The following is a 131,865-nucleotide window of genomic DNA, read 5'->3' as shown; positions in this document are numbered from 1 at the left end:
ACTCCCCGACTCAAGAGGTAGACCTTCACACACACCATGAGTCTTAGTATTTACTCCCCGACTCAACAGGTAGACCTTCACACACACCAAGAGTCTTAGTATTTACTCCCCGACTCAACAGGTAGACCTTCACACACACCATGAGTCTTAGTATTTACTCCCCAACACAACAGGTAGACCTTCACACACACCATGAGTCTTAGTATTTACTTCCCGACTCAACAGGTAGACCTTCACACACACCATGAGTCTTAGTATTTACTCCCCTACACAACAAGTAGAACTTCACACACACCATGAGTCTTAGTATTTACTCCCCGACTTAAGAGGTGGACCTTCACACACACCATGAGTCTTAGTATTTACTCCCCGACTCAAGAGGTGGACCTTCACACACACCATGAGTCTTAGTATTTACTCCCCGACTCAAGAGGTGGACCTTCACACACACCATGAGTCTTAGTATTTACTCCCCAACACAACAAGTAGACCTTCACACACACCATGAGTCTTAGTATTTACTCCCCGACTCAAGAGGTGGACCTTCACACACACCATGAGTCTTAGTATTTACTCCCCAACACAACAAGTAGACCTTCACACACACCGTGAGTCTTAGTATTTACTCCCCGACTCAACAGGTAGACCTTCACACACACCATGAGTCTTAGTATTTACTCCCCGACTCAACAGGTAGACCTTCACACACACCATGAGTCTTAGTATTTACTCCCCGACACAACAAGTAGACCTTCACACACACCATGAGTCTTAGTATTTACTCCCCGACTTAAGAGGTGGACCTTCACACACACCATGAGTCTTAGTATTTACTCCCCGACTCAACAAGTAGACCTTCACACACACCATGAGTCTTAGTATTTACTCCCCGACTCAAGAGGTGGACCTTCACACACACCATGAGTCTTAGTATTTACTCCCCAACACAACAAGTAGACCTTCACACACACCATGAGTCTTAGTATTTACTCCCCGACTCAACAGGTAGACCTTCACACACACCATGAGTCTTAGTATTTACTCCCCTACACAACAAGTAGACCTTCACACACACCATGAGTCTTAGTATTTACTCCCCGACTCAACAGGTAGACCTTCACACACACCATTAGTCTTAGTATTTACTCCCCAACACAACAGGTGGACCTTCACACACACCATTAGTCTTAGTATTTACTCCCCGACTCAAGAGGTGGACCTTCACACACACCATGAGTCTTAGTATTTACTCCCCGACTCAAGAGGTGGACCTTCACACACACCATTAGTCTTAGTATTTACTCCCCGACTCAACAAGTAGACCTTCACACACACCATGAGTCTTAGTATTTACTCCCCGACTCAAGAGGTGGACCTTCACACACACCATGAGTCTTAGTATTTACTCCCCGACTCAACAGGTAGACCTTCACACACACCATGAGTCTTAGTATTTACTCCCCTACACAACAAGTAGACCTTCACACACACCATTAGTCTTAGTATTTACTCCCCGACTTAAGAGGTGGACCTTCACACACACCATGAGTCTTAGTATTTACTCCCCGACTCAACAAGTAGACCTTCACACACACCATGAGTCTTAGTATTTACTCCCCGACTCAAGAGGTGGACCTTCACACACACCATGAGTCTTAGTATTTACTCCCCGACTCAACAGGTAGACCTTCACACACACCATGACTTCTTAGGATGCTGAGGGACATATTGCAGCTTCAGCATGGACGCAGCACCTCCATTACTTCTCGTTTTGCTGTGTTGAACAGTGAACATGTATTTCATTAGGGTTTGTTATCTTTTCCTTTAGAAATAGTTTTCTTTAATGTCAAAATAAAATTAAATATGTTTTCCTCAGAATTCTACCAAAAAATCCTGAACATGGGGTAATATACCAGTGTTCACTCTCTGGGCCAGTTGTGTTCAGTTTCGTTGAGATTGTCAGAACTGAACCACAGGCTTGGACTCAAAACACAGACTTAGTCTCAGTTCACAAAAATCTCCTTTTAATAAGAAAGAGGTCGGTACACAGGTGATCAGATAACAAGGCAACAGTGCCCGTATCGGCAGGTGAAAGGCGAGGTCAAAAAAGGCAAAAACAGGTCAGGAAAGTGCAGGGCTCAAGAAACTGACACAAGGGGGAAATGCTGTCACAGGGAACCAGACGAACTGGCACGGAAGGGAGGGAGCACTAAGACTATATACCCTGGAGGAGGGGCGACATGAGACACAGGTGCAACACATTAGGGCAGGGCAGGTAATCACACAGGAGGGAGACACGTGAGGGCAGGAAGTAAGGACCTGAAACGAGACAAGAGGTGGTTACCAAAATAAAACCGGAAGTACAAGACAAAGAACACTGGGAGAAACAAAAGATAACTTGACTATCCAGACGGGGCGGGACACGGATCACATTAGATACATAGTCAGTGTCCACCTTTGCTGTTTTCAGGTCTGCCTGTGTCCATTTCCATGGTTTCACGGAAAATATCCGACTTCCTGAGGTCTCACAACTGAAATGGCGGACTAAGGAACTGACATGACATTTCAAGTTGGAGGCGTTTGAGATGGTTATGAATAAATCCGCAACCAAAAGCCGACGTGGCTGAGCTCAGGCCCACCCAGCAAACTGAGCAGCTGGACAAAGACGTGACCAAGAGACCCTCTGAGACACTGACGAGCAGACGCCGTGAGACAAAGCCCGAGGCCCAGTGGCGGTAGCTGTCGGTGGTTGGGCTCTTTGCGGTGTCTGGTGTGCAGCAGCAGGTCCCCGTCGGGAAAGGTGGAGGCTGAGGTTGGGCTCTTTGCGGTGTCTGGTGTGCAGCAGCAGGTCCCCGTCGGGAAAGGTGGAGGCTGAGGTTGGGCTCTTTGCGGTGTCTGGTGTGCAGCAGCAGGTCCCCGTCGGGAAAGGTGGAGGCTGAGGTTGGGCTCTTTGCGGTGTCTGGTGTGCAGCAGCAGGTCCCCGTCGGGAAAGGTGGAGGCTGAGGTTGGGCTCTTTGCGGTGTCTGGTGTGCAGCAGCGGGGCCCCGTCGGGAAAGGTGGAGGCTGAGGTTGGGCTCTTTGCGGTGTCTGGTGTGCAGCAGCGGGGCCCCGTCGGGAAAGGTGGAGGCGGCAGCGGCGTTGAGCTTCTCAGCATGCGGGACTGCAATGCCTGCTGCCTTCAAGGGTAAAGCAGATTGGGGTAAATCCACGAAACCTGAGGAGAACCTGTTTCAGTCTGTATGCAGGATGGATTTTCATTTTACACCAGGACACTGGACCAAAGCACCGAAAACGCTACTAGGGAATTAAATGACTTAAAGAATGGCTGGCCAGAGCGCCCCCTTCAGTCCTGTCAAAAAAACTTCTGATCTAGAGACTGATGTCTACTATTTTATGTGGGATATTTAAATCTTTTATTTTTGAAAAACAAATGTTCTTAATTTGTTTTGCCTCATAAATGTGTTGAATTTATTTTGCATTCAAATTTGAAGTTCAGCAATGGTGAACACTGAAGAAGGCACTTGGGCAGTGTACCATTACTTCTGTTGGGAGGTAAGAGCACAACAGCACACATGAGGACATCTTCCTTTATGGATATAATACTTTGCTAAAATAATCAACAAATGCATTATAATTCTTCAAGTTTAGTACAACTCAATCAAGTCTTACTTTATTCAGACACATAGATCCATATTTAAAAAAACAACAAAAATACACCACAGGACAACAACACAAAAGTATAGCCAACAGCAGTTCACAAGTCCACAATGAGTAAGACCTATACCGACATTTGTTCCAGTGTTTCCAGAAACAAGAGGGGTACCTTGTGTCACTTTGTGTGGGCTCAGTTAACAGCATTATAATTACATCTTAGAATCAATTAATCGACACATAAATTTGTACATGAAATTCCTCAACACAGCATGAAAAGTGGGAACATTACTAGTCACACACACATGACTTGCACTTGTCCATCCTGGAAGCTTGAGCAAGGCTCTGAATGCATCATTATATGCTCCCTGCAGCGTCTTCACTGTTGCTTTGCTATAACTGCACCACAAGTGGGCAGTATAGAGTGGAGTACAGTAGGCCCTCAAAAGAGCAGTTTTAACATCATCTGTACACATGTGACATGTGCGTGCCAGCATGTTGGCTTGTGCGTACAGTTTGCAACACTGGCGCTGCACATCGTCATCATCATCATCATCATCACATAGAGCATTGCTGATGATGTGAGCCACATATCTTTTTTTTTTTTTTTTTTTTTTCTGATTTTTCCCTTTTTTCTCCCAATTTAGTGGCCAATCGATCCCTATTTTAATTCAAACACCCACCCTCGCACTGTATGCGTTCGCCAACTGCATCTCTCCGGCCGGCAGTCTCGAAGGAGACCGCCCCGCCACTTTCGTGACAAGGCGACTCCAGGCCGAACCACTGTTTTTCCGACACACACAGAGACGCATTCACGTGACGAACACAAGCCGACTCCGCCCCCCTCCCGAAGACAGCGTTGCCAATGATTGCTGCTTCGTCGAGTCCGGCCATAGTCGGATCTGACGAGACCGGGGCGCGAACCCCAGTCCCCAGTGGGCAACTGCATCGACACAGAGCCGATGCTTAGACCGCTACACCACCGCGGACCGCCACATATCTTACTGTGGTCACCACATTTACTGCTTGTTCTGCCAAGAAGAATGAAGGAACATGTTGCTTCTGGTCCTCCTTGGGTTTAGCAGTCATGACAACACTCTTTTTAGAGTTTAATGTGGTGTCATGCTGCTCACCATAACTGGAGCAGACTCTGAGCAGTTGCTGTAGGCCAGCACTACAAGGAGACAGGAGGACTAAGTCCTCAGTGTACATCAGATGGTTAATAAGACTGCCCCCACCATACAGCCAGTCTAACACTCTTTTAACTTTTTAGACAGATCATCCAGGTACAAGTTGAAGAGAACAGGCGACAGTATTCCACCTTGTTGGACCCCATTGGTCACTGGGAAGGGTGCAGATATACTCTTACCTCATCTCACTTCCATGGGTTGATATGAATACCAACAATGCAAGATCCTTATCAGATATGAGGGGACCCCTTGCTCTTCTAGTTTAACAAATAATTTACCATGATTAACTCGGTCAAAAGCTTTTGATGCATCCATAAAACACATAAATACTATAACAACTTCCTTTAGTGCATATGTATATACACAAATCTGTCCCTGTATTGTTGAAGCCTATCCAAGAGAATTCGTTCCAGTACTTTGGAAAGCATGCTAGCCAGAGCAACTGGCCTATAATTTTCTATGCTGGATATTTTACCAGTTTGGTGTTTGATAACTGGCACCATTAAGACAGACAACATAGAGTCAGGTAGGATGCCCTGCATTAACAATCCAGAAAAACACATAGCCAGTAACACTGAGATTCTGTGGCTAGCATGCTTCAGATGTTCTGCTGTTATTTGGTCAAGCCCACATGCTGTTCACTGACAATTTCTCAATGGCATAGCACACTTCATCAGGTCTGATAACTACATCATAATTGTTAGAGACATCACCAACATTAAATCCATCAGTCTTTACACAACTAAAAATATCTCTATAGTGTTTTCTCCACAGTTCAGCAATATTTTCAGGCCCAGTAATCTCATCAACGCTGGATGGTAAGGGCATCTTACTATTATTAATAACCTTAACTTCCCTCCAGAAGTCATCGACATTATTCTGCTGAGGCTTTATGGCCATGGAGTTTGCCCTCATGGCCTGCTCATTTCTTTTAATAAAACGTACAGCATATTGAAGTCTAGCGTTAGCCTGTTTCTTCTGTTCACACTCTGGGCCACGCCTGGCTTTTCTTGATAAGACCCAGATTCTAGAAGCTTTTTGGCCTCTACATGCAGTTCAGCTACATATTCATTCCATCCTGGCCTGACATCATGTTGTTTAGCCCTTTTTTGGTGGAATGATTTACTGCCATTATTTAGACATTTAACAATTTTATCATACATTATACATAGATCATGCTCGTGGTTTTGGTTCTTACAGTTCATGCTGCCACACAGAATAGCATCAGACGGTATATGCATATTACTTAGGCTCTTATCAGTCAGTGAATTATAATGTTTTAAGTCATCTTCTGTAAGCCTAGACCAATTTACTTTCCCACTTTGTTCACGGTTATCATAACTGGTCAGCTCAGGTAGACTCTCCACATTTAACGTCATAGACCCAGGTATGTGATCTGTTGTGGCCAGACCACACAAAATCTCAACTTTCTTCAAACATTCATGAGCATCAGCTGTACTACAGTGATCCAGCCAGGATGTTGTATGCCATGCTTCACTGGTATGTGTGTAGCTATCTACTGGCAGCAGTACGTCACTAGAAACCAACTTGCAGTCTTGACAAAATTGGATTAGGTGTTGACCAAATAGAACCAGAATCCGAAACACTTTATTTGTCATTTCATTTCATGTGCGCAAGTACATGTTTCCTCCAGCTCACAGCAGTGCAACACAAAGACAAAAACACAAATCCAAAAACTACAAGAACACATATATCCAAACTAAAAAAAAAACACTGTCCAGGAGAAGAAATGCCAGCCAGGATGACTGTCGGAACTACCGGTCTGCATGGGCTAGCAGTTAGCTTAGCCTGCCCCGCTTCCGCATGCTGTCAGATCGCCCTTGGTGTTTCCTCTTCAGTCACAGCTCCAGGCAGGGCTGTGGTCCCTGGGCCCACAGGATGCAGCAAGCCAAGCTCTCCCAGCCATCAAACGAGACAAACAAATAAGGAATTATTATCCGAGATATCAGCATTCATGTCGCCCACAACAAATATACATGTATATGCACTTTCTCTAATAAATGCACTAATAAAGGCGAGCCTATTAAGGTATTCATCCTCATTTTGGTAACATTCATAGGGAGTGTAAACATTTAAAATTATAAAGACATTCTTATTATGTACAACTTGGATTGCTATGCACCAGTCCCCCTCTAATCTAGTCACGCTGATCAGTGGATCATACTTCTTGTGCAAGAGAATGGCCACTCCCCTAGGTATTCTGCCATGCACCATCCCCATGCTTAGGGTTTAGACTCCTCTGCCCCATGGAAATCATTACTAACAGAATTAAGTTTGTCTGAATCTTGTTTAGCTAATAAAGTCTCTTGGGTACACAAGATATCAGCATTCTCCAGGAGCTTGTCTATAACAACATGTTGCGCTTTGTCCCCTGCACTCTGACCAAGGCGCAAGCCACGCGAGTTATATGACACAGCTCTCATGAATCACAAACTAAATCTACATTGCATCAGATGCTCCAGCCTCAGATACACGCACATTCCTTGTGGCACTAAGTGTTTTTACATCCACTGGCCCTGCAGTAGTCCTGGGTTTGCGTGCCTCATAGAAACGCTGCACAAAAATCCCTTCTGGCCAAAGCTGTGGTTGATACATCTCTCCCACATCACTGCACTCAGCGGATATTTTAAAGGAGCTGAACCGACTTTGAGCAGTGTCTAGCTTTTGACATGTTACATTGTGGTGGACTTTGTCTTAATTAGTCAGTGTCTCAGAATCTAAGTCAGGCAAGAATTGTGTAGCAAAAACACTCACCAGCTTAATCTTTATGACTCGTATTTTTCCCCCAGTGCTGGTTCCAACAATGCCGCTTGTCTTCTTCTCTCTGGGAGGATTCAGGTGGGTTTTGGACTGTGTAATACCATTTCCAGTGCCATGTTTTTGACGGGGGCCCCCCTTTACATCACTGCTCTGCTCCGCGCTCGAGCCTCCCTCCGCTGTGCTTGCATCCAGGACCAGGGCTCCAAGTGCCTGTGTCATACTCTCTACACCACGGCCCCGGGCCTCCTCGCTGACCTGGGGAGTGAGCACACCCCCTCCGCTTAAATCGGGCCGCTCCAGGCCCAAGGCTCTAGGCGCCCATGCCACAGTCTCCACACCATGGCCCCAGGCCTCCTCGCTGACCTGGGGAGTGAGCACACCCTCTCCACTTAAATCAGGCCACTCCAGGCCCAAGGCTCCAGGTGCCCGTGCCACAGTCTCTACACCCGGGCCTCCTCGTGGGACTTACCCCCTTTGCCCAGACCAGGTTGCTCAATCACACACAAGCATTGATTAATATCTGCTGTTAGTGTGCAGAGATCCTCACAGACATTTGTCAGCACAAACATCGCCTGTTTCATGGTAGAAAAGTCCGGCCTTAGACTTTCAATTTTGCTAGGCAGGCAAGAAACATCAAGGCTGTTGAAAGTCACAGGTGTAAGCTCATCTAGGTGGTGGGACACAAAGCGAGGAATGTTTTCACCAACCTTGTTAAGTAATTTTAAACAACTCTTCACGTTGTTAGCATTTTTTTGTGGCCCTTTGTGTGATACAAAGTGCTGGGTAGAGCTTGGGCAGTGTTCAAAAAGAACTTCTCTGGAGTTCTCAATCCACTCCGACCCGAAGTGCCTCACAGCCAGTAAAATAATGTCGTTCTGGCTCAGCGTTTTGATTTTGACAACGAGGAAGTTTAAGAGTTCATCTTCCACATTAATTGTACCATCGACAGCTGTGTTTATCTCTGGTTTTATTGAGATTTACTCGGAGCAGCAGGACCTCTACCAGATGCCTCTGCCATCTTGACCCCTTTATTATGTTTAAAATCAGTCCTTAATGTTTAAGATGTTCTGTTCTGACAAATTTTGTTTTTTCACGTTAAGATTCATTGTGTTTGTTAACTTCGTAATGCACTGTGATATCTTTACAAGACATTCACTTCTGGTTCCTACATGTGATTCTCTAACCTGAACATGTCAACTGAACTAGAGAAGTGGTATTCTGCTGAACCTCAGACAGGACTGAGACTCCTGACTTGCCTTGAGGCTTCTGAGTCTCAGCATCAGAGCAGCATGAAGGGTCGTTATCCTCAACATGACAGGACTGAGACTCCTGACTTGCCTTGAGACTTCAGAGCCTCGGCATCAGAGCAGCATGAAGGGTCGTTATCCTCAACATGACAGGGCTGAGACTCCTGACTTGCCTTGAGACTTCTGAGCCTAAGCATCAGAGCAGCATGAAGGGTCGTTATCCTCAACATGACAGGACGGAGACTCCTGACTTGCCTTGAGACTTCAGAGCCTCGGCATCAGAGCAGCATGAAGGGTCGTTATCCTCAACATGACAGGACGGAGACTCCTGACTTGCCTTGAGACTTCAGAGCCTCGGCATCAGAGCAGCATGAAGGGTCGTTATCCTCAGCATGACAGGACTGAGACTCCTGACTTGCCTTGAGACTTCTGAGCCTCAGCATCAGAGCAGCAGAATGGTCGTTATCCTCAAAACGTACGGATGGAGACTCATTTAATCATACATCAATACATAACATGACAAGACACTGTTTAAGCCACGTGAAACTTTATTGGCAAAAAGCACATGACATCCACGTGATGTCTAGGGGATATGTGTTTGGCACCTGTCAGCATAATGAAACTGCATTCTGGGAAATTCTGCCTGAACAAATAGATGGATGCATAAACATGAGAATAGATAAAAAAGATAGGGAAAGTATAGGTAGATAGATAGGTAGACAGGTAGATAGAAGACAGAAGAGGAGGGACTTGTTTGTGGGTTTAAAACCTAATTGATGATTGGCTGAGAGGCTTTCAATCAGGGGAAAACTGATCCAATCAGAGCCACATCTGTTTCTTCTAATCAGCACTCTGATCCATGATGATGTCTGTCTTACTGTCTGCCCTACTGTCTTACGGTACTGTCTACCCTACTGTCTGTCTTACTGTCTACCCTACTGTCTGTCTGTCTGTCTACCTACCCTACTGTCTGTCTGTGTGTCTGTCTACCCTACTGTCTGTCTGTCTGTCTTACTGTCTATGCTGCCTGTCTTACTGTCTACCCTACTGTCTGTCTGTCTATCCTACTGTCTGTCTGTCTGTCTATCTGTCTTACTGTCCATCCTGTCTGTCTTACTGTCTATCCTACTGTCTGTATGTCTGTCTACCCTACTGTCTGTCTTACGGTCTACCCTACTGTCTGTTTGTCTGTCTTACTGTCTATCCTCTCTGTCTGTCTCACTATCTACTATACTGTCTGTCTGTCTTACTGTCTATCCTACTGTCAGTCTGACTGTCTGTCAACCCAACTGTCTGTCTGTCTTACTGTCTGTCTGTTTTATCTGTTGGAATTTCTATCTTTCTTCATGTCTGTTTGCCGAATTAACTGTCTGTCTATCTCACTGTCTGTCTGTCTGCCTGTCTCACTGTCTGTGTATCACTGTCATGTCTGTCTGTCTGTCTCACTGTCTCTCAGTCTGTCTGCCTGCCTGTCTCACTGTGTATCACTGTCTTGTCTGTCTGTTTCTGTCTCACTGTCTATCTGTCTCATTGTCTGTCTCACTGTCTGTATCACTGTCTTGTCTGTCTGTCTCTGTCTCACTGTCTGTCTCATTGTCTGTCTCACTGTCTGTATCACTATCTTGTCTGTCTGTCTAACTGTCTATCTGTCTCATTGTCTGTCTCACTGTCTGTATCACTGTCTTGTCTGTCTGTCTCACTATCTCTCTGTCTGTCTTGTCTGTCTCATTGTCTGTCTGTCTCACTATCTCTCTGTCTGTCTGTCTGTCTCGCTGTCTGTATCACTGTCTTGTCTGTCTGTCTCACTATCTCTCTGTCTGTCTTGTCTGTCTCATTGTCTGTCTGTCTCACTATCTCTCTGTCTGTCTTGTCTGTCTCATTGTCTGTCTGTCTCACTATCTCTCTGTCTGTCTGTCTGTCTGTCTGTCTGTCTGTCTGTCTGTCTGTCTGTCTGTCTGTCTGTCTCACTGTCTTGTCTGTCTGTCTCACTGTCTGTCTCACTGTCTTGTCTGTCTCATTGTCTGTCTGTCTCACTATCTCTCTGTCTGACTGTCTGTCTGTCTGACTGTCTGTCCGTCGGTCTGTCTGTCCGTCGGTCTGTCTCACTGTTTGTCTGTCTGTCTATCTGGCTACCTTCCTATCTATCTTTCTTGTTTGCGTGTGTAAGTTTTTGTCCAGTTGGGGAATTTGTGTGTGTGTGTGTGTGTGTGTGTGTGTGTGTGTGTGTGTGTGTGTGTGTGTGTGTGTGTGTGTGTGTGTGTGTGTGTGTGTGTGTGTGTGTGATCAACAACAGATAAAGGAGAAGTGTGTTGGACGTTATTTTCTTTTTTCTTTCCGTTTTTCTCCATTCCGTGTTTCCTTGGCAACCAGCTGATGAAGACAGGCAGAGGACTTGTCCAGTCACAGGCCTGACTTGGCAAGCGAGGCGGAGGCCTGAGGAGCAGAATGTTGACTTAGTGATGAGATGTCCAAGTTAACTTTAATTCATTTCGACAGGAAATCAAACAATGACTGCTCAAAGGTCAAACAAGGGGAGGTGGAGCCATGAGACGACGTGTTATAATCAGTATGGAAGACGTAGTTAATTAAAGTAATTGAGGACTCTAGAGGGTTACAAAGTGTGAAGAGTCAGACTGAATGATGATGAGGTGTTTATGATTTGGGAATGGATGGACATGTTTGGTTTTAGACAATCTACGTGTTTGTAAGGTGGATTTGGTTTTGGAAAGTACATGTTAGTAAAAGTACTACTATGACTATGACTACTACTATTAATGAAAATATTAACAATAATAATAACCGTAATAGCAGTAACAACATCTGCAGGTGTGTTCCGCTCACTTGGTGCAACCATCTGCTCCCATGGTTTCTCACACCATTGCTATGCTGACGACACACAGATCTTCCTATCATTCCCGCCAGATGACCTCACAGTCTCGGCACGGATATCATCATGCCTTGCTGGTATCTCCGCATGGATGAAAGAACACCACCTTCAACTTCACCTGTCTAAGACTGAGCTCCTTGTCATCCCAGCCAGTCCATCCTTACAACAACAGATCAATACCCAGCTTGGATCAACCCAACTCATGACCACAAAGTCTGCCCGAAACCTGGGTATCATGATTGATGACCAACTAACCTTTAAGGTTCACGTGGCCTCGATTGCTCGGCTGTATTGATTTGCCCCGTACAACATCAGGAAAATTAGACCCTACCTGTCTGAGCATGCAGCACAACTCCTGGTGCAGGCTGCTGTTATATCGCGCATTGACTACTGCAAGTCCTTACTGGCAGGTCTCCCTGCATGAACTTTCAAACATCTGCAAATGATCCAGAGCGCGGCAGCGCATCTGGTCTTCAACCAACCCAAAACACCACATGTCAGTCCGCTGTTCATATCCATCCACTGTCTCCCCCAAAACAACAACTAAAACAACTCTCGCCTACCTGAACTCCCTCATTCAGGTCTACACTCGGTCCTGCTCACTACGCTCTGCCAATGAAAGGTGCCTGGCACTTCCGCCACAACGAGCCCTAAGTAACTAGCCAGACTCTTCTCCTCTGTCCAATAGGACAGAGGAGTTGTTGCCTCCTGACTAAATCCTTGCTTGTGTTGTAGTAACTCTCAGATGTACGTCGCTTTGGATAAAAGCATCTGCTCAATGAAACTGCAAATTGTAAAACAACTTTTACTTGCACAATGGCAAAAAGAAAAAGAAAAAAATCCCCGGACGTTTTGGCCCTCAGGGGAAAAGAATTGGAAATCCCGGTCTACATGTCAGTAAAGGTGCGTCTGGTTTTGGACAGTCTGCATGTGAGTTAAAGTGTGTTTGGTTTTTAGTCCACATGTTAATAAAGGTGCGTTTGGTTTTTGACAGTCTACATGTGAGTTCAGGTGCATCTGGTTTTGGCCAGTCTACATGTGAGTTCAGGTGTGTCTGGTTTTGGACAGTCTACATGTGAGTTAAGGTACGTTTGGTTTTGGACAGTCTACATGTGAGTGCAGGTGCGTCTGGTTTTGGACAGTCTACATGTGAGTTCAGATACGTCTGGTTTTTGACAGTCTACATGTGAGTTCAGATACGTCTGGTTTTTGACAGTCTACATGTGAGTTAAGGTGCGTCTGGTTTTGGACAGTCTACATGTGAGTTAAGGTGCGTCTGGTTTTGGACAGTCTACATGTGAGTTAAGGTACGTTTGGTTTTGGACAGTCTACATGTGAGTTAAGGTGCGTTTGGTTTTGGACAGTCCACATATGAGTGCAGGTGCATCTGGTTTTGGACAGTCTACATGTGAGTTAAGGTACGTTTGGTTTTTAGTCCTCATGTTAATAAAGGAGCGTTTGGTTTTGGACAGTCTACATGTGAGTTAAGGTGCGTTTGGTTTTGGACAGTCTACATGTGAGTTAAGGTGCGGCTGGTTTTGGACAGTCTACATGTGAGTTAAGGTGCGTCTGGTTTTGGACAGTCTACATGTGAGTGCAGGTGCGTCTGGTTTTGGACAATCTACATGTGAGTTAAGGTGCGTCTGGTTTTGGACAGTCTACATGTGAGTTAAGGTGCGTTTGGTTTTGGACAGTCTACATGTGAGTTAAGGTGCGTTTGGTTTTGGACAGTCTACATGTGAGTGCAGGTGCGTCTGGTTTTGGACAGTCTACATGTGAGTTCAGGTGCATTTGGTTTTGGACAGTCTACATGTGAGTTAAGGTGCGTTTGGTTTTGGACAATCTACATGTGAGTTCAGGTGCGTCTGGTTTTAGACAGTCTATATGTGAGTGCAGGTGCGTCTGGTTTTGGACAGTCTACATGTGAGTGCAGGTGCGTCTGGTTTTGGACAGTCTACATGTGAGTGCAGGTGCGTCTGGTTTTGGATAGTCTACATGTGAGTTAAGGTGCGCCTGGTTTTGGACAGTCTACATGTGAGTGCAGGTGCATCTGGTTTTGGACAGTCTACATGTGAGTGCAGGTGCGTCTGGTTTTGGACAGTCTACATGTGAGTGCAGGTGCGTCTGGTTTTGGACAGTCTACATGTGAGTTAAGGTGCGCCTGGTTTTGGACAGTCTACATGTGAGTGCAGGTGCGTCTGGTTTTGGACAGTCTACATGTGAGTGCAGGTGCGTCTGGTTTTGGACAGTCTACATGTGAGTGCAGGTGCGTCTGGTTTTGGACAGTCTACATGTGAGTTAAGGTGCGTTTGGTTTTGGACAGTCTACATGTGAGTTCAGGTGCGTCTGGTTTTGGACAGTCTACATGTGAGTTAAGGTGCGTTTGGTTTTGGACAGTCTACATGTGAGTTCAGGTGCGTCTGGTTTTGGACAGTCTACATGTGAGTTAAGGTGCGTCTGGTTTTGGACAGTCTACATGTGAGTTAAGGTGCGTTTGGTTTTGGACAGTCTACATGTGAGTTCAGGTGCGTCTGGTTTTAGACAGTCTACATGTGAGTGCAGGTGCGTCTGGTTTTGGACAGTCTACATGTGAGTGCAGGTGCGTCTGGTTTTGGACAGTCTACATGTGAGTGCAGGTGCGTCTGGTTTTGGACAGTCTACATGTGAGTTAAGGTGCGCCTGGTTTTGGACAGTCTACATGTGAGTTCAGGTGCGTCTGGTTTTGGACAGTCTACATGTGAGTTAAGGTGCGTTTGGTTTTTAGTCCTCATGTTAATAAAGGAGCGTTTGGTTTTGGACAGTCTACATGTGAGTTAAGGTGCGTTTGGTTTTGGACAGTCTACATGTGAGTTAAGGTACGTTTGGTTTTGGACAGTCTACATGTGAGTGCAGGTGCGTCTGGTTTTGGACAGTCTACATGTGAGTTCAGATACGTCTGGTTTTTGACAGTCTACATGTGAGTTAAGGTGCGTCTGGTTTTGGACAGTCTACATGTGAGTTAAGGTACGTTTGGTTTTGGACAGTCTACATGTGAGTTCAGGTGCGTCTGGTTTTGGACAATCTACATGTGAGTTAAGGTGCGTCTGGTTTTGGACAGTCTACATGTGAGTTAAGGTGCGTTTGGTTTTGGCCAGTCTACATGTGAGTGCAGGTGCGTCTGGTTTTGGACAGTCTACATGTGAGTTCAGGTGCGTCTGGTTGTGGACAGTCTACATGTGAGTTAAGGTGCGTTTGGTTTTGGACAGTCCACATATGAGTGCAGGTGCGTCTGGTTTTGGACAGTCTACATGTGAGTTAAGGTACGTTTGGTTTTTAGTCCTCATGTTAATAAAGGAGCGTTTGGTTTTGGACAGTCTACATGTGAGTTAAGGTGCGTTTGGTTTTGGACAGTCTACATGTGAGTTAAGGTGCGGCTGGTTTTGGACAGTCTACATGTGAGTTAAGGTGCGTCTGGTTTTGGACAGTCTACATGTGAGTGCAGGTGCGTCTGGTTTTGGACAGTCTACATGTGAGTTAAGGTGCGTTTGGTTTTGGACAGTCTACATGTGAGTTCAGGTGCGTCTGGTTTTGGACAGTCTACATGTGAGTTAAGGTGCGTCTGGTTTTGGACAGTCTACATGTGAGTTAAGGTGCGTTTGGTTTTGGACAGTCTACATGTGAGTTCAGGTGCGTTTGGTTTTGGACAGTCTACATGTGAGTTAAGGTGCGTTTGGTTTTGGACAGTCTACATGTGAGTTCAGGTGCGTCTGGTTTTAGACAGTCTACATGTGAGTGCAGGTGCGTCTGGTTTTGGACAGTCTACATGTGAGTTCAGGTGCGTCTGGTTTTGGACAGTCTACATGTGAGTGCAGGTGGGTCTGGTTTTGGACAGTCTACATGTGAGTTAAGGTGCGCCTGGTTTTGGACAGTCTACATGTGAGTTCAGGTGCGTCTGGTTTTGGACAGTCTACATGTGAGTTAAGGTGCGTTTGGTTTTTAGTCCTCATGTTAATAATGGAGCGTTTGGTTTTGGACAGTCTACATGTGAGTTAAGGTGCGTTTGGTTTTGGACAGTCTACATGTGAGTTAAGGTACGTTTGGTTTTGGACAGTCTACATGTGAGTGCAGGTGCGTCTGGTTTTGGACAGTCTACATGTGAGTTCAGATACGTCTGGTTTTTGACAGTCTACATGTGAGTTAAGGTGCGTCTGGTTTTGGACAGTCTACATGTGAGTTAAGGTACGTTTGGTTTTGGACAGTCTACATGTGAGTGCAGGTGCGTCTGGTTTTGGACAATCTACATGTGAGTTAAGGTGCGTCTGGTTTTGGACAGTCTACATGTGAGTTAAGGTGCGTTTGGTTTTGGCCAGTCTACATGTGAGTGCAGGTGCGTCTGGTTTTGGACAGTCTACATGTGAGTTCAGGTGCGTCTGGTTGTGGACAGTCTACATGTGAGTTAAGGTGCGTTTGGTTTTGGACAGTCCACATATGAGTGCAGGTGCGTCTGGTTTTGGACAGTCTACATGTGAGTTAAGGTACGTTTGGTTTTTAGTCCTCATGTTAATAAAGGAGCGTTTGGTTTTGGACAGTCTACATGTGAGTTAAGGTGCGTTTGGTTTTGGACAGTCTACATGTGAGTTAAGGTGCGGCTGGTTTTGGACAGTCTACATGTGAGTTAAGGTGCGTCTGGTTTTGGACAGTCTACATGTGAGTGCAGGTGCGTCTGGTTTTGGACAGTCTACATGTGAGTTAAGGTGCGTTTGGTTTTGGACAGTCTACATGTGAGTTCAGGTGCGTCTGGTTTTGGACAGTCTACATGTGAGTTAAGGTGCGTCTGGTTTTGGACAGTCTACATGTGAGTTCAGGTGCGTTTGGTTTTGGACAGTCTACATGTGAGTTAAGGTGCGTCTGGTTTTGGACAGTCTACATGTGAGTGCAGGTGCGTCTGGTTTTGGACAGTCTACATGTGAGTTAAGGTGCGTTTGGTTTTGGACAGTCTACATGTGAGTTCAGGTGCGTCTGGTTTTGGACAGTCTACATGTGAGTTAAGGTGCGTCTGGTTTTGGACAGTCTACATGTGAGTTAAGGTGCGTTTGGTTTTGGACAGTCTACATGTGAGTTCAGGTGCGTTTGGTTTTGGACAGTCTACATGTGAGTTAAGGTGCGTTTGGTTTTGGACAGTCTACATGTGAGTTCAGGTGCGTCTGGTTTTAGACAGTCTACATGTGAGTGCAGGTGCGTCTGGTTTTGGACAGTCTACATGTGAGTGCAGGTGCGTCTGGTTTTGGACAGTCTACATGTGAGTGCAGGTGCGTCTGGTTTTGGATAGTCTACATGTGAGTTAAGGTGCGCCTGGTTTTGGACAGTCTACATGTGAGTGCAGGTGCGTCTGGTTTTGGACAGTCTACATGTGAGTGCAGGTGCGTCTGGTTTTGGACAGTCTACATGTGAGTGCAGGTGCGTCTGGTTTTGGACAGTCTACATGTGAGTTAAGGTGCGTTTGGTTTTGGACAGTCTACATGTGAGTTCAGGTGCGTCTGGTTTTGGACAGTCTACATGTGAGTTAAGGTGCGTTTGGTTTTGGACAGTCTACATGTGAGTTCAGGTGCGTCTGGTTTTGGACAGTCTACATGTGAGTTAAGGTGCGTCTGGTTTTGGACAGTCTACATGTGAGTTAAGGTGCGTTTGGTTTTGGACAGTCTACATGTGAGTTCAGGTGCGTCTGGTTTTAGACAGTCTACATGTGAGTGCAGGTGCGTCTGGTTTTGGACAGTCTACATGTGAGTGCAGGTGCGTCTGGTTTTGGACAGTCTACATGTGAGTGCAGGTGCGTCTGGTTTTGGACAGTCTACATGTGAGTTAAGGTGCGCCTGGTTTTGGACAGTCTACATGTGAGTTAAGGTGCGTCTGGTTTTGGACAGTCTACATGTGAGTTCAGGTGCGTCTGGTTTTGGACAGTCTACATGTGAGTTAAGGTGCGTTTGGTTTTTAGTCCTCATGTTAATAAAGGAGCGTTTGGTTTTGGACAGTCTACATGTGAGTTAAGGTGCGTTTGGTTTTGGACAGTCTACATGTGAGTTAAGGTGCGTTTGGTTTTTAGTCCTCATGTTAATAAAGGAGCGTTTGGTTTTGGACAGTCTACATGTGAGTGCAGGTGCGTCTGGTTGTGGACAGTCTACATGTGAGTTAAGGTGCGTTTGGTTTTGGACAGTCTACATGTGAGTTCAGGTGCGTCTGGTTTTGGACAGTCTACATGTGAGTTAAGGTGCGTTTGGTTTTTAGTCATGTTAATAAAGGAGCGTTTGGTTTTGGACAGTCTACATGTGAGTTAAGGTGCGTTTGGTTTTGGACAGTCTACATGTGAGTTAAGGTGCGTTTGGTTTTGGACAGTCTACATGTGAGTTAAGGTGCGTCTGGTTTTGGACAGTCTACATGTGAGTTAAGGTGCGTTTGGTTTTGGACAGTCTACATGTGAGTGCAGGTGTGTCTGGTTTTGGACAGTCTACATGTGAGTGCAGGTGTGTCTGGTTTTGGACAGTCTACATGTGAGTTCAGGTGCATCTGGTTTTGGACAGTCTACATGTGAGTTCAGGTGCATCTGGTTTTGGACAGTGTATTTCCCTACTTGGTCAGCCAGCGTGTCAAGTGGTGGAGCTTCAGCTTCATTCAAGCTGCCAGACGAGGAGCCTTTGCTAAGGTGAAGAGGAGACGTCTGGCTGCTAAGGCAATGTGGGGAGGAGTCGGAGGAGCCATAATGGATGATGATGTCAGCTCCGTGGTCGGTCCGGGCCTTGGCGGTCTCTCTGAAGGTCAGTTTGTGGCTCTCGATCTATGGTTATAACATAGAAATAAAACGTCACATCTTCACAAACACTTCCACATATAAATATCACATCTTCGGTAAATATATCTTTAAATCACAAATATCTACTACTACTACTACTACTGTTTGTAGTAATTTGTTCGTTAGAAACCAGTGTTATATGTTAGACACAGAACAGATCAGGGTTTCACAGCATCCCCCCCCCCTTTGTTTTTTGTTTTTGGTGTGTTAGAACTACAACACCTTGTTCCAACCCCACCCATCCCAACCTCTCAAAGAAAACAGGGAAGAAGAAAAAATAATGCACATAGAGAACCAAAGAAGTAAATAAGACACACACACACACACACACACACACACACACACACACACACACACACACACACACACACACACACACACACACACACACACACACACACATCGAGAGTTGATAAAATGAAATAAAATAAAACAAAATAAAGTAGGGAGGTCAGTGCAATTAAAGGATGCTCGGGATGCCCACCCCAAGGAATGGATTCGTTGATAATGAGTTGGGGTCCAGAGAGGTAGGAGAATTTACATAAGAGGTAATGGCTGCCATCTTTTGTGGAACTTAGCAGTTGAGCCTCTTAAGGAAGACTTCAGCTTCTCTAGCAGGAGAAATAACGTTAAATCCTTTAACCAGGAGGTAGCGGAAGGTGGATTTGGGGCGAAACAAATACAATTGACTTGACTTGTCTTTCCACTGTAACAGAATTCCTCTACGGGCAATGAGTGAGGCAAAGGCAACAACATCAGAATTTTTCTTGGTAGGACTGGTCAGCATAGGGGTACCCTAAAGATGGCTATCAAGGGGCAGGGATCCAGTGTAATTTTGAGGGCTTCTCCTATCATCTTAAAGAAAAGGGACCAGAACTCAACTAATTTTGGACAGGAGAAAAACATATGACTATGATCCGCAGGTGATGAGCCACATTTATCACAGGTATCACTCACGCCTGGAAACAGCCTACAAAGCTTAGCTTTTGTAAAATGAACCCTATGCAAGACCTTAAACTGAGTTAAACTTAAACGGGAACATGAGGATGTAGAGTTGACCCTGGCTAGTGCCCTGTCCCACCATTCATCTGCCACATCACGTTCTAGCTCCTGTTCCCAACTACCCCTAACCCCTGCTAGAGAAGTCAAATCCGAGGATGATATAAGATCATATAAAATTGAGATCCTGCCACGAATCCTGGGGAGAGAAAGTACCTTAGAGACAAGAGAGCCCACTGGAAGCTGAGGGAAAGATGTGGAATGTGTGCGAGCGTAATTACGAGCTTGAAGATACTGGAACAAGTGAGATTGAGGTAAATTGTACTTTAAACAGAGATCATTAAAAGTGTTGAATCAGCCCTTTAAATATAAATCTAAGAAATGGGTCAGGCCTCTCTCTCTCCACAGATTGAAAGCTGTATCTAAATTAGAGGGAGGAAACAAGTGGTTATTACAAATGGGGCTGCATGGAGTGGGGGCAGAAAGTTTGAAATGTTGCCTAAATTGTTTCCAAATTTTCAAAGTAGAGAGTACAATTCGATTTTTAATGTATTTAGGACAGCAAGAAGCCAGAGGGGCACAGACCAAAGCCCTAAGAGATGAAGGACGGGAGGAGTTGTCCTCCATTATGCACCAATCGAGGTTGGGAGAGTTACACCAAGCATGCATTTTTTGAAGGTTGGCCGCCCAATAATAAAATGAAAGGTTGGGCAACGCAAGGCCCCCATCCCGTTTGCCCCTCTTTAACACCGATCTACGAGCCCTCGGACTCCTGCCAGCCCAAATAAACTGTGAAATTGTTTTGTCTAACATTCGAATAAATGATTTTGGCAAAAATATTGGAAGGGACTGGAAAAGAAACAAGAGTCTGGGCAGAATGTTCGTTTTAATAGAGTTGATTCTGCCCATCAGAGAGAGAGGGAGTGAATCCCAGCGCTTCAAATCAGATTTAATTTCCAAAACCAACTTCATGAAGTTATGTTTATGGAGAGAGGGGAGGGAGTGAGCAATGTTGACACCCAGATAACGGAAAATGGTGTGGGCCAGTCGGAATGGTAGGGTACCTGGTGAGATTTGCTTCACCACATCATTAATAGAGAAACACTCGCTTTTGCTGAAGTTTAACTTGTAGCCCGAAAACGACCCAAAGGTCGTCAAGATTTGTAAAATATCCTCTATACATTTAGCCGGTTCTGTGACATAGAGCAAAAGGTCATCAGCATAGAGAGAAACGCCATGTTCCTGTCCAGCCCTGCAAATACCAGTGAAGAGTGGGGAGGATTTGAGAGCAATGGAGAGAGGTTCTATAGCTACTGCAAAGGGCAGGGGAGAGATTGAGCAGCTGTGACGGGTACCGCTTGCTAGAGAGAAGTAGTCAGACCTTTGAGAATTAGTCATGACATAAGCAGTAGGGGCAGAGTATAAAAGTCGTATCCAAGAAATAAATTTAAACCCGAAACCAATTTTCCCCAGAACAGAAAAGAAGTTAGCCCACTCAACCCGAACAAAGGCCTTCTCTGCATCCAATGATATAACCATTTCAGCAGCTTGAGAAGCACCAGGAGAAAGCACAATATTTAAAGTCTTCTAATGTTAGACGAAAGTTGTGTTAGGGTTTGTGGAAGACCCCAAGCGCACGACACCAGACAGAGATGGGGTTAGACGAAAACTGGCGTACTTTATTCCTTACGCGTACAAATAGTCAAACATAGGAAGGCAATGAGAGACAAGGAAAAAACGGAAAGTCCAAGGGGGAAAAACTCGCGGGTAATCCAAACGGGAACACGGCAGGATACTTCCACGGGGAAACCTTGCAAGGGAAAAACATGAACCAAGGGCTGGGATGAGTTCGTAGAGAAAAGGACCGTGGGAGGAGAGTGGCCGCTACTGCGGAGAGGTTACAACACGAACTGACAACGGGCGCGTGGGAGGCCACCAAACTTAAGCCCAGCCCTGATGACTAAGCCCGGCCCTGACGAGCCGATTGGCTGCCGGCGCGGGGTGGGCGGGCCACGGCGCGGAGTGGGCGGGCCACGGCGCGGGGTGGGCGGGCCACGGCGCGATCCAGGCACACAGAGGGGTGTTCAGTCCCAGTTCACTCAGCTTGCCAGCCAGCCTGGTGGGGACTATGGTATTGAAAGCTGAACTGTAGTCAATGAGCAGCAGTCTCACGTAGCCCCCCTTCCCGCTGTCAAGCTGAGAGAGTGTGGTGTGCAGTACCTGGGAGACAGCGTGATCTGTGGATCTGTTTGGACGATAAGCAAACTGCAGCGGGTCCATGGAGCAGGGGAGGAAGGTGCAGATGTGGTCTTTTATCAACCTTTCGAAGCATTTCGTGACCACCAAGGTGAGGGCCACCGGTCGGTAGTCATTCAGGCATGTTGGAGAAGCCTTCTTCGGCACAGGGATAATGGTGGATCTCTTGAAGCAGGCGGGGACCACAGACTCAGCTGGAGAGATGTTGAATATTGGGGTGAGCACTGGAGCTAGCTGATTAGCACAGGTCTTTAGTACTCGCCCGGATATGCCGTCAGGACCAGCAGCTTTCCTTTATTCACCCTTGTCAGAGCCCTCCACACACTATGCTCAGTCACCGAGAGTGGATGTTCCTCCCCAGCTGTAGGACTCACCTCGGCTATGCTAACAGTGTCGTTGCTAGCCGACGAGCTAGCTAGCGCTGTTATTGCTAGCCTCAAAACGTGCATAAAAGGAGTTCAGGTCATCCGCTAGGGATGCATCGGCACTCCCAATTGCGGGGGATCTTCTCTTGTAGTCGGTTATTGTTTGTAGTCCTTGCCCTAGACGTCTGGTGTCGCGTTGCTCCATCTGCGCCTCCACCCTATCTCTGCACCTCTTCTTAGCTCCTTTTACCGCCCTTCTCGGACTGTAGGACGCTGCCTTGTACTCGTCCATGTTGCCGGTTGCGAGACCAGAGCTATAGGCAGCAGTGCGCGCGCTTGCAGCATCACGGATGGGTCTGGTTAGGAAAGGACCTCGCTTTTACTGCGGGGGCAATGGAATCGACAAGCGTTGCTACGAGGCTCGTAACCACTTCCGTAAACTCGCTGCCGTCACCGGAACTCGATCGGAACACCCCCAGTCAACGTCACTAAGAGCCACGTACGTGCAGACGGGGGGGGGGGGGGCTGATGCCCAAAGTGCCTTTTGTCAAGACCATTTTTTTAATTGTTTTATTTTTTTGTAAATGCCCTTTTGTGAAGCCCTGCCCAATCTAACTATTAATAAAACGAATGAATAATAATTTAGCCATAAATAAAATTACCCACATGATGACCTTTCACCCGTCGACCTTACCTGACCTCATCTGATGTGAGGCACGAGGCAAGTAGTGGCCTGTCTTTGCTGACGCTGCACAGACAGACCGACAGCATGTCTGATTCAGCAGGATGCCTTCCGTACCGCCGGTCAGAGGGTTTGCAGCAGTGTGCTTGTTGTTGGATGTAGGTTACGAGAGCAAAGTGAAGAGTGAAGAGAGCATGCACGGTCGGTTATATTGCTGTGTGTGTGTGTGTGTGTGTGTGTGTGTGTGTGTGTGTGTGTGTGTGTGTGTGTGTGTGTGTGTGTAGCCTGTAGACGTAACGTTAGCTGTGACTCCACGGCAGACATCTAGCTGAGCTAGCAGCAGCTGAGAGGTCACCTGCGCACCAGATGACTAGCTAGCTAGCTAAAGTGTCTAGCTAGCTAGGTGATTACATTTTAAGAAGCTATTGTGTTCTTATTTAGATGTGAATGGGACGTCGTCACAAAACTATCAAGAAGTTTAGCCGATCAGCTACGCCAGCTGTCAAACCAAGGCTGCGTGCTAGCTAACGTTAGCTAATGTTTAGCTATGGCTCCATGTCTAAATAAAATTAACAAACACCACGTTTGGCAATAAAGCAGTTGAGTAAAACGAAGAAGGTCCGCACACAGATGATAGCAGCAAAATAGAACAGAATAGATTTCAGGAAAAGACATGAAATGTCACTGTGTGTGTGTGTGTGTGTGTGTGTGTGTGTGTGTGTGTGTGTGTGTGTGTGTTCTGCAGTGCAAAGATGCCTCGCAAGGAAAGGAGGTTAAAACAAAAAAGAGGGAGCTGCTTGAGTCAGCAAAAGGCAGTGTATCCCTCCCTATCCAGTTGGGTTAAAAAGAGCACAACAGGTAAGAACACCACATGTACCATTGTTTACATTGCAAAGGTATTCAGTTTTAGACAATAATAATAATGATAATGATAATATATTGCAATGTATCAGAGCTTTATTGTTTTGTATCATTACTTAAAGTGGGTTTATTATTGATTCGGTGCAAGAGTAGTAGTGATGGTTAAAAGAATAGATTAATGCTGAAATGGCAAATTGTCATTTGTGCCAAGATGGACAGTGAGTGGAAAGTGATAGGTCAGATGAGGAGATGGAGACAGAGGGTGGAGAGAAAGAGGAAGACATTAAGGCACAAGCAACAGAAGGAGTGCAGGAAGAAGCAAACCAGGAGACAGAGGCTAGAGAGAAAGAGAGGGACATTGAGGCCCAAGCAATAGAAAAAGTGCAGTAAGAAGCAAGCCAAGAGAAGGAAACAGAAGCCATAAAGGGGCCATTCTCAAACCTACTTGGACTACATCACCCAACTGACCCTGCCCACATCCCTCAATTCAACATAAAGTGCAATGAGGCCTTAATCCAAATGTGTGATAATATTGGACCCATGAGAATATTCTAGCCATGGAATAACCCATGGCTAGAATATTCTCCTAGCACTGGCACCATGTTTTGTTTCAGCTGTCGTCTTTTTTTAAATGATGAAAAATACAAGTCACAAACACTGGAAAACCGAAGGGTTAAATCGCTGGCGAAAGGCTTTAGAAAGAATCAAAGGGCACAGTGCCTCAGAGACTCACATGTGTGGTATGGTGAGATGGAACTCATGCAAGAAAAAAATCACTGGAGGCAGCTTTTGAAGTGAGTGACTGTGAGTCGCAAGCTGCAAAAAAAAAGAAGTGGGAGAGGAACCGAGAAATTTTGTCTCGTTTGAATGCCATTACTCTTTCCCTGGCAAGACAGGGCATGTCTTTCAGGGGAGACAATGAGACCTCATCAAGCCAAAATTGAGGGAATTTCTTAGTTAGTGGAGTTGCTCAGCAAGTGTGACAGTGTAATTAAATTACACCTTGATGGCATAAAAGAGAAGCAGGGAACCCAAAGAAGACCTCTTGTCTCACTCCTCTCGAACAGATTCCAGGATGACTTAATCAAAGCTTTGGCCATATCAGTAAAATGTGTCATCAAAGAAGAACTTCAAGAGAGCAAAATCTTTTCGATACTTATGGATGAAACGACAGATGTGTCCCACACTGAACAGGTTTCCTTTGTTGTGAGATATGTACACAACATGAAAACAAAGGAGCGATTCATTCAGGTGTGCAATGTGCATTCAACAAGCGGAGATGCGCTTGAAAATCTTGTGATGGTTCTACTGGAAGAAAATTACCTGAAAATAGAAAACATCCGGAGTCAAGGTTATGATGGGGCTGCAAACATGAGTGGGCACCATAAGGGACCGCAGTCCAGAATCCGAAGGTAAAATCCAAAGGCCTTGTATGTGCACTGTCAGGCACACTGCCTTAATCTGGTGTTGGTAGAAAGTGCAAAGTCAAACATCTGTTTTGTCAACTTTTTCAATCTAGTTGAAAAACTTGACACTTTTATGGCCAACTCATCAAAACAACACTCTGCATTTATTGACATGCAGAAGAGGAAGCACCCTGATCAGCGTCCATTGGAGCTGCAGAAGCTGTTTGACACTCGGTGGGCCCGCAGAGAAAGTGCACTTAAAACTCTGGTGAAGGCCCTCCCAGCTGTCACGCAGTTCCCTGAGGAAATGACACAACAAGATTCCCTAGATTCCTCAGCTGGTGATGCAATGATCCTTCTAAAAAGCATAACTTTTGAGTTCTTCTTGTGTCTGGAGATCACCTGTCCAGTCTTCCAGGTGACTGCAGTTGCTTCTGATGCATTGCAGCAGAAAGACATGGACCTGGCTGTAGCATACAACATTGTTGATGGAGTTTTACAGAGGCAGAAGAAGAGTGAGAATATTTACCAACAGGCTACAGAGAAGGCAGCATCAGTGGGCCTGGACCCTCCATCTGAGGTCCCTGGACAAGCTAGGGGTGGAAAGTACCAGAGAAGTTCAAGTTTGCTTCCACATCAGCTACAACTGATCATGCTTTCCCAACATTGCAGGAGTACTACTGTGGTAAAGAGTATTATGTTTTTGTGGACACAATGACACAAGAGCTTCAGAGACGCTTTAAAGGAGGAGATAATACCAAATGGGAGATCTTGAATGCCTTCCATTGCCTGACAGTCCCAGAGACCTGGAAAACAGCAACCAACCCAACAGCAGCACTCCAAGCTGTGAAGAAATTGTGCCAGTTCTATAACATTGAAGAGGAAGAGAAATTACAGACAGAACTGAAGGTCTTCCATGCTTCATACTCGTGCTCACCACCAGCCAATGTGTCATCTATTCTTTCAGTGGTCAAGGAAAACAATGCACATCTAGTTTTCCCCAACACGACTGAGCTGCTGAAGACAAATGGCATCCATCCGGTGTCAACAGCAGCTGTGGAACGTTCCTTCTCTAAACTGGAGCTGGTGAAAATCAAACTTCGCAGCCTTTGCAAAGAGGACAGATTGTCTGAGCTGCTTCTGTTGGCCATTGAGAAGGATATTCCAATAAACCACAATGATGTCATAGACATCTTTAGGGACATGGCCAACCGGAAATTGCTGTTATGAGTACCTACAACAACTCCTCCTCCACTTATTGGTAAGATTAATGCTACTCTGTGATGTTTAGTAGGTGCCAACAGAATGAACACACATACACACACACACAGGCACCTCTGTCTATATAGATTTTTTTGTCTCACTCTTACCCCTGCTGTGACCACCCTCATCCTTTCCCCCATGAATGTTTCCTTCTCAGATTATTTCCCACACTTTTTTGAATCTGGTATCTTATTTTCTCTACCTGCAGCTCTTGGTGTGCAGCAGCCACCTCCTCCTGTAAGCATCTCCCTCTCCAAGCAGTCAGCTTTGGCAGCAGCTGCAGCACTACGGCAGGTCAGTCACAGTGAGCCAGTTCCAAACATCGTCAGCAATCTTTACATCTTGTCATGGTCACATAACAGTTGTTTAATCAGCTAATATATCTCCTATGTTTGTTTTAATGTCTATAGTCTCGGATCAATAAGCCCTCCGGCAGTATCAGCAGCAACCCCCCCAGCAGCAACTGTTCCCTGTAAGTTATGTCAGCCCACATAGGTGCAAATAGAATATTCTTTAACTTTTAAACATAAAATGGTCTTTTCGGTTCTGTGTTTCTTTTTCAATACTGTGTCACAGCATTTGCAACCGTAATGATACAGAATACATCACGATATATTGCCATATCGATATTTTGAGCACAGCCCTATTTAAAGCCTTGTTCCATGTGCCCCTTTTATACTTTGAGCACCCGCCCCTTCAAAGGTCTCTGCACGGCCCTGCTCTGTCCTGGCATGAAACCATACCGCTGCTGCTGCTGATCATCCCCTCTCTTCTTAACCTAGCTTCTATTACTCTTTCCCATATCTTCATGCTGTGGCTGATCAACTTTATACCTCTGTAGTTGCTACAGTTCTGCACATCGCCCTTGTTCTTGAAAATCGGTACCAGTATGCTTCTTCTCCACTCCTCAGGCATCCTCTCACTTTCCAAGATTGTGTTAAACAGTGTAGTTAAAACCCCACTGCCATCTCTCCTAAACATCTCCATGCCTCCACAGGTATGTAATAGTAGGTACGTAATATGTGTAATGTAATACAAATATATCAGTCATTAATATTATTTCTGCAATAAGCAAACATCGTTACATATATCATTTAAATTATACATATAAAGTAAATATGTACATATGTACATATCATATGTTCTAGGATGTATAAATTGTAAACCAATTAAATCTTTTCTTTCACTTTTATTTGGGTCAAATAACTAGCATCGTCACAGTCAAAACTAGAAAACATTTCATGACCATTTTTTTTATGATTAATAGTTTATTTTTTTCACAATAAACAAAACACACACACATATATATACATATATATAGTATATATATTTATATACACAAGTATTTCAATTACAAATAACGTGGATATTAAATGAGAATGCGATAGAAACGAAACAAACACAACTAGACCAAAAATAAATAAAAGATAGGAGAGACATCCTGAAATAAGGAAGAAAAAAAAAGCAAGAGAAAAAAAAAAACACAAAACAAAAGAAGAAAAAACATGACTGTGATGCGTGGAGTGGTTAAAAGTTTACAGCGTTGCTTGTCAACAGGTATTCTAACCAAATGTATCTCAGGTATTTGCATTTTATGTGATTATGTTACTGTTATTTTTATGAGCTGGAAACACCATTAGACGCTCAATATATAAGAATGGTACCGCCCCCATTTCAAGTGATATTCCTCCACCTTATCAAGCAGACTATATGATAACTGTTCTAGGGCAGCCAGCTGACCAAGAGAAGTGTGCCACAAAGATGGCGCTGGTGCAGAGGAGGCTTTCCATTCTTTGACCACGAGTTTCCGTCCTAACATAAGGGCAGTCTGGATCCAGTCAGCAAGCGGTGGAGTCAAATCACTTAATGCAGAGGGCTCACCCAAAATAAACAGACTGGAAGAAAAAAGGATGTCTAAGCTGGTAATTTTTTTTTAAATCGATATGTATAGCAGACCAGAACTCCTGTATTTTTGGGCAACTCCAAAGCATGTGTACTAAAGTAACATCTTTGTCAAGACACCACCAGCACTCTGAGTCGTCCACCAAACCCACTCTACACAGCCTAGATGGCATCCAGTAGACTCTGTTTATAATTTTGAATTGAATCAGCCTTGTTCGCAGTTCCCTTGACATTTTTTTCCCATTTCTAAGTATTCTTCCCCATTATGCCTCTGAAAATGAAACCTTTAAATCAGTTTCAGATGTCAATTTTAGGGTCAGTATATTGGAATCTGAGGCTGTAAGGATCATATAGAGTAGTAGGCAGAAGCCTGATGACCATGTCCAAAGAGCTTAAAGACCCTCTCTAGAGTGTCACCACTAGATGGGGCTATTGACGGTGAGCCGAAAATTTGTACCAGCAGGTGTCTTAACTGCAAATACTTCCAAAATTGAGTGTGTGGTAAGTCGAATTCCTGCCTAAGTGCCTCAAAGGATTTTAATGTTTCTTCCTGATACAGGTCGCCTAGGACTGTGATACCTTTCTGAAACCATGACTTCCAGAGGAAGGGTGATTTATCTATACAGAGCTTGGAATTTAGCCAGATCCCGGCGGACCGATGAAGAAAGGGATCAAATTTAAGGATCTGAGCTATTCTCTTCCAAACCCACTGAATATGGGATAAAATAGGATGTGACCGATACTGTGGGGCTAGTTTGACTGATATAGTTCATGGGTGTAAGAGGAGTGCAGATAGTGCTCTCAAGATGGAGCCACGGGGGCGCTGTCTGTGCCATATGCCTGAGAGTGAAAGCGTAATGGTAAAATAATGGTAAAATAACAGGTTAGGCACCGCAAGGCCTCCTCTGTCCACTGGCCTCTGCAGTTTTCGCAGGCTCATTCTTGGGCGTTTATTGTTCCATAAGAATTTATTACAAAGTTGATCAAATTGTTTATAGTAGTGTAGTGGGATTCGGATCAGGAGAGCCTGCAGTAGGTAGTCGAATTTCGGAGCACAATTCATTTTAAGGATGTTTACCTTGCCCCACATAGAGAGATACAATTGAGACCAACACTCTATATCAGCCCGCAGTTTGTCCAATAGGGGGTCAAAGTTTATTTTAATCAAGTCAGACAGTAGGGGGGGAACGTTATTCCAAGGTAATTGATGCCTTTCTTAGGCCAAGCAAAAGTGCCTGATTGGAAGAGGTTTTGGGGGCAATATGGCGTAAGAGGGAGAGCCTCAGACTTTGTCCAGTTCACTTTTTTACCTGAAATGGACGAGAACTTGTCAATAATTTTAAATAGGGAGGAAAGAGAGCATTCAGGATTGGACATAAACAAAAGAATGTCTTCTGCATACAACATCAGTTTATGACATCTGTCACCAATTTGAATGCCTGGAAATGTAGGTTCTTTACGGATAGCCACTGCTAATGGTTCTAGTGCAATGGCAAAGAGCAGAGGGGAGAGAGAGTCCCCCTTCCTGGTGCCTCTTCTGAGTTCAAATGAGGGAGAGATTATGCCATTGGTGAGCACAGATGCCTTGGGATGGGTGTATATGAGACTAATCCAATCTATGAACTTCTTGCTGAAACCAAAACATTCCAGGGTGGAGAGCAGATTTTGCCACTCCACCCTGTCGAATGCCTTTTCGGCATCCAGCGAGATGGCAGCCATAGGAGAGGTGTTATCCTGAGTAGCCCACATAATATCTACAAATCTCTAGGAGTAATGGTGCTAGTTCCTCGGCGTAAGCTTTATAGAACTCGGCAGTGTAGCCGTCTAAACCTGGTGCTTTACTTGAGGGTAGGTGCTTGATAACGTCAGTTATCTCTTCAACAGTAATGGGTAAAACAATATGTTCAAGCTGGTCCTCTGACAACAATGGAAGATTGAGGGCTGACAGAAATGAAGTAATGTCATTTTTGTCCACCTCTGACTCAGAGGTGTAAAGTTTTACATAAAAATCTCTAAAAAGCCACATTTATCTCCTTGGGATCAGACAGAAGATGCCCATCTTCCCTCCTAATGGCTGGAATAGTGCTCATTGCTTCTCTCTGTTTAATGTATCTGGCGAGTAATCTACCAGCCTTATCACCCTCCTCAAAATATTTCTGCCTGGCCCGAAAGAGAGAAAATTCTGCCCTCTGAGTCATAATTGAATTAAACTCATACCTCAGTCCAGTCAACCTGGTAAGATTTTCTGGGGACGTTTTTTTTTTAAAAGTTTGACTCTGCAGTTCTGATCTGTTTTTCAAGCTCCTTAAGTTTTGCATAATTTTGCTTCTTCTTATATGAAGAGTGTTGAATTATGTGACCTCTCAAAAAAAGGCTTTCAGAGCCTCCCAGGCTACTCCTGCGGATGGAGCTGTTGGTAAATTGGTTTCTATGTAAAGATTAATTTGTGATCTAAGTGATTCCTTAAAGGTCTCATCTAATAAAAGGCTTGAGTTTAACCTCTATCTACAAACCCCAATTCCAATGAACTTGGGATGTTGTGTAAAACGTAAATAAAAACAGAATACAATGATTTTCAACCTATATTCAGTTGAATACACTACAAAGACAAGATATGTAATGTTCAAACTAATAAACTTTATTGTTTTTTTTGTGCAAATATTCACTCATTTTGAATTTGATGCCTGCAACACGCTCCAAAGAAGCTGGGACAGGGGCATGTTCACCACTGTGTTACACCACCTTACCTTTTAACAACACTCAATAAGCGTTTGGGAACTGAGGACACTAATTGTTGAAGCTTTGTAGGTGGAATTCTTTCCCATTTTTGCTTGATGTACGACTTCAGTTGCTCAACAGTCTGGGGTCTCCGTTGTCGTATTGTGCGCTTCATAATGCACCACACATGTTCAATGGGAGACAGGTCTGGACTGCAGGCAGGCCAGTCCAGTACCCGCACTCTTTTACTACGAAGCCCCGCTGTTGGAACACGTGCAGAATGTGGCTTGGCATTGTCTTGCTGAAATAAGCAGGGACGTCCCTGAAAAAGACGTCACTTGGATGGCAGCATATGTTGCTCCAAAACCTGTATGTACCTTTCAGCATTAATGGTGCCTTCACAGATGTGCAAGTTACCTGTGATGCCATGGGCACTAACACCCCCCATACCAGCACAGATGCTGGCTTTTGGACTTTGCGCTGATAACAATCTGGATGGTCCTTTTCCTCTTTAGCCCGGAGGACACGACGTCCATGATTTCCAAAAACAATGTGAAATGTGGACTCGTCAGACCACAGCACACTTGTCCACTTTGCGTCAGTCCATCTCAGATGAGCTCGGGCCCAGAGAAGCCGGCGGCGTTTCTGGGTGGTGTTGATATGTGGCTTTGGCTTTGCATGGTAGAGTTTTAACTTGCACTTGTAGATGTAGCGACGAACTGTGTTAACTGACCATGGTTTTCCCAAGTGCTCCTGAGCCCACGTGGTCATATCCTTTACACAATGATGTCGGTTTTTAATGCTGTGCCGCCTGAGGGGTCGAAGGTCACGGGCATTCACTGTTGGTTTTCGGCCTTGCCGCTTACATGCAGAGATTTCTCGGGATTCTCTGAATCTTGTGATGTTATTATGGACTGATGATTAAATCCCTAAATTCCTTGCAACTGTACATTGAGAAATGTTGTTCTTAAACTGTTGGACTGTTTGCTCACGCAGTTGTTCACAAAGTGGTGAACCTCGCCCCATCCTTGCTTGTGAATGACTGAGCCTTTTGGGGATGCTCCTTTTATACCCAATCATGACACTCACCTGTTTCCAGTTAACCTGTTCACCTGTGGAATGATCCAAACAGGTGTTTTTTGAGCATTCCTCAACTTTCCCAGTCTGTTGTTGCCCCTGTCCCAGTTTCTTTGGAACGTGTTGCAGGCATCAAATTCAAAATGAGTGAATATTTGCAAGAAAACAATAAAGTTAACAGTTTGAACATTAAATATCTTGTCTTTGTAGTGTATTCAATTGAATATAGGTCGAAAAGGATTTTCAAATCATTGTATTCTGTTTTTATTCACGTTTTACACAACGTCCCAACTTAATTGGAATTGGGGTTTGTAGTTGATTTAACTGGCATATTAAAGGATAGTACATGAAGAAATATTGGACTATGGTCTGAAAGAATTATATTACCAATGTTGCTTGATACTATAGTGGGTATTAGCGACTGAGATACCAAAAAGAAATATATCCTAGAGAATGAGCTATGGGGCGGAGAGAAGAATGTATAATCCTTTGATGATGGGTTTTGTAGCAGCTAAACATCTATCAAACCAGATGCCTTGGACATATCTTTGAGCGCCACATGTGCTCTGAAGGTGCAAGCTGATGGAGAGCTACGATCTGGTATTTGGTCCATTACTTCATTAAAATCCCCACCCATGATAATTGGATAGTCTCCCATATCGTTTAGTTTCTTCTTAAGTAGTCCAAAAAATGCAGGATCGTCTATATTTCCCCGCCTCATCTGCACTCTTTCTTACGCATTTGAAGTGTACTTGCTTATTAATTAATGTTGCTACCCCTCTGCTCTTGCTACTGCCACAAGCAGCCCCCACAAAGCCCACCCAGTCATTACAAAGCTTCTGGGATTCTTGTGCTAGTAAATGGGTCTCCTGAATAAACACTATATCACATTTCTTTGATTTAATGAAAGTTAATACTTTCTTCTTCTTAATTCTGTTATGGAGGCCTCTGACGTTCCAACCGTTTTTACTGCTGATTGGGATAATGTAAAGTAAGTGTTGTACAAGTTTTGCTGTAACTTCCATATTGACCTATTTATGCATGACATGACAAAAAAGTAAGAGACAAAAAACAAAGAAACTCTGAACATACATATAATAAAAGCTACGAAAATGCGTCTGCAAAGCCAGACGCCTGAACTGCAGTCAGTTTCATCTGTGACTCTCTAACTTGAAGCTGCGGTAAAGTGCCCTCCCCAACCCGCCCCGCCCTGCCCACCCAGTCTCTGCGCTCGTGTCCGACATCCGGGAGCGCGGATACTACATCCGCCTCTCTGTCTGACACGAGCATGACCATACCATTAGTAACAAAGAGCGTGACGTTTTGAACTTTGGCAATTATTTACATATCAGACTGAACTATTCTATACTAAAAAAATAATAAACTGTTAACCCAAGACGACAGTAGCAGGAACCAACATACTTTGTCTACTTACATACTATGTATAGATAAAGATAGATTTGTATAGATAACGCTTACTACTTCACCTCCAAAATCTAACATTACATAATAGGAATCAGTAGCGTTATTATGTCGTCCAATAAAGGTTTTACTGACCTCACCATGGTTTCTCTGTACTGAAAAGCAAAATCAACGTCCATGAAAAGCAGGTCATTTAAAAAGCGTCCACATTTCTGGAGCGGTGAGGCGCAAAACTTGGCGTTAACCCAAAGCAAAGGAACCCCCAGGTTATCCAAGGGAGTGAATATAGGCCAGGGCCTTTTTATGGTCATCAGATCGGCGAGGACCCTGCGCTGATCTCACGGTGAGTACTGCTGGGTAGTCCAGAGAAAATCTCAGGTGTTTTTCATGGAGCATCTTCTTGCACTCGTTGAACTTTATGCGCTTCTCATTAATCAACTTGGAGTAGTCGGCAAAGACCATGATGTGGTGCTGCTTCCAGATAACATGACCCAGCTTGCGTGCAGGCTCTGCGATCCGGTTCCGATCCTGCAATCTCAGGAACCTGGCGATGATGGGTCTCGCTGACGAGGGTTGATTAGGAAATGGGCTTTTGCGTAATGCCCCAATCCTGTATGCTCTGTCAGTTTCCAGTCCCCTTGGGAAGTCGATGCTCAAAATCTCAGGCAAAATTTTGCCTAGGAATGACAGGGCATCGCCTTCCTCGCCGCCCTCTGGAAATCCGATAAAACGTAAATTATTCCTTCGCTCCCGGTTCTCATGTCGTCCAGCTTTTGTCGGAGGGCCTCCACTTCTGTGGCTGTGGCTGGGGGGTTAGCCTGCCGCCTTTCGTTAGCATCCTCCAGGAAGCATAGTCGGCTCTCGACTTGAGAAATGCGGTTGGTAATTTCAGCCAGTTTGCTATCTGTAGCTCTTGTTGTCACCCATATAACCTCTAGCTTCTTGTCGTGGGCATCAGATTTTTCAAAATTAATGCAGTGAGTTTAGCAAACACTTTGGCCACTTCACCGGAGATGGCGCTAGCAACGGGTGCATCGGTATTTGGTGAGTTGCAAGGCAGCGATGCCCTCTGGTTAGCTTGGGTAGCGTTAGCCGCTTCGTTAGCCTTCACCCCGCCAGGGCCAGTTCTTGAAGGATTCGTGGAATTTCTCATTACGTTTGGCATCGTTGCACTATATTGTCAACTTTTTGCCCAATAAGTCAAAGAAAATTGGCTCTGTGTCAGTTTTCAAAGTTAATTATTTGCAGGGCGGAACACACGTCTTCCTCACGCAGCCATTCTCGTCAACCACGTCATGTGACTCCTCTTTCATGACCATTTTAATGGAGTGTGGATTTAACTATCTATGTTCCAGAGCAATTTGACTTCAGCAATTCTAATTACCATTAAAAAAATAAACATGATATGACTTAAGTTTCTTCCTTGTACCGTTTTGTGGTTTTCCTTGTACTGTTTGGGGGAGAGCTGGCGCTGGATCGGCTGGGAGAACTTGGTCTGCTACATTCTGTGGGCCCAGGGACCACGGCCCTGACCGGAGCTGTGCCTGAAGAGGTAACACCAAGGGCGGTCTGACAGGACGTGGAAGAGGGGTAGGCTAAGCTACCTGCTAGCCTGTGCAGACCAGAAATTCTGATAACACCGGGAGTGGTCTGGCGGTGGGCTTGCCTAGCATTGACTGTGTTTTAGTGTCGTCGTGTGGAGTGTAGGGAGGTGTGTTGAAGGTGTCTGGCTGGGGTTGGGGGCACCTGGTCTGTTGCATTCTGTGGGCCCAGGGACCATGGCCCTGCCTTAGCTGCATCTGAGGGGGAAACACCAAGGGTGGTCTGCACCCCGGTATCAGGTCTTTTCGTGTCATAGTCACGAATTATTAATCTATGGATTCGTGCTGTGCAACACTTGGAAGGCTGTTTCATGTCTCCACCACGTTTTTTGTTTTTTTCTGTCAGTCGGGACTCGGGAGCGCAGAAGCCGTATAGGTTAGGATTAGGGCCGGAGAGGATCCGTTGCATATCGACCTGTGGATTTTAAAGACTTCTTTAACATTTCTCAACACAAAAACATGAAAGTGTCCTTGATACCTCAACAATATGACAGGCTAACGTTATGCCCACCCATTTTCATTATTTCTCCTTCGATTCTGAGAAATCAAGCTTGTTTTGGTTGGTTTCAATAGTGGAAGGCTATCTTAGCCTACACATCACCCTCAGCGAGTTTTAAAGTCGTGCTGAGTGTCGAGAAAAAAGGAAAATACGTGTCCGTGTACACGAATCAATAGATTAAATGTCGTGACTATTTCACGAACTGCCGTGAGACTGGGCTGCATCCTCATGGAAGCAGGGCGGGCTAAGCTAACTGCTAACCCATGCAGACCGGCAGTTCTGACAGTCATCCTGGCTGGCCTTCGTTCTCTGGACAGTGGAAGTTTTGGACTGTGTTGCACTGAGTGGACTGTGTTGTTGACTGTTTGTTTTGTTTTTTTTTCCTCTTTTCTCTCTTTTATGCATGCTTTTGGTGGTGTTGTTTTTGCATGCTTTTGGTGGTGTTTTTAGGAAATTTGGGAAGTGTGTTTTTGTCTTTTGTGTCGCACTGCTGTGGGCTGGGGGAAACGGAATTTTGTTTCTTTTGTGTACACAAGTGCATGAAAGAAATGACCATAAATTGTTCCTGATTCCTGATTCCTGACTTTCCAGAGTTTAAAATGAGCAACAATTCACTGACAGGAGATGTTTGGGATGGTTTTACATTGTGGTTCATATTAGAAGAGGGCTTTTCTATGATGACAAAGGCCTTAACTGTATTGTGAAACATAGAATACACATTAACAGGGCAGGTCTTTGTTGTTGGACGGTTGTGTGCAAATTTCAGATCATGTAATACAATGACAGATGGGGCAGAAGTGTTACAGAGCCTCAAAATGAGGACAACTTCCATGTCTGTGCTTTACAAGCTCTCCCAGCCAGGAGCACAGCCATGGCCCCATACTGTGCACTGACATGAAATGAAATAAAGTAAAGGTAACAAACAACAGCAACACAAACCGCATCAGTTCATTTTCTGTTTGTAATAACACACACGTGGCGGTTGTCTTTGGTGTGACTGGTAATGTGTGTCTGCTACTGCGCATGTGATGCCTTGTGTGAGTGTGTGTAGTTGGTGTTGAGTGGGTGGTGTCTTTGAGTGTCTAGTGTTAGTAGTGTGTTTTGTGAATGTATTGTGAGTCATATATTTATAGTGTGTTTGTGTGTGTGTGAATTTACCTTCTTCTTACTGCCCCCTGCTATGTGATCGATGTTCTCCAGAGAACCGACTTTGGACTGAGCCGATGTGAAGTCCATCTTCTCAGACCGGATCTCCACCTTCCCTCCACCTGAAGGCACCAACCACAGCAGACACACTGATACTCCACTTTCCTATCACACGAACAATAAGTACACTGATAAATACACTACTACACTATCACTTTAAAATAAACATGTAATATTGTACTATACTGTCACACTAACAGTAAATATACTGATAAATACTTTTATATACTATCACATTAACAATAAACAAGTCAAGTCAGTTTCATTTGTGTAGCCCCATATCACAAGATACACGTGTGCCTCAAGAGGCTTTACAGCAACACAATATCCTGTCCTTAGACCCTCACATGGGATAAGGAACAATTCCCTAAAAAACCTTCAACAGGGAGAAACAACAGGAAAAAGCCTCAGGGAGAAACATCAGGAAGAAAGATCAGGGAGAGCAACAGAGGAGAATCTCTCTGCCAAGACGCACAACATGAGATGATGTTGTGTTTACACAATTTACACAATACAACACGATAACACAGTTATAATGGACTTATAAAATATATGAAGCATATGATGAGGAGGAAGCCAAACAGTGTCCAGGTGGCGACGACCATCACTATGGAGACCTGGGAGGACTGATTGCACGTGCACACAAGGAAGACTCACATCACACCATTCACGCACACAGAAGAGAAAGGAGAAGAAATCATTCAGAGACAGCAAAAAGACACGTGAGAGAAGAGAACAGTTTGCAATAGTCAATAATATATACTCTATAATCTATAATCTATACCCTATATTCTATAATCTATACACTATAATCTGCTATACCCTAGACTCTATAATCTATACACTATAATCTATACTCTATAATCTATAGTCTGCTGGTCTGAACAGTGGTTGGTACATTCATTGAGACAGAAACCGACCTGCCATGCAGTACAGGTTGTGAAGTACTCAATTTAAAGACTACTAATTGTAGGCTAAGGCAAAAAGATGAGTTTTAAGTCTGGTTTTAAAGGACTCAGCAGACTCTGATTGTCTGCAGGCAGGTTATTCCACAGGAACGGGGCCCGATAGGATATGCCACATCTGTCTCGTCGGCAGATGCAGTGCAGTTTGTCTCTGTTACTGGCGTGGGAAGGCTCAAAAGAGCAAGCCACCAGTCGTGTGGCCTGGTCTGCAGTCACTTCTCCCGACTGTAAGCCGGTTTTCGCCACTCAACAGCCCTGTTGGTAGTCCTACCGGCCAGCGTGCTCCCCCCCCCCCTGTCGACAGAGTAAAGCAACGCACGCTAGTGATAGGAGACTCCATTACCCACAATATCAGATTAGCGGCGCCAGCCTTGGTTCAGTGTTTACCCGGGGCCAGAGTCTCTGACATAGATGATAATCTTAGGGTGCTGGCATCATGGAGGGAGAGTCAGGGAACCCAGGCACACAGCACCACTACTTTCAGCAACATTGTTATTAATGTCAGCACCAATAATGCTAGGATGAAGCAATCAGAGATCACAAAAGCCAGCCTAGTCAGAATGCTCAAGTTTCCCAGAAAGATGTGTCGGCATCGATTAAATGTCTCTGGTCCCTTACCCGTGAGGGGTAATGAGATGTACAGTAGGCTCACCGCAATAAACCGCTGGCTGGCTCCTTACTGTAATGAGCAGGGATTTGGCTTTGTTGATAACTGGCCTTCTTTCTGAGGCCCCCTTTACCTGCTGAAAGTGGATGGCATTCACCCTACTGGGGACGGTATTCACCCCAATGGGAACGGCATTCACCCTACTGGGGATGGCATTCACCCTACTGGGGACGGCATTCACCCTACTGGGGACGGCATTCAGCCTACTGGGGACGGCACTCACTCCACTGGAGATGGCATTCACCCTACTGGGGACGGCATTACCCTACTGGGGACGGCATTCATCCCACTGTGGATGGCATTCAGCCTACTGGGGACGGCATTCACCCTACTGGGGACGCATTCACCCTACTGGGGACAGCATTCACCCCACTGGGGATGTAATTTAGCCTACTGGGGACAGCATTCAGCCTACTGGGGACGGCATTCAGCCTACTGGAGACGGCATTCACCCCACTGAGGACATGTCTGTGAATGTTCTCATTCATCCAGGTCATGGTTATCCAAAAGGAGTTGAATCAATTGCAACTGGACTTGGTATATATCCATGAAGACGTTTCGCCTCTCATCCAAGAGGCTTCCTCAGTTCGTGCCTTTCTGACTAGACCAAGCTAGTCTGACTGGCTGGTGATGAGACTCAGATATTTATCCTCTAGGAGTCATTATCAGAGCTATTGATATGCGTGGCTCTTTGTGATCCGATGTTTAACAACGCCCGTCGCTAACAGAGCCATAGATATGCGTGGCTCTTTTGTGTACTGATGTTATGGCCGCGCCTGTCGTTATCGGAGCTATAGATATGCGTGGCTCTCCTGTGCTCCGATGTCCAGCCGGGCCCATCGCCATCGGGGCTATTGACTTGCATTTGTTTAGCAGCGACGGTCGTTGGGGGTGTTAGTTTCGACTTCATTATTCAGTGGTCATGAGAGTTGTTGCAGCCGTTAGTGAGCGACTGTTGTTCTTGGAGGCTAGGCTTCTTGAGTCTCCTGGGTAGAGTTGAAAGGACGGCATTGTAAGTGGGAGATAGGTGGTGTCGCAGACCTCCTCCTCTGTTGAGGGATGGTTTTTCCAGTTTCGCATAGATGGCTTCCTTCACCCCTCTTTCAAACCATCTATCTTCTCTGTCCAAAATGTGTACGTTGCTGTCCTCGAAGGAGTGTGTCTTCTCCTTTAGGTGTAGATAGACTGCTGAGTCTTGTCCTGAGGAGTTTGGCCTTCTGTGTTGGGCCATCCGTTTGTGTAGTGGTTGTTTGGTTTCTCCTATGTATAGGTCAGTGCAATCCTCATTGCATTGTACAGCATACAACAGATTGCTTTTCCGGGTGTGTGGTACACGGTCTTTGGGATGAACCAGTCTTTGTTGGAGTGTGTTGCTGGGTTTGAAGTATACCGGGATGCGGTGTTTGTTGAAAATTCTCCTGTGTTTCTCGGAGACCCCAGAAACATACGGGATGACTGTGCTATTCCTTCTGTTCCTTTTCTCCTCGTCGCTCACCTGGTTGGTCTTTTTGGAACGTGTTGCAGTTTTCACAAAGGTCCAACTGGGGTAGCCGCAGGTTTTTAAAGCTCCCCTCAGGTGTTTGTGTTCTTCTTGTTGGGCCTGAGTGCTGCTGGGCACATTGTCAACTCTCTGTTGCAGAGTTCTGATGACGCTCAGTTTGTGTTCCAGAGGGTGGTGTGAGTCGAAAAGTAGATATTGGTCTGTGTGTGTAGGTTTCCTGTAAACCCCAATGTGGAGGCTCCTGTCTTCCCCAATGTGGACATCACAGTCCAAGAAGGGCAAACTGTTGTTCTTTACGTCTTCCCTTGTGAACTTAATGTTCTTGTCCACTGAGTTGATGTGTTTGGTAAACGCTTGCACCTCTTGTGTTTGGATTTTGACCCATGTGTCGTCCACATACTTGAACCAGTGGCTCAGAGGTGTTCCTCGGAGGTGTTCCTCTGAATGCCGTCCCCAGTAGGGACAGCATTCACCCCACTGGGGATGGCATTCACCCCACTGGGGATGGAATTTAGCCCACTGGGGATGGAATTTAGCCCACTGGGGATGGAATTCAGCCTACTGGAGATGGCATTCACCCCACTGGGGATGGCATTCAGCCTACTGGCGATGGAATTTAGCCCACTGGGGATGAAATTCAGCCTACTGGAGATGGCATTCACCCCACTGGGGATGGCATTCAGCCTACTGGGGACGGCATTCAGTCTACTGGGGACGGCATTCATCCCACTGGGGATGACATTCACCCCACGGGGGACGGCATTCAGCCTACTGGGGACGGCATTCACCCTACTGAGGATGGCATTCACCCAACTGGGGATGGAATTTAGCCTACTGGGGACGGCATTCAGCCTACTGGGGACGGCATTCCGCCTACTTGGGACGGCATACACCCCACTGGGGATGGCATTCAGCCTACTGGGGACGGCATTCACCCCACGGGGGACGGCATTCAGCCTACGGGGGACGGCATTGAGCCACTGGTGACGGCGCTGCTCTTTTGTCTAACAATATAGATAGCTGTCTATGTTTAATTTGACTGTAGGGACTCATCATTCAGCAGGTTGCAGGCGATTAGAGAGGCTGCTAGGTTTAAATCCAGTGCGGACGTGGAGTCAAGTCGTTTAGTTAATATGTTTAGTCAGAGAATTTCTCATTGTGTAGATTATCAGTCTGATAGCTTGGTCCATGAAATTGAGACTGTCTCCCTACCCTGCTGTGTTCCTCCCAAGCTGTCCTCTCCTAAATGTGTGAATCGCAATAATCTAGTAATTATTTCTACCACTGGTGGTGGTGAGATGTGCGACAAAGTACGTAATAATCTGCAGAACCAAACAAATAATGTTATCAAGAATGTGACCACATCGTCCAAAGTGTTGGTCATCAAAACTGTTAACAAGGTGTCTAATTCCAATTAATATTTCACCAACTGGTAGCGCTGAAGTTCTGCCTACTAATAATAATAAATCAAACTTATATAGCGCGTTTCTAACACTCAACGTCGCTTTACAATAAACGGCAGTGAAACAAGACAACAGATAAACATAACGTGTCTGTGAATGTTCTCATTCATCCAGGTCATGGTTATCCAAAGGAGTTGAATCAAGTGCAACTGGACTGAGTATATATCCGTGAAGACGTTTCGCCTCTCATCTTCACGGATATATACCAAGTCCAGTTGCACTTGATTCAACTCCTTTGGATAGATAAACATAACACAGACACACAGGGGTGGATGGGAGAGGGGGCTACGTAAGGGAGAAGCGGCATGTTGTGTATAAGTCACAACAGTGTGACTGTAGTCTAGGACACTGCAGCTTTAAGTTTTACTACAGCCGGTTTACGGCAGTGACACGGGACGTGGTTGATGCTCTACTGTACGTGTATGTGACGTTTACTGTGGCAGCAATAAACACAGTTTGATCCAAAGTCGTGGTCCGAGTTTTGCTGGACCCAACATTGGCGACGAAGATGGAGTTTTCACTCACGCCTCTCTCTCCCTTCCTGGCTCTACCCGGCGAACCACCGGTTCCTTGGACTCGCCGGCATGAATCGTTCGAGACATTCATCGCGGCTGCGGGTTTGGTGGACGTGGAAGACTCACGGCAGAGAGCCCTGCTGATACACAGCTTGGGCAGCGAGGGTCAGCGGATCTTTAGGACGCTCGGATCCACTCCTACATACGCGGCTTGTGTTGCTAAGCTCGCTGGACATGTTGCCGCTCCACAGAGCGTCATACTCCGGCGGATTGTTTTCCGTCAGCGCCAGCAGCGCGCGGGAGAGTCAGTACATCACTACATAGCTGACTTGAGGGGTCTGGCTAGCCTCTGTAAATTCGGGGCTCTGGAAGATGAACTAATAAGGGACCAGCTGGTAGAACACACCAATAACCATAAAGTCAGAGAGAAACTGCTCATGTCCCCGGATGATTTGACTCTGTCGAAGGCAGTGGAAATAGCATTCCAGGTGGAGTCTGCAGCTGGATTAGCATCTCAATTAGCATGTTCCCCACTATCCATGCTGGCAACACAGACTGTACAGCCCGCCTCGACTCCACCCGAACCCGAGGTGAGCAACGCAGAGGTGAATTTTGCTGGGCGCCAGAGAGCGCCAACACGCACGGCATGTAGTAATTGCGGTTCTTCAAATCACCCCACCCGTAGCCCTACCTGCCCGGCCAAAGGACAGACATGTTCACATTGCGGCAAGTTAAACCACTTTGTGAGGGTTTGTCGTTCCAACCTTTCTGCTTCCCCTCAAACGCAAGGTGTTTCCCGCCCACCGGCGCCAACGACCATCCATTCAGTAAGCTCCCAGGCCCGGCCCTTCAAGTGGTGCGCTGTGGAATTGGAAAGGGTGTGTTTGCCGCTCCTGCAAGACACAGGGGCTTCAAAGTCATTACTGAACGTGTCCACAGTCCGACGGCTTTTTCCCCTGCGGCACATCAGGACTGATGCGGAGGACCTGTACGGCTATGCCAATTCCAAGATTGGTATGGTGGGTACCGTAGACTTTTCAATTCAGTATGGGACCAAAGCCCTCACCTCATTCACTTTCCAGGTGTGCCATCATGGAGCTAACCTTATGGGTCTGGATTTGTTCTGTGACTTAGGGTTCTCTCTCATGGACAATGCTGGCTGTACCATCCTGGCTATGGGCCTGTCATGGCAGCAGCACTGGCCTTCTCTGTTCAGCGGCCTGGGCTGCCTAACTGCTTTTAACCACCAGCCCCTCCTGAATCCGCAGTCATCCAGCCTCTGTGCCGCCTACCTCTTGCCCTGCATGACGACGTAACTGCTGAACTGGGGAAGCTGCTAGACGCAGGCATAATCGAGCGTGTGGACGCATCGCCCTGGATCTCCAACCTGGTGGTGGCAAAGAAAAAATCAGGAGGACTGCGTCCACGCATCGGTCTCAGGTCAGTGAACAAGGCGGTACCCACTACCGACAGTAGAGGAGTTGACGGCCAAATTTCACGGCTCCTCCGTGTTCTCAAAACTCGACCTCCGCCAGGGCTACCTGCAGGTCCCACTACACCCAGACAGCCGTGACCTCACTGCCTTTGTGACACACACTGGGGTTTACTGCTACACACGTATGCCATTCGGCCTCAGCTCTGCCCCCAGTTGCTTTCAGAAAATTATGTCCACCATATTTACCGGCATTCCTGGGGTGGTCATCTACCTGGATGACATTGTGGTGCATGGCCCGACTGCAGCCGTCCATGATGAGCGCCTCACTAGGGTGCTCAATGTCCTTGCCAGCCACAATCTCACACTGAATGGCGAGAAGTGCACCTTCTCAGTACCCGCCATCGAGTTTGTGGGTTTCCGCCTGACTGCTGATGGCATCAGCCCGCTCCTTTCTAATGTGGAGGCAATACAACGCCTCCCTGAACCCACATGCTCGACCCAGCTCGCTTCCTTCCTGGGTATGACGGCCTATTACTTGCGCTTCCTGCCTCAGTATTCTTCAACCACAACCCTACTACGGGAACTCCTAAAAAAGGATGCGGCCTGGACATGGACCCCGGCCTGCTCTGCAGCTGTGCGCCAGCTTAAGGAACAGCTTACATCTCCCCCGGTGCTGGCACATTTTGACATTAACAGCCCCACTATAGTGACCTGTGACGCCTCCAACACAGCAGTGGGCGCTGTGCTGTCCCAGCTCCAGCACGACACCGAGCGCCCTGTTGCATTCGCCTCTCGCTCACTCACTGCGGCTGAACAGAAATACTCCGTGGGGGGAGCGGGAGGCATTGGCATGTGTGTGGGCGTGTGAGCGTTGGCACATGTACCTGTATGGGAGGCACTTCACGCTGCGGACTGACCACCAGGCCCTTACGTCCCTACTAGCTTTGTCGGGGTCAGGACACAAACCGCTGCGGGTCCACTGCTGGTCCGAGAGGCTCCAGCAGTACGACTTCTCCCCTCAGTTCACCCCAGGTCGGGATAACGTAGTGGCGGACCTTCTTTCCAGAGCTATCCCTAGCCCCGCACCAGACTCAGGCCCAGACCCAACGGAGCCAGACCTCATTCAGATGTTGCACGCCCCACTCCAAGCTGCAGTTTCTCTCCAGGACCTCCAGCTTGCCTCGGAGGCGGACCCCCTCCTCTCCCAACTGCGTACCTTCATCCGGGAGGGCTGACCCCTGACAGTCCCTGAGGAGCTGGTACCGTACAGGAGGGTCAGGGAGGAGCTGTCCTGTTGGCATAATGTCTGCGTGGCTCGGGGGCTCTGCACAGTGGTCCCTGTCAGCCTGCGGGCACGTATCCTGGCCATGGCCCACGAAGGTCATTTGGGCATTGTGAAGGTGAAGCAGCATTGTAGGAGCCTTGTGTGGTGGCCGGGCATTGACAGGGACATCGAGGCCATGGTAAAAGACTGCACAGCCTGCCTCGTCAGTGGGAAGACCGGCCCGCCGGCCCCACCCCCACTACAACCAGTACACCGGCCTGCCGCTGCCTGGGGGCACATCCAGGTGGATATCTGTGGGGAGCTCCACGGTGTCCCGCATAGTCAGCGCTTCCTTGTGGTGGCATATGACCTCCACTCGAAGTGGCCGGAAGTGATTGCTGCGGGTTCGGTCACGACTCAGGTGATCACTGCCTTCCTTGCCTCTCTGTTCGCCAGATGGGGGATCCCTAACAGAATCACTACGGATAATGGCTCGCAGTTTATCTCAGCTGATTTTGCAGCTTTCCTGGCAGACAAAGGGATCAACCACATTCGCACTGCCTTTTACCACCCAGAAGCCAATGGGGGTGTGGAAAGGTTAAAAAAAACACTAAAAAACGGCACCAGGGCACATCTGGCTGACGGTCTACCTTTCTCAGCTGCTTTACTTCACACCATGCTGCACTACCGGGCGACACCACACTCAACCACAGGCAGCTCACCAGCCCACCTCATGCTAGGCCGGGAGCTCCAACTTCCTCTGGATCGCCTGCGAGCACAGTTGGCTACCGCACCTGCATCGGTAACACCGGTCCAGCACAGCAGCAGGGTCGCTGGCCGTCAACGTCAGATGAAACAGCGGTTTGACAGGAGGCGTAAAGTGCATGCGCCACAGTTCACAGTTCTGGACTGGGTCCGGGTCCGTCGGCCACACCGGGGTGACAAATTGCTCTCCTTCTGATCGGCACCACTGCAGGTCACCAGTCAGCTAGGTGCAGCGACATTCCGCCTCTCTGATGGGTCACGGTGGCATTCCAGCTGACTTCACAAGGTAACTCCACCTAACACCACACACCTCAATGCCTCGGAGAACTGGGGTTCCATGGCGGCAGACTGTGACTTTCCCATAGCACAGCCAGAACCCGCAGAGGGACACCCAGCTGAGGGTGGGGGCCCCGCAGCTGATCATGAGGCCCGGCCAGCTCGAGCTCGGGCTCCACCAGGCTATCTGAAAGACTATGTTACAGACTTCTGACGTTTAGGTTAGTTAGAGCGTGGCCTGTTGCGTGGCAGAATAATCCACATGGCTACGCTGGTAACTGGTAGTCCACCCAGTTTACCTAGTTGTGATACAGTTCATTCATGTTCACTGTTCTGGTGAATTCTGTAGAGGGGGGGGGGGTTGTGTATAAGTCACAACAGTGTGACTGTAGTCTAGGACACTGCAGCTTTAAGTTTTACTACAGCCGGTTTACGGCAGTCGGTTTACGGCAGTGACACGGGACGTGGTTGATGCTAGGCTGTACGTGTATGTGACGTTTACTGTGGCAGCAATAAACACAGTTTGATTCAAAGTCGTGGTCCGAGTTTTGCTGGACACAACACGGCAGTCACACACGACGCCAGCAGTACTCTCCGACTTAAACAGATACCAAAGGGCAACAAAAAAACAACAGGTATCCACTAGGCAGTGACACTCTTTTGGCACTCTTTAACCCATAGCTGGGGTTAAAGAGTGCCACTGCCTAAAAATAGAATAAATACTACTTATTTCTTCTTCTTCTTCTTCTTTAATTTATAAGATTAGATTTTAATGTAGACTATTTTTTTGTCAACTTTGCAAGACAGACATAGAAACAACGGATCTTTTATTTTTCCACTGTAACGTTAGTTATAATTTCTGGTATAATTTGTATGTGTGGATGAAGTCTAGCATTGGTGCTTTACCTCAATTTCTACTTGAAAGTGTCAAATTTGGAATGTTTATGGAAGATAGAAAGTTACAATTCTTGATGAATAATGTAATTATTTTGGTAAAATATTTTATACACAAATGTAAATATTGCAAAACGCATCCCTGTTTAGCAGCATTTAAAAACGAATTAGTAACTTTTTCCAAATCTCTAAAATGTATGAAAAACAGAAATGCCCAAAAATTATTCATTGCATTTGAACAATTTAATGTAATTTAACCCCTGGAATATTGTATTGTCCTATTTTATTATATTTTTTATTCCTTTGATCTCGTTTTAATTTAATATTTCTGTTTCCTTGTTGTGTTCTCATTGTCTTTGACATGTGTGATGTTCTGTTCTTAGCCTGCTCTGTTGTTTTAGACTATACTGGCTTTGCTGGTGTGTTTGTCTATTTGAAGTTTTTAATAAAAAAAGAAAAAGAAAAAATCTTCTTCTTATTCTTCTTATTCTCCTTCTTCTTCTTCTTCCTCTTCTTCTTCTCCTGCCCGAGATTTGGTATTAAGAGGGGCATTAGGCAAGGCTGTGGCAGCTCCCCTTTGTTATTCATTATTGTAGCAGAATTACGTTCCATTCTAATTAAAAATGATAACATTGATGGCCTGGAGGCCTTGGGCAACAAGTTATTGATAAGCCAACTTCCAGATGACACCACGCTTTTCTTAAAAAATGCCTCCCAGATCCCCTTGGCCCTTAAATCAGTTGAGCTCTTTACCGAAGCATCAGGTTTAACTCTGAATATAAGCAAATGTGAACTTGTGGCGATACATTGGCATCATTCTAGCTCTTTATTTGGTGTCCCTGTTAAAACTGAGGTTAAATATTTAGGCATTAGCTTAAGTAAAAACCTTGCATCAAGAGAAGAGATGAATATTCAGAGTAATATTACAAAGTGTAAAGCTATATTAAGCAGCTGGTTACAGAGGGACATTACTCTGTTTGGGAGAATTCTACTCACCAAGATGGAGAATCTCACTAGATTTATTTATCCTGCTTACTCATTGGCTATCTCATCAAGAATGATTAAATCCATAAACCAAACTAATTTCAATTTTGTTTGGAAAAACAAGTGTCATTATATCAGGAAAAGTGACCTGTTGAAAAGTTGTGAAAACGGGGGGCTGAATGCCATTGATTTTGACATGATGAATGGTATGATTCATTGATTATGACATGATGAATGGTATGATCAAACTGAAGTGGCTGAAAGCCTTTGTCGTGGATGAGACAGTGTTTTGGCATGCCACTCCTAATGCAGTCTTTAACAAGCTGCTGGGAGGGGTTGCTTTTCTGTTAAACTGGGATTTTGAACTGTCCAAGATATCATTATGTTTATCCACCTTTCATAAACAAGTTTTGCAATATTGGAAACTGGTGTTTAAACACAGCTTTACTTCCCATGCAGTTCCAGTTTGAAATAATAGGTGTGTCCTGTTTAAGGGGAAATCTGTGTTTTTGGAAGAGTGGTGAAGAAGGGTATTTGGTCCATTACACACATCATGGATGACAGAGGCAATCTATTGAATTATAATGAGTTGTGTTTGGAATAGAGTTTATCCTCCCCTGTAAAGGTCTATGACGTGGTAGCAGGTGTGATCCCTATACAGCTCCAGGTGATGGTCTCACAGTCTACTCCGCTGGCAGCCCCACATTTCGCCCCTTCATGACTGACAACTTAACATGTGTCGACAGAACCTGCAGTAATCTCTTCATCAGAAACTCTCTGTTGAAGATATGCTGTCCTCACCCTTTAAGAAGGGATTATATTTTAGACATGTGCTCACATTTGAATACCCATTAAATTAGAAAAAGATACACCCCCCCTTCAAAAAAAAGCACAATGGGAGTTTGGCACACAGGTTTGCCGTGGAGGCATGGGCTGTTTAAACTGGCAACCAACGACGGCTGGAGACTGGACAACAGGACCGACGCTGGGCGCTGAAGAGCCGTGAGAGAAAACCGTGAGTACGAGAGCTGCCGTGACGTCCCTACGCTACCCTGCGGGTCAAGGCGTCGCTCCGCGGGGTCATCGGGAGGATGAGGGGGTCTGGAAACAAGGGCAACTTTGTGCAGCTGCTAAACTTAATTGGCGAATTTGACCAGACGGCGGCAAAGAAAAGGACAGACAACCCCCCAAAAAACAAACAAAAAACAACAAATCCACGCACAAAGACGTCCAAGACGAGATGTTTGGAACCATGGCTGAAATGGCGAGAGGAGCAGTGAGTGATGAAACCAGGGAGGCTGAACATTTCGCCCTACTGGTTGACGAAAGCAAAGACATCAGTAAAAGCGAACAAGTGTCCGCTGCTGTGCGGTATATAAAAGGAGGAGAAGCGCGTGAGGAACTCGTGCACTTCACGCACGCCGGTGGCCCGGATGCCGACTCGCTGCTGCAGAGCATGAAGCGGACCCTCGGCCCGGCAGCACTGACCAAAACACGTGTGTTCTGACGGGGCCGCTGTCACGTCGGGCTGCAAGAACGGAGTACAGCAGACGTTTAAACCGGAGGTGCCGGGTGCGTTGTACGTCCACCGCGCATGCGCACAGACTGAACCTAGTGTCGGTTGATGCGGTCAGCAACGTGGAGGCAGCAGCAGATCTTTTGTTCCAAGTGTACAAATGTTGTGCAACTTTTTCTCCAACTCGGTCGCTCATGACATATTTATCAAGAAACGGAGAGGAATGGCAACTGCACCGCCAGTCGAACTTCAGAGCCTGTCCGACACCCGCCGGGCCCGTCAGTACTCAGCGTCGGTGGCTGTCCGTCAATCACTACCTGCACTTAGAGCAACACTCGTGGATGTCCTGTCTCAGTCCAGTGCACGGAGGAGAACCGAGGCCAGAGCCGTGAGGGGACGTACCGATGAACACGTTTCTTGCTCCCCACGCGTTTCCAGGATCCCTTCCGCACCACAAAGGCCATGTCTGACCAGCTCCAACCTCCCAGCCTTCAGCTGGACACACCAGTGGAGCTAGCGGACTCTGCGATAGATAGAGGAGTCGTGGAGGGAAACCCGGGAACGAGCAACGGACCTGTGCGTCAAAGCCGGAGTACAGTGCGGGACCCCCCCCCCCTCCGGAAAGGAGACGGGCACAGCGCCCTCGACGGCTACACGAGTGTGTTGTCGAGGCCCCATCGAGCGCTCACCTGTCGCTCATATGCCCCCCCCCCCAGATGCGCTGCGTGCGCACGCGGTTTCTACCGCTGATCGACAGACAGACTTGTGGTTTCTCAGCCGAGGCTGGAGGTGTGCTCCCCGGAGTCTCACCCCAAACACGCGTCTTCCCTAGACAAGACGTCTGTGCAGCCCGCGGCCCAGTTCTGCGGAGTGACGGAAGAGAACCTCACCGCGGAGCTGCACCAGGTGGAGCGCCTGCTGGCAAGAGAGAAGAGCAAGCGACATGCTGTGGATGACATGGCGGACTTTCTTGCGTTAATGCGGCCCTGCCAGCACGCTTTACACCAACTCTTCCGCACCGCCCGGACTCTGCCTGTCACCTCTGCAACGTGCGGACGCAGCTTCTCTTGCCTCCATCCAGAACTCTGTACGGAACCGCAGCCCGGCCCGAGACGGCAGCCCGGCCCGAGACGGCAGCCCGGCCCGGGACGGCAGCCCGGCCCGGGACGGCAGCCCGGCCCGGGACGGCAGCCCGGCCCTGTTGGCCACCAACAAACAAAGGACGGAGGCCTGGGAGGTCCAGACATCACTGACGTGTTTGCCAACAACCACAAGAAGCGCCGGACTGTGCTGCTCTCAAGCCGTCAACGGTGAGTCTGACTACACTGTAAATGAGCTGACATGGTTGATTCGGAAACTCTGCTGACAGCATGGTCTTTCTCTGAGACGCATTGTTTACTGTTGCCATGGTGTTGCAGCCTCCTTGTTAGCCTAGCCTAGCCTGGTTCAGCAGAGCTTAACTTCCGGTGTTAGCTTTGGGCTGCGCTTGTGGTTATTTCGCTTCTCCTGTCGGGGATGGTAGTTTTTAACTTGCACGTGTTTGTAGTTCATTGTGCTCTGGGTCAGTTTAATGACTGGAGGAAAGCTGACTTGGGTCCTCCTCGGGTTGCTAAGCGACCGGGCAGCAGTCTGTCAAGACTTAGCGAGGTGCAGTGAGTGAGTCAGACGGAGTGACACGTTTTGTTCTGGTTCTGGTTCTGTTTCTTAATGCTGCCGCCGTGCAGAATAGAAGCGGTGTGTGTGCTGTCTCCATGCAGCGTGTGAACGAGTCACTATGAATACCGTCCTGTCTAAACTTAGTAGTAGGCTGGTGACCGTCCGTACGACTGTTGCTCTTGTAAACTACTGTAACCGGGTATTTTCTTGCCCGGTGCGGGATTCGATACGAGGTGTACTGCACCACAAGGCGACATCACTAACCGCTCGGCTAGCGATGTCGCCTTGTGGTGCAGTACACCCCGTGTCGAATCCCGCACCGGGCAAGAAAATACCCGGTTACATTGGTGGCAGCGGTGGGATCCGGAAGTGTGCAGATCCTCAGAAGTCTCTTCGGAGCGCGGGAATAATAAAGCGCGAGGGCGCGCTTCCGGGGAGGGTGACGACTGTAAACTACTGATAAGACACGTTAGTCCCAAGCTAACGGGTCTGACACTTTAGCCGAGCGGTTAGTGATGTCGCCTTGTGGTGCAGTACACCTCGTATCGAATCCCGCACCGGGCAAGAAAATACCCGGTTACACTCTCGATGTAGGCTAATATTGCGTGTGAAAAAGGGAGTCTGTGGTGCAGTCGTCTTGCATAGTAGCCTAATGCGTGGTATTTATAGCTGTTTGGGAGGGGGCGCTATTCCATTGTGTATTTATTCACATTGAAATTTTGACATTGATTCAAGCCCAACCACTGCACGAATTAGGCCTACCGTAGTTTAACCAAGAAAAATAGTGTCGCTTGCGGAGTGGGAGATACGGGTTCGCGTCCCGGCTGTGGCGACAGTTCCCGGGCTGCCCCCCTAATTCGCTACAATACTCTGCCGCCGCTGTAAATGTCATATTGGGGCGGTCAAGAGTCGTTGAGTTGATAGAAAAATGCCTCAGGCGTGTGCTGCGTTTGGCTGTTCGAACAGAAGAAACGTTAAAAACAGGCAACACGGGATCACTTTTCACAAGTAAGAGGCAATTTTACCAACAATAACTTTATATAACAATATTTTACTGTTTTGGAAGGCAGTGAACGTGAAATATCACCTCAAACTATTCTGAAATTACCTGACACCGTCATAACGTTAGCTAACGTTAGCTAGCTACCTAATGGAAACATGGCTGTCTAGCTAGTTAGCTAACTTACTGAAGCACTAATACAACTATGGGTAAACGTGATATTTAGCTACGCCTCATCTCATTAGTTGTATAATTTATTTTATAGAAAAGTATCATCTGGAATGTGTTTGTGCTCATGAGATTATACAAGTTACCAAGTTTAAATTTGTTAGCTAGCTAGATCTACTAAGCAACATTTATGCTGCTACCTTAATGTACTGCTGCACCATTCAGCTACATGCCAGAAGAAATATTGAGATGGCCTTGTTATTGTCAAAAGTTCCCCAAAAAAATCCTGGACTGAGGAAAGCTTGGGCCACGGCTGTTAGACAGAAGGATTTTGAGCCTACAGATACTACAGTCCTCTGCAGCTGTCATTTCAAGGCAGATGATTGTGACAGAACTGGGCAAACTGTGCGTGTGAAGGAATGTGTGATCCCTTCAGTTTTTGCATCCTTTCCAGACCATCTGAACAAGGTTAGTGTATTTTTAAGTCATAAGATTATAGTGTTATTTGTGGTAAACAGTGTTAATAATGGAAACTGATTGGAATGATGAGCATACACAGTACATGATCTCTTGCTAACACAACTGGAATTACCACTAAACCTGATATTGAAAGTAAACATTCCTTTTTAGAGTTTTCTAATATTTTTTTCTTACTTAATTTGAAGTTTCCCAATAAAGCCGGGTCAACTAGGACATCAACACAAGCTGGTGAGACAAGTGATGATCCTGTGTCTGAATCTCCTGAACCACAGAACTCCTCGACCTCAGTAAGTGTAACAAAGCAGTTCTTATCCACAGAACTTTTACAATATACTTAGTTGTGTTGTATAGTGCTTACCCAACAAATGCTATATTTTATAGGATCATCATTATGCCCTTGACCCTGACCAAGTTAAATATAAGTTAGCTGAGGCTGAAGCGAGAGTTAAGGAGCTGCAGAGGCAGTTGAGAAACGCCAAGGATCATGAAAGGAGACAGAAATAAAATGTATGTAATGGTCCGCTGTGGGGTTTCTCCGGGGAACACTGGCAATGTGACGGCTCAGGATGAGATGGTGTCCTTGTCTGCTGTGGACATGTCATCTGTAGTGCCGGCTAATGACTCTGACACGGCCTCCTCTCCATTTGAGGATGTGGTCTGTAGTATCATCCTGGACCAGTTACCTGCCAACTCACTTCGGAGGTCTGACGGAGAATGCACTGATGTACATAGGAGGGTTTGTTGTACGACAGGTGATGAAGCAGCTTCCATGTGATGTGTGCCGAAACAGTTTGGTGTCTGTTGCTGTACCAGCATCATTTTCAGAAAGCTACCACCTGTTGACCTTGAAGAACAATGGGGGTTTGATGATTCCATCTGTAGGCACTGTTGATGTGATCCGCTCAGCAGAGTGCTGCATTCGACAAACCACCAACTTTACATCAGCAGCTCATCAATGCAACGTTTCCCTTGTCAACCACATGGTCCGGTCCGACATAGGTTCAGAGGATGTGTTCAGTCTTGGTGACCATATAGTTGAAACTCAGGGCGGCATTGACAACCACCACTTTTCCATCCTGTCATTAGTTGTCAGCACATTCCACAAATTGAGGCAGTACCACATTGCCAAACGTCACACTCTGCAATTGCAAAGTGGTAGCTTCCGAAAGAAGCTGTCTGAAGTGATACTGTTTCAGGGATACTAATCCTTATAACAAAAGGTTCTGAGGTCACATGTTACTGTACATCAAAGCGTATAATTAAATAAGAGACACAGATGCCTCACAACATAAAACAAATCAAAATACAATAGTGATAGTGATGATAAATATATACAATAAATAATGCAAAACAGCATAAAAAGAAGTGTAAATGATGGCGTATAAAACAAAAAAAATCTAAATAAAATAGATAGTGATAGTGATGATGATAAATGCAATTGACATTGAAACAGAGCACAAGAAGAAAAGTGTAAATGATGAAGTATATGTGCATGTGTGTATATATGTTATTTCGTAAAGTCAGGACAGGTTGTGTGGGCTATGTGTATATTTGATTCAGTAGGGAGATCCTAAGCTTGGATTTTGAAAATGTTGATGATTGTTTGGTAATAGTGAAATAGTAGGTATTCCACAGTATAGATCATCTTTATTTAATAGAAAACGGATTATTAGTATATTATAGTAGCTAATTATAATAATCATTCTGTACACAATGAAAAAGAAATTCCCAAATTAGAACAGCCAGATGACAGAAACCTTCGTCAGTGACCCAGCTTGGGAACAGTGTCAGCTTTTTATGTCACATCTTAATGTTGTAATTCTCTCCAGATTCATTTCACTTTTTAATTTAACATCTGTCTTTATTTTCCAAATATGTGTTAAACTGGACTTCCAGTTTTATTGCACTTGTTCATACGGCAAACTTATGTGAGCAAACTTATGTAAGCAAGTTCTTGTCAGTGTGGTGTGGAAAGACTGTTGAATCTTTTACAGGGAAATAAAATATTTGAGATGAACAATTTATGTGTACTGGAGCTTGCTGAAGTGGACTTATCATACTGTATTTGCCTCGGATCAACTGACTGGATGTTCTCTTAACTGGAGTCATGGGGAACAAAAATAGTTGTTGTTTTGTTTTGGCAAAGTAGTGATTAGAACTACCCCCCAGTAACTTTAACTCCAAGTAACCAGTATCATTTACGAATTCCTCACGTTTATATCAAACAAAATTTCGAGAAAATCGGTTTAGAATTAAGCGAGTTACAGTCAATTTATGTAGAGAAGTCTGCAGCTCTCAATACACATTATATTGGTTTACTTCCGGATATTGACCGCTTCAATATGGCGGACGGGCAGACGCATAGCGGCGACGTACAGCAGCGGCCAATCCACGTGTGTGTATATATATATGCATAGGCTCCGCCTACTTCTTCGTCTCTTCTTTTTTCCAGCTGGTTCCCTGTTTCTCGGGGGTCGACACAGCGGATCGTATCGTTTCCATCGGTACCCGTGAGGGAACGGCAACAATGTCGGTCATCGGTAACCCAGGCCTCCACCGACCCGGTACGCTCTTGTTAATCCACATTCTGAGTTGGAACAATTTTACGTCGGATGCCCTTCCTGACACAACCATGTTACGTTGTTGAACAAGAAGACGACAGGCGAAGCTCTAGTCGGAGCGAACTACATTTAATCAAACAACACGACGAACTACGTCCACTCACGTGACTCAGGTCAACGCGTAACAAGCCGCCTTGCCTGTGCCCCCGGGGGGCCACAGGCAAGGCGCTGGGCCACCCCAGCATGCACGGACTTGTTGCGCCCATGTCCGTGGCACGCTTCCTTAGATTAGATAGATAGTTTCATTAGCCACGTGACCAAGGCCGGTGGCATTTGTTTTCGGTACACATTAAACTCTGCAGCACAACACATACATGCACAACAACAGACACTCCACATATTGTCATGAACAATACAGTTACACAATAACAATACAGTTACACCATAATAACAATACAGTTACACCATAACAATACAGTTACACCGTAACAATACAGTTACACAATAACAATACAGTTACACCATAATAACAACGCAGTTACACCATAACAATACAGTTACACCGTAATAACAATACAGTTACACCATAACAATACAGTTACACCGTAACAATACAGTTACACAATAACAATACAGTTACACCATAATAACAACGCAGTTACACCATAATAACAACGCAGTTACACCGTAACAATACAGTTACACAATAACAATACAGTTACACCATAATAACAACGCAGTTACACCGTAACAATACAGTTACACAGTAACAGAAACAAACATATCCTGCATAACAATCAGGGGAATGTCTGTGAATGTTCTCATTCATCCAGGTCATGGTTATCCAAAGGAATTGATTCAAGTGCAACTGGGCTTGGTCTATATCCGTGAATATACCATATACAGATATAGACCAAGTCCAGTTGCACTTGAATCAATTCCTTTGCATAATCAGGGGAATGGTGGTGTTTATGCCAGTGGTGCGTGAGGAGGGACAATAGGGAGGAATTCACAGTCCTGATAGCTGGGGGGGGGAATACTGTTTGTGAAGTGTTAAGTGTTAGTGGACAGTGACCTGTAGCGCCTCCCTGAGGGAAGGAGCTGGAATAGGTGATGAGCAGGATGTGAGGGGTCAGAGGGGATCTTCTTTGCTCACTTTACAGTCTGGTTAGTATGTAGAGATTCAACTGAGGGGGGTGGGTTGCCTATGATTTTGTTGACAATTTTCCGTGTTTGACTGCCCGTGCCACCGTACCATACTGTAATACAGTAATACTGTAATACCAAGGCCGGATTAAAGTAACATGGGCCCAGGGCTATGAGTTTTTCAAGACCCCCCCCCCCCCATCAACAGTCACTTAAGACTGCAGTTTTATTTTATAACACAATGAGATTTTTGATGATGGATATAATGTCTAAGTGAGTAAAGGCAAATAATAGAACAGTCTGGTAAATTCAGAAGATTAATTCACTTTATTGTAATGCAGCATTTAAAACCAGGGAAAGATAACACTTATGCCATATCACAAACTCTAAGGCAACATATCTAGTCTCATATCACAATATCTGATACACATGTTAACACACTGCAAACTGCTGGTTTGAGAGAGAAGCAGCCAACTTCTCCCCCTACTAATTCCACTTATCCTTCCTCTCATAGCAGTTCACACACACACGCACGCACGCACACACACACGCACGCACACACACACACACACACACACACACACACACACACACACACACACACACACACACACACACACACAGAAGAAAGGAAGCCTTTTGCTTTGCCTAGTAAGTTCAAGTGCCATACAGTCTAAATGGCCACAATAAAATGTCCAGTGTCCAAAAACAAACTCATACAACACTGGCAAGTGAAGCCGGCATGCATCCTTCTGTCCAGTGTTCCGCCACTCAAAAGTAGTGCAAGCATAAGAATATTGCCCGAATAAATCAATCAGTAACAACCGCAGGTATTAAAGTCTGTTCTTACCCTTAAAACTTCTTCCTGGTTTTACGCGTGGCAAAGTCTTTGATTAGAGCAGTGAAGTCCAGGACTCTAACAACGTCACTTTTCAATTACATCAGTGTTAAGTGGCTGAGTCTTTCTTGTCTCATTGTAGAGTGCAGTCTGTTCTTGACAAGTCCAAGTTTTGAAAAGGCGCGCTTTCCAGAGGCATTGGTTACAGGGAGAGTTAAATAAATCCTGAAGGCTACATCCATGTTTGGAAAAACTGATGACAGGTTCCTCCTCCTTATTAATTGAAGCAAGGCCAGCGCACTTGTATTTTCTTCGTTTCTGATGAATTCTTTGAACTGCTCTATTTCATCAACAGAGTCCTCCTATAAATCTGCATGATGTTTGATCTGAAGAAGCAGTGTAGCTGCAGAACGAAGTTCTTGAGATGAGATGATGTGAATTTTATTTAGAAATCCAAAGCTGCTGTTCAGTGTCTTATAGGATTCATACCTGCGGTCTAGTTCTGCCACAAGTTTATCAATGATCACAGTGAAAACATCCACTGCAAATTTTTGTCGGCCGGTCATTGTCATTCCAACATCTGGCTCAGATGATTCATCTGGTGGTTTTTGTTATATATTGTGATCATACCTGGTCCGTTGCTGCCACCTATAGGCGGACCAGGGTATTGCTATTACGGGTGACTTCGAGTGTCATGTGACAGTTGTTGTATAATAAAACCACCGGATGTCATGACGGCAAATTTTGAATCCGTCTCCCGACTGATTTATGTTGTAACCTAGCAGTATAAGTTGGGCAATACTCTAAGCAAGATGCAACAAAGTGGCGACGAGGATCTTATTCGACATCCGCGTGTGTTTCTCCGCTGGTTTTGAAGACTCTGAGCCGGACTGTTGCTGTGAAAGCTGGAAACTAGCAGGTTAGCAAGTTAGCAAGTTAGCTTCACCGTCAGAGGCTGCAGTGTCGGCAGAGGGAAGATACTTGTGAAAAAAGCAGCGAACGAGGTGAAAATGGCGGGGATGATTGGGAGCATTGGCCCCTTTGATGAAAATACTGAGCAGTGGCGCTCCTACATAGAACGTTTTGAATACTTTGTTCTAGCAAATGGGATTGCAGATGAGAAGATTGTGCCAACGTTCTTGAGTGTAATGGGACCGAAAACTTTTGGTCTGCTGCGTTGCCTGGTCCAGCCAGCCAAGCCTGGGACTAAAAGCTACGCTAGCATAGTGGCTACGTTGACGGCCCATTTCTCACCCAAGCCACTGGTAAATGCAGAACGTTTTCGTTTCCATAAAAGAATCCAAGAGGAAGGGGAGAGTGTAACAGTGTTTGTGGCTGCACTGAGGAGGCGAGCAGAGCGTTGTGAATTCAATGATGTGCTGAATGACACCATAAGAGACAGACTCGTGTGCGGGCTGAGGAGTGAGGCTACTCAGAAACGTCTGCTAGCTGAAGGTTTACTCACATTGGATAAAGCTGTCGAGATTGCTGTGTCAACGGAGCTAGCTGCCAGGGAGGCTCAGCACCTCAGTGCAAGTGGTAAACTACACCGGGTCTCCACCGAGGACAAGGGGGCTCACGAAAAATGTCACCGATGCGACAAAACAGGAAATTTTTCAGCTGATTGTTGGAGTAAGGACGTGGATTGCAGGAAGTGTGGAAAAAAGGGGCACCTGGAACGTGCTTGCAGAAGTAAGGGAGCTGACAGAAACCCAAGGCAAGTAACCAAAAAGCCAATGCCCACATTCAAAAAGAGACAGTCTGTACACAGTGTGGAACCAACCCACACCACTGCTGAGCCCAACAGCTCATCAGATGAAGTATCAGTGTATGTACTGTCAGTGCAGGGAGGTCCAGATGGATATTGGGAAACTTCACTGCTGGAGGGGAAACCAGTGCACATGGAAATTGACACCGGTGCAGCTGTCTCCATCGTGTCGTATTCTCTTTACAAGGAAACCTTGCAACACCTTCTATTACAACCAACCAGCCTCAAACTGAAAACATACACCAGCGAGTCAGTGCAAACAAAAGGCGTTGTCAATGTCACAGTCCTGGTGAATGGCCAGACAGCTGAACTACTTTTGTATGTAGTCAAAGGGAACTTTCCATCTCTGCTGGGTCGGTCATGGCTGGAGGAGCTCACACTGGACTGGCCTGCAATTCGTATGGTGTGCAAAGGTGAAAAACGTCTGACAACGTTTCTGAACAAACATGCAGATGTGTTCAAGGAGGAACTGGGAACAATGAAAGACATAACAGTTAAACTGAACATTCAGCCAGATAGAAAACCAAGGTTCATGAAAGCCAGACCAGTTCCCTATGCAATAAAGCCAAAAGGGGAAGCAGAGCTGGAATCCTTGGTCAAGAGGGGGGTGCTGGAGCCTGTCAGCTGGAGTGACTGGGCCACTCCAATCATGCCAGTTATAAAAAAGATAATTCGGTGAGAATCTGCGGTGACTTCAAAGTCACCATAAACCCAGTGCTTGAGGCTGAACAATATCCACTGCCCCACATTGAGGAGCTTTTCACTGGATTGGCTGGAGGAAAAAAATTCAGCAAAATTTACCTCACACAAGCCAACCTCCAGATGCAAGTCGATGAGAAGTCGAGAGAGCTGCTCACAATAGTCACTCACAAGGGCCTCTACCAATACTGCAGGCTACCCTTTGGAATAACATCGGCCCCGGCTCTCTTCCAGCGTGCGATGGACCAGATACTGAGCGGCTTGGCTGGCATCCAATGCTACTTGGACGACATACTGGTCACCGGGAAGACAGAGCAAGAGCACTTGGAAAATCTGGACGCCACACTGCAGCGGCTGGAAAAATATGGACTCTGCGTCCGCAGATCAAAGTGTGAGTTTTTCCAGTCTGCGGTAGAGTATTTGGGTGACACAATAGACTCAGAGTGCTTACACAAAGCTCCATCCAAAATCAAAACGATCGTGGAAGCACTGATGCCTCAAAACGTGAGTCAACTACGCGCTTATCTCGGGCTCCTAAACTACCATGGGAAATTCATACCGAGCCTCTCTTCTCTGCTGCGATCGCTTCACCAGCTGCTGTGCCATGGCAAGACATGGAAATGGACTGTACAGTGTGAGGCTGACTTTGCGCAAACAAAAAAGGTGCTGCTTGAGTCTGACACGCTAACACACTTGGACCCCACCTTGCCCTTACAACTCGCATGTGATGCTTCCCCTTACAGAGTGGGAGCAGTCATTTCTCACTTCTTGCCCAGTGGTGAAGAGCGGCCAGTTGCATTAGCTTCACGCACACTCAACCAAGCCGAATGCAACTATGTGCAAATTGAACGAGAAGCGCTGGGAATTGTGTTTGGGGTCAGAAAATTTCACCAATATCTCTTTGGGAGGAAATCTGTCCTTATGACAGACCACCGTCCCCTGACAACAATTTTCGGGCCCCATACTGGTTTTCCTTCCTTGGCAGCCAGTTGGATGCAAAGATGGGCCTTATTGTTGTCCGCCCACGGTTACGACATAAAATACTGCAAGTTGGAGCTGCATGCAAATGCCGACAGCCTCTCTAGGCTGCCCCTGCCGGTTGACCATAGTGAGTCACAGCAGGCTGGCATTTTCTACTTCAGGCAAGTGCAGGAGGCTCCCATCACTTCTACTCAAGTGAAACGACACACCCGAAATGACCCTGTGCTCTTCAAACTGATAGATGTTGTGATCAGCGGAAGGAGTGGGAACCTTCCAGAGTTAAAACTATACCTAGCAAGAAGGAATGAGCTCTCTGTGCAGGCAGGAGGTCTCCTATGGGGACGCAGAGTGATTATTCCACCCACGCTGCGAAAAAGGCTACTACAGCAGCTACATGCAGGCCACAGTGGAATGGTCCACATGAAAGAACTCACCAGGAGCTACTTCTGGTGGCCTGGGCTGGATGGGCAAATGGAAGAGACTGCGAGAACAAGTCCATCTTGTCAGCGGGTGCGCGGCATGCCACAGCCAGCCCCCCTCCACCCATGGGAATGGCCAGAGGGACCCTGGCAGCGCATCCACATTGATTTTGCCGGGCCGTTTGAGGAGAGGATGTTTCTGCTTGCAGTTGATGATCACAGCAAGTGGCCAGAAGTGGCAATAATGAGATCGACAACAGCTGAGAAAACCATCGAGAAACTTGGCGAAATGTTCAGTCGGTTTGGCTTCCCAGAACAGCTGGTGAGTGATAACGGGCCCCAGTTTGTCTCACAAGAGTTCGAGCAATTCCTCAAGGTAAATGGAGTGCAACACATCCACTCTGCTCCCTATCACCCATCTGCTAATGGATTAGCAGAGAGATTTGTTCAGAGCATGAAACACGCTTTGAAGGCTTCTCAGGGCCAAGGCTCTCTCCACCAGAGGCTGAACAGCTTCCTGCTGTTTTACAGAGATGTGCCCCACGCAACCACAAAAGCTGCTCCTGCAGTACTGCTCATGAAGAGACAGATCCGCACCAACCTCGACCTCCTAAAACTATACTATCACACTAACAGTAAACACACTGATATTCTGCTATACTATCACACTAACAGTAAACACACTGATATTCTACTATACTATCACACTAACAGTAAACACACTGATATTCTACTATACTATCACACTAACAGTAAATACACGTATATTCTGCTATACTATCACACTAACAGTAAATACACTGATATTCTACTATACTATCACACTAACAGTAAACACACTGATATTCTACTATACTATCACACTAACAGTAAATACACGTATATTCTGCTATACTATCACACTAACAGTAAATACACTGATATTCTACTATACTATCACACTAACAGTAAACACACTGATATTCTACTATACTATCACACTAACAGTAAATACACGTATATTCTGCTATACTATCACACTAACAGTAAATACACTGATATTCTACTATACTATCACACTAACAGTAAACACACTGATATTCTACTATACTATCACACTAACAGTAAACACACTGATATTCTACTATACTATCACACTAACAGTAAATACACTGATATTTTAGTACTATCACACTAACAGTAAATACACTGATATTCTACTATACTATCACACTAACAGTAAATACACTGATATTCTACTATACTATCACACTAACAGTAAACACACTGATATTCTACTATACTATCACACTAACAGTAAATACACTGATATTCTACTATACTATCACACTAACAGTAAACACACTGATATTCTACTATACCATCACACTAACAGTAAACACACTGATATTCTACTATACTATCACACTAACAGTAAACACACTGATATTCTACTATACTATCACACTAACAGTAAATACACTGATATTCCACTATACTATCACACTAACAGTAAACACACTGATATTCTACTATACTATCACACTAACAGTAAATACACGTATATTCTGCTATACTATCACACTAACAGTAAATACACTGATATTCTACTATACTATCACACTAACAGTAAATACCCTGATATTTTAGTACTATCACACTAACAGTAAATGCACTGATATTCTACTATACTATCACACTAACAGTAAATACACTGATATTTTAGTACTATCACACTAACAGTAAATACACTGATATTTTAGTACTATCACACTAACACTAAATACACTGATATTCTACTATACTATCACACTAACAGTAAATACACTGATATTCTACTATACTATCACACTAACAGTAAATACACTGATATTCTACTATACTATCACACTAACAGTAAATACACTGATATTTTAGTACTATCACACTAACAACAGTAAATACACTGATATTTTAGTACTATCACACTAACAATAAATACCCTGATATTTTAGTACTATCACACTAACAGTAAATACACTGATATTTTAGTACTATCACACTAACAGTAAATACACTGATATTTTAGTACTATCACACTAACAGTAAATACACTGATATTCTACTATACTATCACACTAACAGTAAATACACTGATATTCTACTATACTATCACACTAACAATAAATACCCTGATATTTTAGTACTATCACACTAACAGTAAATACACTGATATTTTAGTACTATCACACTAACAATAAATACCCTGATATTTTAGTACTATCACACTAACAGTAAATACAATGATATTTTAGTACTATCACACTAACAGTAAATACACTGATATTTTAGTACTATCACACTAACAGTAAATACACTGATATTCTACTATACTATCACACTAACAGTAAATACACTGATATTTTAGTACTATCACACTAACAGTAAATACACTGATATTCTACTATACTATCACACTAACAGTAAATACACTGATATTTTAGTACTATCACACTAACAACAGCAAATACACTGATATTTTAGTACTATCACACTAACAATAAATACCCTGATATTTTAGTACTATCACACTAACAGTAAATACACTGATATTTTAGTACTATCACACTAACAGTAAATACCCTGATATTTTAGTACTATCACACTAACAGTAAATACACTGATATTTTAGTACTATCACACTAACAGTAAATACACTGATATTTTAGTACTATCACACTAACAGTAAATACCCTGATATTTTAGTACTATCACACTAACAACAGCAAATACACTGATATTTTAGTACTATCACACTAACAATAAATACCCTGATATTTTAGTACTATCACACTAACAGTAAATACACTGATATTTTAGTACTATCACACTAACAGTAAATACCCTGATATTTTAGTACTATCACACTAACAGTAAATACCCTGATATTTTAGTACTATCACACTAACAGTAAATACACTGATATTTTAGTACTATCACACTAACAGTAAATACCCTGATATTTTAGTACTATCACACTAACAGTAAATACACTGATATTTTAGTACTATCACACTAACAGTAAATACACTGATATTTTAGTACTATCACACTAACAATAAATACCCTGATATTTTAGTACTATCACACTAACAGTAAATACACTGATTTTTTTGTACTATCACACTAACAGTAAATACCCTGATATTTTAGTACTATCACACTAACAGTAAATACACTGATATTTTAGTACTATCACACTAACAGTAAATACACTGATATTTTAGTACTATCACACTAACAGTAAATACCCTGATATTTTAGTACTATCACACTAACAACAGCAAATACACTGATATTTTAGTACTATCACACTAACAATAAATACCCTGATATTTTAGTACTATCACACTAACAGTAAATACACTGATATTTTAGTACTATCACACTAACAGTAAATACCCTGATATTTTAGTACTATCACACTAACAGTAAATACCCTGATATTTTAGTACTATCACACTAACAGTAAATACACTGATATTTTAGTACTATCACACTAACAGTAAATACCCTGATATTTTAGTACTATCACACTAACAGTAAATACACTGATATTTTAGTACTATCACACTAACAGTAAATACACTGATATTTTAGTACTATCACACTAACAATAAATACCCTGATATTTTAGTACTATCACACTAACAGTAAATACACTGATTTTTTTGTACTATCACACTAACAGTAAATACCCTGATATTTTAGTACTATCACACTAACAGTAAATACCCTGATATTTTAGTACTATCACACTAACAGTAAATACACTGATATTTTAGTACTATCACACTAACAGTAAATACCCTGATATTTTAGTACTATCACACTAACAGTAAATACCCTGATATTTTAGTACTATCACACTAACAACAGTAAAAAAAAACTGTGCAGTCTACAAAAACATCCCTCCGTCGCAGTATAATATTCACTAATTACACTTGTGTTTGAGTGTGTATGTGTGTACTTGTGTGCGCGCGTGCATTTGCATGTGTGAGTGCGTGCGTGCGCGTGTGTGTGTGTGTGTTCGTGTGTGTGTGTTTGTGTGTGCGTGTGTGCATGTGTGTGCGTGCGTGTTTGCGTGTGTGTGTGTGTGTGTTCGTGTGTGTGTGTGTGTGTGTGTTCGTGTGTGTGTGCGCGCGCGTGTGTTTGTGTGTGTGTGCGTGTGTGTGCGCGTGTGTGTGTGCGCGTGCGTGTGTGTGCGTGTTTGAGTGTGTGTGTGTGTGTGTGTGTGTGTGTGAACTTATACAGACCTGGTTTGTGGTGGATGTTTTCCTTGGAGCCACACTTTGAAGTCGCATTACTCAAATCCATTTTCTTCTGGGTAATCTGCACCTGCAGAGAGACACAGACAGACAGACAGTGAGAGAGACAGACCGAGAGACAGAAAGAGAGAGAACAGACAGACAGACAGACAGTGAGAGAGACAGACCGAGAGACAGAAAGAGAGAGAACAGACAGACAGACGGACAGTGAGAGAGACAGAGCGAGAGAGAGAGACAGACAGAGACAGACCGACAGACAGAAAGAGAGTGAGAGAGAGAGACAGACAGAGACAGACCGACAGACAGAGAGGGAGAGAACAGACAGACAGAGAGACAGACAGACAGACAGTGAGAGAGACAGAGCGAGAGAGAGAGACAGACAGAGACAGACCGACAGACAGAAAGACAGTGAGAGAGACAGACAGAGACAGACAGAAAGACAGTGAGAGAGACAGAGCGAGAGAGAGAGACAGACAGAGACAGACCGACAGACAGAAAGACAGTGAGAGAGACAGAGCGAGAGAGAGAGACAGACAGAGACAGACCGACAGACAGAAAGACAGTGAGAGAGAACAGACAGACAGAGACAGACCGACAGACAGAAAGAGAGAGAACAGACAGACAGAGAGACAGACAAACATACAGACATAGACAGACCGACAGACAGAGAGACAGACAAACATACAGACATAGACAGACCGACAGGCAGACAGTGAGAGAGACAGAGCGAGAGAGAGAGACAGACAGAGACAGACCGACAGACAGAAAGAGAGAGAACAGACAGACAGAGAGACACAGAAAGAGAGAGAAAAGACAGACAGAGAGACAGACAAACATACAGACATAGACAGACCGACAGACAGAGAGACAGACATAGACAGACCGACAGACAGAAAGAGAGAGAACAGACAGACAGAGAGACAGACAGAAAGAGAGAGAACAGACAGACAGAGAGACAGACAAACGTACAGACATAAACAGACTGACAGACAGAGAGACAGACATAGAAAGACCGACAGACAGAAAGAGAGAGAACAGACAGACAGAGAGACAGACAGAAAGAGAGAGAAAAGACAGACAGAGAGACAGACAAACATACAGACATAGACAGACCGACAGACAGAGAGACAGACATAGACAGACCGACAGACAGAAAGAGAGAGAACAGACAGACAGAGAGACAGACAGAAAGAGAGAGAACAGACAGACAGAGAGACAGACAAACGTACAGACATAAACAGACCGACAGACAGAGAGACAGACAAACATACAGACATAGACAGACCGACAGACAGAAAGAGAGAGAACAGACAGAGAGACATAGACAGACAGACGGTGAGAGAGACAGAGCGAGAGAGAGAGACAGACAGAGACAGACCGACAGACAGAAAGAGAGAGAACAGAAAGAGAGAGAACAGACAGACAGAGAGACAGACAAACATACAGACATAGACAGACCGACAGACAGAAAGAGAGAGAACAGACAGAAAGAGAGAGAACAGACAGACAGAGAGACAGACAAACATACAGACATAGACAGACCGACAGACAGAGAGAGACAGACAAACATACAGACATAGACAGACCGACAGACAGAGAGAGACAGACAAACATACAGACATAGACAGACCGACAGACAGAAAGAGAGAGAACAGACAGACAGAGAAACATACAGACATAGACAGACCGACAGACAGAGAGACAGACAAACATACAGACATAGACAGACAGACAGTGAGAGAGACAGAGCGAGAGAGAGAGACAGACAGAGACAGACCGACAGACAGAAAGAGAGAGAACAGACAGACAGACCGACAGACAGAGAGGGAGAGAACAGACAGACAGAGAGACAGACAGACATAGACAGACCGACAGACAGAGAGGGAGAGAACAGACAGACAGACAGACAGACCGACAGACAGAGAGGGAGAGAACAGATAGACAGACAGACAGAGAGAACAGAGAGGGAGAGAGGGAGAGAACAGACAGACAGACAGACAGACAGACAGACAGACAGACAGACAGACAGACAGACAGACAGACAGAGAGGGAGAGAGGGAGAGAGGGAGAGAACAGACAGACAGACAGACAGACAGAGAGAACAGACAGACAGAGAGGGAGAGAGGGAGAGAACAGACAGACAGACAGAGAGAACAGAGAGGGAGAGAGGGAGAGAACATACAGACAGACAGAGAGACAGACCGACAGACAGAGAGGGAGAGAACAGACAGACCGACAGACAGAGAGACCGTTTTACTCAAGTTGTAAATTATCTGACCTTTGACAGGAAACCACAAAGGAACACAATTCCTAAGAGGCCCGGCAGTTCAGATCAGCATAGGGACATTTTTCGCTTTAACTGCTTTATTATATAGTCAGTCTTTGTGTTACGTGTGAAGATTATTGTGTTGTCGTGTTATTCTGTGTTAAGTACACAGAGAGAGCCTCGAAACCAGAGTCACATTCCATGTATGTGCAAACCTACACAGCCACGACAGGGTGCCGAGAGAGGAGGTGTGGTATTGTATGAGGAAGTCGGGAGTGGCAGAGAAGTATGTAGGAGTGTTGCAGGATATGTATGAGGGCAGTGTGACAATGGTGAGGTGGGTGGTTGGAATAACAGATGGGTTCAAGGTGGAGGTGGGATTACATCAAGGATCGGCTCTGAGCTTTTTCCTGTTTGCAATGGTGATGGACAGGTTGACGGACGAGATCAGGCAGGAGTCTCTGTGGACGATGATGTTTGCGGATGACATTGTGATCTGTGGTGTGCGTAGGGTGCAGGTGGAGGAGAGCCTGGAGAGGTGGAGGTATGCACTGGAGAGAAGAGGAATAAAAGTCAGTAGGAGCCAGACGGAATACCTATGTGTGAATGAGAGGGAGGACAGTGGAATGGTGAGGATGTAAGCAGGGTGGAGTGGGTGGAGAAGAGTGTCAGGAGTGATGTGTGACAGAAGGGTACCAGCAAGAGTTAAAGGGAAGGTTTACAAGATGGTTGTGAGACCAGCTATGTTGTATGGTTTGGAGACAGTGGCACTGATGAAGAAGGACAGGAGGTGGAGCTGGAGGTGGCAGAGATGAAGATGATAAGATTTTCACTGGGAGTGATGAAGGAGGACAGGATTAGGAAGGAGTATACTAGAGGGACAGCTCAGGTTGGACGGTTTGGAGACAAAGCAAGAGAGACAAGATTGAGATGGTGTGGACATGTGTGGAGGAGAGATGCTGGGTATATTGGGAGAAGGATGCTGAATATGGAGCTGCCAGGGAAGAGGAGAAGAGGAAGGCCAAAGAGGAGGTTTATGGATGTGGTGAGGGAGGACATGCAGGTGGCTGGTGTGACAGAGGAAGATGAAGAGGACAGGAAGAGATGGAAACTTATGATTCGATGTGGCGCCCCCTAATGGCAGCAGTAATAGTAGATTGTATTTATAGTAGATTTTATGTTCTGTATATCAACACTCAGATGTCTTGATCTATATAGTCCCCTTTATGAGCCGCATCTGCAGTACTAAATCAACAGCTGTTCTGTTGAGACAGTTAAAGCGGCCAAAATCTGACCCCAATGGAGGCAGTTTACTACCATATTCTTGGAGATAGATGATGTTTCAGGGAGAGTTCATACATCTTCAGACCAGGCTGACCTGGACCCTGTGAACTGCAGGCAATGTATATTTGAAAGTGACCTACTGGGGAAAAGGAGTTGACCATTTCTGGTCTGCTTTAATTTGTTATTATCGAGTGAGCTTCTGGACCTCGCAAAAGAGGGACACTGACAAGAGAAATGTGAATTGGATGGAGTTTAGTCAATGGTGGCACCTCAGCGTCCTAGGGCATCTCGACAACTGAAACTTAATATGGGTATAGATGGAAAGGTGCTCCAGTTGTTCTTTCCATTGCCTTGCTCAGGGGCACATGCAGCAGTATTAACATGCATGTCTTTTTGATGGTGGGAGGAAACCGGAGCCCCCGGAGGAAACCCACGCAGACACGGGGAGAACATGCAAACTCCACACAGAAAGGACCTGGGATGGCCTGGGGTTCAAACCCAGGACCTTCTTGCTGTGAGGCAACAGTGCTGACCACTGGGCCACTGTGCCTCCCATATGATGCAATATTGTGTGATGGTGGAACAGCAAACTAAGTCAAGAGTATGAGCCTTGGTGTGGGTGTAAAGTTGACATATTGTGTTAGATGAGTGCAATCCTAACGTTGCTCAGTCAAGTCAAGTAGGTTTTATTTGTCCCCAGAGTGACAATTGTTGTGTAGCAGCGGCAACATTTAAACACACAAACACTCCACAGAACACATAAGGCAAATAAATACAAATAAGTACAACAGGTTTGAGGAGAACAAATAAATACAACATGTATGAGGGGAACATGTCTATGAATGTTCTCATTCATCCAGGTCATGGTTATCCAAAGGAGTTGAATCGAGTGCTACTGGACTTGGTATATATCCGTGAAGACGTTTCGCCTCTCATCCAAGAGGCTTCCTCAGTTCGGGCCTTTCTGACTAGACCAAGCTAGTCTGACTGGCTGCTGATGAGACTCAGATATTTAGCCTCTTTGGAGTCATTATCAGAGGTATTGATATGCGTGGCTCTTTGTGATCCGATGTTAAGCAGCGACGGTCGTTGGGGGTGTTAGTTTCGACTTCATTGTTCAGTGGTCATGAGAGTGGTTGGAGCCATTAGGGAGCGACTGTTGTTCTTGGAGGCTAGGCTTCTTGAGTCTCCTGGGTAGAGATGAAAGGACGGCATTGTAAGTGGGAGATAGGTGGTGTCGCAGACCTCCTCCTCTGTTGAGGGATGGTTTTTCCAGTTTCACATAGATGGCTTCCTTCACCCCTCTTTCAAACCATCTATCTTCTCTGTCCAAAATGTGTACGTTGCTGTCCTGGAAGGAGTGTGTCTTCTCCTTTAGGTGTAGATAGACTGCTGAGTCTTGTCCTGAGGAGTTTGGCCTTCTGTGTTGGGCCATCCGTTTGTATAGTGGTTGTTTGGTTTCTCCTATGTATAGGTCAGTGCAATCCTCATTGCATTGTACAGCATACACCAGATTGCTTTTACGGGTGTGTGGTACACGGTCTTTGGGATGAACCAGTCTTTGGGTAGAGCGGGTGGTGTTAGTTTTATACTATCATGACAGATAGGGTAGAGTGGGTGGTGTTAGTTTATACTATCATGACAGATTGGGTAGAGCGGGTGGTGTTAGTTTATACTGTTATGACAGATTGGGTAGAGCGGGTAGTGTTAGTTTTATACTATCGGGACAGATCGGGTAGAGCGGGTGGTGTTAGTTTTATACTATCATGACAGATAGGGTAGAGCAGGTGGTGTTAGTTTATACTATCATGACAGATCAGGTGGAGCGGGTGGTGTTAGTTTTATACTATCATGACAGATCGGGTAGAGCGGGTGGTGTTAGTTTTATACTATCATGACAGATTGGGTAGAGCGGGTGGTGTTAGTTTTATACTATCATGACAGATTGGGTAGAGCGGGTGGTGTTAGTTTTATACTATCATGACAGATCGGGTAGAGCGGGTGGTGTTAGTTTTATAATATCATGACAGATAGGGTAGAGTGGGTGGTGTTAGATTATACTATCACAATAGATTGGGTAGAGCGGGTGGTGTTGGTTTTATACTGTCATGACAGATTGGGTAGAGCGGGTGGTGTTAGTTTTATAATATCATGACAGATAGGGTAGAGTGGGTGGTGTTAGATTATACTATCACAATAGATTGGGTAGAGCGGGTGGTGTTGGTTTTATACGGTCATGACAGATTGGGTAGAGCGGGTGGTTTTAGTTTTATACTGTCATGACAGATTGGGTAGAGCGGGTGGTTTTAGTTTTATACTGTTATGACAGATCGGGTGGAGCGGGTGGTGTTAGTTGTGAAGACTGAGGTCTGCACAAGTGACGGCGTGCTGAGAGACTTGCTGAACTCAGCTGTAGGACGTGTTGGTGTTACTGTCAGGTGTCCAAGACACCCACCCAGTCCAGTTGTGTTGTGTGTGTAGTGACCGGGGGGTGTGTGTTGGTGTGTTGGTGTTGTGTGTGTAGTGACCGGGGGGGTGGGGTGTTGGTGTGTTGGTGTTGTGTGTGTAGTGACCGGGGGGTGTGTGTTGGTGTGTTGGTGTTGTGTGTGTAGTGACCGGGGGGGTGGGGTGTTGGTGTTGTGTGTGTAGTGACCGGGGGGTGTGTGTTGGTGTGTTGGTGTTGTGTGGGTAGTGACCGGGGGTGTGTGTGTTGGTGTGTTGGTGTTGTGTGTGTAGTGACTGGGGGTGTGTGTGTGTTGGTGTTGTGTGTGTAGTGACCGGGGGGGGGTGTTGGTGTGTTGGTGTTGTGTGTGTAGTGACCGGGGGTGTGTGTGTGTTGGTGTGTTGGTGCTGTGTGTGTAGTGACCGGGGGTGTGTGTGTGTTGGTGTGTTGGTGTTGTGTGTGTAGTGACCGGGGGGTTGTGTGTTGGTGTGTTGGTGTGTGTGTGTGTACATACACACAGGGTGTTGTGATGCGTCTAGTGCAGCAGTGTGTAGTTGGAGGGAAGGTGCATGTGTTCTTCCAACCCGCTTGTGTCCTTCCTGCCCTTAGCTTGCTGCCGCTGGCTAGCCTCTGTGGCGAATAGGGAAGCATGCTAGCGTGTAAGCCTTCCCTTGCCAGTACATAGCCTCTCCCTCACCAAGACTCCTGCCCTTAGCTTGCTGCCGCTGGCTAGCCTCTGTGGCGAATAGGGCAGCATCCTAGCGTGTAAGCCTTCCCTTGCCAGTACATAGCCTCTCCTTCACCAAGACTCCTGCCCTTAGCTTGCTGCTGCTGGCTAGCCTCTGTGGCGAATAGGGAAGCATGCTAGTGTGTAAGCCTTCCCTTGCCAGTACATAGCCTCTCCCTCACCAAGACTCCTGCCCTTAGCTTGCTGCCGCTGGCTAGCCTCTGTGGCGAATAGGGAAGCATGCTAGCGTGTAACCCTTCCCTTGCCAGTACATAGCCTCTCCTTCACCAAGACTCCTGCCAGGCCTCCCCGTGGCCACACATGGTAACTGGGGTTTTGCGGCCCCAGGCTAACTTGGCAGGGGATCTCGGAGCAGCAGTGGGCCCCAGAGATATGGTGTGCAGGCCCACCCTGGTGGACACGCCCTGGCACCTATCAACCACTGCCCCGCTGCCTTGTGGGTGAGTCTGGGAAGACATAAGGCTAAGGGAGCTCACCCCAACATAAAAGCAAGCTGTGGCGGCACGCTTCGAGGCGGTATCCGAAAAACTGGATTTCCGGCAGCCCCCTGCAGTTGTGTGGAGGTGCCGGTCGCCCCCTTGCCATCGGAACCATCTCCTCTACAATCAAGTCATGTGGCGTTGGGAGAAGCGCCCCACCCCCCATGCCACTTTAAAACCATCTCTGCTGCGCAGGTATCTTCTGCTATCTGAGTCCTCAAAGGACCCACAAATAGAAGAAGATGATCATCATCGGGCACCATGGACAACCAGCAAGCAAGTGACGGGGGGGGGTTGGTGTATTGGTGTTGTGTGTGTAGTGACCGAGGTGTGTGTGTGTTGGTGTGTTGGTGTTGTGTGTGTAGTGACCGGGGGGTTGGTGTGTTGGTGTTGTGTGTATAGTGTCCGGGGGTGTGTGTGTTGGTGTGTTGGTGTTGTGTGTTTAGTGACAGGGTGTGTGTGTTGGTGTGTTGGTGCTGTGTGTGTAGTAACCGGGGGGTGTGTGTTGGTGTGTTGGTGTGTATTTGTGTGGTACAACATCACAGCTCGGATCCACATCACGGTGGTGTGTATTGGCTGAGTGGTGTTGCATGAGGATGTAGTCCCAAGCAACGCCAGGGGTGGCGCTGTGTGAGGTGGTGGGTGGAGTACCTTGCCTCCTCCCGGCTTGTGTTTGATGTTCTCAGTTGAGCCGACCTTGGACTTGATGTTCTTCAGGTTGGGCATCGGGTAAGTTGGAAGGGGGGGCGTTCGACCACGGAGAGCAGTGGGAGACCTGGGAGGAGTTCGGACCACCGCAATCTAAAGCACAGTACACCAGGTACTTCATTACTATGTACATAGCTAGATAGATAGACAGACAATAGATAGATAGATAGATAGATAGATAGATAGATAGATAGATAGATAGATAGATAGATAGATAGACAGACGATAGATAGATAGATAGATAGATAGATAGATAGACAGACAGACAGACAGACAGACAGACAGACAGACAGACAGATAGAGAAAGAAAGACAGACAGACAGACAGACAGACAGACAGACAGACAGACAGACAGACAGACAGACAGACAGACAGACAGACAGACAGACAGACAGATAGATAGATAGATAGATAGATAGATAGATAGATAGATAGATAGACAGACAGACAGACAGACAGACAGACAGACAGACAGATAGATAGATAGATAGATAGATAGATAGATAGATAGATAGATAGACCGTCTGGCCTACCGACCATCTTACCGACCGACAGACAGATAGATAGATAGATAGATAGATAGATAGATAGATAGACAGACAGACAGACAGACAGACAGACAGACCGGCTGGCCTACCGACCATCTGACCGACCAACAGACAGAGGGATAGATAGATAGACATAGATAGATAGATAGATAGATAGATAGATAGATAGATAGATAGATAGATAGATAGATAGATAGATAGATAGATAGATAGATAGATAGACAGAGACAGACAGATAGATAGATAGATAGATAGATAGATAGATAGATAGATAGATAGATAGATAGATAGATAGATAGATAGATAGACAGACAGATAGATAGATAGATAGATAGATAGATAGATAGATAGATAGATAGATAGATAGATAGACAGACAGACAGACAGACAGACCGGCTGGCCTACCGACCATCTGACCGACCAATAGATAGATAGATAGATAGATAGATAGATAGATAGATAGATAGATAGATAGATAGATAGATAGAGATAGACAGAGACAGATAGATAGATAGATAGATAGATAGATAAATAGATAGGTAGATAGACAGACAGACAGACAGACAGACAGACAGACAGACAGACAGACAGACAGACCGCCCGCCAGATAGATAGATAGATAGATAGATAGATAGATAGATAGATAGATAGATAGATAGATAGATAGATAGATAGATAGATAGATAGATAGATAGATAGATAGATAGATAGACACAGACAGACAGATAGATAGATAGACCGGCTGGCCTACCGACCATCTGACCAACTGACAGACAGACAGATGGATATATAGACAGAGACAGATAGATAGACAGATAGATAGATAGATAGATAGATAGATAGATAGATAGACAGACAGACAGACAGACAGACAGACAGACAGACAGACAGACAGATAGATAGATAGATAGATAGACAGACAGACAGACAGACAGACAGACAGACAGACAGACAGACAGACAGACAGACAGACAGACAGACAGACAGATAGATAGATAGATAGATAGATAGACCGTCTGGCCTACCGACCATCTTACCGACCGACAGACAGATAGATAGATAGATAGATAGATAGATAGATAGATAGATAGATAGATAGATAGATAGATAGATAGATAGATAGACAGACAGACAGACAGACAGACAGACAGACCGGCTGGCCTACCGACCATCTGACCGACCAACAGACAGAGGGATAGATAGATAGACATAGATAGATAGATAGATAGATAGATAGATAGATAGATAGATAGATAGATAGATAGATAGATAGATAGACAGAGACAGACAGATAGATAGATAGATAGATAGATAGATAGATAGATAGATAGATAGATAGATAGATAGACAGAGACAGACAGATAGATAGATAGATAGATAGATAGATAGATAGATAGATAGATAGATAGATAGATAGATAGACAGACAGACAGACAGACAGACAGACCGGCTGGCCTACCGACCATCTGACCGACCAACAGACAGATAGATAGATAGATAGATAGATAGATAGATAGATAGATAGATAGATAGATAGAGATAGACAGAGACAGATAGATAGATAGATAGATAGATAGATAGATAGACAGACAGACAGACAGACAGACAGACAGACAGACAGACAGACAGACAGACAGACAGACAGACAGACCGCCCGCCAGATAGATAGATAGATAGATAGATAGATAGATAGATAGATAGATAGATAGATAGATAGATAGATAGATAGATAGATAGATAGACACAGACAGACAGATAGATAGATAGACCGGCTGGCCTACCGACCATCTGACCAACTGACAGACAGACAGATGGATATATAGACAGAGACAGATAGATAGATAGATAGATAGATAGATAGATAGATAGATAGATAGATAGATAGATAGAGACAGACAGACAGACAGACAGACAGACAGACAGACAGACAGACAGACAGACAGACAGACAGACAGACAGACAGACAGACAGACAGACAGACAGACAGACAGATAGATAGATAGACAGATAGACAGAGACAGACTGATAGATAGATAGACAGAGACAGACAGACAGACAGACAGACAGACAGATAGATAGATAGATAGATAGATAGATAGATAGATAGACAGACAGACAGACAGACAGACAGACAGACAGACAGATAGACCGACCGACCGACCGACCGCCCACCCGCCCTATAGATAGATAGATAGACAGACAGACAGACAGACAGACAGACAGATAGATAGATAGACAGACAGACAGACAGACAGATAGATAGATAGATAGATAGATAGATAGATATACCGGCTGGCCTACCGACCATCTGACCGACAGATAGATAGATAGATAGATAGATAGATAGATAGATAGATAGATAGATAGATAGATAGATAGATAGATAGACAGACACAGACAAACAGATAGACAGACAGACAGACAGACAGACAGACAGACAGACAGACAGACAGACAGACAGACAGATAGATAGATAGATAGATAGATAGATAGATAGATAGATAGATAGATAGATAGACAGATAGACTGACCGACCGACCGCCCACCCGCCCTATAGATAGATAGATAGACAGACAGATAGATAGATAGATAGATAGATAGATAGATAGATAGATAGATAGATAGATAGATAGATAGATAGATAGATAGATAGATAGACAGACAGACAGACAGACAGACAGATAGATAGATAGATAGACCGGCTGGCCTACCGACCATCTGACCGACAGATAGATAGATAGATAGATAGATAGATAGATAGACAGACAGACAGACAGACAGACAGACAGATAGACAGATAGACAGATAGATAAATAGATAGACAAGCCTTTTTTATCTCTTTGCTTGGGGTAGAGGAGCGGCTGACTGGAGAATGACTTCCTGAACTACAAACCCCATCTACTGACTCTAAGAGGGACAGACAGACAGACAGACAGACAGACAGACACACAGTAAAGTAGTTATTGACAGTATTGTTGCTGTGTTTAACATTAATCAGTATTTAGCTTCTGTGAATACCACATCTGTTCATCTCAGTAATAAAGTGTCACAGCTGTTTCCTCCGTTAACTCCGTCCTGACTGTATTCCCCCGTTCTGGTCAGCCCTAACAGGACTGGGTCTGGCTGCTTTAGCCAGGATGAAACTGTGTTAGTCTAGTTTAGTCTGTGTTAGTCTTGGCTAGACCGTGACAGATTAGGGTTAGAGTTAAATTAAGGCATGATAATTTAAAAAGAAAAACGGCTCTTAGCCCTTTCTTGCTTTCTTGTTTGCAGTGGTGATGGACAGGTGGATGGATGAGATCAGACAGGAGTCTCCATGGACGATGATGTTCTCGGATGACATTGTGATCTGTAGTGAGAGTAGGGTGCAGGTGGAGGAGAGGCTGGAGAGGTGGAGGTATGCACTGGAGAGAAGGGGAATGAAAGTCAGGAGGAGCAAGACGGAATACATATGCACGAATGAGGGAGGACAGCGGAATGGTGAGGATGCAAGGAGTGGAGGTGACGAAGGCATATGAGTTTAAATACTTGGGGTCAACTGTCCAACGTAAGAGTGGAAGAGAGGTGAAGAAGAGAGTACGGGCAGGGTGGAGTGGGTGGAGAAGAAGATTTTCATTGGGAGTGATGAAGAAGACAGGATTAGGAACGAGTATATTAGAGGGACAGCTCAGGTTGGACGGTTTGGAGACAAGCAAGAGAGACAAGATTGAGATGGTGTGGACATGTGTGGAGGAGAGATGCTGGGTATATTGGGAGAAGGATGCTGAATATGGAGCTGCCAGGGAAGAGGAGAAGAGGAAGGCCAAAGAGGAGGTTTATGGATGTGATGAGGGAGGACATGCAGGTGGCTGGTGTTAGAGAGGAAGATGCAGAGGACAGGAAGAGATGGAAAAGGATGATCCGCTGTGGCGCCCCCTAATGGGAGCAGCCCAACGTTGAGGAAGAAATGAAACAGAAAATAATGAATGGTATCAATAATCAGGATCAACAGACGCCCTCAAACTAATCTGTCACACAGTAAAGCAAGGCTGCAGAGGTAACTCTATAATGAGTCTCTGCAAACTTTATTTTCCTTAGGAAAGTCAAGTTGAACACAAGACAGGTCAAACATTTGACAAACTTTCATTTAAAAATGTGCCATGTAGCCCAACACAGTGACTGTAGTGCAACACAGCATTAAAGCTGACATCTCCATCTACCAACTTTATATACGAGAAGTTAAACTTCATTCTTCGAAGCTTTCAGTAAGAAGGTATTTTTAAACAACACGGTAAATGTCAGCGTATCTGTTATGGCTCGCCCACTCCGCGCCGTGGCCCGCCCACCCCGCGCCGTGGCCCGCCCACTCCGCGATGTGGCCCGCCCACTCCGCGCCGTGGCCCGCCCACCCCACGCCGGCAGCCAATCGGCTCGTCAGGGCCGGGCTTAGTCATCAGGGCCGGGCTTAAGTTTGGTGGCCTCCCACGTGCCCGTTGTCAGTTCGTGTTGTAACCTCCCCGCAGTAGCGGCCACTCTCCTCTCACGGTCCTTTTCTCTACGAACTCATCCCAGCCCTTGGTTCATGTTTTTCCCTTGCAAGGTTTCCCTGTGGAAGTATCCTGCCGTGTTCCCGTTTGGATTACCCGCGAGTTTTTTTCCCCCTTGGACTTTCCGTTTTTTCCTTGTCGCTCATTGCCTTCCTATGTTTGAATAAAGTACGCCAGTTTTCGGCTAACCCCATCTCTGTCTGGTGTCGTGCGCTTGGGGTCTTCCACAAACCCCAAGAGTATCACATTAAACAAAACAGAACTGTAAGCATGACTGCCGTTAGTGTATCGCACACTGCAATAAAAAGTAGACGGTAAGTAAATATCATGCTTCAGTGCTGGTATTCCCTCTCTCAGGATTTGCTGAGGGACAGTTACAAGATGTGGAATTATATGAAGGGATCTCTTAGGATGGCAGAACAAAAAGAAGAACTGAGCACATCATCCCAGTCATGGGAAAAGGAAGATGGCATCAGTTGTCTGACTCGGAGAATGATGGCATTAATAATGTTTTGTACTGAAGAAGACTCCTGGAAGGACAAGACAAGAAACAACTGAAATACCACTTAGTCTCTGCAGTGGTAAGGCGTGTGGAGGTGTGAGGGTCTGCTGTCCGGTCTTTGGGTTAGGGTTAGTAATACTATATTGTGAAGCGACTTCCTTATGTGTGCCTCACCGTTTAATATGGAGACAGACAGTTGTCAGTAGAATTTGAATGTTAATTCAGAACATCTGATTTTTTAGTTAGTGTTTTTCATTCATTTGAATGTTTAAATTATGACTCCTTAGTTTTTAATTTAATTACAGGTGAATTTAGCAGTTGGCTTTTATAATTTGGACTTACAGGTTAAAAAAGTCAGATTTTAAAAAATCAAATCTTCAAATAAAATTTCTCAAATTCGAATTATAGCAATTCAGACTGGAAGTGAGCGGGGTCAATGGTGACGCATCCGGGCTTCCCAAAAAACGTAGCGTTTGGACCAGTTGAACTTGCTGATGTTCAGCTTCCATGCAGCAGGTGGCAGTAATGTGCCTCACAGCGTTCAATCTGCCATCAAACTCTTCCGAATAGAAGAAGATGTAATGGTTAGTGTATGCTGCACCAGAGAACCAAACAATTCAGAGGCTTCGCCAAATTGGACACCATCTTTCTAATGGAGACCACCTGTCCAGTTGGACAGCACTACCTGGTTGCTTAGCAACATATGTCCAGTCGGATGGCCACGCGGTTCGACAGCTCTAGTTGATCGTGAAGTGCATGCCAAGACAATAGAGAGAACCAGGCATACTCGAACATGCTCAAGTTTGATGACTCGCATGACCAGGTCACTTGAAAGCTAATGCTAACGAAGGTTGCTGTATTTAATTATCGGGCGGCATAGTGGCCCAGTGGTTAGCACTGTTGCCTCACAGCAAGAAGGTCCTGGGTTCGAACCCCAGGCCATCCCAGGTCCTTTCTGTGTGGAATTTGCATGTTCTCCCTGTGTCTGCGTGGGTTTCCTCCGGGTGTTCTGGTTTCCTCCCACCATCAAAAAGACATGCATGTTAGGGTTAATACTCCTGTCTGTGCCCCTGAGCAAGGCAATGAAAAGAAGAACTGGAGTTGGTTCCTGGGCGCTGCAGCTGCCCACTGCTGCTATACAATAGGATGGGTTACATGCCGAGAACACATTCATTGTGACCTGTACAATGACAAAATAAGAGTGGATTTTGGCTTGTTTTGGAGCTACTGCTTCTTTGCGTCACAAGGGGCCAGTTGAGGTGGTTCAGGCATTTGATTAGGATGCCTCCTGGGCGCCTTCCTTGGGAGGTTTTCCGGGCACATCCAACTGGGGGGAGACCCCGGGGTAGATCCAGAACTCGTTTGAGGGACTACATGTCCAATCTGGCCTGGGAACGCCCTGGGATCCCCCAGGAGGAGCTGGAGGGCGTTGCTGGGGAGAGGGACGTCTGGAGTGCCCTACTTAACTTGCTGCCACTGCGACCCGACCCCGAATTAGCGGCTGAAGATGAGATAAGATTTTGGCTTTTATGTCAGACAGTCAGCCTTAAATTTTGTCAACCAGGGCCTGTCCTGATACAGTATCTTGCATAAACAATTTCATAATCATTCAATGAATATGTAGGTCTAAGCTGTACTCAAATCTGACCATGGTCAGGGGTCTGTGTTGAGATTTAAATGTAAATCCCTTGAATGTGAAAAAATATTGTAAGGTGTGTTTTACAGCTTTTTTCTTAATATAGACCAATCAAATCGATTTCTGTTTGTTCAATGACTTAAACATATTTCTGATTATTTAATGAATTTGTTCATTCTTTCTTGCCAAGGCTATTAGACTACATTTTACCAGCATTTAATTGTTTTTTTCCAGTCACAAATATCAATATTGTGGTACTAGCAGCTTTTTCCATTGCAGTAATAAAATCCTGACTGAGTAGTTCTTCATTTTGAGCTGCCTACTTTCTGCCATCATTGACCATCATAAATCACACTGGCTTGTCCAAGTGAACGCGGATATGCTGAGTTAACATTCAGGTTCTGTTGAGCGCTGTCTGGCTCCGCAGTTTAAATCACAATATAACGCCTACAATTCCTGCCTGTTATTTCACATTGTTTGAAAAAAGAAATATGATTTTGGAATCTACGCTCTATGATCATTCATAAAATCTCAAAAAGTATCAACTGAATGGAAAATATTTAGGTTCAGTTGGACCTAATGTGATATCTGAAATCAACTGGACAAAGATCATCTGATGTGACTGAAGTGGACGCAAAGAAGAATATTCTGCTAGGAGATGATGGCCTCCAAGGAAAACATGAAGAGACACCATAGTAAGGGACTCAGTACTGGACCAGATGACAAACCACAATCTGTATAATACTATGTCACATCTGCCATGGGAAGAGTTGGTCTAGGTCGGAGTATGGAGTTGTTGGTACCTGTGCTTTTGGCCTGCATCATTTTGGCTGCTTTGGCGCCACCTGCTGCTCCGGGTGTCTTAGCATCTCCTGCCTATTAAAAAGCAGACACCCATAGTCAGACATAAATAAACACAGAAATAAGATTATCGCTGGGAGGGGAATGGTTGTTAGTAGTGCTGGCTGGTTGCCATCTGGGTGATATGTTTTTGCAAAGTAATAGTAATAATAACGCGTATAGCACCTTTCATTGTCAAAGACAATCTCAAAGTGCTTGACAATGCATTAAAACAATAAAAAACAGACAACAGAAATACTACTTGGTTAAATTAAAAGTTTTTCTGAAGGCGTGTTTTAAAGAAGCCAGAGTCTTGGGAGCCCTTAGGGGGTCTGGCAGGGTATACCAGAGACGGGGAGCGGCAGAGAAAAGCGTCTGGTCTCCCATGGAGCAGAGCTTTGTCTTGGGTGTGTGGATGAGCAAGCTGCTGCCAGACTGCAGATTGCGGGAGGGATTGTTACAATGGTACAGTTTCATTTACATCTGAGAGTTAATACAACACAAGTAAGGATCTAGTCAGGAGACAACAACACAAGTAAGTGCCAAAAAACTAGGTTCAAGTCCGATAGGACATAGGTGTCAACAGGCAGTGCACAAAGGCAATGCATAGGGTCCAGAGAAGCAATTTTTTTTATATCAATACCATCAGGTGTTGAGGTGTTCATGAAAGAGCTGGGTCTTTAGTTTCTTCTTAAAGATGGAGAGGGACTCAGCAGATTGAATGGAGTTTGGTAACTCGTTCCACTACTGGGGAACTACAGAAGAGAAGAGTCTGGCTACAGACTTAGGGCCCTGTTGTGGTGGAAGTGCCAGACACCTTTCATTGGCAGAGCGTATGAGCGGGAATGAGTGTAGACCAAAATGAGGGAGTTCAGGTATGCGAGAGCCGTTATAGTTGCTGTTTTGTAAGCGAGCATCAAGGTTTTGAATTTGACGTGGGCAGCAACTGGGAGGGATATGAACAGCAGAGTGACATGTGCTCTTTTGGGTTGGTTGAAGACCCGACGCGCCGCTGCATTCTGGATCATTTGCAGATGTTTGAAAGTTTATGCAGGGAGATCTGCATGCACTTTGTATGACCAGTATGATCTTTGTATGACGTTGGACAATGACCTGTAATCTGCCAGTAAGGAGTTGCAGTAGTCAATGTGTGATATTACAAGAGCCTGTACCAGGAGTTGTGCTGCATGCTCAGACAGGTAGGGTCTAATTTTCTTGATGTTGTACAGGGCAAATCGGCATGACCGAGCAATCGAAGCCACTTGAACCATAAAGGTTAGCTGGTCATTAATCATGACATCCAGGTTTCGGGCAGACTTTGTGGGCATGAGTTGGGTTGATCCAAGCTGGATATTGATCTGTTGTACGGATGGACTGGCTGGGATGACAAAGAGCTCAGTCTTAGCTAGGTTAAGCTGAAGGTGGCATTCTTTCATCCATGCAGAGATATCAGCAAGGCATGACGATATCCCTGCTGAGACTATGAGGTCATCTGGTGGGAATGATAGGAAGAGCTGGATATTGTCAGCATAGCAATGGTATGAGAAACCGTGGGAGCGGATGGTTGCACCAGGTGAGGTGGTGTATATTGAGAAGAGAAGGGGATCGAGTACTGACCCTTGAGGCACCCCTGTGGATAAGCCGTGCGGTTTGGACACGTCTCCCCTCCAAGATACTCTAAAAGATCTCCCTGAGAGGTAGGACATGAACCAGCAGAGGGCAGATCCTGAAATACCAAGCTCAGTGAGTGTGGAGAGGAGGATTTGGTGGGTAATGGTGTCAAAGGCAGCTGACAGATCTAGCAGCAATAAAGTGGAGGACTGTCCAGCAGCTCTGGCCAAACACAGTGATTCTATTAATGACAGGAGCGCAGTCTCAGTAGAGTGGCCCTGCTTAAAGCCACCCTGTAGTTTTCAACCTGGGCTTGGTTGAGTGTAGGGGTTTTGAGCAGCGGGGTGGCGCAAGCTTGCTTAAATGCAGTGAGGAACACGCCCATTGTTAGCGAGGAGTTAATGATGTGTGTGACTATGTCTAGTTAATGATGATGATGATGAGTTAATGGTCACACCCATATTTGCATATGAAACTGATTGTTGGTTTTGGTCGTTATGCCACCGTATTGTTTATAAGGGTGGGATACCTGTTGTCAGGTAAGACTGAAGAGGTCACTTAGATGATGAGTGATGAAACATATCTGTCAATAAACATTGTGTCCAGATGACTGATTCAACTTTCTGTGAAGTAATGGATATGGTTTTCTGCATTTTCTGCAGAAAGCCTAATAAGATCTCAATATGGACAAAGGAGATGTGTTTTAATGCCAGGTGTATATGTAATCCAGTTAAACCATATCCACACACAATCCAGATATGAGAAGCGTGTTGCAAATTGGTTGTCACGTGACTGCGTGCTTAGTGTTTATTAGGTATTTGCTAATTGGTTGCTAGTTAGGTACCGAGTGTTTCCCAAGTGGTTCTGGGTGTGAATTCTAGGAGCTACTGTGTGGTGGGTAGGTGATTGCAAAGTGGTCTTGGGCGAGGGGCTAGGTGGTAATCAGGTCATTACTAAGGGATTGGCTGTGGCTTGATTGTGAAGATATCAGCATTTCCGCAGGAACAGCATGGCTCAGGAGGTAGAGTGGGTTGTGTAGTAATTGGAAGCTCACTGATTTGGTCCCCGGATCCTCCAGAGAGTGTCAAAGTTTCCTTGAGCAAGGCATTGAACCCCTAACTGTTCCTGATGAACAGGTTGGTGCTTTGCATGGCAGCCTCCACCATCACTGTGTGAATGTGTGTGTGAATGGGTGAATGTGAGGTGTACACTGTAAAGAGCTTTGAGGGGTTGGTAGACTAGAAAATCGCCGTATAAATGCAGTCCACTTACCATTTACCATTTACCACGTGTTTCAATATGAAATTATGTGAAAAGAGTAAAATACCTTAATAAATGACAAAGCTTTGCAATAAGTGAATATATCTTAAAATAAATGGCCCGACATATTAAAGTTTAAATGAATTTGGGAAGGACGTACATAGGCCAAAATTTAAGATAATAATAATAATAATAATAATAATAACAATAATAATAATAATGAGGATAATAATGATACGTATTTGAGTGTAATGATGATAATAATATTAATATTAATAATGATAATAATAACAATAATAATAATAAAAATGATGCTGATGATGATGATAATAATAATGATACGTATTTGAGTGTAATGATAATAATAATGATAATAATAATAATATGAGTGTAATGATAATAATAATAATAATAATGATAATATAATAATGATAGGTATTTGAGTTGAGTGTAATGATAATAATAATAATAATGACGATGATGTGGTGACCCACATCTATATAACTAGAGACATTCACCTAAGAGAGAATGCACTTCCGCTTCCGGTCCAGAGAGTTCAGTGTCGTTGTCGAATATATGACATGTAAAGTTGGAGCTAGTAAACTACCTCGACTACGTCTACTCTCACGTCTCCTGTCTCGTTGTTTTCTAACTCCACATTGGTGACCCCGACGTGATCGAACAACTAATACGAGTATGTTTGACAACGACGACGCCGGTGCTAACAACATGGCTATTGCTAACGCTAGCATTTACACCGCTACTGTGAAGCTACCCGACTTTTGGCAGCATAATCCACGGCCGTGGTTTCAACATGTGGAAGCCCAGTTCCAGCTGAGAGGGATAACGCAGGATGCAACGCAGTACTTCTACGTAGTGGCGGCGTTAGACGCATCGACAACGGCGCGAGCAATGACGCTGTTGGAAGCTCCGCCAGCTGCTGGCAAGTACGATGCTATAAAGACATTCCTCCTGAAACTATTTGAACTGTCGGAGCTGGAGAAGGCAGACCGTTTACTGTCCCCGAATGGCCTCGGCGACGGCAAACCGTCTGAATTAATGGAAAAAATGCTGTCTGTGCTGGGATCGGCTGATCCGGCCTTTCTTTTCACACACATTTTTCTGAGGCAGCTCCCCGCACCTGTACGCACAGCACTGGCCAGTTCTCCTCTCGCCGCCTCCAAGGATTACCGTTCTCTGGCTGCTGAAGCAGACAGGGTTTTCCTGGCCAACCGGCAACAGTTTGTGCATGCCCTGCTACCCCACCAGACCGCCCCACCACCACCTGTGTACGACTATATGGACACCGCGGCTGCGGTGACAGCCCGCCGCCAACCTGACGACGGGCTCTGTTATTACCATGCCAGGTTTGGGGCAAAAGCAAAACGGTGTCGCAAACCCTGCAGTTACAGGGTTCAGGGAAACGCCAAGGCCGGCGCTTGTTAACGGCTATGGGCGCCGGCCGTGACTGCAAGCTGTTGTTCATCAGAGACTCCTTGTCGGGCCGGCGGCTGCTGGTTGACTCTGGCGCTCAACGCAGCATACTACCAGCACAAGCTGTGGACACGATGACCGACAGTCACGGCCCCCAGATGGACGCCGCCAACGGCACGTCCATTCGGACGTACGGTATCAGACATGTGGACGTGTGTTTTGGCGGCCGACGTTTCGGCTGGGACTTTGTGATGGCTGCTGTATCCACCCCGCTCCTAGGTGCGGATTTCCTCTGTGCTTTCAACCTGCTGGTGGATGTTAAAAACTGTCGCGTGATTGATGCCGTCTCTTTTGCGTCATACCCCTGCACGCTTGGGGGCGCTGGAGCGCTGTGCCTCGCTAACACACTCTCCACCGGGGATCCATACCAACGCCTGCTCGCAAATTTCCCCGAGCTGACCACACCCACCTTCTCCTCGGCGGTGGCCAAGCACGGCGTGGAACATCATATCACCACAGTGGGGCCCCCAGTTTACGCCCGGGCCCGACGCCTCGACTCGGCCAAGCTCGCAATAGCCAGGGAGGAGTTTTCGACTATGGAGCGCCTCGGCATTGTCCGCCGTTCTGACAGCCCGTGGGCTTCCCCTCTTCACATGGTTACTAAGGCCAACGGGGGTTGGCGCCCGTGCGGGGACTACCGTCGCCTAAACAATGCCACGACCCCCGACCGGTACCCCATACCGCACATACAAGATTTCTCTACCCACCTGGCGGGCGCTGCCATCTATTCCAAAATTGACTTAGTGCGGGGGTATCACCAAGTGCCGGTCCACCCACTGGATGTCCCAAAAACGGCTGTCATCACACCCTTTGGGCTCTTTGAGTTTTTACGTATGCCTTTCGGCCTTAAAGGGGCGGCGCAGACGTTTCAGCGCCTTATGGATTCTGTGCTCCGTGACATGCCATTTTTGTTTGTGTACTTAGACGACATCCTCGTGGCCAGCGCGTCGGCGGAGGAACACATGACGCACCTCAGACAGCTGTTTGACAGGCTCAGCGAACACGGCCTCATCATCAACCCAGCTAAGTGTCAGTTCGGGGAGTCGTCCATCACCTTCCTCGGGCACCACATCACTCCACAGGGGGCCGTTCCCCTCCCTGCCAGGGTTGAGGCTGTCACCATGTTCCCCCGCCCCCGCACTGTACAGTCGCTGCAGGAATTCCTGGGCATGGTGAACTTTTATAACCGTTTCCTGCCCCGTGCCGTCCACATCATGCGTCCCCTGTATGAGGCCCTGCGGGGTAAGAAGTCTAAGGACGAGCTGGACTGGTCTTCGGGGATGGACGAGGCTTTTGTGGCCGCCAAGACCGCGCTGGCCAACGCTGCGCTGCTAGCTCACCCGTCGCCTGCCGCCCCCATAGCCCTTACAACGGATGCCTCCGACTACGCCGTGGGGGCCGTGTGTGAGCAGTGGGTGGGGGGGGCTGGCAGCCGTTGGCGTTCTTCAGTAAACAACTCCGTGAGAGCGAGCGCAAATACAGCACCTTTGATAGGGAACTACTGGGTCTCTTCCTCGCAACCAGACACTTTAGGTTCCTATTGGAGGGCCGACAGTTCACCGCTTTCGTGGACCACAAACCGCTGACGTTCTGTATGGCCAAAACCTCAGAACCGTGGTCTGGGCGTCAGCAGCGTCATCTCGCGGCGGTTTCCGAGTTTACCACGGACATACAATACGTGTCGGGCAAGGATAACTCCGTCGCCGACTGCCTTTCACGGGCGGTTGTTAACGCCGTTCACTTGGGACTCGACTACGCCGCTATGGCAGCGGACCAAGCCAAGGACGCGACCGTTCAAGACTACCGGTCGACCCCTACGGCGCTACGGCTGGAGGACGTGACGTTCGACGCGGCCAACACCACCCTCCTCTGTGACATCTCCACCGGTCAACCGCGCCCCCTGGTGCCTAATTCCTGGCGGCGCCGAGTTTTCGACACCGTCCACGGCCTTTCCCACCCGGGAGTGAAGGCCTCGACCAAATTGGTGAGCGTCAAGTTTGTTTGGCCTGGGCTCCGTAAGGATGTTAGAGCCTGGGCCGGCTCTTGTGTGGCGTGCCAACGCGCCAAGGTGCACCGCCATACCAAGGCCCCTTTGGCGCCGTTTGTGGTTCCAGAGAGGCGGTTTGACCACGTCAATGTTGACCTGGTGGGTCCCCTGCCCCCCTCCCGTGGTTATACGTTCCTCCTCACTATTGTGGACAGGGCCACCAGGTGGCCAGAGGCTATTCCCTTGTCCTCCACGACGGCAGCAGAGGTAGCACGGGCGTTCATCGGCTGCTGGGTGGCCCGTTTCGGCACACCGGGTGACATCACGAGCGACCGGGGCTCCCAGTTTACCTCGGAGCTCTGGACGGCGGTCGCTGAGCACCTGGGGATGAAGATCCACCGCACTACGGCGTACAACCCGCAGAGCAACGGACTTTGTGAGCGGTTCCATCGGGACATGAAAGCCGCTCTGCGGGCAAGCCTCACTGGCTGCGACTGGATGGACCGGCTCCCATGGGTCATGCTCGGCCTGCGTTCGGCCCCGAAGGAAGACCTCCAGACCTCCTCCGCTGAGCTGGTGTATGGCCAGCCCCTGCGAGTTCCGGGGGAGTTTCTTCCGGATGCTACGACTCCCTGGTCGGCCGCCTCTCACCTCAGTGCGTCCCGGAGCGCTGCCGGTGCCTTCGCTCCCGTTCCGATGTCTCAACACTGCCTCCCCCGGTCCTACGTCCCCAAGGATCTGCCATCGGCGAGGTACGTCTTCATTAGGCACGACAGCCATCGGTCCCCGCTGCAGCCCCCATACGACGGGCCCTTCCGCGTCCTGGAGGCGGGGGATAAGAACTTTGTGGTGGACATGGGGGGCAGGCCGGAGCGGGTCGCTATAGACCGTCTCAAGCCTGCTCACTTGGACATTGGGGAGCCAATGCAATTGGCCCTACCCCCGCGGCGGGGACGCCCTCCTAGGTCGGCCCCGGCACCTGCCTCTGTTCCTGCTTCGGCCCCGCCTATGGCCCGGGTTTCAGCCCCATCTGTTTCCCCTCCTGTGAAGCGCAGCCGTTATGGCCGCAGGGTCCACCCCCCGACTCGTCACTTGTTTTCCCCGTGACTTTGCACTATGTCATTGACTGTTCTGTTGTAGAGTCTATTTTTATGTTCATGAGTTGCGCTTTTGCTGTTTTGCATTGTTTTGTGTAGGTGAATTCTGGGGGGGCCTGTGTGGTGACCCACATCTATATAACTAGAGACATTCACCTAAGAGAGAATGCACTTCCGCTTCCGGTCCAGAGAGTTCAGTGTCGTTGTCGAATATATGACATGTAAAGTTGGAGCTAGTAAACTACCTCGACTACGTCTACTCTCACGTCTCCTGTCTCGTTGTTTTCTAACTCCACAATGATAACAATAATAATAATGATAATAGTAATGTATTTATTATTATTATTATTATTATTATTATTATTATTAGATAGACGTATGATTATTAGATGGATGTCAACGAACCATCTACAATCAAAGAAGTCGAGGAGTTCTGGAGTAAGATCTGGGAGAACAACAAAAGACACAATGAGGGAGCTACATGGATCCAGCAACAACAGGAGGAATACAAACATATACAGCACCAAGAATGGTCAGTCATCAACACCACTGAGACCACTGCTGCCATCAGCAAGACCAACAACTGGAAGGCACCAGGGATAGACAGAATTTGCCAACTTCTGGATCAAGAACCTGCCCAGCATCCACGAAGACCTCACATGGGCCTACAATGATATCGTCAAGAATCCAAAGAAATGTGTCAAATGGCTCACATGGGGAACCACGTACCTGCTCCCGAAGACAGAGGAGACAGAACAGAATTACAGAATTACAGACCCATCACCTGCCTACCAACAATGTACAAGATCATCACCTCCATCATCACAGAGAGGACCTATAGCTTTCTTGACAAAAACAATTTGTTACCAGCAGAACAGAAGGATGTAAGAAAGGTAGCTATGGATGCAAGGACCAGCTACTCATCAATTAAGCCATATTGAAAGAGGTCAAATCGGGAAAAAAAAGAACTTGTCAACAGTATGGATTGACTACAGGAAGACATTTGACAGCATGCCACACTCCTGGATAGAGAAGAGCCTCAAGATCTACAGTCTGCCCATCAACTGTCAAATTCATCATGGAGAGCATGAAGACCTGGAAGACCCCCCTGAATCTCCATGATGCAGAGGAGTCGTTAACATCGAGACCGATGAACATCAGAAGCGGAATCTTCCAAGGGGACTCACTATCACCACTGCTCCTTTGCCTTGCACTAGCGCCGCTCAGCAATCTACTGAACAACAGCAGCTATGGGTACAAATCACAGAATGGCAAACTGACCCACCTGTTCTACATTGACGACCTCAAGATGTTTACCAAGGGCGACAATCAGCAGAAGGATCTACTCACCATCGTCAAGACCCTCAGCGACGACATCAAGATGGAATTCGGAATCAACAAGTGTGCCAAAGGCACTTTCAAGAAAGGAAGACTCACCAAGACTTCAGACTTAGACCTTGACACTGACACCGTAATCAAAGAGCTAGACCAAGATAGCACATACAAGTACCTAGGAGTGAATGAAGGAGATGGCATACAACACTCAACCATGAAGGAGAAGATCCGGAAAGAGTACCACAGGAGAGTGCGTATGGTACTGAAGAGCGAACTCAATGCGGCTAACAGAATTGATGCTATCAACACCCTAGCGATACATGTAGTGATGTACAGCTTCAACATCATCAGATGGAAACTGAATGACATCAAGAGACTAGACACCAAGACAATAAAGATGCTGTCAATGGAGAGGATGCACCACCCGAAAGCAGATGTCGACAGGCTGTACCTACCAAGAGCTTCAGGAGGATGAGGCCTAGTCCAACTTGAACTGACCTTCAAGACTACCACTATCGGGCTGGATGCATACCTGACAAAAACAGATGACCCACTCCTCCAAATAGTAAAACATCAGATCTACTCCATCAATAAAGAAGCTGCACAATTCAAGAAAGAGCTTGATGTCCCAGAAACCCCACCAACAGAAAATGAGGCAACTACCATCTATGCCAAATGAGTGAAGCAGAAGGCAAAACACCATGGCCAGCGGCAATGGCAAAAAACCTGGGAGGACAAAGCAATGCACGGGAAGTAACCAAAAAGAATGAAAGATGCAGACGTGGACCAACAAAAGACACACCAGTGGCTGAGGAGCACCGGGCTGAATGCAAAGATGGAGGGCCTGATAATCGCTGCACAAGACCAGAGCCTGGCAACCAGATCCTGTCATCATCCGATCATCAAAGATGGAACAGACCCAAAATGCAGAATCTGTGGAATGTAGGAAGAAACCATCGACCACATTGTCTCAGGCTGCCCGGAACTGGCAAAGACCGAGTACATGTACAGGCACAACAAGGCAGCAGCATACCTGCAATGGAAGATCTGCAGGTGTGACAAGAACAAGATGACTGAGAAGTGGTACGAACATCAGCCAAAAACGGTCACTGAAAACAATGATGTCACCATCCTCTGGGACACGCCCATCCACACTGACAGAGAGATAAAAGCCAACAAGCCCAACATCGATATCAAGGACAGGAAGCAAAAGTGGTGCATGCTCATCGACATGGCAATACCATCCGAAAAAACACCTCAGTGTAAGTCAAAGAGAATCTGACCAAGTACAAAGACCAGGAGATTGAAATCAACAGGATGTGGGGAATGAAGACCGAAACAACACCAGTGGTCATCGGAGCTCTAGGACTCATGAAGAAGGGAATGGAAAAGTTCACCAACCGTATCCCAGGAAACAACATCTGTGCAGTCCAGAAGATCGCCCTACTCGGAACAGCCCACATATTACGATGAGTACTGTCCATCAAGTGACATCTGCCCTATAGTGCCTCAGGTCCATAGTTTAGACCCGGCTCTACAGGATGTAAAACAGGAAACATGAACGAAATAATAATAATACGCATTTGATTGTAATGATAATAATAATTATAATAATAATAATTATAATAATGGGAGGGGAAACAAATGCATGGGCAATACCCAAAAAGAGTAGGTGAGAAAGATGTAGACCAACATATGACCAACCAATGGCTCAAAACAGCTGGGCTGAAATCCCAAACAGAGGGCTTTATCATCGCTGCCCAAGACCAGGCCATCAAGACCAGTTACTACCGCAGCAAAATCCTCAAAGATGGCACAGACCCAGCGTGCAGGATATGTGGTCAATTCCAGGAAACCATTGACCATGTGGTGGCAGGGTGCCCTGAGCTGGCCAGAACTGAATACCTACAAAGACACAACAAGGCCGCCACATACCTGCACTGGAACAAATGCAAAGAATTCAACATCAACACAAAAGACAAAGGGTACGAGCACGAGCCCCAAACAGTAACAGAAAAAGACGACATCACAGTCTTATGGGACATGCCAGTACAGACAGATCGTGAGATAAAGGCCAACAGACCAGGCATCACCATCAAGAACAAAAAGAAAAAAGCTGCCTGCTCATCGACATGTCCATCCCGACTGAAAGGAACACCTCAATAAAAGTAACTGAAAAACTGTCCAAATATAAAGACCTTGAAATCCAGATTGAACGAATATGGGAATGAAAACCACAACAATACCCGTACTGATAGGAGCCCTGGGACTTGTAAAAACCACAACAATACCAGTAGTGATAGGAGCCCTGGGACTTGTAAAAACCACAACAGTACCAGTAGTGATAGGAGCCCTGGTACTTGTAAAAACCACAACAAGACCAGTAGTGATAGGAGCCCTGGGACTTGTAAAAACCACAACAAGACCAGTAGTGATAGGAGCCCTGGGATTTGTAAAACCACAACAAGACCAGTAGTGACCAGTAGTTGTACTTGTAAAAAAAAGGATGGAGAAATACACCCAACGGATTCCCAGGTAACATCAGAATACAAGAAGTACAGAAGATGGCACTACTTGGAACATCTCACATCCTAAGAAAGGCACTATCCATCAAATAGACTTCTACCTCATTCTAACCCTAGGCCAAAGGAATGGACCCGCCCGCTTATTATGTTGTATTATGGCAAAAAAAATAAATAAAAATAAATAATAATAATAATGATATGATAGTAATGGTAATGATAATAATGATAATAATGATAATGATAAGAACAATGATAATAATACTACTACTAATAATAATAACAATGATATAATGATAATAATGACAATAATAATAATGATGATGATGATAATAATACTAATTATAGTAATAACAATAATAATAATAATGATATATATATATAATAATACTAATGATAATAATAATAATGATTGATATAATGATAATAATAATAATAACAACAACAACAACAATAATGATGATGATGATGATACGTATTTGGGTGTAATGATGAGAATAATGGAATAAAGTAAAAAATTGCTTATTTCACCTTGGCACTTGGCTCTGATGTCTGCTTTACTGTTCCTCCTTTTGTCTTAGCTAGATGAAAAAGAAAGGAGTCAGAAGTTGAATGGACAGAAGAGGAGAGAGGATAAGTTAGTACATTATAGTGCAATGACAACCAGCCGTAACAGGTTGACTTGGTGACTGGCTGCCAGGTTACTTTACTGACTGTTAGAATAACTCTCTATCTTTGAGTCCAGACCAGAACATCCACTAAATGTCAAGTGTCTGGAGGCAATAAGTGCCATGGACGTGTCTGTGAATGTTCTCATTCATCCAGGTCATGGTTATCCAAAGGAGTTGAACCAAGTGCAACTGGACTTGATATATATCCGTGAAGACGTTTCGCCTCTCATCCAAGAGGCTTCCTCAGTTCGTGCCTTTCTGACTAGACCAAGCTAGTCTGACTGGCTGGTGATGAGACTCAGATATTTATCCTCTAGGAGTCATTATCAGAGCTATAGATGTCCATGGCTCTTTGTGTTTCGATGTTTAACAACCCCCGTTGCTAACAGAGCCATAGATATGCGTGGCTCTTTTGTGTACTGATGTTATGGCCGCGCCCGTCGTTATCGGAGCTATTGATTTGCGTGGCTCTCCTGTGCTTCGATGTCCAGCCGCACCCGTCGCCATCGGGCCTATGATTTGCATTGGTTTAGCAGCGACGGTGGTTGGGGGTGTTAGTTTCGACTTCATTGTTCAGTGGTCATGAGTCGTTGCAGCCGTTAGTGAGCGACTGTTGTTCTTGAAGGCTAGGCTTCTTGAGTCTCCTGGGTAGAGATGAAAGGACGGCATTGTAAGTGGGAGATAGGTGGTGTCGCAGACCTCCTCCTCTGTTGAGGGATGGTTTTTCCAGTTTCACATAGGTGGCTTCCTTCACCCCTCTTTCAAACCATCTATCTTCTCTGTCCAAAATGTGTACGTTGCTGTCCTCGAAGGAGTGTGTCTTCTCCTTTAGGTGTAGATAGACTGCTGAGTCTTGTCCTGAGGAGTTTGGCCTTCTGTGTTGGGCCATCCGTTTGTGTAGTGGTTGTTTGGTTTCTCCTATGTATAGGTCAGTGCGATCCTCATGGCATTGTACAGCATACACCCGATTGCTTTTCCGGGTGTGTGGTACACGGTCTTTGGGATGAACCAGTCTTTGTCGGAGTGTGTTGCTGGGTTTGAAGTACACCGGGATGCGGTGTTTGTTGAAAATTCTCCTGAGTTTCTCGGAGACCCCAGAAACATATGGGATGACTGTGTTATTCCTTCTGTTCCTTTTCTCCTCGTCACTCACCCGGTTGGTCTTTTTGGAACGTGTTGCCGTTTTCACAAAGGTCCAACTGGGATAGCTGCAGGTTTTTAGAGCTCCCCTCAGGCGTTTGTGCTCTTCTCGTTGGGCCTGAGTGCTGCCGGGCACATAGTCAGCTCTGTGTTGCAGAGTTCTGATGACGCTCAGTTTGTGTTCCAGAGGGTGGTGTGAGTCGAAAAGTAGATATTGGTCCGTGTGTGTAGGTTTCCTGTGGGGAAGACAGGAGCCTCCACATTGGGGTTTACAGGAAACCTACACACACAGACCAATATCTACTTTTCGACTCACACCACCCGCTGGAACACAAACTGAACCTTTGTGAAAACTGCAACACGTTCCAAAAAGACCAACCAGGTGAGCAATGAGGAGAAAAGGAACAGAAGGAATAATACAGTCATCCCGTATGTTTCTGGGGTCTCCGAGAAGCTCAGGAGAATTTTCAACAAACACCGCATCCCGGTATACTTCAAACCCAGCAACACACTCCGACAAAGACTGGTTCATCCCAAAGACCGTGTACCACACACCCAGAAAAGCAATCTGGTGTATGCTGTACAATGCCATGAGGATTGCACTGACCTATACATAGGAGAAACCAAACAACCACTACACAAACGGATGGCCCAACACAGAAGGCCAAACTCCTCAGGACAAGACACAGCAGTCTATCTACACCTAAAGGAGAAGACACACTCCTTCGAGGACAGCAACGTACACATTTTGGACAGAGAAGATAGATGGTTTGAAAGAGGGATGAAGGAAGCCACCTACGTATGTGAAACTGGGAAAACCACTCCTAAACAGAGGAGTGGGTCTGCGACACCACCTATCTCCCACTTACAATGCTGTCCTTTCATCTCTACCCAGGAGACTCAAGAAGCCTAGCCTCCAAGAACAACAGTCGCTCACTAATGGCTGCAACGGCTCTCATGACCACTGAATAATGACGTCAAAACTAACACCCCCAACGACCGTCGCTGCTAAACAAATGCAAATCAATAGCTCCGATAACGACGGGCGTGGCCATAACATCGATACACAAAAGAGCCACGCATATTTATGGCTCTGTTAGTGACGGGCGTTGTTAAACATCGGGACACAAAGAGCCACGCTTATCAATAGCTCTGACAACGACTCCTAGAGGATAAATATCTGAGTCCCATCACCAGCCAGTCAGACTAGCTTGGTCTAGTCAGAAAGGCACGAACTGAGGAAGCCTCTTGGATGAGAGGCGAAACGTCTTCACGGATATATACCAAGTCCAGTTGCACTTGGTTCAACTCCTTTGGATAAAGTGCCATGGACACCTCCATGGCATGAAAGTCAGTAGGAGCAAGACGGAATACATATGTATGAATGAGAGGGAGGACAGTGGAATGGTGAGGATGCAAGGAGTAGAGGTGATGAAGGTGTATAAGTTTAAATATTTGGGGTCAACTGTTCAAAGTAATGGGGAGTGCAGAAGAGAGGTGAAGAAGAGAGACTAGGCAGGGTGGAGTGGGTGGAGAAGAGTGTCAGGAGTAATTTGTGACAGAAGGGTACCAGCAAGAGTTAAAGGGAAGGTTTACAAGATGGTTGTGAGACCAGCTATGTTGTATGGGTTGGAGACAGTGGCATTGGTGAAAAGACAAGAGGTGGAGCTGGAGGTGGCAGAGATGAAGATGATAAGATTTTCATTGGCAGTGATGAAGAAGACAGGATTAGGAACGAGTATATTAGAGGGACAGCTCAGGTTGGACGGTTTGGAGACAAAGCAAGAGAGACAAGACTGAGATGGTTTGGACATGTGTGGAGGAGAGATGCTGGTTATATTGGGAGAAGGGTGCTGAATATGGAGCTGCCAGGGAAGAGGAGAAGAGGAAGGCCAAAGAGGAGGTTTATGGATGTGGTGAGGGAGGGCATGCAGGTGGCTGGTATAACAGAGGAAGATGCAGAGGACAGGAAGAGATGGAAACGGATGATCCAAGGGGTGACCCCTAACGGGAGCAGCCAAAAGTAGTAGTAGTAGTAGTAGTAGTAGTAGTAGTAGTAGTAGTAGATACATGGACACCTCCATCACTGTCCTCTACATCTACACCCCTTTATATACATTTTCAAATACCAGGAGACACAGATGGAGTGTTCACTTACTCTGTAATGCCTTCAGCATTATGTACTAATATTTATATTTTCAGTAAAATTAATTATTATTAATATCTGCAATACTGTTAACTAGTATTAACACCTTAAGAGCTATTATGTAGTATTATTAAGGTTTATTATAAAGGTTTACTATAAAGGTGAATTTATTTATCGCTGTGGGGAACATATTACTGACACGTTTCTAGTGGCTTACTGATACATGGCAAGTTTGACAGGATGATCATGAAACTGATGTATTAGCAGCTGACCTTCCACTGGTCCATGTTCTGGCTCTGGTGTCTCTTTGTGTTCCTCAGCAGAGCCATCCAGCATGGAGGAGTTTATTTCCATCTTCTCTCCTGCGGAAAACAGGAGCTTGTTAGAGTGCGAGCATCAGCCATGAAAGCTTGTGGCGAGTTTCCACTGCAGTGTTGGACAGCATACAAGAAATATTTTTTAAAAAGTCAACAAAGCACAATTGTGATGGTGTGTGTTTCCACTGAGTGATGTTCTACAACTAAAGATGGTTTTTCGCCTCTCATGATAGTCTTCAAGACGTGATAAGTGTTGCACAGTGAGGTGGACTGCATGCACCTCAGTATCTGTGGTGGTGTTTAATGAAGGGGGTGAGGGCATGTGATGCACAAACCCCTGATACCTGGCAGTGGCCACGTGTCAGGGATCTATGGGAGGTCATTGTCTACGATAATTTTACAGAGGTCCTGTGGATCCAAAACTTCAGAATCACCCACTTGATATGTGATGAGGTCTGCAGCAACAGGACCCTGGTGGATCCTGCGTGTCATGCCTGAGGGAGCCGGTTCCCATTGAGAAGCACAGAGCCGTTGCTCTTTATAAGGTGCCACACCATAGCCGACGGCCCATTTTTCCAGAACCCCAATAAAATCTCTCATTGGACTGAAAGCCCATTTGGCTGACAGCCCGTTACCCCGACAACAAAAGCCCACTGCTCCAACGGCCCAATGCTCCGAAAATACACACTCTGTGTTACAAATCATTGGACTTGGTCAGAGATAAATACAGGACAGTTGATATTTGTGGTGAAGTGGAGATACCATTCTCAAAAGTGCTTTTATCATTACACTGCCTATTCAAGTCATGTGAATTAGTAGTAAATGGAATCTTTGCGTTTGCACGTCAAAATGCACTAAAATATGATTGGCAAAAACTGCAGGGAGAGTGTGTATTGAGATGTTCCAGTGGTAGTTGTTGTACTGTATGTGTTTCAACAACACTTCCATGTTGTTGTAGGTTTCTTTCATGTGTACTGCATAGCCAGTGGGTACTGAAGGGTGGACATTGCCATTGTGTAACAGGACAGCTTTCAGGCTGAACTTTGATGAAGCTATAAAAAGATGCCATCATTATGGGTCATGCACACAACCCAAAGCCATGAGCAATCCAGCAATGTCAGTGCAGAAACAGGTTGTCAACCTGCATAAAGAAGTTTGTCAAATGTTCTTGATGGTTCTAAAAGATAGACATTTTTGTACCTGGTGACAGCAAACCCCACCCTTGCCAGCTTGAACCAAATTGTTCTGCTTTAGCTTCTGACAAATCTAAGTCCCTAACCAGGTCATTTAATCCTGGCTGTGTTATCAGATGAGGATAACCAGGCATAAGGGTTCACCATCTGGTCAGTGTTGTTTTCCGCATCTGGTTCATGCGTTGTGGCATCGTCATCTGCCTCATCTAGGCTCCATGTCTCTGGTGGCTTCGGTACTGGCAAACTGTCATCATGTGGCACTGGTGTCATGGCTGAGGGCAGGTTGGGGTATTCAGTAGATTTCTTATTTTTAGTAGAGAAGCCAGATACTTTGGTCAGACAGAAGTAATAGTCCGTGACGTGATCCTTCTGTTCTTGCCGTATCATTGGGACTGCAAATGGAGTTAACTTCTGAGTACCTCTGAGCCAAGCTCTCAGGTTGTCTGCACATGTTGCACAACAAATGTGAGGAGCCCAGGGTTTCTCTTGGTCGCCAATGTTACATCTGAAGTAGAGCTCACAGGCTTTCTTAATCAGTGCAGTCATGGTGTGTCTTTGAGTCTTAAGCGTGTCCTCTCCACAGATGTAACAGGATGTAATGCAGCCGCTGCAGCACTGACGAGACATTTCTGCTGTATTAACCCTTCCTGAAGACAATCAATCCTGTTGTTAAGTATACTCACTATTCTGCTGCCTAAAGAACTTGTGCATCATCAACATGCATCCCAACAGCATGTGTACATGTGAGCAGCTTTTATTCAGTTCAATACAGTTCAATGTATTGTCATTAAAACAATGTGCAGGCATGGGTTAAAAATGACATAAGGGCTGCAGCTTTGCCAAACAGCGCAAGACAGACACAGACAAACACAGCAAACACAGTATAAGGTATAAACGCAGATGATGTAGCCTGTCTGCCAGCATCTAACCTGACTCAGCATGGCCAGGCTGCCTAAGACAACATCTGCACAGCACCTACACTGAGTGCTGCCCAGGCATGCTTGGACTGACCAAACCAGCTTTCTTTCTGGACAATATACTAATAGACTTAAGATATGATGGGGAATCACAAAAATAGGTCATATTTACAAAACGGTATGTGATAGGAACTTTGTTAAGGTGATTTTCGTCATCAGCAGCTCAAAATCCATTAAATACAACCAAAAGTGTTCAGGAAGCAAAATATTCATTGCGGATTCATTCACATGGAATTCGGTGAACAGCAGACGGAAACCATGATTGTGGATGAGAGCAGGATGGTACAATCACATGACACTGGCAGTCTATAGAAACAGATGATGGAATTGACAAACAAATGTTACATAGCACATCATAAAACAGAAAAGATGGTGGATGGTAACTATGCTGATATAATTTTATAGGTATATGAATTGAAAGAATTACTGTATAAGTAAATAAGATCGGTCCAGGCCCAGGTTACCGACGACCACCAACGGTACTGTTGGCCAGCAGGGTGCCAGCGGAAACTATGCTACTGTTGGGCGAAGGAGAAGGAGACGGGGAAGGCATGTCCAGAGGCAGCGAGAGGAGAGGAAGGGTAGGAGTGTGGAGGTGAGAGTCAGGACTTTGAATATTGGCACTATGACTGGTAGAGGGAGAGAGTGGCTGATATGATGGAGAGAAGAAAGGTAGGTATACTGTGTGTGGAAGGGGAATAAGGCCAGGAGCATTGGAGGTGGGTTCAAACTCTTCTACCATGGTGTGGATGGGAGGAGAAATTGGGTAGGGGTAATTCTGAAGGAAGAGTATGTCAAGAGTGTGGTTTGGGTTTAATTTGTTTGTCTCAAATAATACATAAGTAGCATTGCTGCGTTGATATTGCAATGTTGTCTAAAGTCATTATGGAGAAAGTAATGCTATGGAGTTGACTTCTCCATACAGACTTTTGTAAACTTCTTATGGAGAAATGTACACTAATGATGAAGTCATGATGGAGCCCCACCAAACACAATTTTCAATGCAACTGTTTTGCCTTCAGTGATTTTGCATTGGTCATGTGAAATTGTTGCATAAAGGATGATGGGATATCTTACAACATGAACCATGCTTGCAGCATGGAGAAAGAATTGAATTGCCCTTCTGGGATAAATAAAGATGTCTGAATCTGAAAGAGGTGGCACAAAAGACGTTCAGCCAAATTCAAAGCGACCAACCACAGCCCACCGATGTAATCTGACATTTCAGAGTGGTCCATTCTGAAATGGTGTAGCCAGAAAAACAGATGTTCATTAAAGTAATCTTCACATATTGGCTCAGCGGTCTCAAAGTGAGGTGGTGATGAGAACTTCATAGACTTTCTCAAACCAATGATTAAAGCTGTGATGATCAGTTTTTTTTTTTGGTGTCATTGGGCAACATTTCCAAAATAACCTTTCAGCATATTGTAATTTATTTGGTCTTAGTGAAAACCAGACGTCTGCACCTCCTCTTGGCTCTGTATTCAGGCTTTAGAAAACCTAGCCCAGGATGGAAGATTTTAGCCAATCACTGGTCATTTCAGAGAGAGGGCGTTCCTATTGGCTGTCCTAAAAATACAGATGCACGTGTATGCGATCAATTCCCATCCACCTTGCCTTGCCAGTTGTCTGTGGTCATAACCCTAACCCTAAAAATCGAGAAGACCAACTCAAAACAAAATGGCTGCTCCACATGAACAATATTAGTGTAACTAAGAGATTCACTGAAAAAAATAATTGTTTAGATGGACAGATTATCAACTATGATACAAGTTTTATAATAAATTTCCTGGGTTTACACGAGTGTGAGGGGCCGGAGACCGATGCAGAGGTCATTTGGTGGGAGGGGCTTGCAACAGAGAGAGAGTGAGAGAGAGAGAGCGAGAGAGAGAGAGAGAGAGAGAGAGAGAGAGAGAGAGAGAGAGAGAGAGAGAGAGAGAGAGAGAGAGAGAGAGAGAGAGAGAGAGAGAGAGAGAGAGAGAGAGAGAGAGAGAGAGAGAGAGGCGGAAGGATTTGCATTGGAATGTTCAGTGTTGCGTACTGCAGCTTTAACTGTTGGTCACAAATACTTATTGCGCATACTGTTATTGCTGATACTGTTATTGCTCGAACTGTTATTACTCGTACTGTTTTTGATCGTACTGTTATTACTCGTTCTGTTATTCCTTGTACTGATATTACTCATACTTGTTATTGCTCGTACTTGTTATTGCTCATACTGTTATTGCTCATACTGTGATTGCTGATGCTGTTATTGCTCGTACTGTTATTGCTCATACTGTGATTGCTAACTTGTTACTGCTCATACTGTTGCAACAACATGTTCTTAGTCTTTGTTGCTCCGGGTTAGTTATGAGAAGTTTGTTTCTCAGCATACTGACACAAACAAATGCACAGGTGTCATCCAGAAATGTGTAGACACTCTTATGATTGACACACGGGTAGTTAACGAGAGAAATATTCATAATCTGGAGGTTCTGAACAGCTAAATAGACAGTGACTGCTTTGTGAGACTACAAATCAAATCAAATCAAAATCAAATCAATTTTATTTATATAGCCCAATATCACAAATTAAAAATTTGCCTCAGTGGGCTTAACAGCAACACAAGATCCTGTCCTTAGATCCTCTCATTGGATAAGGAACAACTCCCTAAAAAATCCCTTTAACAGGGAGAAACAATTGGAAGAAACCTCAGGGAGAGCAACAGAGGAAGATCTCTCTCCCAAGATGGACAACGTGCAACGTGTTTACGCAATTTACGCAATACAACATTGAAAGAGGATAACAGAATTATAATGGACTTATAAAATTAGTGAAGAATATGATGTGCAGGATGCCAAGCAGTGTCCAGATGCCATCGGAACAGTCCAGGACCCAAGCCACGTGACCAGCATCATCATGTAAAAAAAAAATTATCTGGATTCATGAGATATATAAAAATAAAATGGAATGGCAGGCAGCGTCCAAGTGGCAATCACCTTCACCACGGAGACGTGGGAGGAGAACCGACTGCACGGGCACACAAGGGAGACTCACATGACACCATTCACACACAGAAAAAGAGAAAGACATCATTCAGAAAGAGAGAAAAGACGTGAGAGAAGAGAACATTTTGCAGTAGTCAATAGTCATAATCAATTAAGTCATCAACTAGTCATAATCTATACTCTGTAATCTATACTTTACAATCTCGTCAGCAGAACAGTGATTGGTAAATTCATTGAGACAGAAACCGACCCGCCATCCAGTACAGGTTGTGAAGCACTCAACTTAAAGGCAACTAATTGTAGGCTAAGGCAAAAAGATGAGTTTGAAGTTTGGATTTAAAGGACTCAAAAGACTCTGATTGTCTGATGGCAGCAAGCAGGTTATTCCACAAGAACTGGGCCCGATAGGAAAAGGCCCTGCTGCCACCAGCTGACTTCTTTTTAACTTTGGGTACACACAGGAGCCCTGTAGTTTGAGAATGAAGAGCTGAAGATGGAATGTATGGTTTAAGGAGATCAGACAGGTAAGATCGGGCAAGCCCATTTAGGATTTTATAAGTCAGCAGAAGCACCTTGTATTCGAATCTAACATGGATAGGAAGCCAATGAAGGGAGGCAAGAATTGGTGTAATGTGGTCACATTTCCTAGATTTAGTTAATATTCTAGCAGCAGCATTCTGAACCATCTGAAGACTTTTAGTACTAGAATGAAAACACAACATTACAGTAATCAAGTCTGGATGAAACAAATGCATGTATTAGAGTCCCTGCGTCCGTCATGGAGAGAAAAGACAGAATTTTAGCTATGTTACATTTAATGTGCTTATCAAAGGAAAGGCTGGGATCAAATGTGACACCAAGATTTTTGGCTTCCACACTTTGTGAAACTACAGAGTTGTCGATTGTTATCGTTACTTGATCAAACTGGTGTCTGTGTTTAGCAGGGCCAATGACCAGCACCTCAGTTTTATCTGAATTTAAAAGCAGAAAGTTAAGTGACATCCAGTTTTTCACAGTAGCCAAGCAGGCCTCTAAGTTAGTCATTTCAGTATGATCATCAGCACTTATAGGCACATACAGTTGAGTATCATCAGCATAGCAATGGCAATTTATTCCATAACTGTGTATAATTTGGCCAAGAGGTGTAATGTAAAGAGAGAAAAGTAGAGGGCCAAGAACTGAGCCCTGAGGTACACATACTTAACGTCAGAGAATTTTGATGTAATATTACTACAGCAGACACAATGTGTTCTTCCAGATAAGTAGGACTTAAGCCAAGAGAGAGCTAAGCCAGAGACACCAAAATTACCATTTAATTTATCTAATAGTATACAGTGATCAGTGGTGTCAAAGACTGCACTGAGGTCCCGTAGTAGAAGCACAGAAGTGGAATCAAGAGTCCATAGCTAGTAGAAGATCGTTCACCACTCTGGTCAGAGCAGTTTTAGTGGAGTGACCGGGCCTGAAAGCCAATTGAAAAGGTTCATATAGATGGTTTTCTTTTGTATGGGTCGAAAGTTGTTGATACACAACTGTCTCTAGTACTTAAGAAAAGAATGGAAGATTACGGACTGGTCGATAGTTATTAAGAGACCCTGGATCGAGGTGCAGTTTTTTAAGTAGAGGTTTAACCACAGCTGTCTTAAAACTGCTGGGAACAATGACAGTAGTAAGTGATAAAATTAACAATGTCTAACATTGTAGGTCCCAGAAAAGGCCAGGGGTCTTTAAAAAGTTTTGCTGGTAGGAGGTCAAGTAGGCAAGCAGTTGGTTTAGAAGCTGACACCAACTTAGTCAAAGTACCAAGAGAGAGAGTCTCAAAATCTGTAATAACTGGGACTGTCGGTGACACATTGTATAGATATGAATTTGGTAAGACAGGATCTGCAGGAGTAGATGGAGTTGAAGAACAAATTTTGTTTATGATCTCATCAACCTTATTGCAGAAAAAATCTAGAAATTCATGGGCTGTGAATGGTGAGAAGCTAATAGACGGCTGCTTTTTAGTAAGTTTAGGTACAGTGTCAAAGAGAAATCTGGGGTTATGTTTATTAATATGTATTAAGTGAGAGGGATACGATGTTTGTGCAGCAGATAAAGCACGCTTGTATTTCAATAAACACTCATGCCACGATAGGTAAAAAACTTCCAATTTTGATTTTCGCCATTTACGTTCCAGTCTCCTGCAGGTCTGCTTAAGAGCACGTGTCTCATCATTAAACCAGGGTGTAGGCCTCTTTAGTCACCTAGCTCTGGTAGTGAGAGGTGCAACCGAATCGAGGAGACTAGAGAGGGCCACATATAAGTCACTAGTGACATTTTCAACAGTCAGTTACCACAGTGAAAGGAGCCAAGACTTCAGGCAGCTGCTGGCCAAATGCAGCTACAGTGGAGGGACCAATTTGGCGAGTGGCAATTACGTCTGTGCTGACATTAACTGGACAGGCCAATAATGCTTTAAATTTGATGAGAAAATGATCAGACACAGCAGATGTGGTTGGCAAGACATTCAGATCAGAAACAGCTATTCCTTTAGATAAAACCAAATCAAGGGTGTTACCACTGCAATGAGTCGACTCTTGAACAAACTGAGTGAACCCAAAAGTATCAACTAGTGCCAGAAAGGCTTTACTTAGAGGATCAGCAGCCTCATTCAGATGAATATTGAAATCACCAGGAATTAGAATCTCATCAGAGTGAGTAACAAGGCCTGAGACAAATTCTCCAAATACTTCAAGAAATAGCGAGTAACAGCCAGGAGGCCGGTAGAGTATCACAATCTGGAATCTATCTATCTATCTATCTATCTATCTATCTATCTATCTATCTATCTATCTATCTATCTATCTATCTATCTATCTATCTATCTATCTATCTATCTATCTATCTATCTATCTATCTATCTATCTATCTATCTATCTATCTATCTATCTATCTATCTATCTATCTATCTATCTATCTATCTATCTATCTATCTATCTATCTATCTATCTATCTATATCTGTCTGTCTGTCTGTCTGTCTGTCTGTCTGTCTGTCTGTCTGTCTGTCTGTCTGTCTGTCTGTCTGTCTATCTATCTATCTATCTATCTATCTATCTATCTCTATCTATCTATCTATCTATCTATCTATCTATCTATCTATCTATCTATCTATCTATCTATCTATCTATCTATCTATCTATCTATCTATATCTGTCTGTCTGTCTGTCTATCTATCTATATCTGTCTGTCTGTCTATCTATCTATCTATATCTGTCTGTCTATCTATCTGTCTGTATCTATCTATCTATCGCGTCCAACATCTACACAATAATGACTGCGTTATTGATAGGGGGTATGGTAAGATGGCGGGGTTATTGATAAGATGATGGATGTTTATAGGTAAGATGGCGGGGTTATTGATAAGAAGATGGATGTTTATAGGTAAGATGGCGGGGTTATTGATAAGATGATAGATGTTTATCGGAAAGATGGCGGGGTTATTGATAAGATGATGGGTGTTTATAGGTAAGATGGCGGGGTTATTGATAAGATTATGGATGTTTATCGGAAAGATGGCGGGGTTATTGATAAGATGATGGGTGTTTATTGGTAAGATGGCGGGGTTATTGATAATATGATGGGTGTTTATAGGTAAGATGGCGGGGTTATTGATAAGATTATGGATGTTTATCGGAAAGATGGCGGGGTTATTGATAAGATGATGGGTGTTTATTGGTAAGATGGCGGGGTTATTGATAAGATGATGGGCGTTTATCGGAAAGATGGCGGGGTTATTGATAAGATGATGAATGTTTATCGGAAAGATGGCGGGGTTATTGATAAAATGATGGGTGTTTATTGGAAAGATGGTGGAGTTATTGATAAGATGATGGGCGTTTATCGGAAAGCTGGCCGGGTTATTGATAAGATGATGGGCGTTTATCGGAAAGCTGGCGAGGTTATTGATAAGATGATTGGCGTTTATCGGAAAGATGGTGGGGTTATTGATAAGATGATGGGCGTTTATCGGAAAGCTGGCGGGGTTATTGATAAGATGATGGGCGTTTATCGGAAAGATGCTGGGGTTATTGATAAGATGATGGGTGTTTATTGGAAGATGGCGGGGTTATTGACAAGATGATGGGTGTTTATTGGTAAGATGGCGAGGTTATTGATAAGATGATGGGTGCTTATTGGTAAGATGGCGTGGTTATTGATAAGATGATGGGTATTTATCGGAAAGATGGCGGGGTTATTGATAATCGAAGTGTTTATCATCTGAATACAGTGACATGTCGCCGTTACTTTGCATGAGAAGAAGCAGCGGGGCGCGGCGCAGACCGATAACCCGGCAACAAGCGGCACCGCCCGGCCGGCAGATCAGCTATCAACCGTTACATTACCGACATACCACCCAGCATCCATTTTACAAAATGGAGAGAAGTGTTGAAACACTCTCCATCCGGGCGTCAGCCCACACGGAGGTGACTTAGCAGTTAAAGCAGAAAGAGAAAGAGAGGACGCTTGTTTCTTACCTAGCCTTGTCTCTTCTGCTGCCCGTTTGTCCCGGTGCTGCGCCCACTGACGCTGCATGCAGTTCCATCGGCAGCCTGAAGGTGACGAGGGGCGCCAGAAGCACACCGACCCATAGTAATGTGATTTGATACCACTCGATATTCGTTTAATTAGCTCATGAATATTCCATATTAGTTTGATGATATCGATCATCAGCTTGTCTTGCAGGGGACGCTCTTTGTTATCAATAACTTCTTTTAGCCAGTGACAGCTAAGTAGCATGGGTACATACAATGCTGTCAGCAATAAAAACAGAAGTAAGTTGTTTTGTTGAGCTATGCCATACAATTCCCCTGTATTGTATGGCAAGCCTGCTGACAGCACAGGTTTAAAAATGAAAAAAGAAATAAGTTGTGTTTTTATAATTTTACCAATAATTAGCCTACCCTTAAAGTTTGTAGCCTCACTAAATTCCACTGTGAGGCATTTTCAACACACATTTACAACCACTGACTGGAGAGATGGAGCATGGCTCCCTTTCTGATGGAGCTGTTAGTCTGAACCCGTCTCTGTAGCAACCATCTCCCCAGTGATGAGTGATGAGTAACCTTGAACACGTCTCTGTAGCAACCATCTGCCCAGTGATGAGTGATGAGTAACTCTGAACACGTCTCTGTAGCAACCATCTGCCCAGTGATGAGTGATGAGTAACCTTGAACACGTCTCTGTAGCAACCATCTGCCCAGTGATGAGTGATGAGTAACCCTGAACATGTCTCTGTAGCAACCATCTGCCCAGTGATGAGTGATGAGTGACTCTGAACACGTCTCTGTAGCAACCATCTGCCCAGTGATGAGTGATGAGTGACTCTGAACACGTCTCTGTAGCAACCATCTGCCCAGTGATGAGTGATGAGTAACTCTGAACACGTCTCTGTAGCAACCATCTGCCCACTGATGAGTGATGAGTAACCTTGAACACGTCTCTGTAGCAACCATCTGCCCAGTGATTAGTGATGAGTAACCTTGAACACGTCGCTGTAGCAACCATGTGTCCAGTGATGAGTGATGAATAACTCTGAACACGTCTCTGTAGCAACCATCTGCCCAGTGATGAGTGATGAGTAACTCTGAACACGTCTCTGTAGCAACCATCTGCCCAGTGATGAGTTGTGAGTGATGAGTAACTCTGAACACGTCTCGACCTTCTGAAAAGTATGGTCATTTATGCACTCAATACTTGGTCGGGGCTCCGCTGTAACTAATGTTGATGTTGTTCCTGTTGAATATCTTCCTCAGTTGATGGTCCGGGATAAAGCACTTATCCAAAAGTTCAAAACACTGCATACCGATGTTTGTGGCAACGGTATCACTGTAGGGTGGGTTGTACCACGGTATCACTGTAGGGTGGGTTGTACCACGGTATCACTGTAGGGTGGGTTGTACCACAGTATCACTGTAGGGTGGTTGTACCATGTTATCGCTGTAGGGTGGGTTGTACAACATTTTCACTATTGTGTGGATTGTACCACGGCATCACTGTAGGGTGGGTTGTACCACGGTTTCACTGTAGGGTGGTTGTACCATGGTGTCACTGTAGGGTGGTTGTACCATGGTGTCACTGTAGGGTGGGTTGTACCACAGTATCACTGTAGGGTGATTGTACCACGGTATCACTGTAGGGTGGGTTGTACCACGGTATCACTGTAGGGTGATTGTACCACGGTATCACTGTAGGGTGGTTGTACCATGGTATTACTGTAGGGTGGGTTGTACTACGGTATCACTGTAGGGTGGTTGTACCACAGTGTCACTGTAGGGTGGGTTGTACCACAGTATCACTGCAGGATGGGTTGTACCAGATGATGTTTGGTTTTCTGCTACGTTTGTTGGTTTGCTGGCAATCTGTGTAAGGGTGGGTTGTACTTGAGCTGCTCTTTTGTAATGCATCTTGGTATGGGGGTGCAGCTTCATTGAAGATGGACTCACTAGACCTCCCTACTAGACTTCCCATCATATGTACACCTCCATTGGGTGGTGTACATGTGATAACTGTTATTGGATGTGGTATTTCTATGTTTTGCCTGTCTGGTCTTTTGGCTGTTTTCCGGACCCACTTCACTAGATGGTGTACGTAAAGTACGCCATTGGATGTTGTTTTATTTTTTTATGTTTTAACAGTATGCTGTTCCATCAGTGCCCTGGCCCTTTAAGCCCTTACTTATTCAAATCGAGCCCCCCCCGCACCCCCCCCCATTGGTTGTAATGTCCCTGATGTTATTTTTCAAATATTTTCTATCCTCCCATTGGTTGCTGTGCACCGTAACTAGGGATGTGGTGCGAGGCAACACAACATTTATTCGCTGGGTTTTTTCTTTGTGGTACAGCCAACTCGGCAGCTGATGAGTGCGCGCCGCACGAAACAGGCTTGTAGTGTTATGAAGTAAAGTGTTTTCGTACATTTTTCTTCATATGTTCCTACATCTGTCTTCATATGTTCCTACATCTATCTTCATATGTTCCTACATCTGTCTTCATATGTTCCTACATCTATCGTCATATGTTCCTACATCTGTCTTCATATGTTTCTACATCTACCTTCATATGTTCCTACATCTATCTTCATATGTTTCTACATCTGTCTTCATATGTTCCTACATCTGTCTTCATATGTTCCTACATCTGTCTTCATATGTTCCTATGTCTATCTTCATATTTTCCTGCATCTACCTTCATATGTTCCTAAATCTGTCTTCATATGTTCCTACATCTGTCTTCATATGTTCCTACATCTGTCTTCATATGTTCCTATGTCTATCTTCATATTTTCCTGCATCTACCTTCATATGTTCCTAAATCTGTCTTCATATGTTCCTAAATCTATCTTCATATGTTCCTACATCTGTCTTCATATGTTCCTACATCTGTCTTCATATGTTCCTACATCTGTCTCCATGTTTCCTAAATCTATCTTCATATGTTCCTACATCTGTCTTCATATGTTTCTACATCTATCTTCATGTGTTCCTACGTCTATCTTCATATTTTCCTGCATCTACCTTCATATGTTCCTACATCTGTCTTCATATGTTCCTAAATCTATCTTCATATGTTTCTACATCTGTCTTCATGTGTTCCTACGTCTGTCTCCATATGTTCCTACATCTGTCTTCATATGTTCCTAAATCTATCTTCATATGTTCCTACATCTGTCTTCATATGTTCCTACATCTTTCTTCATATGTTTCTACGTCTATCTTCATATTTTCCTACGTCTATCTTCATATTTTCCTGCATCTACCTTCATATGTTCCTACATCTGTCTTCATATGTTTCTACATCTATCTTCATGTGTTCCTACGTCTATCTTCATATGGTCCTACATCTATCTTAATATGTTTCTACATCTGTCTTCATATGTTCCTAAATCTATCTTCATATGTTCCTACATCCATTTTCAAATGTTCCTACATCTGTCTTCATATTTTCCTACATCTATCTTCATATGTTCCTAAATCTATCTTCATATTATCCTACATCTATTTTAATATGTTCGTACAGTAAATCTTCATATTTTCCTACATCTATCTTAATAAGTTCCTACAACTGTCATCATATGTTCCTACATATATGTATATATGTTTCTACATCTATCTTCATATGTTTCTACATCTATCTTCATATGTTCCTACGTCTATATTGATATTCTGGTCCTAATTTGTGGAGCACTTTCATCAACACCATTGACGGTTTCCGAAAAAAACCAACAAAACTATATATCTATATATATATATATATGTGTGTGTGTGTGTGTGTGTGTGTGTGTGTGTGTGTGTGTGTGTCTGTGTGTGTGTGTGTATGTGTGTGTGTGTGTGTGTGTGTGTGTGTGTGTGTGTGTGTGCGGTCTGATATCTGTAATATCTGTTCGGTGAGGGGAGTGTGTGCGTGATACTAGATATTGTGGGTGTGTACCTGTATGTGTGTGGGTGTGTACCTGTATGTATGTGTGTGTGTGTGTGTGTGTGTGTGTGTGTTTGAATGTATAAGGTGTGTGAACGTACCTATGTGCACGTGTCAGTGGTGTGCATGAATGTGTCAGAATGTGTGTTTAACGTGAATGTGTGACAGCATATGTGTTTAAAGTAAATGTGTGTGTCAGAATGTGTGTTTAAGGTGAATGTGTGTGTCAGAATGTCTGTTTAATGTGAATGTGTGTTTAACATGAGTGTGTGTTTAACGTGAATGTGTGTTGAGCTGTGTGCTGGTGTCCTGGTGTTGTCCAGAAGGGGTCAGACCAGAGTCGTGGTCGTTAGTGCAGCACAGCATAACAGTTTATTGGCAGACGATACACTTCTATCAGCAGCTATGTCGCTGTGTTTCACATCACATGTCATTATATTTCATATCCTTCTAGCAACACCATCAGTGTGACTGTTAAGAAGCTTAATGAGTCACGTCCATCCCAGCCAGAAACAGGACTACAGAGTACAGTTGGCCTCCGGAAAAAGTCGACATTTAGCAACTGTCAGGTAGGTTTCCACCTGTAAACATAAAAATAATAATGATTATAGCAGTATCAGTCATATTATGATGATGAGCATGATGAGGATGAGGATGATGTCTCCTACCTTATGCATGTCTTTCTTGAAGCAGGCCAGCAGTTCATAGGTGTGGCGCAGTGACTCGTCCATTCCCAGGCTGCCAGCCTGGTAGTAGTTCCCATAGAGGGCCTGCTGGAGATCTTCATTATAGCTCTCGCTGGGACCCTGATTAGCCTGCAAGACCAGTGCCTGCTTAGTTGGTTAACAAGCTAGACATTAGCTAGCTAGACACCCTGTTTAGCTTGGTGTGTAACTGAGCCAGGAGCACGGCTGGTCTAGCATGGAGCCCAACACATACAACTACAGTTAGCTAGTAGTAAAACTTCAGTTAGCTTATAGTGCAACCTCAGTTACTTCATACTGTGTGTAGTTTGGGGGGTTGGGGGGACGGGGAATTACCCTGATTAGAAGGTCAATTCCAGTTTTGAGTTCCGTGATTTTGGGGTAGATTTGGTTCCTGAGGGCTGGGGCACCAGACAGATCACGACTTGCAGTCTCCCAAGACCCGATCAGACGATAGGAGATTGACAGCAGCCTCAATACCTAGGTAAGAACATCCCAGAAGGTTGAATCAGGTCATCTGGACACACCGTTTACTGACACACACGTTTCGTCATCATCTAAGTGTCCTCTTCAGGTACCCCCACCCTTATAAACAATACAGTGACTGCAGGTACCCCCACCCTTATAAACAATACAATGACTGCAGGTACCCCCCACCCTTATAAACAATACAGTGACTGCAGGTACCCCACCCTTATAAACAATACAGTGACTGCAGGTACCTACACTCTTATAAACAATACAGTGACTGCAGGTACCCCCACCCTTATAAACAATACAGTGACTGCAGGTACCCCCACCCTTATAAACAATACAGTGACTGCAGGTGTCCCCACCCTTATAAACAATACAGTGACTGCAGGTACCCCACCCTTATAAACAATACAGTGACTGCAGGTACCTCCACCTTTATAAACAATACAGTGACTGCAGATATCCCTGCCCTTATAAACAATACAGTGACTGCAGGTGTCCCCACCCTTATAAACAATACAGTGACTGCAGGTACCCCACCCTTATAAACAATACAGTGACTGCAGGTACCCCCACCCTTATAAACAATACAATGACTGCAGGTACCCCCCACCCTTATAAACAATACAGTGACTGCAGGTACCCCCCACCCTTATAAACAATACAGTGACTGCAGGTACCCCCCACCCTTATAAACAATACAGTGACTGCAGGTACCTACACTCTTATAAACAATACAGTGACTGCAGGTACCCCCACCCCTATAAACAATACAGTGACTGCAGGTACCCCCACCCTTATAAACAATACAGTGACTGCAGGTGTCCCCACCCTTATAAACAATACAGTGACTGCAGGTACCCCCACCCTTATAAACATTTATATGTGAGCAAGTAAAAAGGTAAGAGACAGACTGAAGATATAAATACAGAGGTATTTTCAGATTGTATTGTTGTGTATTGTAGCTATACATATGTTTTATAGAGCTGTATATGGTCACCTGTTTGTCACTGGAACTAATGATGACGAAATACATTTATAGGGATGTATAATATAACCCAGCCACTGAGGATGCACAAGCCAGTGCATTCTTTGTGCCGGTCCCAAGCCCAGATAAATGGGGAGGGTTGCGTCAGGAAGGACATCCGGCGTAAAATCTTTGCCAAATCAAATATGTGGATCATAAACCAGATTTACATACAGGATCGGTCGAGACCCGGGTTACCAACGACCGCCACCGGTACTTTTGGCGAGCAGGGTGCCGGTGGAAACTATGCTACTGTTTGGTGAAGGAGAAGGAGATGGGGAAGGCATGTCCAGAGGCAGCAGAAGAGGAGGAAGGGCAGGAGCGTGGAGGTGAGAGTCAGGACTTTGAATGTTGGCACTATGACTGGTAGAGGGAGAGAGCTGGCTGATATGATGGAGAGAAGAAAGGTAGGCATACTGTGTGTGGAAGGGGAGTAAGGCCAGGAGCATCGGAGGAGGGTTCAGACTCTTCTACCTTGGTGTGGATGGGAGGGGAAATGGGGTAGGGGTAATTCTGAAGGAAGAGTATGTCAAGAGCGTGCTGGAGGTGAAGAGTGTCAGACAGAGTGATGAGTATGAAGCTGGAAATTGAAGGTGTGTTGCTGAATGTTATCAGCACATATGCCCCGCAAGTTGGGTGTGAGATGAAGGAGAAAGAAGAATTCTGGAGTGAGTTGGACGACGTGGTGGAGAGGGTACCCAAGGAGGAGAGCGTGGTGATCGGAGCCGACTTCAATGGACATGTTGGTGAAGGGAACAGAGGTGATGAGGAGGTGATGGGCAGGTATGGTGTCAAGGAGAAGAAGGAGGACGGACAGATGGTGCACTGAAAAAACGGATTCTGACCCCTAGTAAATGTTACGTGTTTTAATCTGTCTTATTTTATAGATGGTCATGTGTTAGTTAGTCCTACTTTTTAAATTCATTTCAAAACGCACCAACTTCACTTAAAACAAGTTAATTTCACTCAGTTAAAGCAATTAGAAAAAATATGCACTGTTTAATTTCCACATACTGTCTGTCCTGTCTGCGCATGTGCAGACACGTGCCGGCGCTCCGTTCTAAGGGCGGGTTTTCCCCCGGTTCCAGGTTGGTGGCTGCTTGAAGGTGGTCGGCTTGTCCAAGACTGCGCTCTCGGTAAGTAAGCGATGTGTTAGCATGGGTGTTTTATATTTGTGCTTAAACATGGGTTGTCTTTACTCTTTAAAACAATTTTGAGGGAAAAAATTAGTTGTTAGCTATTGCTATCAGCTGCGTGTTTTGGCAAATTAACGCTAGCTAACGTTGCAGCTGCTAGATTAAGGTTAGCTAGCTGTGTACGTTGTAGTAACGTGAACCTCAGCAACGTTACAACATGGCGTGCTGTGCCCTTGGCTCTCCAGTTTACTGCGTAGTGGATGAAGTGTTTGTCTTGTTAGACGTTGTTATTGGTTTGTGGACAATGAATAAAAGCTAAACAAGTGTAACGTTACCAATGTCACCTGACAATTTAATGGCTTGTTGCGCCGCTTCCTGAAGCTGGGAGCATGCGGCTAGAAAGCTCCCCCATGCCCTCGTTGCTGCTGTAGGAGCGGTGTTTAGCTGCAGTATTTAGCCTCCAAAGCGCCTCCGCTTTGGGGGGTTGTTGGTCCCCTTTAGTCGAGCGGTTAGCGACGTCGTCTTGTGGTGGCGTAAACCTCGTGTTGAATCCCGCAACGGGAGGAAATATGCTCGGTTACTTTAGAATACATTCCATCCAAAATAGTTGAGCTATATTATAAATATAATTTATATGAAACCACGAAAAAATAATAAGTACATTCAACTTGAAAAATATACATCTGGATCGAGATGCATTTCTTTTGTGCAACCACTTGACATAATAAAATTAAGTCAGTTCGATATAACATTTTTTCAGTGTGCTGGATTTTGTGAAAAGGATGGAATTGGCTGAGGTGAATACATATTTCAAGAAGAGGGAGGAACACAGGGTGACGTATGAGAGTGGAGGAAAGTACACACAGGTGGACTATATCTTATGCAGGAGGTGCAATCTGAAAGAGATTGGAGACTGCAAGGTGGTGACAGGGGAGAACGTAGCTAGACAGCATAGGATGGTGGTCTGGAGTCATCCTAGTCATCTGGTGTAAAGTGAAGAGAGAGGTGGCAAAGGCGTATGGTGAGTTGTATGAGAGGTTGGACACTAAGGAAGGAGAAAAGGACTTGTACCGATTGGCTAGACAGAGGGACCGAGCTGGGGAGGATGTGCAGCAAGTTAGGGCGATCAAGGATAGAGATGGAAATGTGCTGACGAGCGAGGAGAGTGTGTTGAGAAGGTGGAAGGAGTACTTTGAGGGGCTGATGGATGAAGAAAATGAGAGAGAGAGAATGTTGGATGATGTAGGGATAGTGGATTAGCAAGGAGGAAGTGAGGGCAGCTATGAAGAGGATGAAGAGTGGAAAGGCAGTTGGTCCTGATGACATACCTGTGGAGGCATGGAGATGTTTAGGAGAGATGGCAGTGGGGTTTTTAACTAGATTGTTTAACACAATCCTGGAAAGTGAGAGGATGCCTGAGGAGTGGAGAAGAAGCATACTGGTACCGATTTTCAAGAACAAGGGCGATGTGCAGAACTGTAGCAACTACAGAGGTATAAAGTTGGTCAGCCACAGCATGAAGATATGGGAAAGAGCAATAGCAGCTAGGTTAAGAGGAGAGGTGATGATCAGAGAGCAGCAGTATGGTTTCATGCCAGTGTGACAGTGGTGAGGTGTGCTGTTGGAATGACAGATGGGTTCAAGGTGGAGGTGAGATTACATCAAGGATCGGCTCTGAGCCCTTTCTTGTTTGCAATGGTGATGGACAGCTTGACGGAGAAGATCAGGCAGGAGTCTCCGTGGACGATGATGTTTGCAGATAACATTGTGATGTGTAGTGAGAGTAGGGTGCAGGTTGAGGAGAGCCTGGAGAGGTGGAGGTATGCACTGGAGAGAAGAGGAATGAAAGTCAGTAGGAGCAAGACAGAATACCTATGCATGAATGAGAGGGAGGACAGTGGAATGGTCAAAATGCAAGGAGTGGAGGTGACAAAGGCATTTGAATTTAAATACTTGGGGTCAACTGTCCAAAGTAACGGGGAGTGCAGAAGAGAGGTGAAGAAGAGAGTGCAGGCAGGGTGGAGTGGGTGGAGAAGAGTATCAAGAGTGATGTGTGACAGAAGGGTACCAGCAAGAGTTAAATGGAAGGTTTATAAGATGGTAGTGAGACCAGCTATGTTATATGGTTTGGAGACAGTAGCACTGATGAAAAGACAGGAGGTGGAGCTGGAGGTGGCAGAGTTGAAGATGATAAGATTTCCACTGGGAGTGATGAAGAAGGACAGGATTAGGAACGAGTATATTAGAGGGACAGCTCAGGTTGGATGGTTTGGAGACAAAGCAAGAGAGACAAGACTGAGATGGTTTGGACATGTGGGGAGGAGAGATGCTGGGTGTATTGGGAGAAGGATGCTGAACATGGAGCTGCCAGGGAAGAGGAGAAGAGGAAGGCCAAAGAGGAGGTTTATGGATGTGGTGAGGGAGGACATGCAGGTGGCTGGTGTGGCAGAGGAAGATGCAGAGGACAGGACGAGATGGAAATGGATGATCCACTGTGGCGCCCCCTAACGGGAGCAGCCGATAGAAGAAGATAGGGGTGTATAATATATTTTATATCTTGGTGTATTCCTACAGAGCAGTGTATGTTGTGGTGTGTGTCCGTGGTGTTGATAGTTATATATTAATAGGGATGTGAAATATAAGTTATATTGTGTTCTCACAGAGCTGTGCTGAGTCTCATGCTTGTCAATGGGGCTGATAATGTAATCAGAGTTACACGAGTCCTGGAGGAAGATTTTGTTCAGCTGTCGCTGCTCATCTGTCTGCAGAGAGCTCTCCTAATAACACACACACACACACACACACACACACACACACACACACACACACACACACACACACACACACACACACACACACACACACACACACACACACACACACAGAATACAGTCAATGTTATGTTAGTTGTTTTGTTAGTACGTCTGTCTGTCTGTCTGTCTGTCTACAGATACATTTGTTTGTCCATTTATTTGGTTTATTTTTGCTTTTCTAATTAGTCCTTCACTGAGTCATGATGTTATTTGGGCAGCCAGTTATTTGTTAGTCAGTTAGTTGTGAAGTTATTTTGTGTGGAGGGTCATCATTTGTAGATAAATCAAATCAAAATAAAAGATAATAAACACATGTGTGGAGGGTTATCATGTGACCTGGTAGGTAAATTAATGCATGGTGACTCAAAATGAATAATGGTGTGTTTCTAACATGTAATAAGCAGGGTAATAGCAGGGTAATAACTAATAAGCAGGGTATAATATACTGATAAACCATTACCAGTAATATGAGGTGATCAACAGTTTTTCCATTTCTGTTGTGGTCACCTCCAAAAGCTGCTTAAATTCTCACCAGAACAAAATATATTAATTACATCAGCAAATAAAACAAATATCAGTATGTTTGATATCTCGCATATATAATTTAAGTACATAATGAACAGTTTTGGACCTAAAACCGACCCCTGGGGTACACCATAGGTAATATCATGCATTACAATTTATTTTCGCCTGTCATTACAAACTGCTGCCTGTTACACACACACACACACACACACACACATATATATATATATATATATATATGTATGTATAGCTTCTTAGCCAATGCTGCCCGACCCCACTGATACCACACCTTTCCAATTTATCTATTAATCTGTTGTGGTCAGTAGTGTCAAAAGCTTTTTTTTTTAGGTCTATAAATTCTCCCACAGCAAACTTGTTTTGGTCTATACAATTAGTTGTTTCTTCAGTTAATTCAATGAGCACCAGCGATGTGGGTCTGTTTGGTGGAAACCCGTACTGTCTGTCGGTCACCAGGTTGCACTGCTCACTGAATTTGTCTAGTCTAGATCTGTTTGGTGGAAACCACCCGTACTGTCTGTCGGTCAGCAGGTTGTGCTGCTCACTGAATTTGTCTAGTCTAGATCTGTTTGGTGGAAACCACCCGTACTGTCTGTCGGTCAGCAGGTTGTGCTGCTCACTGAATTTGTCTAGTCTAACAGCAACTAGTTTTTCTGGTATTTTGTAGAATTGTGACAATAATGAAATTGGTCTGTAGTTGGTAAACTGGGATCTCTCTCCAGTTTTATATCGGGGTATGACTTACAAACTGCAGTAGGACGTTCTTGGCCAGCAGGTGGAGATGTTGCACTCTGCTTACAGCGATGGAGAACAGGCGCTGGCTGTTAGAAAGAGGCTGAGCACAACTCCCACTAAACACACCGAGCAACAGCACAGACACACACAGACACACTGATAATGACAGATGGACACAGTGAGACAGACACACAAAGATGGGGTGAGATACAGACGCAGAGAAAGAAATACATATAGACATTTTTTTTTTATTTTTTTTTTTGGGAGTTGTTCCTTATCCGATGTGAGGGTGTAAGGATAGGATATTGTGTTGCTGTAAAGCCCGCTGAGACAAATATGTAACTTGTGATATTGGGCTACACAAATAAAACTGACTTGACTTGACACACACTCATGTGGCGAGAGAAAAAATAAACACGAGAGAGAGGGAGACAGCAAAACAGAAAAAGGGTGACAGACAGATATATAGACAAACAGACAAACATGCAGACAGACGTGTAGATAGACAGACAGACGTGCAGCCAGACAGATAGACACACAGTCAGACAGACATGTAGGTAGACAGACAGGCAGATAGACAGACAGTCAGACAGATCGACAGACAGGCAGATAGACAGACACGCAGACAAACAGATGTGTAGATACACAGACAATTAGACAGACAGACAGACAGACAGACGTGCAGACAGACACAGTACTATGGTACTGTCTGATGAATACGCCGCAAAGTAGTGGGCACACATGAAAGAAGAAGCTCAGTGGTTATCCCAATTATTATTACTACTACTATTATTATTATTATTATTATTATTATTATTATTATTATTATCAATATGACCCATATAGTACAGCCAGCAGTGTGTTAGGAGTATTAGCACATACAGTCATGGAGCAGCACATTCTACATGTGTACAGCACACACTGTCCATCTACACAAAAGCTTGTCAGTCTTACCTCGCTCCATAGCTACACGGTGGCGTGTTGAGGGTGGGATGCTGACAGGGTGGCGTGTTGAGGGTGGGATGCTGACAGGGTGGCGTGTTGAAGTTGGGATGCTGACAGGGTGGCGTGTTGAGGTTGGGATGCTGTTGGCCTGCCTGAGGTTGCAGTGAGTCTCAACCCGCCGGGACTTGTGGCTTTTATAAGTCCAATGTTTATGATTAAATTCATCTACAGAAACATAACACGTATACACGGGTATAGGGAGGGCCTGTGTGTGTGTGTGTGTGTGTGTGTACAACTGTTTCATAATTAACTGTATTAATGTTATGATCACAGCATTGGGAGAGCAGGCCTACTGGACACATTGTATATTCATTGTTATCACTGTTGTAACAAACAAACACAACTAATGGACACAGCACATCCTTGGTAATAACAATAACAACAGTCATAATTAACTGAACACGGAGCAGTTTTCCTTAAAAAGTACTACGTGTATATGTATAGTAAAACAACAATGATGAGAGGGCCTACAGGAACGAGATTCAGCACCTGACATCATGGTGCGCTACCAACAGTCTTGTCCTTAATGTGCAGAAGACGAAGCAGCTGATTGACCATGCACCACCACACACATTGAGACATTTTCCAATGTCTCGGCCTGCGTGGTGGCGTCTTTTATGTTGTCTTGGCAGATATCCGCCTCTCCATTTCATCGACTTGGTTGGCTTGTGTTGAATAGAGTGGCTTGTGTTGATAGTGCAGAGACTGAATGGTAGTTGTTTTTGTGTCTGTTTGTATTGATATTAATTTCTTGCTTTCCCAAATGGCCGTCATGACTGCCTTGAGGGAGAGCTTCCTCCCTTTTCTTTTTCTTCCCTTCTCCAGTCGGTTACCATCTTTTTAGATTAGCCAAGTCTGGTTGTTCGTTTACTTAACGATGGACTATCCTTCTTAGCACTAAGGTTGTCCTGTGCCATGCACCTTGGTACATAAGGTTTGCTTTGAAAGTTTTAGGAATGCAGTTTTGACAATTAAATGGCGAAATAAAGATAACTATTGAGGTAGACCACATTTCCATGTCCTTCCTCGTCAACTGCAAACCGGATAGATTACATATTTAATATTGCTGTTGATGACATGTTGAATACAGTTTGGCAAACAGACAGAAGACAAACCAGCTCCAAATCTGTATATTTAAACAGAAAAGGCCAAATGTTACAACAGGCAGGGTATCCTACTTTTGTTTTTGCTCGGAGAGATTTGATCCTGGTGCTTTATCTTAATCATATCTGTCACTGATCTCGGCTCTGTAGTGTGAATAAATGTAAAATTGAAAAACAGAGGACATGGAACATATGAATATATTTAATGCTCCATGACATGATACTGACAAGACAAAGAATAGATGACATGAATAGTCAGATCAAACCAAATGTCACAGAAACCACAAAGAGCCTCAGTACATGAACCAACACCCCGTTAGCGTTCCCTGGCAAAGAACTGACACTACAATTAATAATAGTAGCATGTTTCATGATACTATACCTAAATGTACAAATCCTTACTTTAGATTAACTGGTATAGAATCTACATTTTATGATTTACAGAATCTTGACTTGTCCTTATTGGACTAAACCCAGTAATAGGTGAGAGCAGATGTGTGGATCTGCTCTTACTACATATTCACTTTTGCCCGATAAAGGATATGGGTTAGGCTCAGTGACTGTTAATATTAACATTTGGACAGACAAACAAGACAGATAGCCACTGAAACACACTGGGCACTCAACACAGCTGAACTGAATACAGACTTACGGGATAAATGGCTCAGGCCACCTGCTAGATGTTAGAGGTCACTAGATGTTTGAGGTTGCTAGATGTTACAGGTCACTAGATGTTAGAGGTCACTAAATGTTAGAGGTCACGAGATGTTACAGGTTGCTAGATGTTTGAGGTCACTAGATGTTACAGGTCACTAGATGTTACAGGTCACTAGATATTAGAGGTCACTAGATGTTACAGGTCACTAGATGTTTGAGGTCACTAGATGTTACAGGTCACTAGATGTTAGAGATCACTAGATATTAGAGGTCACTAGATGTTACAGGTCATTAGATGTTTGAGGTCACTAGATGTTACAGGTCGCTAGATGTTAGAGGTCGCTAGATGTTTGAAAGGCTGAGTCAGGAAATAAGCAGACTGGGCAAATTCCTTAAGTCACCAGTCAGGTGTTGGGTAGGCATTGGTAGGGTAATTAGAAGAGTATACGTATAACTAAATTTAGCACAAAAAGTAAGGAAATGTGTGTTTGGTAGATTATTTCTTTGTTGTAACAATGCGTCTTGGCAATAAATCTTATATCAGGCACCTGATTGTCAACACCTGGGGTACCAGAAGCTCAAAACAAGAGTCAATAGCAACAGCAAAATAAGCTGTTTGGTATATATCCGTGAAGACGTTTCGCCTCTCATCCAAGAGGCTTCATGAGTTCGTGCCTTTCTGACTAGACCAAGCTAGTCTGACTGGCTGGTGATGAAAGTCAGATATTTATTCTCTTTGGAGTCGTTATCAGAGCTGTTGATGTCCATGGCTCTTTATGTCCCGATGTTTAGCAACGCCCATCGTTATCAGAGGTATTGATGTGCATGGCTCTTTATGATCTGATGTTTAGCAACTCCCGTCGTTATCAGAGGTATTGATGTGCATGGCTCTTTGTGATTCGATGTTAAGCAGCGACGGGGGTTGGGGTGTTAGTTTCGACTTCGTTAGTGCTCCATTCAGTGGTCATGAGTCATTGGAGCCATTAGTGACCGACTGTTCTTGGAGGCTAAGCTTCTTGAGTCTCCTGGGTAGAGATGAAAGGACGGCATTGTAAGTGGGAGATAGGTGATGTCGCAGACCTCCTCCTCGGTTGAGGGATGGTTTTTCCAGTTTCGCATAGGTGGCTTCCTTCACCCCTCTTTCAAACCATCTATATTCCCTGTCTAAAATGTGTACGCTGCTGTCCTCGAAGGAGTGTGTCTTCTCCTTTAGGTGTAGATAGACTGCTGAGTCTTGCCCTGAGGAGTTTGGCCTTCTGTGTTGGGCCATCCGTTTGTGTAGTGGTTGTTTGGTTTCTCCTATGTATAGGTCAGTGCAATCCTCATTGCATTGTACAGCATACACCAGATTGCTTTTCCGGGTGTGTGGTACACGGTCTTTGGGATGAACCAGTCTTTGTTGGAGTGTGTTACTGGGTTTGAAGTATACCGGGATGCGGTGTTTGTTAAAAATTCTCCTGTGTTTCTCGGAGACCCCAGAAACATACGGGATGACTGTGTTATTCCTTCTGTTCCTTTTCTCCTCGTCGCTCACCTGGTTGGTCTTTTTGGAACGTGTTGCAGTTTTCACAAAGGTCCAACTGGGGTAGCCGCAGGTTTTTAAAGCTCCCCTCAGGTGTTTGTGTTCTTCTCGTTGGGCCTGAGTGCTGCTGGGCACATAGTCAGCTCTGTGTTGCAGAGTTCTGATGATGCTCAGTTTGTGTTCCAGAGGGTGGTGTGAGTTGAAAAGTAGATATTGGTCTGTGTGTGTAGGTTTCCTGTAAACCCCAATGTGGAGGCTCCTGTCTTCCCCAATGTGGACGTCACAGTCCAAGAAGGGCAAACTGTTGTTCTTTACATCTTCCCTTGTGAACTTAATGTTCTTGTCCACTGAGTTGATGTTTGGTAAATGCTTGCACCTCTTGTGTTTGGATTTTGACCCATGTGTTGTGTAGGAATTATATTCCCTTCTCGAACAGCAAAGACCACAAAAACCGGATTATAAAACGAAGCTTCTTTATATGAAAATGGTTGCAGACATACATTCGACAAAGCTAATGGTAACGTTTTTCTTGCTAATCTCAGCGCACTGCTCTCGCACGAGTCTCGACTGTCAACCGAATAAACTTCCTGTTTCCTTGTCGCTAAGCCTGCTGGGAGTTGGAGTTTTACATTACGAAATACAGTAGGCTTTTCTAATATGAACTGTGCGATTTGAACATTCGATCTATTCTTTTTAACATCACAAATAATATTTCTGTAATCATGTATCACATATAGTAATCAATCATATCTCTAATCATGTATTCAATAGAATAATCAATCAAATAAACAATACAATTCACTTGTTTTCATGAACTAATTATTGAACTACTATTCAACTCAATCATGTGACCAAATAAGTCACAAGATTCTCCCCCCCGATGAACTACTAAGTTCATCTAAATCTCCAGACTATACAGTAACTGGATAGGTCTCCTCAACAAAGTCCCTGATGTAGTGCGCACCATGCACGACCTGACCAGACCATCACGGCCTGGAAACAGTTCCTCGATTCTCCCCAGTTTCCAGGTTTGTCTGGGGGTGTTGTCTTCTCCAATCAGCACAACGTTACCCACTGTCAGAGGGGTGGGCGGCGGTGTGTCACAGCGGTGTGCGGACTTCAGATCTAGTAGGTAGTCCCTTCGCCAGCTGTTCCAGAAGCTGGTAGTGAGTCTTTGTCGGTACTTCCATCTTCGAGTGATCTCCTCATTGAAGCTCTGTTCTTGTGTTACTTTAATCCAGTATTTTTCTGCCTCGAAGAGCTCATCAGCAGTCAGTCCTCCTTGTGTCTTTGTTCTTGTACGAGCATTGGCTATAAACCTCTTCATCCAGGCGGTCACTCTGAATACTCTTCTCAGGTTGCTGTATTTTTCCAGCTCCAGCAAGGGTTCAGTGAGCGCTGTGTCGTTTGCTGTGAGTTGTACGGTGGCCTGCTGACTGGACTTGAGTTCTGTGTTCACCTCTTCTGGAACCTGGCCCTCGTCAGTCTCCTGTAGCTGACCAGGTGACGTCAGAAAACCAGGCCCGCTCCACCATAGCTGGCTCTGTGTCAGGTTTCGAACAGTCTGTCCGCGGGTCGGGAGGTCGGCTGGATTCATCTTCCCTGCGACGTGTGACCATGACTCTGGGTTGGTCAAGGACTGGATCTCGGTCACTCTGTTTGCGACAAACTGTTTCCACTTCTGAGCTGAGCTGCAGATCCAGTGCAGCGTTATCATGGAATCTGTCCACATTCTGACCTGTTTCTGTTCCATGTTCAGTGTGGTCATCAGGTGGCAGGCTAGTCTCGCTCCAATCACAGCTCCCATGAGCTCCAGGCGTGGCAGCGTCATCTTCTTGAGAGGGGCTACCCTGGATTTGGATGCGACCAAGCTCGAGGTAAGTTCTCCGTCTTGTGTTGTACCTTGCAGGTAAGCTACAGCGCTGTAAGCCTTTTCACTGGCATCACAGAACACATGTAGTTTCACGATGTCGCTGTTCTGCGGATGCATGTCTATGCTGTACCACCGTGGAATAGTGAGCAGATGAAGCTGAGGTAGCTCTAAACACCACTGCTGCCATTCTCGAGTCAGGTCCGGCGGTAGCTCCTCGTCCCAGGAGAGTCCTCTTTCCCCCATTTCTTGAAAGATGCACTTGACTCTGACTGTGAAGGGAGTCAGGAACCCTAGCGGGTCATAGATGCGAGCAGACGACTGCAGAACACTCCTCTTCGTATTCTCTTTTCGTTTCAGAATGTCCACCAGAGGCTGTGGGTCGAACGTGAAGTCATCAGTCTCTGGTCTCCATACCAAGCCCAACACCTTCAGCACGGCTGCGTGCTCCTCTGGCGCCATCGTGTGGCCAGTTTCGTTCTCCTCCCATTTCCTTTTCAGCTCAGGAGAATTGGTCATCCACTTGCAGAGTTCCATGCCTGCTGTGGACAGCATTTGCTTGGCGGTTGTTGTCACAGAGTAGGCCTCACCAACATTGTGTGAACTTGCAATAAAATCGTCTACATAAAGTGACTCACTCAATGTCTCTGCAACTTGGGGATGTTCCGTTTCATATTGTTTCAGGTGCTTCCTGATTGTGGCGGCGAGAAAGAATGGGCTCGGGGAAGCTCCGAACACCACTCGGGTCATCCTCAGCACTCGCGGCTCCTCATTCTCTTCTCCTTTTGGTGGCCCGGTGAGCCACAGGAATCTCACAGCGTCTCTGTCCTTCTCTGCTATGGAGATCTGTAGGAAAGCCTTCGTTATGTCAGCCATGTAGGCAATCCCATGTTGTCTGAACTTAATCAGGACGTCGAGGATGTCTAGGTTCAGATTGGGTCCGGTGAGTAGACAGTCGTTTAGAGACGGACTGCCATCTTCATGGGAGGAAGCGTCAAACACTACTCGCAGTTTCGTCGTCGCCTTGTCCTCTCGGAGTACTGCATGGTGAGGTAAGTAGTATTTCACATTGTGTGTTGTGTCGTCCTTTGGCACGTCCTCCGCCATGTCCTGTTGTAAGTAGTCCTCCACTACTTCGTTGTACCTGCTGTACAATGTCACGTCCTTCTTTAGTCTTTTCTTCAGGCCTTCAAATCTTTTCTTGGCGATTCTGTAGTTGTCCTGGAGTTCTGTGCTTTCTTGTCTCCATGGCAACTCCACCTGGTATCACCCCTGTTTGAAAGTTGTTGTTCTCTCGAACATCTGTAGAGCCTCTTCTTCTTCTGGGTTCTGTTGTTTCTCGCTTGTGATACCCAGAGACTCCATTTCCCAGAATGCCTTCAGCTGCGTGGAGACAAGTGTGTCTTCATCTGTGTGGATGAACATGGATGTTGCCACAGAGATGCTCGACATCGACACTGGTCCCTGGACAGACCATCCAAAGGTGCTCTCCAGAGCAACCAAAGTCTCCGTCAGTCTCTCCAGTCGTCCCGATACTATTTGCCAGTAGTAATCTGCTCCTATGAGGATGGAGAGCTCAGGACCATCTTCATTTTCTGGGAAGTCTGCTAGTTTCAGTCCCTTTCTCTCCAGTTCCTGTTGGATATGATCTCCTGGAACCTTCATCACTTCTGAGCACACCTGGGGTGTTTCGATGGCCTCAATTTCAATTTTCTGCTGGCTGTCCCAGACGTTCCTCAAGATGACTTTCACTGTGTTGCGTTGTGATACGGTTGGGGCAGAGGAGCCAAACGTGTGAAGGGTTAGTGTCTCTTGTCTGATTACTGGTAACTTCAGGCTCTTCACCAGTGTCTCATGTATGAAGCTTCTCTGACTGCCCCGTCTAGTAAGCAACCAGCTATCTTCTTGCCCCCTGGGCCTTCCACCCATGCTTTAGCTGTTTGCAGAAGCACAGTGTTCTGTCCATCTGGTTTCATCTTCACTGACTGAGGAATGACTGAGCAGGCAGAGGCTAGAGTGCCTCCAGAGGTAGCGGTGGGCTGCACCACTGCCCCCACATCTTCTTTCTTGCCCAGGCATACAGCAATGTGATGTCTTCTCCCACACGTTGCACATGACACATCCTTCTCCTTACAGTTCTTAGCGATGTGTTTCTGTCCCAAGCATACAAAGCATCTTCCCATTTTCTTGATCTTTTCTTTTCTTTCCGCAACGTTGCGGTCTGGGCACTGTTCTGATCTATGTTCTGCACTGTCACAGAATATACAGTTGTGTGTCTTCTGACTGGCTGTGTGCAGAGCAGCGGCGGACTGCATGCTGGGTCTCTTCACTTTGGCCTCGCTGGATGAGCATGCTTGCTTCCATGGCTTGCTCTCTGATTTCTGTGGGCTGGGCGTCGTTGACTTTGTCATCTGTAGTGCTCGTTCTCTGCTCTGAACCTCCTTCTGTAGGAATGTCACTATTTCAGAGACCTTCCATTCATCATCCACTCCCCTCTGACGACTATATTCAAGAGCTACGTCATCTGGAATCATCTGTAGCAGGATTGGGCATAGCAGGCTTCCGTAGGTTTCTGACACTACACCCAGTGACTCCAAGCTCCTTATTTGAATGTTACATTCATCATATAGCTGCCTCAGTGCATTCACGTCGGAGGATTTCTTCACAGGAGTTAGATTCAGGAGCTTTGACATGTGAGCGCTGATCACTAGATCTCTTCTTCCAAATCTGCTTTGTAGCAAGGTGACTGCAGCATCATAATTGTCATTTGTTAAAGTCAGTCCTGCTATTGCCTTTGCAGCCGGTCCTGTGAGGTAAGTTTTCAGGTAGGTATACTTCTCTTGTTTGCAAAGTGCATCATTGTTGTGAATAGCAGTCTCATACTGGCTCCAGAACTCTTGCCACATGCTAACATCTCCATTGTATCTTTCAATGACCAGCCTCGGTAATTTTACTGATTGTCTCTGTGAGGATCTGGCTGAGTCATTTGAGTTAGCATCACTCACCCGCTGTGGTCTTGCTGCTTGGTTCTGTTCTTCATTTTTTCTTATCATCCGTTGCGCGCGGCTTCTTGTCATGACCACGCGCTCCCTGTACTGCTCCGCAGTTTCAATCTCAGCCTCCAAGTCGTCCATCTCTGTTAGCTGTTCTATTCCTCTGTCCAGTTTGAACAAACTGTCTTCTTTAACGCCCATAGCATCCAATAAAGTTGTCAAGCGATCAATGTCTGGGTCTTCTTTTACCATTTCCATGTCAATCTGGTTCAGAATTCTTGTAGCACCACCTTGTATGGTACCGCGCTTTCGTTTTATTCTTTCCATATCGCTCCGGAGTTCTTGGTCCGCCATTTCAGCAGCCTGAGCTGCGTTCTCGTCGGGGTTCTCAATGTCCATATCTCCCGGGTTTCGGCACCAAAAAATGTAGGAATTATATTCCCTTCTCGAACAGCAAAGACCACAAAAACCGGATTATAAAACGAAGCTTCTTTATATGAAAATGGTTGCAGACATACATTCGACAAAGCTAATGGTAACGTTTTTCTTGCTAATCTCTGAGCGCACTGCTCTCGCACGAGTCTCGACTGTCAACCGAATAAACTTCCTGTTTCCTTGTCGCTAAGCCTGCTGGGAGTTAGAGTTTTACATTACGAAATACAGTAGGCTTTTCTAATATGAACTGTGCGATCTGAACATTCGATCTATTCTTTTTAACATCACAAATAATATTTCTGTAATCATGTATCACATATAGTAATCAATCATATCTCTAATCATGTATTCAATAGAATAATCAATCAAATAAACAATACAATTCACTTGTTTTCATGAACTAATTATTGAACTACTATTCAACTCAATCATGTGACCAAATAAGTCACAACATGTTGTCCACATATCTGAACCAGTGGTTCGGAGGTGTTCCTCTGAAGGAGTTCAGGGCCCTGTGTTCTACCTCTTCCATATATAAGTTGGCCACAATGGGAGATACTGGTGAGCCCATAGCACAGCCATGTTTCTGTCTGTAAAACTGGCCCCTGAATTGGAAATATGTAGTGTTCAGGCAAAGGTCCAGTAGTTGGCAAATCTGGGCTGGGCTGAGGTTGGTCAGTTTTACAGACAGAAACACGGCTGTGCAATGGGGCAGCCGGCAGGAGTCTCTGTGGATGATGACGTTTGCAGATGACATTGTGATCGGTAGTGAGAGTAGGGTGCATGTGGGGGAGAGCCTGGAGAGGTGGAGGTATGCACTGGAAAGAAGAGGAATGAAAGTCAGTAAGAGTAAGACGGAATACATTTACAAGAATGAGAGGGAGGACAGTGGAATGTTGAGGATGCAAGGAGTAGAGGTGACGAAGGCATGAGTTTAAATACTTGGGGTCAGCTGTCCAAAGTAACGGGGAGTGCAGAAGATAGGTGAAGAAGAGAGTGCAGGCAGCGTGGAGTGGGTGGAGAAGAGTATCAGGAGTGAATTGCGACAGAAGGGTACCAGCAAGAGTTAAAGGGAAGGTTTACAAGATGGTTGTGAGACCAGCTATGTTGTATGTTTTGGAGACAGTGGCACTGACGAAAAGACAGGAGGAGGAGCTGGAGGTGGCAGAGTTGAAGATGATAAGATTTTCATTGGGAGTGATGAAGAAAGACAGGATTAGGAACGAATATATTAGAGGGACAGTTCAGGTTGGACGGTTTGGAGACAAAGCAAGAGAGACAAGATTGAGATGGTTTGGACATGTGTGGAGGAGAGATGCTGGGTATATTGGGAGAAGGATGCTGAATATGGAGCTGCCGGGTAAGAGGGGAGGACGGAGGCCAAAGAGGAGGTTTATGGATGTGGTGAGGGAGGACATGCAGGTGGCTGGTGTGACAGAGAAAGAGGCAGAGGACAGGAAGAGATGGAAACGGATGATCCACTGTGGCGCCCCCTAACAGTAGCATTCAAAAGTAGCAGTAGTAGTTGTAGATTCTAGCATTACTCTAAATTAATTATTGTTAATATATTTTTATTAATATAAGATCTGATGAGCATGTGAATTCATGGTAGAGTAAGCCTGTGAATGTTTGTGTGTGCGTGCGTGCGTGCATGTGTGTGTGTGTGTGTGCGCGCGCGCGTGTGTGTGTCATGACACAGTACCTGCACTTGCCTCTCAGATTTCAGCAGTGAGGCGAGGCCAGATGGCAGTCACCACACAGCTGTAGAACACTCCAATCAGACACACACAGACAGACAGACAGACGTACATATAGACAGCAACATAGATAGAGAACAAGCAGCAACGCTACACACACTGATTTTACTGGAGCAACCATCAAGAGGTAGGATTAAACTGTGTTTCTGTCTGTCCGGTTAGCTGGCTGACTGTCTTCCTCAAGTTCTGTTTTAAATGTGCAAGACTTTCATTATCGAGGGGGCTCTGTGTGTGTGTGTGTGTGTGTGTGTGTGTGTGTGTGTGTGTGTGTGTGTGTGTGTGTGTGTGTGTGTGTGTGTGTGTGTGTGTGAAGTGTCCATGCTCAGGGTCAGTTTGGGTCCCACCGTCGTATTTTTTTTAGGTTTTAGGTGAGTTTTCTTGAGGTTTTGATGGTTAGATCATCTCAGAGCATGAGGTCCCACTAGTTTTAGGTGAGTTTTCTTGAGGTTTTGATAGTTAGATCATGTCAGAGCATGAGGTCCCACAGGTTTTAGGTTTTAGGTGTGTTCTTGAGGTTTTGATGGTTAGATAATGTCAGAGCATGAGGTCCCACAGGTTTTAGGTTTTAGGTGTGTTCTTGAGGTTTTGATTTTTTAGATCATCTCAGAGCATGAGGTCCCACTGGTTTTATGTTTTATGTTAGTTTTCTTGAGGTTTTGATGGTTAGATCATCTCAGAGCATGAGGTCCCACCAGTTTTAGGTTTTAGGTGAGTTTTCTTGAGGTTTTGATGGTTAGATCATCTCAGAGCATGAGGTCCCACTGGTTTTAGGTGAGTTTTCTTGAGGTTTTGATGGTTAGATCCTGTCAGAGCATGAGGTCCCACCGGTTTTAGGTTTTAGGTGAGTTTTCTTTAAGTGTTGATGGTTAGATCATCTCAGAGCATGGCGTCCCACTGGTTTAGGCATCTATCGTGTAGGCTCAGGCCTAATCACAGCGTCCTGGGTTTGAATTCCGCCATGCCCTCTTCACCTTGCGTTTCCTCCCTATCTGGTCAAAGAAAGGGTAATAACCCCGAATAACCCTGTCATTCCTAATAAATAATAATCCCATCGTGCATAATAAAGGGTAATAACACCATCAGACATCTTTAAGGGTAAGGAGGTCAGAGCCCAGTGTCACTGACAAATGATGCTGTTCTGCTGTACTGTAACAGGAGAAAGAAATATTTTGCAACAAAGTTCCATCTTTTGGATTAGATCACATAAAGCAAATGAGCTTGTGCAACAAGTGAGAAATTACACAGGACATTTGTCTCTCCTTTGTGAATGGTGCCCTGTGTTTCTCATTTCCAATTTCAACATTCAAGGGACCGAAGCTGTCTGGTGACAATACAAAGAAAATTGGAAATCTGACATGTGATCTCTTGTTTTCTCATGGTTCGCAACATCCTCTTGTCATAAGGGCTGAAAGATAATGGTATTTACTGTCTCCAGTAGTCGATTGGTTGTGATGGTTCAGGTCAAGATTATGATAGGCTACCGTGTTAATAAGAAACAGGTGAAACTGCTAAGGAATAATGAGTCATTTGTTCATGTAGCCCTTCATCAAAGTTACGACCTCATTGGGCTATACATTTCCATTTCCATGACTTTGTCTAAGAACAGGTAGTTACGGTGAACAACAACACTCAGCACACCATCATCATCATCGGCGGTCACGCAGGGTCAATTATGACCATCCTCCCTCTGGGTCCCTTTGGGTCTTCAGGTGATCCCCCCTCCAGGATCAGGGGGCTGATCCTGTAGCTGCATAATGGGAGGATGCCTGCGTGTGACAGCTTTTTACGTGGCTGATGCGTCTGCAGCCACAACATGGTCCTTGGCAGGGGGTGGCCAGAGTCCGATGGCATGGAGAACCAAGACAATTAGGGACCACCCTCTGTTGCAGCATTCACTGGCATTTTATTCTGCCAGTTCCGCTGTTGAGGTCTTTGTTGGATCGTGCTTCATCTGGAACCTCCCCCTTGTGTCACCCACCTTGGGTGATCCCACCAGTAGCCAAGCTCCAGATGCCATAGCTCTTGGGATCATTAGTACACGCAAGCTTCTACACCACATTTAAGTGGAGGACCAGGAGAACCTTAGACCTTCAATACAGATGTGGAAAAACTCAGTGGAAAAAAAAGGGAAAAATCTGAGGATGAGAATCAGAGGAGGGTTGGAGAGGTGTACACCAGGTGTTGTTAAGCCATAAAAGTGTTTAATAGCCATTTTCTATATTCCACTTTTCAATCACTATTGTCACATTTGTCAAGGAATCCCATAGGATGTCAACAGAACTTCGACAGGAAATGGGAATCAGTTTTGAGAGAACCAAAGCAAAATAATTTCACTAATTGCTGTTTTTTAAATACATTTCCAAACTTACTAAGATGAGTTTATTCACCAAGCAACAGAAACAAGAACTCAATCCTCTCATAAAATAATGTTAAAATGAATATCTTCTTCTTCCTAACAGTTCTTGCAACTGGCCTATCAGGAAAATAATTTGACAATTTTGAGCTTTGCAAAAACCAAACAAGTTTTGAAAAAAAAAACCCATCATCATCATCCTTCGACCGCAGTCTAGATCCAGTCACAACGTCACACCAGTATTCAGTTCCCCATGTAATTTGGTAGGTCATTCATTCATTCAGTCAACAACTGCTTCTCCGGGGTCGGGTCGCGGTGGCAGCAAGCTAAGTAGGGCCCTCCAGATGTCCCTGTCCCCAGCAACGCCCTCCAGCTCCTCCTGGGGGATCCTAAGGTGTTCCCAGGCCAGATTGGATATGTAGTCCCTCCAGCAAGTTCTGGGTCTACCCCGGGGTCTCCTCCCAGTTGGCCATGCCCG

General features: G+C 45.2%; 2 protein-coding genes and 1 long non-coding RNA gene across 3 annotated transcripts; 1 reads left to right on the top strand and 2 right to left on the bottom strand.

Moving 5' to 3' along the window:
- Positions 1–11,269: 11,269 nt before the first annotated feature.
- Positions 11,270–96,655, bottom strand: LOC130119127 (microtubule-associated protein tau-like). Its single transcript, XM_056287543.1, has 6 exons — positions 96,599–96,655; positions 72,955–73,104; positions 65,072–65,153; positions 36,789–36,898; positions 18,361–18,564; positions 11,270–11,302 (listed from the first exon to the last, which is right to left on the bottom strand). Exons 1-6 carry the CDS (start codon positions 96,653–96,655, stop codon positions 11,270–11,272), a joined length of 636 nt encoding a protein of 211 aa, XP_056143518.1.
- On the top strand, positions 22,965–28,279 carry LOC130120054 (uncharacterized). Its single transcript, XR_008810874.1, has 6 exons — positions 22,965–23,082; positions 23,627–23,739; positions 26,620–26,705; positions 26,822–26,883; positions 27,323–27,408; positions 28,138–28,279. It is a non-coding gene; the product is annotated as an uncharacterized LOC130120054 (long non-coding RNA).
- A 14,123-nt stretch (positions 96,656–110,778) lies between the features above and the next one.
- On the bottom strand, positions 110,779–118,656 carry gh1 (growth hormone 1). Its single transcript, XM_056288202.1, has 6 exons — positions 118,647–118,656; positions 117,703–117,848; positions 116,262–116,378; positions 111,301–111,444; positions 110,929–111,075; positions 110,779–110,841 (listed from the first exon to the last, which is right to left on the bottom strand). Exons 1-6 carry the CDS (start codon positions 118,654–118,656, stop codon positions 110,779–110,781), a joined length of 627 nt encoding a protein of 208 aa, XP_056144177.1.
- Positions 118,657–131,865: the final 13,209 nt, after the last annotated feature.

This window comes from Lampris incognitus, chromosome 10, assembly GCF_029633865.1.
Source record: "Lampris incognitus isolate fLamInc1 chromosome 10, fLamInc1.hap2, whole genome shotgun sequence".
Taxonomy (NCBI): Eukaryota; Metazoa; Chordata; class Actinopteri; order Lampriformes; family Lampridae; genus Lampris; species Lampris incognitus.
The sequence above is the reverse complement of the archived record's forward strand: the minus strand, read 5'-3'. Positions and strand labels throughout refer to the sequence as shown.

Coding starts and splice junctions, on each gene's coding strand:
- gh1 (XM_056288202.1), bottom strand. Junction 111,445..116,261: donor ATGAGACTCAGCACAGCTCT/GTGAGAACACAA, acceptor GTTCTTACCTAG/GTATTGAGGCTGCTGTCAAT. Junction 110,842..110,928: donor TCAAGAAAGACATGCATAAG/GTAGGAGACATC, acceptor TTATGTTTACAG/GTGGAAACCTACCTGACAGT.
- LOC130119127 (XM_056287543.1), bottom strand. CDS start 96,655: ATGGCTCTGCTGAGGAACACAAAGAGACACCAGAGCCAGAACATGGAC. Junction 73,105..96,598: donor AGAACATGGACCAGTGGAAG/GTCAGCTGCTAA, acceptor ACTGTGCTTTAG/ATTGCGGTGGTCCGAACTCC. Junction 11,303..18,360: donor TTGACACGCTGGCTGACCAA/GTAGGGAAATAC, acceptor TCTGCTCCTCAG/GCCTCCGCCTCGCTTGCCAA.